Consider the following 141,208-nt stretch of genomic DNA (forward strand, 5'->3'; position numbering starts at 1 on the left):
GTACCATTGGGAAATTCAATGATTAGTTGAATAATGAATATTAAAGCCACACTAATGCTCTGAAATCTTGTGAAATTTGACCCATTCTCAGGGGACTTGGTGTGTTTCATGGAAACCAGTCAGTGAGAACCCCAGCACTTGGTTTCCTGGAGGAAAGGGAAGATGCAGGAAGCCAAGCAGTTGGATCAGTCCCTGAGATGCAGGCTGTGGCTGTGGATGCTTTCTCCCCAGGCATTCCCTGTGAACTCAGGGAAGTCAGACTGGCCTGGCAAGTGGCCTAAGTCTGCTGCTGCTGATGACACCTCTCCAGCAGAAGCGGTGTGTGGGCAGACAGGGAGTTTCATCATGGGGAGGAGGAGGAGGCATGCATCACCTTTTGTTTAAGCAGAAGCATCTTTTTGGAATGCTATCCATTTTATCTGTGAGGGCTTGGACAGGGAGCATCCAGGAGAGGCTGGATATTGTAATTAACACAAGTGGAGGCAGGCTGCTGCATCTGCCCGCCCGCCCAGAGAGGAAGAACCTGTTGAATTTGCTAGGAGCTATTGCTGTGAGGACAAGAGCCACAGTTCCTGGGAGTACAGCAGCCACAAGTGGATGGAGTAGCTGCTTCAGAGCTATGCTGTGGGGAAGAGGCAGAGGCCTGGATTTTGGACACTGGTTGCCCTTTTGGGTTAGAGCCTCCACTTTTGCCTCCTAAACGTGGGGAGGAGGAACCCGCAGCCCCCTTGCTCTCGACTGGGTGAGCCAAGCATGGCTGCACTCTCCCAGCACCTCAGGATCCTGCTCTGGAAGAACTGGCTGAGTGTCAAGAGGCAGCTGGTGAGTGTGGGAACAGAGGAGTGCAGGAGGGAGAACCTGGAAACACCAGGAGCTGAGGAGCAAGGGGGGCACTGCAGAGAGGGAGGTTGGGCTGGTAGAATGGGAAGGTGGTGGTAGAAGCAGAAGGAAGGAAGGGAATGGCACAGAAGTGAAGATGGGTCTTGTGTGAAGTCAGGAAGTGAAGATGGGTCTTGTGTAAAGCTCAGGAGTCCAGACTGAGTACCATGGATGCCTCTCTTGTTCTCTCATGACAATGTCTGTGCAAACAAAACCATGCACAGACTTGTGGGCAGACCTGAGTTAGGGCTGCAGTTCTGTACCTGCTGCCATGTGAGCAGACCCTGTGCCTGGTGCACAGCCTCTGAGGAACCCCTAGGATTTGGGGGTGATGGGGCTACCCTTACACAGAGCCATTTGTAAAGGATGGATAACAAAAAAGTAGCTCAGATGATACTTTTGTTATCCAAGAGAGATGCAGGTAGGACAGGTGTCCAGTGTGCTGCAAACCAAACAGCCCAATGATGTTTCTGTCTGAAAGATAAACCACTGCCAGCACTATCCAGAGAGGGATCTGAGCTGCAGCAGCATCAGGGAGCACACATTCCTTTGGGAGGTATTGCGTGGCCAGGCAGAGTAGTTGTGTCCCAGTCCAGGTTTGGTCCAGCTGTGTGTGGCATTTTCAGCAGAAGCCTGGGCAGTTCAGGGGGCTGCACCATAACCTGTGCTCCAGAAACCCAAACATGGTGGGGTTTAAACTTGCCCTGGTGGAATGGAGACCTTGGCAGGCACAGGAAGCGCTGGCCAAAGAGAAATGTCCATGGAGGGTGTGATTTGAGGGTGAAGTGAAAGGCCTTGTATGACTGTGTGCTTCTGCAAGGTCTGTTCCAGCCTACCCTGCCCTATCTCCTGGTTGTGGGGCCTGATTCAGAGAGGTGCTGGGTGCCTCTGACTCCTGTGGATGTGCTGTGTGCCTCAGAGCCTTCTTCACTGCTGCAAAAGAGACCTTTCCTGAGATGCAGAAGAATCCCCATAAATTACCTCTAATTTCTCAAGAGAAATTGTAACAGCCTCGTTAAAAGCAGAAGGCTTGGGTCCCTTTTAGCTCTTGTGTACCCTGAGTAAATGCCACCTAAGCCCTACCTGTGCTTCTGACCACTGTCTGACTTACTGTAATTCTGGTTTCCTGTGGAGTTGAAATATCAACTCTGTAGAACTGAAATGTCAATTAAAATAAAAATCTGGCCACTGCTGACTATTTTAAGGCAGGCATGCCTTGCAACCCTCCTTCATTTCCCTCTCTTGCTCCAAATTAGGGAGCTTGCTTGGGCTGAGGAGGGTGTGAGGAGGTAAACTCAGATCTTTTTGGGAGCAAAGTTGGGCCTGAGTGCCAAAGGGAACTGGAGATATTGGTGCCTCTTGTGTCTTGCCCTTCATTATTTAAACAGAGGCAGAAGGGGAGAGAAAGTGTGCACTCAACCCGAGATCCTAAGTAAGCTCTGAGAGATTAAATCAACTTTTAGCAGTGAAATAATCCAGCAACTAAGAGATTATGCAACCTACATCACAGTTCTTAATGTCCCAAGAGCCAGATTGAGGTTGGTTGTGGTTCCATTGGAGTCAACATGTTCCACCTGCAAACAGTTTGGCCAGGGTGGTTGTCTTGTTTTTGTTTATTAGAAATGCCTGGGACAGTGGGAATGCTGTGATGTTGCAACTGATGTGCCCAGCTACTATTAAATCCAATTAAGTCACAGGACAGAGATACTGAGAGAAGACATGTCTGGAAAGTAGGGAGTGTAAGCTCAAAATGGGGAGGGACAATGATTTTCCTGAGTAGGAGCAATCAGTATTCATTTATTGTCCCAAGAATGTGACAGATGTCCAGCCCTCCCTTTAGGCAGCTTCTGACTAATATCAGTTTCTGTGCTGTTACCCCATAATTTTACTTTAGCCTGTGTGGTGTTAAACAAGGAGGACACATTAATAATACCATTTGCATGAGAATTAATCACAGTTAAACTGCATGTTTGGGGACTGATTATAGGGAAAGCATCTGATATAAAAAAATGACTAAAATATGTCAGTGCCAGTGATGGATCTTGTTACAGGTTGGCAGGGTATACATAAAAAGCAGGAAGGGTATTGTCTGTCTAAGCTAAAATGTGGCTGAATGCTAAAATTATAGGAGCACCCTCTGAAGGGGTGTGTGGGGAGGTGCCTTGTGGTTTGATATCTGTCACTTACCTATTTTGGGGCATGAATTTGCTGCTGCTTTCAAGCCTGGGTCACCTCATCAGGGACGGTAGGGATGGAGTTGCTGTAGAACAACCATCTTTAAGCTGAATTGCTCTCCAGGATTTGTTTGTCTGTTTGGCTTTATGTTCCAGTGAGTGTTACAGGAAATGAAAACATGGTTATGGGCTTGGAATTACTTTGGAAAAACAGCTTTGGGTAGGATGTACTGATCTGAAAAAAAAATAGCAACGCAACGATGAAAAATGGGATTATTTTGAAGAAAGACATCTTTGCAGTTCCAAAAATGGGCATGAAGGTAGAACAGCAATTTTGTAGCACAGAGTAGTTTCAATTTAACTGCTGATGGATGCAAAACTCTTAATCTAGTAAACATGGGAGCCAGCTCTCTGCTAGTGCAAAAGCAAGGGATTATTTGAATAATTACAATTTCCTAGCTCACAAAACTCCAAGGTTTGTATTTTAAGATTTTGGGCATCCTCCCTAGATTGGTTTACTAGACTAGATGATTAATTCTAGTATACTAAATGATTAATTTACTATAGTAGATGATTAATTCTAGTGTTTTCTTAATTCTTGTCCATTGAAAGGTGCAACCCTCATGTTAGAGGCAGGAGTTCTATACATGTTGATGTACATTAGGGCAATATTACATTATTTCTCTTCCACCTTAAGTTAGATATGTGGAAGAAATTCTTCCCTGTGAGGGTGGGGAGGCCCTGGCACAGATTGCCCAGAGAAGCTGTGGCTGCCCCATCCCTGGCAGTGTCCAGTGCCAGGTTGGATGGGTTTGGGGCACCCTGGGATAGTGGAAGGTGTCCCTGCCCATGGCAGGGAGTGGGACTGTGTCAGCTTTAAGGTTCCTTTAGCCAAAGCCATTCTGGGAATCATCTCAGCTCATGTGTATGGACTGCTACAGTCTGGAGATGGAAAGGTGCCAGGGATGTGGGATGCTGGGGTTAGAAGTTCTTATAAGAGGTTTTTTTTTTTTTTTGATGATGGGTGTTCAGATGTGTGTTCTGTAGGCTGGTTGCACAACTCCATAAACCCCTTCCTCTACCATGCTTGAGCTCCACATCTTGTGAATGACCACTGTGCAAATCCCTTCTTCCAGCTCTACCATGAGGATCCACTGCTTATGAAAACAGCTAAATTTTTGGGGGAAAACTGCTGTAGGCTTGTCAAACACTGTAATTTTGGGGTGTAGGTCAGTTGAAGTCCTATTTATCCATCATTTCACTGAAAGTGAAACCAAGCTTTCACACTGCAGCTCCTTTATCTTCTGGTTGGTGCTTCCCAGCATGCCTTTACTGTGACATAGCAGTGTCTCAAAGCTGGGTAAACACAGTCCCCCATAATTATCAGCCAAACTGAAACCTTGTGCTGCTCTCAGCCTTGTTATTTGCTCTTAAAATCTTCGCTAGTTTTTCTTCCTGAATAGATAATGCTTGGATTTTAATTGTATGCATGCCAAGACAGGTGTGATTTACAATGCACCTCATAACTCACTTAGGGCACTGCTTGTACATTCCAGACAGGCTCTGGGTGACATCAATGCCACAAACATAACCGATTTCTTTTCATTGCTCTTTTATAGGTATGGTCGTTTGTTTTAATTTCCTGGCCCGTGGTTGTTTTCATAATCTTGGCCATTATCCGTCTCAAATTCCCTCCAGAGCCACAGCAAAACTGTAAGTAACTGGTTTGTTTTTATGTCTGTGGGGTTTAGTTCTCATTTCAGTGACTGATGTGTTCATTTGATGTGTTTTGTTACTTTTACAAATTTGGCTCCACGTAGTTTCCAGTGGAGATTTCCTGGGATGCATCATGCTGTAAATAAAATGTGTGTGCTCCTCTGAGGTTGTTTTTGCTCATGGTTTGTTTTTTTTTTTTTTTCCAAATTAGCTTTATAATTAGAAAACAACCTTAAAGAACTGTCTCATCAAGATTTATTTGGATACTGCAATATAATTTTCCAGGATAAACTGAGGGAGAAGAGGCAAACTGGGGGAGAGCTTACTCAGTTAAATGAGTGAGGGCAGAGGCTGCAAGTGTGATTATGCAGGTGAGGTGGCAAACACAAGAGGTTTTACCTTGTGCATGCCACAGGCAAAATGTGCACATTAAAGTATCTCACTGCTAAGGCTCAGCTGAAGAGTGATGACTTGCTTGGCTCCTGGGACGTGATGGTGCATGTGAGCCCCTTTTAATGAAAACAGCAGCTCCCTGGGTGGCTCAGGAGTTGGTGGGGGTCAAATGGGTGAGAGTTTGCACAAGCTGGTTTTGCTTGCAAGCCTTGCTCCTTGGGTCAGGAAGTGTCCATCTCAGAGCAGGGATGCACTTGGGTCTGCTCTAAAGCACTTCTGCTGATCAGTGAGTCCTCAGCACCATCACAAGCATGTCCCAGCCCTGAGCACATTTGTTCATGGAGTAAACCAGAGCAATGAGTTCATCCAGCTGGGAGCTTTATCTTTGAGTTGAATCAAATGATAAAGCCATAGAATGGTTTGGCTTGGAAGGGACCTTAGAGCACCTGGTTGATAGCAGAGACACCATCATGGGTGACCCATGTGGGGCTGCCATGGGCCTGCAGGAGCAAAGCCCTGACATGGGCAAGGCTGGGGGTTTGTATTTGGGGCAGGAGGACAGGAGACAGCAGAGGAGACAAGCCCTGGCAGCAGAGGAGACAAGCAGTTGGCTCCCAGTGTTTGTAGCTGTCCCATGTGTGAGATGTGGCTGGGAGGGATCTGCCTCTGAACACTGGAATGTTCACCCTGGTGTGATTCTCTGGTTAGAAACTCCATGTTCCTCTGTGAGGTGTGAGACAGGAGCATACTGTGACAAGTATCAGACATGCAATTAGGATAGTCCTCTTGCAGAGAGCTTACAGCCTAATCCCATTGAAGCATTGTGTACCTCCTTCCATAGGCAGGGATGTAGGCAAGTTCTTCCTGAAAGTATTCTTCAATGGGAAAGGACATTCTTGAAGTGTTGGGATCATTTTTGAACGCCAAGTGCATCTGCTGTCAGCAGAAGACCTCTTTAGGCATGTTATATATTCCAAATTCCCTGGAACAAGCTGGAGCAGGCAAGACAGGACACGTTGTACTTTGTGAAAACCCTGGATTTTGCCAAGTGTGGAAATGGCAGACCTCCCATGCTGCCCCACCAGTTGTACTTCCTGTCCCCAATAAATCAGATAAGTTGGATGTCAAAGGAGCCATCTGGATGGGGAAGTATTTATTCTTTTATTTGACACGGTTATTAGTTTGAATCTATATTTATTTGGAGCATTTTTGCTCTGGATGATCACATCTCTGCCTTAATGAATTAGCAGCAATAATCTTATGAACTGCAAGTAGCACCAGCAGTTGTGCTTTGCAGGAAAGGGGAAAGTTGGGCAGTGTCTTTGAATGAGTTCCCTTTCCTTGTGGAGATTAATTTTATTTTAGTACAAGTCTCAGTAAGTGTGTGAGTAGGCATCTGTCTCTCTTAGAAGTGGATGATAGGAACTCTCAATTGCAAGAGAGATTTTTTGCTGGAAAATAATGGTTTTGGTGTATTCTTGTGATCCAGATGTTCAGAGACCATCTAAGAATCCTGAGGGAATAGAGAAGGATGCTAACCAGAGCCAGTTTCTGCTGCTATTATAGTTAAATAAGAACAGTTGCTTGACAATTACACTTTTTTTTTTGACAACTGGAAAAAATGCATCAAACTTTTTGCTTGAAAAGCAAAAGATAAATCACTTGGGAACTTTCCTTTTTGATAGAAAAGCAGGCGTGGGTGGACACATGTAGGAAAACTATTATAGGAGGGGATTTTATTCATTTTATTCATAAAATTCACCTTATGCTGAGTTCCAGTGCCTGCCTTAAGACAGAATTGTTAAGTAGTGACAAGAAATTGTTTCCAGTTCTGCTGTCAAGAGATTATTGCAGGTAGACAAAAGTCAGGAAGCACAGAATCAATGGCACAGAGATGGAATAAGCTACTCAGATGCTGAGGTTTGGAGCCTTAGAGATAACCCCACAGAAAATCCCACTCTGTGCTTATCTTGTGTATTCAGGGCCACAGAAATATCATGAAATCTATTAATTTTATTTCAATTAAAACAGCTCAAATTGAAGACAGTAATTTCTTCTGAAGGGCAGCTAATACACATTGAATAGATGGAGGATTATGTAGAGAAATTACCTGGCAAATATCAGTGAAGGGTGAACAAATGGCAAGGGTTTCCTGCAGGAGCAAGTTGCTTGTGCTGAATTATATTGTGTAGCACTTAATGCAAAGGGAGCTTGTGCCAGGCTGAGCTTCAGAGGGAAATGACATGCCAAATAAATGTCATCACTCAGGAGCTGCTCACAGGAGAACTAAGAACTGAGGAAAACAAGGAGCTGAGGTCTGATAAATAATTTTCTTCACAACTAATGCATCTTGTACCTAGGAGGTAAAAAAACCCCTATCTCTCGTCTTTATTCAGGGATTCTGTTTGATGATGTGTTTCCAGGTCAGCAGAGATTGTTGTCAGGAGAAGTGAAAAAGAGATTTCACTGTCTGCATACCCAGTTTCTGTGATGATCCCAGAGTCTTACAAACAAAATCCCCATCCAATTTACTACTCACATTGCAGTTGTGACTTCTGACCCTTTTATTCCAGCCTTTGTCTTTGCTAGGAGACATTGGGATGTGTCTGTGTACAATAGGAAACTCTGGACCGGAAATCTGCAGGTGAAAGCCACCGGGTTTGATGGTATCACCCAGACTTTTGTGCCTGTATCACCTGTTTTCTAGAGCAGGGACACAAATCCCTTCCCATCCTCCAGGTTTTAGCAAGGTATGGGAATTGTGTACGAGATACAATCTGTCCCTCAGGGCCCAGCCCACTCAGTCTGCAGAGGAGCCCAATTACGCTCCTTGCTTTAACGAGCTGTCACACCCTGTCACACCCTCCCCGCCCGATTCCTTCCTTTCCTGCTGGCCTCCTCTCCCCTGCTGTCAGTAGTTGAAGCTCGTCAGTATTCCCGGTAGGAGCTCTCTTGGGTGTGGTTACAGAACTCTGCTCAGAACCTTGGGCTGTGGGGAGGATGTGGGACAAACCTCACCCTTGTTAGACCCTGGGTCAGCTCCTATGGCACTCCCAGGGCTGTCAAACCCGTGCCTCATTCACAGACAGTTCTTCTTCATGGAAGGTAGCTGTGCTCTTGGCTATGCTCTTAAATCCACCAAATTCTGCCAGGGAATTCCTTGGCAGAACTTTTCCCAGTGAAGCACTTTCTACCCTTCACCTCTGCCCAGAATTTCCCCCCAGATTTCCCCAGCGTTGTGGAGATGGCTGCGAGGGTGCATTGCATTCACTCAGAGATGTTTGTCAGAGACTCAGCAGCAGAGTCCTCCACGAGGCTGCTCTTTGCAGCCAACATTCTGGGGGAATATCATCAGAATTGGTCAGTACCAGCACAGGTGTTTGGCTCTAGCTTAGAGCCAGAGCTGTGTGGCACAGCACTGTGGAGGAACAGACTCTGCTCTCATTCTTGTCTTCAGTGCTCCTGGGAGAAGGAAGGCCCAGGATAGGCTCTGCCTCTGAGCTGCATCCCATTCAGTCTTGCTGTGATGGTTAGCTAGGATTTGAACAGGTCCAGAACTGGCTGGAAAAATCAGAACAGGCCCCTGAGCAGAGCTCTCTGATGCCCTAGAAGGTATCTCACTTGGAGGTGAGAAAACTCAGAAAATATGCTATATTTGATAGGAATTTGCCTCTTAGTTGGAGGCACCTGTATTCATCTCTTTTCCCAGTAATGTGGAAAAATTAATAGGTTCCCATGCTAATTACAGGGAGTTGGGATGATGGCTCAGCTGCACAGGCCACTCCATTCATTTGGATAAGTCATGGATATTTATGCAAGTCATAATCCACCCCCAGGGTTCAGCCTATTCTGCACACAGACAAGCACACAGCAGACTGCAGGCTCTCCTTCACCACTTGCCTGTGGTGGAGCAGCCCCACTCCTTGTGTTCCTTTACACTGCCTAATTTTCCTCCCCTTCTTTTCTGTCACTCTTTTCCCCCTTTTCTGCACATCAGATTTTTTTTATCTGATGGAGTCTGCACTGATTAGGAAAATACCTCACCAAGTGCCTGGTTTTGGCATGAATGTTTTGTTTCATTCTCTTGTGCTTGGGAGCAGCCTGCCATATAACCCTCTGTTTCATTAAACCAGAGCTGAAGGGGGTGTGAATTATATTAATTAACCCCACATTTGCTGGAATAGACACCTCCACTGATCTCCTTGCATGCAGAAGCAGTGCCCAGCCACACAGTTCTTTGTCTTCCCCTTGGCTTGGAGATCAGCTGCGTAAAGACAGCGCTGTGATGTTTGTGATGCCTCCCTTGTCATAAATCTCCACACTTCCTTTTCTTTCCACAGACTCTTCTGCCTTCTGGGGTGTGACTGAAGGATGTTCAGGGTTGGAGCTGAGAACTCCTGACTTCCCACTGTGATTTTTCCTTCCTCATTGAAGCAGGGCCTTGGGGTGATCATTTAATTCTAATTGACTTCCTGAAACATCTCAGTCCAGGTGCTGGGATCTAAAAGGGCAGAGGTATTTTTCCAAAGGTGCTGAGCAGCTTGGCTTAGACTGAAATTAGCAGCTGTTGATGCCTGTGTTTCTGGAAAAGAGCCCAGGTTAAAGAACCCAAACCTGGGCTCTGGAGGCACTCAGCATTGAAAGATGTTGGTTGGGTAAACATAGCTTTTGTGCAGGTCTTTTTGCAAGAGTCTAGATATGGATTTAAGCTTTTAGGTTCCAGTTTCTTGCTGGGAGATGTCCTGACTCTCTTCTTAGGTTCTGTTTGGGTAGGACTCATACAGACAAGATCAGCCTGGCTGTGTTACAAGACCAGGTTAGCCTTGTCTGCATTAAATATTGCTTTAAAAGAGCCCTCTAGGAAAAGGGCTTGTGTGCACCTACTGCTTTCTCCTGGTGTGTTTGTGCTTCAGGCAGTGCAGCATCCCTTCCTAGCACTGTGAGCCTCCTCAGCTCTGCCCCGTGGTGCAGACAGCAGCTCTGACATTTCCCCTCCTTGCCCTGAGTTTGCAATACCTCTTTGAAAGCTTCTAGGTTCCTCCTCCTCTCCTTTGCTCCTGCCTTTGGTGTGGAGGTTCTTTCTCCTCCCTTTACACCTGCTGCTCTTTGGCTCCTTTGTGATTTTTATGCTCTCTGCTCTTTATGATCAGTCCATGAACATGATGTGATCAGATTGCAGTGCTGATTTTTAATTTATTAAATAAGGAGGTGGAAGTGGAAGGTCTGTGGTTGGGCAAAACCAGCTTGCCCAGTCTTAATAAGCATGGAAGTGGATTCTGTCTGCTCTGGGCTGGTCTTATTGCAGAGCCTGAGGTGCTTGGGGGAAAAATTGGGCAACAAAATGAAATATTTCTTCTGTGGAGGCCACAGAGGGAGGGAGGAGCGTGGCTGTGAGGTGTCTGCTGCTTTGATTGCAGTGTCCTAGGCAGGCAGCTGAGGACATCATGAAAAAACAAGGGTCCTGTACAAGGTTGCTGTAAAGATAAAAAAATGCAAGGCTTTAAATCTCACCCAGATACACTGGGTGTCCAGGGGGCTTGGATGGATTTATCTGGGGTCCTGCTGTGCTTTCATTTCAAAAATCAGGAGATGCAAAAGGAGTGAAGTGGGGATCAGTCTGTTCTGCCATGTCTCAAGTGAAAAGATGAGAGGAAATGGCCTTAAATTGTGCCAGGGGAGGGTCAGATTAGATATTAGAAAAAAAACTGCACTGAAATGTCACAGCAATAGAAGTGCCAGGACAATTAAATATTCTGTTTTAATAGGTAAGGCATAAGCCAACTGGGTATTCATCTATAAAAAGTGTCCTGCTTAAAAATTAATCTCATCCCATAGATTTGATGATTTGGTTTAGTTTTTGGAGAGAGATTCAAAGTCCTAGCATTAGCATAAAGCTTTGTACAATAAAAAAATAAAAATAGGCAGCTTCAGTTGTTACTGATAAATAGATGTGAACAAAGCTGGAAATGGACAGTTGCATGTGGTTGAGGGGAACAGGATCTTTGTCGTGTCATGAAACAGGCACTTTTGTCTTTTTGGCTGTTGAAAAAAGCAGAAATTAAATTTTAAAGTGATGCTGTGTGACAATGAGAAAGACTAGAAGGGAAGGCAGGAGGTTGTGTGTGCACAAACACAGCCAAACATTTGGCATAGAAAGTTGGGAGGAGGTGACCAGAGCAGGGCATATTCTCACTGGGAGTTGTTGTGACTCTTGAGATAAATATGGATCCCAGCTGATAAACAGTTTGGGGTCTTTTTACTGCTCAGGGGGGGTTTTAAGAGAGTGTGTAGGAACACAGCACAGAGTGTTCCCTCCACTACAAAAATCCTGAAAGTTTTAAGCTTTCTTCAGCCAGGAGCTGAAGGGGTTTGATCCTTGTGATCATTTTAGTAGCTGCTGACAATTCTATTTTTGTGAATTTGTCTAATTCTTTTGAAATCAATGTCTTACCATGGCAGTAAGTTCTACAACATTTTGATATTTGTTACAAAAATGTGTTTTTAGTCCTGTTTGCTGGTTATGTCCTGATCTGTGTTTTGAGGGGTGACCATTTTTCACCCTTTTACTCACTGATTCCTAACTTTATTCATTTCTTTATCAAGCCACTTTTTGGCTACCTTTTCCCTAGCTGAAAAGTCCCAGTTATGATGTTGCCTTGTATGATTTGGCAATGATTGACTGCATTTCCAATTAAACACAATACTTTCTAATGAAACCATTGGCTCATTAGTGCCTCCAATTCACCAGAGCTGAGATTTGTATGGATTTTTTATGAACTATGGGAGGAATCTGGAAGGACTTAGAGCATAGGTAGTGTCAGTGTGTGTGAATTTTGCAAAGGCAAGAGAAACTTTTTATGCCCAAGTAGTGGTGATACAACCCTAAACTAGAGGTGGGTAGAAACCAGAAAAACTCAGCTGGGGGCTGCTGTGGTCATGGTGCTGTGCCTCTGATCTGCTGAATTCCTGGCTGGATCAGCAAATGGCTGGACTCAGCTATAATGCAAATACCACAAACCTCAGTGCAGTGGAAGCAGCAAAATCAATGTGGCAACGTGAAACATGGTCCATTTAGGTTGAAACATTTGGGTCAGTTTCAATTAATCTTCTAGACCATGGTGAAATAGTCATTTTCATCCCTCTTGTATGACATTTAGAACCACCCTGACATTTCTCATTGGTATTATACCAAGCACCTTTACCTGAAGAAAACAAAATGTTTTGCTCGTGTTGAAGGGAAGTGTGCTGGAATTTACAACATTCAGAAAAATGGGAGAAATTCATTTTCTTTTTTTGTTCTGAATGAGAGCAAATGGGGAAAATCCAGAATTACCAGTGGCATGCATGCATTAATTGGTATCTTATGTTTGTTGTTACTGCTCTGCATGCCTTGTTTCTTTCCAGCTCTTGGAGATGTGGCTGGCCTGGTTAGATGCTACTGAACAGGGAGAACCAGCCCATGCAGCTCTGAGCCCTTGGCCTCCTCTGCCCCTTGGGATGCCTCTTTCCTTCAGTTTCTGAGCCCTTCTCTCAGTGGGGATAGGAAATCAAAACTCTCTGTCTGAACACACAGTAAAAGCCTCAGCACTTGGGATTCTGCTGCTGGCAGACCCAAATTCAGCCTTTGCTAACAGGATACAGATCTGGGCTTGGATTTTGGTTGCAGAGGTGTCAATTTGGCCAGAAATATGAGAGGGTGATCTCTCAGCTCAGACATGTGGCAGCAGGGGGTGCAGTGATCTCTCCCCCTTGGCTCATGGGCACTGGTAGTGGGACCCTTCAAGGGAAATTGGAGTTTTAGCAAATTAGGAGGTTTAAAGCTAAAGGTAGTGGGGAGATTGAAAAAAAAATTTGTTATGTGTTGTGGATCTGCTCTGGTGCATGATGTAGGATCATAAAGCTGGGGCTTGAATATGGCATTGCCATAGGTTTGAGTGGGAGAAGGAGCTGCCTGTGGAAAACAAAGGAATTCCCAACAGTAGAAATACTGCAAAAGTCTCTAGTGGGGGTGTTACACTGCAGACTGGGAAACTATCACTGTGGAAAGACTGTCCTTTAAAATTTACAGAGCAGGCACAACTCTCCTTCTGTCACATTTGCTAGCTGGTGCTTACGTTGAGCACTGGTGTCACTGGTGTGCTGATAAACCTCAGCCAAGGCAGGGACAGGTCAGCATGGAGATCTCCTGGAGCAGCTTCCTCCCTGGCCATCCATGCAGGGGTTACAGGGCCAGCAGGGAATTCATCTGGCCCTGGGAATTTGGCTCTGCAGTAAGACCAGCCCAGAGCAGACAGAATCCACTTCCATGCTTATTAAGTCTGGGCAAGCTGGTTTTGCTCAACCACAGACCTTCCACTTCCACCTCCTTATTTAGTAAATTAAAAATCAGCACTGCAATCTGATCACATCGGGTTCATGGACTGATCAGGGAGAACAGAAAGAGCAGAGAGCATAAAAATCACAAAGGAGCCAAAGAGCAGCAGGTGTAGAGGGAGGAGAAAGAACCTCCACACCAAAGGCAGGAGCAAAGGAGAGGAGGAGGAACCTGGAAGCCTTCAAAGAGGTATTGCAAACTCAGGGCAAGGAGGGGAATTCATCTGGGTGGGCAGGACAGCCCCTGTGGCTCTGTGGGGTCACTCCTCACCACCAGCAAGGGGATGGAGGGCAGGAGCATGGAGCAGGGAGAGCAATAATCTCATGGCTCATCTTGGCATCAGTGAATTCCTTCTTTGCAGGATGCAGGGCTGGAAACCAGCTTGGGTCCAGCTCACACCACATGGGAATCTGGCCCAGACATTTTTGATTTTTCTGTTTCATGGTCTTTCTCAAAAATCTTCCTTATTTTTCTAACTGCTGTCAGAGCCCAGGCCTCTTCCAGAAGAGTCCTCCCTGACATTGCCAGTGCTCCTGTGCCAAGAGCATAGTGGGGTGACACTGGTTTGTGACTCAGGGATGGATCAGGTCCCATGGCTGCATCCAGCTGCCAGCAAATGCTCAGCATCTGCTGAGAGTTGGCAGAGCCTCACCGAGTGCCTCAACCTCAGGAGCCAACAATGTCCTCACAGGTATTGTGCCACCACCACCAGTGGCAGCACTTCCAAATTTCAGGTCACAAATTCCTGGCTCTTTATATCTGGGGCTGCTGTTTCAAAAGAGAAGAAAGAACCTTTTGTATGATACCATTGCTGTGTGCTGATGCTGAACACTTCACTGTGATAGAGCAGCTGATTGTTTAATTGCCCACTTAGTTCAAAGTGTGCCACCTTTCAATCCAATTCTTTGAGTCCAATTAGGGTTGTATCACCACTACTTGGGCATGAAAAAAATTCTCTTGCCTTCAAAATTCACACACTGACACTACCTAAGTCCTTCCAAATTCCTCCCATAGTTCATAATTCTAAAATTTGTTATTGCTATACTTGTACCTCAAGGAAGAGTTTCCTCTGATCTGGATGCATCAGGATCTCTTGCTTTATTACCTCTGCAAACATCTGGCATGTCTCTGGAGAAGACCAGTGCTCCCCAGACCCATCCTTGTGTTCTCCTTTCAGCCTTCCCCTGAGGAGTTACACAGCTTTGGCTGCTCCTGGTCTGCTAAGAGACATGAGCTGTGTGGGTGTTGGTAGGTGTGGAGGGCAGTGAAGAGTGCAGCTCCTACACATCCTTGTGGCTGTGCCCTCCATCCCAGTCCCCATGGCTTCCCACATCTTTGAAGCTTCATCTTGGTAGGGACAGTGATCCAGTGAGGTCTGTGGTGTGCATTTTTGGATTGGTGTGCAAGTCAATGTCCTGCATGGCAATGAGGGTGTGGGAGATGAGAAGGAAGATGAGAGGAAAGTGCCCATGTGTGCAGAACGCTGGGCAGGGTTGTAATTGGTGATCCCAAAGGGCAAACACTGCAGACACAGCAGGGATATTCACACAAGGATGCTTCCAGATTAAAGTGCCCTGCTCTAAGGTTTCCCTCATGGGCAGCAGATTAATTACCCTGCAACACCTTTAGAGTGGTGGATGCTTGGTCCTGTGGCCCCAACACCAGAAGTGCTGCCTGGAGGGATAAGGGAGCTCTTTTGCTGCCCTTGGTGCTCTGAGGTTCCTGGGAGATGGTTCAGCCTAACTCCTGAGGGAGGGGTGTAATTCCTCAGGTGGCTTGAGGGATGCAGGGAGTGTTGGGGGAAGATTCCCACAACAGGGAGCCTTCTCCTCTGGCAGCTATCCATGTCCTTTAATTTTCTCTTGTACTCCTAACTCTCCACTGAGGTGTACCCCACCATCAAAGTGGGTGCCTGTATCTCTGCAGGTCTCAGGGGCCTCTGTGCTGGTTGCTGTTTTGGACAAAGCAACGGGAACTCCTCTGCTAAACCATGAGCTCTTGTGTTCTGACCCAAAAATGCAGTGACCAATTGTGCTGAGGAAAGCTCAGGAAAATCCAGTCTCCATCAAGGAGACCAACAGCCCTGGAATCCACCTACCCCTGCTAAGCCCTCTGGGAGCATCTGGGGTTTGACCACTGCTATAATGAATAGATATTGTACCAATGCAGTGCTGTGTCCTTGTTGGAGGGGTGAGAGATAAAGCCGTGCCTGAGTGAGAGTCTCAGGTCATCTTTGAAGACTAAAGAGCAAGGTAATCAATTACCACAAGCCTGCCCGCAGGCCTTCAGCAAATCTGGCTCCCTTCCATAGCAGAAATAATAGCAATGTCCTTTGCCAGGTAATTTTCCAAATGATTATTTTAAATAATATGTTGCTGTGATCCAGCAAAAGAGTGTGGAGATTTATGAGAGCGTTTGTCTGCGAGAGGAAGAGCAGCCGTGAACTCTGCGGGCTGGCAGCGAGCAGCACGGGGCAAGAGGCACATCAAACACTCCCCGAGTGTCTCATTGCTCAGGTCCACTCTGTGTCTGGAGAAATGGAGACAGGGACACACATCTCATCCCTCAGCACTGGCTGCCAGCATCCCAGGTCACCAGGCAGATGGTGCTGGAGCTGCTCTGAGCTGGGAGGACACACTGGGGATGGTGGTGATGGATTGCTCCTCTGCCTTCCCGGGACAGCTCTGCTCAAAAGGCAAAGGATGCTTGTTTTGTTGGTCCTGGATCCATTGCCCCTTCCTGTGGTAAAAGCTGAGACAGAGGCCTGTTTTAACAGCAGCAGTGGGTGCAGTGTTTGGCAATACATTTTATTTCCTGGCTTGGAAATGAAGACTGTGGCGTTGTGTAGAAAACAATCCAACAAGTCTTGGAGAATATGTTCTCATGGGTGCTTCAGGTTACTCTGGCCACGTGCCTGCTTTCACTTTATTTTATTTTTTAAAGGCAGAATTAGGATACCTTAATCTAAGGGCGTTTTTTGTCATTTCTTGCCTGTTGTTGGATTTGGGAGAAAAGGGAGGACGTGCAGTTGTTTCAGGATCAACAGGTATCCTGTGAACAAATAGTTTGGCTCTTCTTCCTATTAACTGGGACCCTGAGCAACTGGGTCTAGTGGGACATGTCCCTGCCCATGGCAGGCATGTTGGAACTGGACAACCTTCAAGATTTCTTCCAAGCCAAACCATGCTGTGATTAAATAGCCTGTGATGACTTTGTCAGTGTTGAGGAGGTGCTTGTAGTGGGATTTGGCAGATGATACTGCCAGGGTGGAGTCAGTGAAAGGAGCCTCAGTGAAACTGGGACTCTGTCCTGTTGTTTAGGAAGGGAAAACAGCACATCCTGACAGAAACATATGGCCAAAAAGTGCATGTCCTCATCATCATAATGACATTTTCTCTCTCTTTTTCCCTCCAGGTTACCTTGCACCCCGAAACCTTCCCAGTGCAGGCTTCTTCCCGTTCCTGCAGACGGTGCTGTGTGATTCTGATGCCAGGTGTAAGGGCACACCATACACACCAGAAGATCTGCTGCCAAGACTTAATGACATCTCACCCCTCAGACTGTAAGGGAATCTGAATATTTCCTGGTGTTAGGAGGTGTAAAACAAAACCTGTCTTGAGGGGGAGGGAGCATCCATGCATGTCTGTGTGTATGTACAAATTCATCTACAACAGATATACCTCAACTACCTGTTCTAACAGATGTCTGGCACTTAGAAAAGAGAATATCAGCTGCAACTGGACACTTCAGAAAAAAAATCACATTAGACATATATCTTAGGAATGTGTCCACTGATTCAGGCTGGAATCTTCTGCTGAAGGGAATTTTACTCCCTGAGAAAAACTCTTCAGCTCAGCCGGATCAAAGCAAAGGAACATGTTTTTGCATGGCTGTGGGTCAGATCTGTGATAAGACTTGCCCCCAGAGCAGCCCAGAATGTTGATCTGCCACTGAGAGGGATCAGTTCAGGATGCTTTGGCTGGAAGTTTGGATGTTAGTTCTGGAGCAAGTGCTCTTTGAGCATGTCCTCCAGGTGCCAGCCAGAACGGATGTCCTCTCTGCAGGCCATCAAACATGTTAGGAAACACATGAAAATGCAGAAACAATTTTTGCCCGCAAAAGCACAGAGATTTGCAGCATGGAGCTGGCTGGGCATGTTTTGTTGGAATGTCCATTTGCTGAAATGGAAATGTTCAGTGGGATCATTTCAACTTCTTGATGTTCCAGTTGAAGTGAAGTAGGATTTGCCTTGAGGCTTGCCAGCCAGGGTGGTTTCTACATCCTGGCTGCCCAGTTCTGACAGACCCCTGGGGAACATGCCATGCTGAGGCCTGGCTGGTTCATGGAGAGCTAAAAATCTGGGCATCTCACAATGGGCCTGGTTACTCATCTTTGCTTTTAGGTGAGAGGCTGCTCCATAGTCAGAGTCTCAAAATCCCCCTTGGCCAGAGGTTGAGATTCTGAAGAACTAAAATGGGCCCCACCATCAGGCAGTCCTGGGGTTGGTGGCTCCTTAAGGATCCTCCTTAGTGCAGAGGGAGTAATTTCCTAGGCCAATTCAGTGGTCAGAATCTCTCCATGAGTGGGAAGGGTGACTAAGGATGTGGGCAACTGAAGTTGCACAAGGTGAATCCTAATTAATTTCAAGGTCATGCAGCAGAAGAGAGGAGGGAAGGCAAAGCCACATGGAGACTGGATGCCTGGATTCACAGCTCTGTTCCTCAGTGTCATTGTTTTTCCCTGGGCATGTTAAACAATGGCTCATTTGGAGTATTGAAATGAAGAAATGGGAGCTTCTAGTGCCAAAGCTGGAGGTCTTCCATGGTTTGAATAGCTACAAATCCTCCTTGCTTTTCTGCTTTTGGTTTCTGAAAAGCTGTTTAGGAAATAAGTGTTTTTTCCTGCCAAATGAAAACCAAAGGATTTGGCCAAATTTTATATCAAGAGCATGAGTTATTACCAAGCATCTTGACCACTCTTGATCCTTGAGATTGTGTGTGGGGAGTATCATTATAGATACGTGGCCATACCTCCCCTTGCATGGTCAGGTCAGCCTTGCTGTGTATTACAAAGAAAAATGCCAACTATGAGGTAGCCACAGCAAAACTAGCAGGATGCAGCAGAGTCTAAAACCTCAGGAAAAGATTCCTTGGGAAGGGGGAGGCTCCAGATGAATAGGTGCAGCTCTGCCTCAGGGGTGCTGGATCCCCATTGGGGAGTTTGTCACAAAGTGTTTGAGCTGTGGCCCTTCACTACCTGGATCTATTGTTTTGTAATATTCAGCTAATCCAGGCTGTTTTTCTCCTCTCCCATTGTGCAACTCACTGAAGCTCTTGTTAAGCTGTTTTATAACTTGCCCTAAAACTATGTATAACCAGAGGTCAGCAGAGAAAATGGGCAAGGTTCTCCCCTTTGATTCTGTTTCTTAGAGGCATTTACCAAGGTGTGCATGGTAAGGTTGCTTGAAATTTCCCTTAATAAAAGGAAACCAAGTCCAAAAACCAAGCTCAGCAATCTTTTCTCCTGTAGTGGAATGTTTGGGAAGGAGTGGAATGTTAAGGTCTTGTTGTCTGGAAGGATTTCTTGGTAAGGCCATACACTTTATAGCCATGGAGTTCTGGACTTTTGCTTGCCCAAGATACGTGCCAGGCCTCCAGAAGGAGCCAGGCTTTTGCATAATCCAGATTTCAACACACCTGCCATGAAATCCAGCCACAGACACATTCTGAGTTAAAGCAGTAAGTTAATTATAAGAAATTCTGGCAGTTGTTACAGTTGTCTCTTCTTTTTTTTTTCCTTTTTTCTTCTTTTCTTTTTCCCCCCAGGAAGCGCAGGAGCTCATCCAGTGTAGCCAAGGACAGGCAGCCATCACCATGGAGTGCAGAGGTTCCTGAAAGCAGGAATGCTTCACTGGGTAGGTCTCTCACTGCTCCAGGAAGTTCTGCTCTTTGAAGGCTGATCTTTTGAAGATCTCTGGACAGAGCTGCAGTTCTTAGAGCGCTGCTGAAATGATTTATGTGTTTCATAGAGGCACATGACAATGGCCCTGACATTAGTGTAAATTCTTGGGGACAAGTACAAGTAGCTGTAGAGAAGACTTTGAAATTTGGCCAAGAAACCAGGATTAAATGGTTGTGTTTCACGGGAGCAATGCAAGATCACAGACTGATTGGACGTTAATTAGAGACCTGGCTATTTATGGAATATTGCCCTTTTACTACCCACAAATTCTCCATAAACAGCTTATGATTTTTTTTTCAAATGGGTTTTTATCCACAGTTATCCAGCAAATAAGTTGTCTTCTGTGCCAGAGTGGATATTTATTGTTGGTGATGTTCTCCTCTGATGTGATTCTCTTTCCTGAAGGAACTTTCACTCTGAAAGTTTCCATAAAATCGTTACAATTATTATTTGTTGATGGTAATGGCTGGTGCAATCTGCAAGCCATCATGATGGATAGTCCTTTCTGCAGGGAGCTCAGGATGAAATGAATGATTACAAATTTGCATTTGCCTGTTCTGCTCCAGCCGTTCACTGTTCCAATTAGCATTCCTGCCAGCACCCTCTGTGGTGCACAGACAGAAAAAGGCAGAATGCAAAAGGGACCAAGTACAGAGGCGTGGGGAGGGGAAAAGCAAATCAATGAACAGTTATGGGAACTGTTGACTCATGCTGATGGTCAGGGAGGAACTCAGTTCTACATTTTATTTAAAAATAAAATTTAAAATGATAGGTCGTGGCCCCATATAACAAGTTACAGTGTCATCCAGAATTTCATTATATCAGAAAAAGCCCTAAAATACTTACAGGTTGCCATTGGCTGTACCTTTGGAGACAGTTTGATAATGCACCCAAAGCTGTAGGTAGCTGTCCTGCGTCCTGGTTTTATGTAGCAAAGAGGTTTGAAAAGCCGTAAGTAAAATACAGTGTTTCAAACTGTTATTGCAGCATTTGGGGATTTGGTATCACATGGAGAGAAAAACCTTCAGAATGTTTCATCACCATCCAACTTGACTTCCAGCACCCACACGCTCAACAAGATCTTCAATTTTGGGAAGGTAAGTCTGTATTTGCATAATAGCTGAGTATGAACATTTATGTATTCTCATATTTAAGGAATTAGAAGCTCAAAGTACCAAGACACAGCTTTTATTGCTTTAGGATTTCCCCTATTATGTGAATGAGCTTTATTTTAGAAACACAGTGATTGTGGGTGGATTTTTAAGCTTTGTGGTGAGTTTTTTGTCCTCTAGGCAGAAACCAGGGAAACCTTGAGACATAATATCATGAAATACAAAATATATATAAATACTCTGAGATACTTTGTTCAGAAACTTGTGTGAGTTGTTTGCAGTATATTTTTTCTCTTATGAAATTAAAGATACAATGTCACAGGCTTTGACTTTCAAATATTTATTTACTCGTGCTAGTCCTGCAGTGGTATCAGAGGCACTGTGTGTTTATTGTATAGGTATTTAATATTTATAGAATCTATTGCTTTGTAATAGAAATTTGTTACAATGCAGTGGACACTGCTTATATGGTTTGGTGTCCAGGCCTACAAACACTTAAGCACACATTCCTCTTTGTAATAGATGAGGAATTTGAAGGGTTTTAGTGAAACCATTCAGCTGTTAGAATTCTGTCTACGCTGTAACCACAATATTTTTCATTTACTGCTATCCTTAAAAAAAGTCTCATCACTGTGTTTAGCACCATCCCAAACATGATATTGCTTTACAGCCACCCTGAATGTTTGCTGTTCTTTCAGAGGCAGCCCCAACACTCCACTGCAGGGAACCTCAGGGCCCTGCTGTGCCAGCTCTCGTCGCGGTACCTGGCGCATCCCGGTGCCTCGGGCGGGAGCATGGCAGCCAACATCCACCACACCTTCTGCTTCACCAACTCCTCGCTTCTGGAGTCCTTTGCCCAGGAGTTCAGGACCCAGCTCTCCCAGGTGAGTGCCTGGGACCTTCCCTGGGGGCTGCAGCTGGGAGCTGTGGCAGTTCAGACAGGTCAGGCAGGGTATGGAGCTACAACACAGCCCCTCGTGGGCAGGAGTTGTTCATCTCTGTACCCAAGTGCAAGTTGGGCACAGTGAGGATGAGTGAATTCTTGTGCATAGGGTTAGCCCAGAGACCTTGGAAAGCCAAGGGTCATCCACTATCAGCTCATGGCTGCTAAGGGTTCTCACCACGTCTGGGCCTTGCTTCTCTTTGTTTGCCCCACTGTAGTGGCAGGTCAATAGAACAGCATGAGGATGTGGTGTAAATAAGAATGTTCAAACCTTGGGAAGGCAATGAATTTAATTGTGTATTACCTCAGCAGTATAACTTCATCCAGTTACCCCTGCATCGGATCCAACAATTCATGATTGAAGCAGTACTTGTCTTTGGGAAAGCAATATAATTAAAGCAAATGAATCCTTTAAAGATAAAGCCTTCTTTTTTTTTTTTTTTTTTTTTTTTCTTTGCCAAGGTTAGAATTGATATTAATTTTCTTCTATTCCTAGTCTTTGGACTCTTTAGGATATTGTGAATCGTAGGGCTTGTCTGAACAGAGAATTTATTGTACAACCTGGGGTGTGAAGGTAAAACACAGTCACACTCTCAGTTATTACCTGTCCTTTGAATGTATTGTTTTGCAGACTTGCATGCAAGTGCAGAGCCAGCTGAAAAACATAGAAGTACCCCCCAGCAGCAAGGCTTCTGGTTATTAAATAATTTCTTGTGGTTATTAAATAATTTCTTCTGGTTCTTAAATAATTTCTTTCATTTTTGTTTGTTAAGGTGCAGCACAACCCAGAGTACCAGGAGACTTTTGTCAATGAAATGGTCTCATTTCTGACACTCATCTCCCAAGTGCAGAATGACACCTCCCTGTGGCACCTGCTTTTGCTGGCCCCAGATGTGTTTCAGGACAACATGCAGCTGCGAGACATCATTGATTTCCTTCAGAATCCAAGCAGGTAAAACAGAGAAAATGGCAGGAGAAGCATTGAAAGCTGCTGGGTTTGTGTGCTGACCTCTAAGGGCATCACCTCTCCTCTTGAAAGAGAGGTGTTACCTTAAAAGCATGATTTGTTTGGGGGATGATGCAGCTCCATGCTAATGCATCTCTAAAGGTGTCTGTGCACTGTGAGCAGTGTGTTGTTTTTCAGTGACTCTTGTGTCATTCTTTTAATGGGAACTTGATATAAACTCTTTTCTCCCAGCCTGCTTAGAGGCACTGTCATGCCCTTGTGCAGATAGAAAAGCTGGTGAGTTACAGGCACTGCCTTTGGTGGAAGAAAAACCCTCCTGGCTGGATAAAGAAAGCAGCCAGCTGCTTCTTTGCAGAAAAGCACAGAGCCAAGTTCCGCTTGCTTTGGAACACCTCAAGCACTTGTAGGGGAGCCATAATGTTGTTTTTTAAAACTGATTTCCTAATCTACTGCTGGGTTAATCTTTCAAGGCTGGTCCCAAGAAAGCAGAGAAGAGAGGGAGCCTGGTTTTCTACCATATGGGCTTTAACACATCTGACTTGAAGAAAGTGCCAGTTATGTACTTGCTCAGTGGTTATATGTAAAACAGAGCTGGCTTAACTGCATTATTTAACTGTACTGAAATATTTGATGCAGTTTGCACCTAGGGCAAGACAAATTTCTAAAATGAGCTTAGCCTTGAAATCCCTTTCCTGGGCTGTAGTTTGGCTAAACCCTCCCTGATCTCCAGAAGACACAAGTTACTCAAGATTAAGGGACTCTGTTCCAAGTCATCTTCTGGATGTGTGACTGATCCTGCTATAAAATATTCTGGATAGTCCAGTTGTTACAGTACATGGAGGACACCAAGAAACTGAGTGTCTTCAGACTGACTGCTTTTTGTTTTTATCTTGCATACCTGAGCAATTGGGTTAAGATGCCAAAAGAAGTTGTAGAAGCTTTGGCACTTTGATTGCACCCAGGCTTAGAGGGACTCACTTTTGATCACTGGTGTGTTGCTGAGGCACTTAGAAACCTGTACATTTCATATCAAGGTAATTTTCCATGCTGCATTGTGAGACCCATGTGTAAGCTGTAATGTCCTTATCCTTAAAGGAGTCAGCAGCAGTGTGGCAAGAATTGTAATTTTATTCAGAAGCATTTTGTTCATACTGCTGTTTCAGTCACAGAATTATTACATTTGGTTGCATTTACTGGCTTGTAGAACCCAACCTGAGAACCAGCCCTGTTGGAGTGCCCAGGGAGAATTAATATTTACTGTGCTGCTCTTCTTTGCTCTCCAGCTGCAGAGCTGGGGGAAGTTATCATAGGCACAACAAAGAGGCACATAGAATTTCATCACCAGAACTGTGCAGTGCTTTTATGCCTGGCATCTGGCACTGTAAATGCATGAGTAAAGAGTTATTGCAAAGAGATTGCACAAATAGTACTTTTAATGATGCTTACAAAAGCACATCTTAGCGAGCCTGCCCACGTCTCTTACTCAGGCAGGACTGAACTCCTAAAAAAGTGCTGTACAGAGAGGTTTTTTTGGTGGTTGAAATATGAAGGTATAGAAGAAAAGAACTTTTGCTCATTGTTACATCTGTATGAACTGAGTGATAAACACCACCAGTGTGAAACAGTAACTTCCAAGTCATGAATCCTACAGAAAGTTTAGCAGCAAATTTTATTACCCACAAAAACCTGGTTTGCAGACTGATTTCACAAATGTTCCTGTTTGTTGCTGTAAGATAATTTTTCAGCTAAGCATATAAGCTGAGATTTTTCTCCACAGCCAAAGTCTGCAGAAACCCTGCAAGACTGAAATAAAAGGGCAGCAACAACACTTGTTTCCATGTTTGCTGCCTTCTGATCTGTGTGATGTGCATCCATTTTTGGCAAGTCTGTGCCTGCCTCTTCCTTAGCTCTGCCATTGCTCAGCTAAATATGTCATTTATAACTGGGTTTCTTCCCCTCTAAGACTCTTACAAGCACATCTGCAGAATGAAAATGATGAGCACCAAGCCCAGGAAGCCTGCATGGAGACATTATGTTAAATTAGGACAGAAGAGATCCCTGGTGCTCTGCTCTCAGTAGCAGCCTGTTCCCACAGATCAGTATGCATTTATTCATGCCACTGAGATCTTTGTGTATCACCTGCAGAACTTGAGGCAGGTGAGAGAGATGGTGCATTTCAGTGACCCCACAGCTACAGTAAAGGCTGCTCTTTATACAGGAGAAGAAGGGACTAATAATCACAGTAAAGTTTTCAGTAACCTGCACACCTGAGCAGGCAGTCCTTTAAATTAGGTCCTCTGTGGTACAATATGCCTGATTATCAGCTTGTTCCTTCCTATGACTGGAAAACATTCCTTGCTTCCCTGGCAGCCTGGCTATTATAGCATGAAAAAGGAAAGAAGGAGAATTGGAAATGGCAGCAGTTATTTGTGATCACTTCTTCCTTCCACAGATGTTTTCCCCCCTGGGATCCCTGCTCTCCCTGGAGCCTTGTCTCCTTGGTTCTTGGGGTTTTTTAGGAGGAAATTCCCCTGCAGCAGTGAATCACATGGCTGGTGTGTCACCTGGGTGTTTTCTGAGACCTGCTGGCTGGATTTTAGTGGCCTGTAGATTTTACATAACTCTGAAAAAGTGCACCTAATGGGTGCCACACGTGTGTTTGTGCTAATACACCACCATGGTTTTCCCACCAAAGCCCCTGGTGTTTGTATCTTGTGCATGATCAAACATATCATTAAAAATAGGGGTGATGTCTTGTCTGTCAGACATATTAAGAATGATAGATTGTATTCCAGCTGTTTCCTATTAGAGCATATAAACCTGTAGCCACAATTTATTTTTGTTTTTCCGCCCTCCTTCAGTGTTGTGCTGGGAGCTCAGAATGTCTCTGCATCTCTGGTGAGCGATGATAGATTCAAAACTGTTCAGAATGAGGTTACAGATTCTCCACTTTCCCTGAACTGCTTGGAGCAAGGTAAGACTCCTCCACTGAGTCATATCTCTGCTGAAAACCTGTGGTGCTGAGGAGAAGCAAACTACAGGCTAATAAGTGACCATACAGATTGCACACTGTTCAGGGCTCAGCATAATGGGTTCTTCCTTCAGCTTTTCACAAATGTGAATAAAATGCCTCATTTCAAATGGAAAAGTAAAAAAGGCTTGGGTTTGTCAGTAGACAATGAATTAACATGAGTTTGCAGGCTCAGTGGAAATGGGGAGCAGTAATGTTTCACTTTGATTTGCCTTTTTTGGGGGGTGATGTCAAAATCTGCCTCTGGTTGTAGACTCTGTCTAACTCAGCTTGGTGCAGCAAGGCAGGGGCTGCACAATGAGCTGTTTACATCCATATGAGCCATTCCTTCAAATCCCTGTACCTTCCAGCAGAGATATCCCCCTCTAACTGGGGATCTGGGAACAGGCAAGGGAAAGGAACTAAATGCTACAAGGGACAGATGGGGATTGCTGAGCCTTCTCTACTTGTTTTGTGGAGATTGTGGGAGTTAAGGTGGGTAACAAGAAAGATGAGGTGTGCAAGAAGGGAAGACATGCAAAGTGGCTGATGAGAGGATTGGACACATGGGGATATCAAGATGAGTGTAAATGGCTGTGGGAGACATGAATGATGCTGCAGACAGAGCTTATGTGTGAGCTGTAAAAAAGCAACCCTAAATGAAGGGAAAGAAACCATAATAAATACTTGGCCACCTTACTCTGCATTACTGACAGCAAAGTGCTCCTAAAGCAGGAGGAGACCTCTGTTAGCATCCAGATCACAGCAGCATTGAATTGTTCCTGCATGTTTTCAGCACAGAAAGTCACTTCTTAGGATGCCATCCTCACTTCCCTTGAAAGGCCAGGAAGAGTTACACCTCAAAAGAACACTCAGATTTGTAACCAGGATATTGTGGCTTGTGGTAGGAGCCTGACTTCATATGTGCATGTTATCCTGAATAGATTTGCCATTATAGCACCTCTCAGATTCCAGAATTACATGATCTTTACTAATATTCCCTTAACATTTTTGTTGTAGATAAAGAAAGAAATTGGGTGACCAGATTTATTTGTAATTCCTTTGTTCACTGGAAAGACAATCGCACTTCAGTAGCTGAATTGGAGGAAGTTCTAAGGTGAGACATTAGCTAAAGGGATATTACTAACAGTGTAATTCAAATCTATGATCTTTGCTCTAAATCACCTTACATTTCCACTTGCATTGATTTCATATTCACTAAAACACTTTTTTGTTCCCCTCCAGAAAAATAAAGTCACCAGAGATTGGTGGAAAGCATTCCAAGAGGTCCATTAATTCAGATGATTTAGAAGCCATACAAAAGCATCTACATCGTTTAAAAGGCTTTGAGGAAAAAATGAATAGAAGTGAATTAAAAAGCTTAAATCTATTCAGAAATTTGAAGAATGAAACATTACAGAAATTGTATGCATTTCTTGAACTGGGAATGAATCCACACCATGATTATAAATTAAAGGAACCATATAATAAGGAAATAATTGATGAAATCTATAACTTCACATCACTGCAATTACAGAGTGACTTTAATGGGACTTCCATTTTCAATACAATGACCCAGTGGAAAGAAATTCAGAGGGCTTTAAAATTAGCTACAATGCTTTGGAATCCAGCTCTCCTAAGTAATTCCAATTTTAGTACATTGAAAACTAAGGATGCTCTCAAAATGTTCTTCTCCACAAGCATGCCATCACTTCTGGAAGGTCTCAGAGACCGTTTGAGTGGATTGCAAGAAATCCCATCTGTGTTTTCTGATGATCTGCTCGAGCCTGAGTCCTACAGAAACTTCCCAGAGCAGCTCCTAGCTCTTGAGGAGATGTTTTTTCGAATGATGGGCACAAATGTAGGTTACCAGTACCTCCTGCTGCCTGTGTTTGAGCTGATGAGGGCTGTGGAGAAGTCCATGGGGGAGGCCTGGTGGGATGAGTTGAACGTCTACTGGCGCATTGGGGAGAAGCTGAGATCCATGAGGTGGAATAACACAGCCATCGTCGCCTATGGGCAGTTCTTGGAGGTGTTAAACAGCCATTTGCAAAAGCTGAATAATAAATCAAGTGGTGTCTTCAGTGAGGAGTTGGATCAGCTGTCAGAGTTCATAACAGCTGTGTTTAAAGAGTTTGGGGAAACCTCTGGAGTAGCCAATATCTCACAAGTCACTCAAGCCATCCAGAAGACGTTGAACATCTTAAAAGACTTACAGCTGAATTATAATGTCAGTGCATTAAAATCTATAGATCTTTTCTTTAATTTTAACAATAAAACCTTGGAGAGCTTGTCTGAACTTCTGAGAACAGGAATGAAAATCCTTCATTATTCAAGTGCCAGTGAAGGTTCCAGTGAAGACATAATTAACCCCATCTATAATTTAACACATCTTCTACTGCAGGAGTTCAGCCAGTCTCCCTCACAGCACAATTCCTCACTACAGGCAAAAGTTTGGGAGTTCTTGCGATCAGCCTTGGATCCTTTCCTTGAGCCCAGCAGCAATGGCCATAGGACACTCCAGAACTGCTCCTTTGAGGATCTGCTTGACATAGGCCTTGAGGTGCTGTTTGAAAATGCCACTCTAAGAGAGTCCTCAGCCAGGAGCCCCTGCAAGCCCCTCCTGGATTCCTTGGGCATGGAGGGTGGGACAGGCAGCAATAAGACCTTTCCCAGGCTGTTCCAGGTGGCCATAAGCAACCTGCAGCTGTCCCCAGAGTTTGCTGCTGCCTACAACAACAGCAGGGAGAGCTTTGCCAAGGAGCTGTCGTGCCTCAACCGAGCTCTGCGTTTGTCGCTGAGTTTCCTGTCCAAGTTAAACCTTGTCTCTGGGCTGGGAAACTCGTGGCTGCAGGAGAAGGTGAGAGCTCTGAGTGCAGCCACGGAGGGGCTGGTGCAGGGTGATGCCTCGTGCCCCATCCCAGCCCAGGATGTGGGTGATGTGTCCCCATCCCAGCTTGTGAACGTGCTCCTTCCTGCCCTGCTGAATGAAACAGTGCTGAGCTCCCTGAATTCCTCTGGCAGCTCAGCAGCCTGGGATGGGCTGCCTGTGTTTTCCCTCCTGTCAGCAGCTGCTTCCATGAAGAACAGCAGTCTCGATGAGCTGCTGCAGGTGGGCAGAGCTGCCTCCAGCCAGCCCGAGTGGGGACACTTCTCCCGGCTGTGGCACGCCACTGGCAGCCTGCTGACCTCCAAATGGAGCCTGACAGAAGTGGGTGAATATGTGGAGCTCCTGCAAATGATGAAGAAAGCTCTAATCCTTGTGGACTTTGGGGTAGCTCCTGGAAAAGCATTGGTGCATCAGATCTTTCAGAATTCTACTGAAGCAATGGAATCCTCAGATCTGAGTGATTTGTATAGTGCATTAAAACTCCTTTTCAGTTCAACTTCTGCCACAGACAACACACTGGACTTGGAAAGAATATTTCAAGAAATACTTCCTCTGTATGAAGGGGGTGGTGAAGGACTGTTCTACTCTAATCCCTATGGAAAAGAAAATCAAGATGTTCTGACTATGGCTGCAGTGATTTGGAATGAGATAATTTTAAACAGGACTCATTTTAATGCAGAGAATGCATGGGAGGTTGTCAAAATGCTTGCACTCGATGCAATCTCGCTCGAAGAAGTTGAAAATTATCTCAGCACAAATGAAAAAGTGTCATCATTATTTTCTGACTTCTTGTTGACCCCTGAAATTTCTGAAAATTTTGCAGAACACCTTCTGTCCCTTGAGAAACTTCTTGGCGCCATGGCAAAGGTGAATACCAGTGATCATTATCTGCTGATCTCTTCTTTGTCTAAGCTAATGGAGAAGCTCCTTCCTGGAGGGCAGGAAAATGAACTTGATGCTTTCTGGCACATTGCTGAAGGTCTCCAGTCCTTGAACTGGAGTAATACAGACAGTCTCACTGCCCAGTTACTTCTAGACATGCTGCAAAATCTGCTAAATACACTGGAAAATTACTCCAGTCTTCCTTTCAGTGAGGAACTGAGGCAGCTGCTAAACTTTGCTTCCTCCATCTTTGAGCTGTACGATGAAGAAGACTCCAGGGGAAACAACATCTCCATGTACTTGCAGGCCATGCAGAGAGGTATCTTAACTTTGAAAGGCTTGCAGAAGAGGTATAACATCAGGGAGCTTGAATCCCTCAGCCTGTTACTTGATTCTTACAGTAACTATACCCAGAGACTGATGGAAATGTGGGGAGCAGGAATGAAAGTTCTTCATGACACCAACTTAAACAAAACATTGGAGGAGAAAATGGACACCGTCTATAATTTCTCACGTTTGCTGCTGCAGGAGTTCAGCCAGTCTCCCTCACAGCACAATTCCTCACTACAGGCAAAAGTTTGGGAGTTCTTGCGATCAGCCTTGGATCCTTTCCTTGAGCCCAGCAGCAATGGCCATAGGACACTCCAGAACTGCTCCTTTGAGGATCTGCTTGACATAGGCCTTGAGGTGCTGTTTGAAAATGCCACTCTAAGAGAGTCCTCAGCCAGGAGCCCCTGCAAGCCCCTCCTGGATTCCTTGGGCATGGAGGGTGGGACAGGCAGCAATAAGACCTTTCCCAGGCTGTTCCAGGTGGCCATAAGCAACCTGCAGCTGTCCCCAGAGTTTGCTGCTGCCTACAACAACAGCAGGGAGAGCTTTGCCAAGGAGCTGTCGTGCCTCAACCGAGCTCTACGTTTGTCGCTGAGTTTCCTGTCCAAGTTAAACCTTGTCTCTGGGCTGGGAAACTCGTGGCTGCAGGAGAAGGTGAGAGCTCTGAGTGCAGCCACGGAGGGGCTGGTGCAGGGTGATGCCTCGTGCCCCATCCCAGCCCAGGATGTGGGTGATGTGTCCCCATCCCAGCTTGTGAACGTGCTCCTTCCTGCCCTGCTGAATGAAACAGTGCTGAGCTCCCTGAATTCCTCTGGCAGTGCCACAGGCTGGAATAACCTGACCACGCTCTTCAGTGTGGCACAGGATGAGCTCCACAACCTGCTGCAGAGGCTCCAGCAGAGCCTCACCATAGGCAGCTACTACACAAGTGTCTGGGGTGTGTTTGACAGCTTCCTCAGCACCAACAGGAACCCAGCTGCAGGAGCTCCCCTTGCAAGGCTGTTGGAAGCAGTGGCAAATGACTCTGCCAGTGACCTGTCAGCTCTAGAAATCACAGAAGCCACCCTCTACATTCTCAACGGGCTGAACATCCCTGGCCTGCTAAATGAATTCAATATAAGTTCCAGCTCAGCTTCTCTCTCCAACAAAACCAGTTTTGACACTGTGATTGATATTGTGGCTCATCACTTCACTGTCGTGGCAGAAACCCTTTACAACAAGACCCTGCCTTGGACTCTGAGTGACCACACTCTGTCCCCAACCAGCTTGATCACACAGTGAGTTTGGGCTTTGGGTATTGTAATTCCATGCATGGGTTGTGACCACCATTCTCATTGCAGCATGAGAAGTATGGAATTTTCTTCCAGTGGAACAACCTAAGCCTGCAATCACTGTAATTTAGGACACAATGTATAATGTGGGTTAAATTGAAGCAGATGAAACTTCTCCTTGAACTGAAAGTACAGCTGAAAGTCAGACTTACAAAAAATTTCGTGTGTTGGCACATGTATCTGCACAGGAACAGAGTCCTGAAGGAGTCTCACCACCAGTGGTAGGCTCTTGGGAAAACCTTCCTTTTGTGGGATGACTCTCTAATTTTTGATCCTCAGTCTCCCTTAGGTGTGCCTTTCCATCTGTGTAATGCATCCATCACATAGATGTGAACTTTTCAAGTGTGTTTTCTTATTTTGAGAGTGAATGACAGCTTTGGGAAATAACAGCAGAAAGAATTGATGGAATAAAACTGGGGGGGTACCCACTTAGGAGAGATGGCTTTCATCTGGAATTCTTATTTACTCTGCTGAGGAGCAGCATCCACAGATGACAGGTCGCTCACTAATACATACCTTGTTTTTGAAAGAGAAGCTGATTTAAATTCCTATCTTATTTTTCAGATTTCTGTTTTTAGAATTTCAAAACACCATCTTGCAGGTGACAGCGAACAACAGCTATAACCCTTACCTGATGTGTTTAATAAATTCTGCAGAAGCTGAGGATGGGGAATTGACAGGTGATCATGATTTCATTAATGCTCAGGGGCCTCAGCTGCAATGTGTTTTGTCTAATGGTGGGAAGGAATGGTGCTGCATGGTTTTATCTGCTGGCAATTAACTGGAGCTGTGAGACCTGGGGAAGCCAGACTGGGATTTTATTTATGTCACATTGGGATTGTGAGTTTCCATCCCAGTCTCTCCAGAAGGTACATCTCTTCTTCTCAGTGTGATGACAGGTTGCTGACACTCAGACAAAGCAATCTTACAAATAGAAACCTCTTTCCCTTCACAGCTTTATGTAGCTGTAATATGACAGCAGTTATTTCTGAGAGCTAACATGGTGTTTCACATAGATACTCATCTTGTGTGCTTATTGTAACACCCAAGAGGTTTCACCTGTGTACTTATTACCAGGATGGGCTGGATTTCACTAGGAACAGAGCACCTACTTGAACTCAATCCCTTATAACCCAGATTACAATTTAGGCCTTTCTCTGTGATTTCAGAGGTCCTCAGCCATGGGAGTTTGGTGGAAAATAGCAGTGCTTAGTTGGCCTCAGAATAAAAGTGCTGATATTCCCATCTGTGAAGTTTCTGGCATTTTTGTCTGGAGTAACTATTGTTTTTTTCCCCTGCACAGAAAACATCACACTGCTTTTGAAGCGAATTCATCTGAAAAAGAACTCTTTTATGCAAAATAATACCTCTGAGAAACATTCATCCATACCAGAGCTCCTGAAGCTAAAAGTGAGTCTGCTTAAAATGCTGACTTGAAGGACATCCTGCAGTGATACATGAATGTGCAATGGTGGTTTTGAAAAACAGAATATGGAAAAAAGTTTTCTTAAGAGAACAGCTGATAAAAACTAGGACTAAAACTCTGTGTTCTGCATGCTGCCTATATTTGAAGGTCAACTGTAAACTGGGTTGAGGAAGTTGTTTTTTTATCTGTCCCTACCAAGTGTACACCCATTTTTCAGAGAAGGTAGAGGTGTTCCTGTCCTCCCATGTGCTGGATAGGATGGCTCTGTTTTCCACCAGCTTTCCCAGGAGGATGAGCACTGCAGAGATGGCCAGTGGCAGCATATTCCTCAGTGCACCACTAGTTTTAAAAGTCAGTATATTGAGACTTCCTGAAGCACCTTGCAGAGCTGCAATCATTCTAGGATGCCTCAGCTTCACTTGAGGAGGAGGTAGGGCGGAGTTCTGAAAGGCACAGATAGGGATTAGATACCTCTGCCCTGCTGAAAATCCATGGAATTGTGCACTCCTAATTGGCAGTTAGCAGCATGACTAACTGGGTTACTGCATGAGGAGCTGTACCAACAGCAGTGTGGCTGGAGTCAAGTCCCCACATGCTCCTCTGGCCCCAGATGTCACACAACACCAGAATGGCTTCTGAGATGAAGCACCAGCATTGATGCATGGAGTTCCCTCGCCAGCTTTGGGTTTGGCAGTGCCTCATTTGAATAAAATGCTTCTTCACGACTGCACTAATAGCATGCATGCACTTCAGTCTATTACTCCATATGAGAAACAGCATTTAAAAGTCCTTTTAAAAAAATACAGCAGTGTGCAATGTTGTTGCTGTGTAATATATCTGTAACAATAATATGATGAGCTTCAGTGTGACAGGTACTTAAGGGCATAAAGCTGGAAATAATTCTTCCCATAAGAGCCTGATAATGTAAATAATGATGTCAGACAAGAGGGAAGCCCATAATAGCAAAGGACTATAATTTTACACGGGTTGGCAGATGAGGAAGCTCTGACTTGTGGCCAAGTCCCTTTCCTGTGCTGCGGTAGATGACCAGGTGGTATCTGAAAGGCTAAACCTGTTGTGCCAGCTAGATTTATTTGGTCTCTGAGAAGATTAATTAGTAAACAGGTAAGTCCAATGGAGTACTGCTGTCTTAAGTGTGTTGGCCAGGGGAAATGACATGTTAAGGTCTGCAAGGTTTCTTAGATCCAGCCAGGTCTGCCAGAAGCTCACACAATGATTGTCACAAGCTGTTCTATTGGAGACCTTTTGAATGAACTAAATATATATATATATATTTCAAAATCCTAGTCCTGAGGAGAGACAGAAAGGGACAGCTAGACTCTTTAAAGCTTGCCTTTTATAATTCTGTCATCTAACTGGTGTTTGTGCATTTTTCTTCCTTTTTTTCAAAATGTCCTTTGAAGATCTCTCGCCTCCGGGATCTGACAGCACTTCTGTGTGACTATGAGAGCTTTCAGTCCATCCAGCAGCTCTGCCACCTCCCTGAGGCTCCCTTTGGGGAGCTGTGTGAGCAGGGCCAGTCTCAGGAGCAGCTCCTTCGTGCTGCTGAGCTGAGCAGCCAGCTGGTGACCGGTGTGCTGAGTCACAGGAGGATCTCCCAGGAGCTCCAGAATGTCCTCATTGGGGATGCCACAGACATCCAGGCACAGATCAAGTGGTGAGGCTCTCTCTCTCTCTGAGCTAGACTGTTTTAGTATTCTGTTTATGAAATGACTTCTTGCCTTCTCTTTATATTCTCAGTTTTGTTTGTTGTTTTGTTTTTCCAATTCAGGCTTCAAGAAAACGTACCAGAAATTGCATTCTTTCAAGAGATTCCTCAGTATGTGGCTACTTTGAATTCCATGTTGAACGTCACTGAGAGTTTAACAGACTCCAGCAAGCAAGGTACTCTTCTGTATTTTTTACTGCACTGTATTTTCTTTACAGTGTTGGTAAACATCACCACTGTTACCACACTTGCTGCTGGAAATCCCAGAACTGCCCAGCTGCCAGGAAGAACTGGTATTAAAGAACTAACCATACACCATGACCTTGGGATCCTTTATCTGGGGTACTTCTAGAGCCTGCTCAAGACCACACTTTGCTTTCTTTACAAAGAAAGCACCAAGTCTTTCCATCTAAGCAAATTTTGCTGTCCTGAGATGTGATAACTTCAGCCCACAAACCAGACTGTAAAATGTAGGAAGTAATGACTGTATGTCCCAAGGTTTTTTTATTTTTTTCATATCAGCAGTGAGGTACCACACTCCCATACTCCACATAAAGTCTTCTCCATGTGCTTGAGATTTGCTGTGTGTCTGAAGAAAGCTGTAATACCAATTGTTCTTTGACTGTTCATTCCAGAGAAGTTAAGAGATGTGTTTAAAAATGTGGACCAGCTCAAAGAGGACCTCAGAAACACAACAGGAATGTCCACAGCCAGCATTGATGCTCTTCTGGAAGCATCTTTCCCAGAAAACAGCAGTCAGGTAAGTTTGCTGTTATCCTTTAGTGAGGTCTTGTTGCTTTCTACTGCTCAGACCATTGAAACTTATAATTTGTTAGTGAATGCAGCTGAGCAGGTCAGTGGGTGTGTGACAGCACAGATGACCCCACAGAGACAGACAGAGGATAGCAGAGCATGTTATGGGCTGGGATAGCCACCAGAAATGCAGCAGGAGCGTCACTGTTGTCAGCCCAGCCACTGGAGACTGGGAGCCACGTGGTCCCTTGGGCTGTCACCAGGAGCTGGGCAGCAGCCAGGCACTGCCTGGAGAGGGATGGCTCTGATCTGGAGCAGGGCACAACTCTCTGGGACACACTAATGGGGACTGAGCAGGGTCTTCAGTCAGTCCTGGTCACTGAGAAGTTGTCCCAGTCCAGGTGGAAAAGTACATTTATAACCACAACGTGTGAGAGCACTCAGGGTCCAAAAATACCCTCCCAGAATGAGAGATGAGCTTCCCTTCCTCAGCCTCCTGCTCCTGCAAGCAGAGCTCCAGATGCTTTTCCCCTTCCCAGCCATCTTGTCTGGACTGGGCCCCAAAGAGTGTGCTCTCTTCCAAACTTCACATGCATCAGTCAATGAGAAATTGAAGCCACAAAAGCTTTTACTACTGTGCAAGCTGGGTAGTAAAACACAGTCCTTAGGATTTGTCCCTGGGAGCAGGAGGAATGGGCAGGCATTTTCTGGTTCTTAGGTGGTTGAAATATGGCTCTGTAGAAAGAACAACAGGCAGGCAAGATTAACTCAGGCATGGTGGAGTGTGCAGTGCACCCCTAACAATTCTCCTTTTCCTTTGTGCTCACCCAGCTCCTCTCTCAGGTGCTGCAGCTGGAGTCCTGCAGTGCCCATGCCACTGACCCACAGCTGCAAGTGGTGCTGCAGGAGTGGTGCAGCCTCCCTGTGCCAGAGAGGACTCGCAGGACCTACCTCCTTGGGGTCACCCTGCTCAGACACTTGGACATTTACAATTTCTTATACAAGGTTAGTGCTGGATTTTTGGAGTGCTTTCTGCACGCCCTGGCTGAAAGGTTATAAAATATCATTGCAGTGGCCAGAAGCTACACTGGTTTACACAAGCTAAAGATCTGGCTTTGCTCATGCAGCAAGTTTTATTGCATATCCATGCTGTGACAGAGTGGATATAAATGAGAATCCCAGCTGGTGTAAAGCAGCAAACCTCATTTAAAGGCACTGGACCTACTCTAAATGCCTCCCTATCTGCTAGTATCCTTTATGTGCTGTCACAACCTCTTGAACGCTCCCAGCTGACCCAAAAATGAGCTAAATTTTTTGATTCCTTGAAAAGGGAAGCCCTGGAAAAAGTCTTGTAAAATATCTTTTCCCTTTCTGTTTGGAACTACAAAGTTATTAAATGGTTCAAATTTCTCCTACCCCAGCTATAGAAACAGCATCTAAGAAAACATTTGCAAAGAATTGAATAGTGAGCATGTATTTAAAAATACAGGAGTGATCCTGGGCAAAAAAAAGTTGTTAAGTGACAACGCCAATGAATTTGGGCTCAGGTCAAAAGTCACTCGTAGTGTTTGACACGTGTACTGTGTGAAATGAGAGATCTGATCATATCCCAGCCAGTACATGACACATGTTTCCCAACTGTAGGTGTTTGGAAACACACTGTTAGATTATGTAATGTTCAGGTGAATGGTTTGCAAAAGTGCTTGGGGATTTAGGAATACTAATCCCATTCATTTCCCATGGGACACCCACTCTGTAAAGCCTCCTTGCAGTTTTGAAAATCCCACAGTGCTCATGTTTGAGTTAACACAATACGGGCGTGTGCATGCCTGTGCACGCAGATTCCTGCTCATCATAATTGGTTTCCTTCCTGCCTCTTGCAGATGTTTTTCCCCAAGGAACTTCAGAGACCCATGGACAAGATGTTAGGCCTTCTGACAAAAATGAAATATTTCAGACACCAGGTTGAATCTGGCATTGATCCATTGCTACAAGCTATTCATTCCCTGAAAAAGCTCCGACAGTCCAGGAAAATGCCACTGACTAAGGTATGTGTAGTCTGCATGTGCTTTTGAGGCAAAATACCACTGAAATGGTTTCCACAGTAACTTCCTACCCTAGAAGCCACAGGTGCATTAAACCATAGATTCTGTTCAAAGCAACACTGTTCTGAGGAAAAGCTCTATCAAACTTATCTCTGGAAGTGCTCAAGGCCAGGCTGGATGGGGCTTCTGGCAGGTGTCCCTGCCCATGGCAGGAGGTTGGAATGAGATGAGCTTTGTGCTCTCTTCCAACCCAATCCATTCTGTGAGTCTCCATTGCCTTCCTGGGGGAATTTTGATTTGGAGCAGTGGGACCATCAAGTGCTCATGAGTGGGGAGGAACACTTGGAGCAAGAATGTCTTAAAGGAGAGAAGGTTTCCAGCAAAATACTGGAAGGATCAGCTGGTGAAAACAGCTGGAGGACTGCCCACTAAAGGCAAACCCACCAAAGTCAGCAGCAAAATCTGCCTTAGCTTTAGTGTGCATTAGATCACACCCAAAGCCTCAGACTGCCCAAAACATTCAGTACAGACCCATTACTGCTCTGACAGCTGCAGTAACTCCAGGGTGCTCTGCCTTCATCCAGTACAGTGCCCAATCCATCTCTGATCCGTAGTCCAGGAGAGCACAAGTGACAGGAATTGTTCCTGGTCATCATTCTGCCTGCACATTGCAGAGCCACGTGCAGCCATGGGCTGGATGGGCACAGTGATGTGCACATCCATGTGACAAATGTGTGTTGTAACCCAGGTGTGTGAATGTCACCAGGCACACATTATAGGGGATTTCTCTGCACACATTGTAGGCACTTCCCACATTGGCTGACATACCTGGAAATGAATGTGCCACATCTGTCATAACAAAAAAATGGATGATTTCCATGGGAAGTTCCTATTTTTGTAATTGCAAACCTCTCATAAGAGAGCAGTATAAAAATGTTCAGTCCTTTCCTTCTCATTCTGTTATTTCTCTCCAAGTGGGGTGCTTTGAGTGTGCAGGATTTATTTGTGTTTTGTCTTTTCTGCAGGCGTTATTTAAACCAAACAACTCTGGGATAACACATGGCACTTTTAAATCCATGTCAAAAGTCCTCTGCAACCAGGAGATCACACCCCTGTTTTTTGAGTCTTTGCTTCCAGACTTTGGAGACCCTGTAAGCAACAGTTCTCATGCAGAGGATGTCTATGTCCAAAAGCTGATGAGGAAATATGGGATTCCTCAGGATTCCAGTAAGTCTGGCTTTTCCCTAGGGCACAAACATTTCAAAGCTGAACTCTGCTATTTCCAGACAGATCTAGTGCTGAGCTATTCTCCATATGTCTCTGAGGGCTGTAAGTGCTCATTATTTATGGTAGCTGAAGATCTGCACTGCCCTAATTATTGGTGGTTTATTGCCATAAATGTTCAAAGGGAAAACTGCCTGTGCAGCAGAGCAGTGCTTGACACTGCACTGTCTCCCATTTGTTGATGATCTGGTCCTAGGGCTCGACAGGTCACTGCTTTTTCTTGATGTGTAGTTTTTCTGACTGTACTGACATTATTAGCTCCTCTGAGTTCACAAAACTCCATTTAACCTTCAAGCAGATAATGTTGGCTCCAACAGAGAGACTCTTGTTGTCTTGAGTTCAGCAACAGGAGATCTTGGGGGTGGATTGCTTTTGTCAAGATGCATTAGATCACTCAGTGAAGAGGGCCCTGAAGTCATTCACTGGCCACAGCAACAAACTGGGCAGATGGGAGAAAAAACACACTGGCAGCTTTCTTGTGTCTGGTCTGTTTGTTCTCTGTGCAATTTGTTTGCTTTTCTCCCCTTGCAGCCCCCTTTTGCTTATCCTTTTACCTGGACCTGGTCAAGACCCCCACCGGAGCTTTGATTTGGTCTTTCTTAAAACCAATGGTGCTTGGGAAGATCCTTTTCACCCCAGATACCCCAGAAACTCGAGCAATCATGGGAAAGGTATGGCTCTGCTCCAGGACATCAGGATACACCCACTGCACAGGGCTGTAATTTATCTAGCACAGGCTTGTTTCCCTGGGAAGCAGAAGGCTTCTTTCTCACTGTTTGGAGTATTCATCAAATTATCTTTTCCTACTTGCCTTGCTGGCCATATGAGTCATCTTTTGTCTTTGGTTGAATCTTCCTTCCAGAAGCTGCTGTTGGTCTAATATTTATAGGACAATTGTTTAAGGCCTTCAGCTTATCAAGTTTCACCCCCATATTTTCAGCCAGTAAGGAGAGATGTGTCTCCCAGGACAAATGCTGTAACCAGTGCTTGTTCAGAGGCAGAAGGAAAGCAGATATTCAAGACATGCTCTAAATATAATATTTTTAAGTACTTGCATAAATACAGTGTGTTAAGGGGTATTTTGCCAAACAATGAGAGGATGCTAGGAAAAATCCTAAGGAAAACAAATTTGGTCTCAGCTGTTTTATTGTTTTATTTAGTGGTTAAAATCTGTAAGGTAATGAATAAAGTAATCCTTTTATGCTGTGGGCTTCTTTTGTAGTCAAATGCAACCCTGGAGCAGATGGCTGAGTTAGCCCTGAAGTCCCAGGAGTGGCTGGACCAGTCTCCTGTCATCCTGAATTCACTGACTAAGTTAAACCAGACAGTTCCAATGATCAAGGTATGACTTCCTACCTCCCCTCTGCCTCTTGCCAGGAGGGACCTGAGAGGATGAATTTGTCCACTGAAGTAAACTGGGGTTCCAGGGACATCTTAGGTCAGCTGGGGAGACCCCTCTCAGGGTGTTCTGGACTTCACAGTCTCTGCCTGTTCCTTAACAGAGATGCTCCTGACTCTCCTTTCCCTGCAAATTCTCTTTCTCAAATGAACTGTTTGTAATATGCTCCCTGACCCTGGCTGTGCTGGGGCCTGCTGGAGGGCTAAGATGAGCAGGGAATACTCTTCAGTTTGTAAATTAACTTTCTGCTTGATGGACTGATCCAGCCAGCCAAGACCAGGCAAGAAATGAATTTTTCAGAAAATGAAACAGTATCTATAATAAGCATGTGGTTCTGGGTACACACATAAGAGCTAGAAGATGTTTTGTACCTCAGTGAATGTAAATAAAATTTCTTTTTCCCCCTCCTAAGAAGCCTAGCCTTGCTTGGATACAGAAAGCAGTAGACTGTAATGTTACACACACTTGTTTCCCATTCTCTGTAGTAAAAATTGTCTCCTTTTCTTACAAAAATGAGATCCCTGGAAGCCAAAAGCATTAGCAGTTAATTTTAGGGGTTGGAATTCATTCTAATTTCCATGGCACCAAGAGAAAATCCAGAGTGGAATATGCAAAAGTGAAGTGAAATGTTCTCTGCTGATTGCAGTCATTGGTGGAATATTGAAATATTCAGCCAAACAAAAACCTGTGCTGATCTCCAAGTAAAGTTTTGGTTGCCTATGCATTGTGCACTGGCTGTGTTCACAGGACTTAAAACAGACACAAGGGAAATTTACTTCTAGAATGACTAAAATCATCCATTATTTTTTTTTATGGGACTCTAGTGCCTGGTGGAGACTCGGTGGGCATCTTTTCTTGACTCAAAGAAGCACTGACTTGGATTTAGGGAGCTTTCTATGCCATTCCCATTGCTGGCATTTCCCCATCGTGATGCAGAGTGAAGGGAGTAGGGAGGGGGCAGTGCAAATACCCAGTGAAGGCAGCTGCTCTGTGGTAGTTTGGAATTACACAGTGAGTGAGCTCAAGAAGCTTCTGGTCAAACTGATGCTTTGTCTTTGTCTGCTTGTTGATAGAACGCCCTGCAGAATCCCTTTGTGCAGGTTTTTATCAAGCTGATGGTGGATTTGGACGCAGCTGAGCTCCTGAGTCAGATAAATGAGCTGGGTAAGTGTGTCCATGATGTGCTGCCCTCTTCCTTACTTGTACTTTAGGTCTGGGAGCTCCAGGTTCAGCCAGCTGCAGCCATCCCATAGTCTGCTCTTCTCTGGCCCGTGTTGGAAGCTCCAGGGCAAGGCAATCCCAGCTGTGATGCAGAAATTTTCTAGGGAAAAGGCTCTTGGAGAGCAAAGTGCTGGTGTGGAGAGGTGTTTCTCCTGGGTGTTCGGGGGTGCAGGGACGGGAGCTTTGCCGCTGCGTGTGGCCACTGGAGGACACTGTTTAGCCGTAATTATGGCTTCAAATGAGCTACCTGGGACTGGGCTGGAAAATGTCGTGGAGAGCTCCCTTGCATCGCAGCGAGGTTCAGATCAGAACTTCTCCAGAGCAGAAGAGCCAGGGATCAGATAAATGTACCCAGGCTGATGGAGCCAGAGGCATCAATGCAGGAGATGCTCTGCTGCAGTTTGGTGGGTCTGCAATGCCCTCCAAGGTGACATTTGGTGCTGTGCACTGTGAGAATCACCAGTAACAGTGGTGGTGGTACATCCCCTGTGAGTGCACAGCATGGGGATCACAGTCCCTTCCTGCCAGCCTTGCTGTCCCTACCTGCTTTGACAGTGAGTGGCCAGGCATGTCACCATAAATCTGAACTTGCCAGCAAACCCAGCAGCAGCCAAGAGTGATTATGCTCTGTTGGAGTCATTTACATGCAGTTGGTGATGACCCCTGTGTTATTCATGAGCAACAACTCCTGCCTTAACTCCCCATAAAGCCACGGAGCCTGCAGCAGCTGTTCCATATTAGTTACCTTGCATTATGCAGCCACCTTTGAAACCTGCCAGCAAACAGCAGCATCTTTATTAACTGCAGCATCAGGTTCAGTCCACACATCAGCACAGCACTCACAGCTCTGCCTTGATGTGCCTGGATAAAGCATGTCCTCCCCTGAGACACAGCAGCTCAAAAGGAGAGTTGATTACCTCCTAAACCAGAGGGTGTGGAAGGACTGGGGAGCACCACGTGCATGTCTAAAGCCCCAGCAGGTCAGTGGGGACTTCTGATTTGGGATGGCTGTCACATCCCATTGCTGGCATCCTCCCAAAGGCAAGCTCACGAGCATATTACAAATGATTAACATAAAAACTGGGTCAACAGCATGCCTCCATTGCATTGCTGAGTGCAGAAATGTATTTCACACTGCATATTTAGCAGGATGGGTTCTGGTTTGTTTTCTTTCCTCCTTTCTGGTGTCATCACAGCGTGAAGGAGTGGAAAGGTGGAGTGGGGTTTTTGCTGGGTGTAGTGATGCTGGAGGGATTGTTTGTGGGGTTTTTTCCTAGATGATATCCGGCTGGAGCTGCAGAACAACGCTGATGTTGTTGAGCAGCTGAACACTTTGGCTGTCCTGGCTGTGAACGTCTCCTCCTGCGTCTCCTTCAACCGCATCCGGCCAGTGCAGAACTTGGACGAGCTAGAAGCGGTGGCTAAGGAGCTCTTCCTGAAGAACGAGCTGTTTGCAAGTATGTGACAGTCCCAAATCCCCCTGACAGTTAAATTCTGCCTGACAGAGTGTAGGAATGCAGCATAAAATATTTGGCTTTTCACCAGCAACTGTTGTGGTCACAGCTCCCACCACGCTGCAGTTGATTTGGAGCAAGTGCGTGTGGGACCTGCACATTGAGACCTCCCTTTCACACCTCCTCTTCCCTTACACCTCCCCTGTATCTGGTCAGCTGGTGATTTCTCTTGGTTAATTCTCAATTTGAATAAAATCCCACTGCTCCAAGGTGATCTTTGTGCAGCCATTTCCTTTCAAGCTGCTCTGGGAAAAGGTGCTTTTAATTAAGAAATGTATCACAGAATCATTCAGGTTGGAAAAGACCTTTAAGATCCTCAAGTCCAAATATGAGACAATTCAATTTATTAGAAGATCATAGATCACTTGAGGTATTCCAGCCAAGCACCACAATGGTGTACTGGGTCTTCTAAGTCACACTTTTCACATTTGTGGGATTGGATTGTGGGATCAGACTGCAGAGAGGGGTGGAGGGAGCAGGAAATAGGAACTTATATTTGTATCATTAATGCATCTTAATATTTAAAGATTAGATCCACTCATAAATCCTGTGACCTGTTTGGTTTGATACTTCATAATTGAGGGGTAGATAGAAACTTCTGCTTCTCTTGGAACTTCAAACCCTGGTAATATTTGTCTTTTCCCATAGTAGCAGTTTTCTTCTCTGTTTATCCTCATTTCTATCACATGTTTTATATATGGAATAATCAGGAAAAATGTTCTGGCTAGAAAAATTTCTGTGAAGAAGCCTGGTAAAAATGAGGAGCTCCTACATATCTCTGTGTGCTGTCAACTCCAAAGGAAATCCTTTTCCCTTTCTTTTCCCAGGTATCATTTTCAAGCTGCCTTCAAGGCCTGGCCACTCAGTTGCTGGGGGCCTGTCCCTCCCTCCTGTGCTCAACTACACCATCAGGATGAGCAGCAGGATCACCCAAACCACCAACAGGATCCGCGAGCGCATCTGGACCGTGGGCCCACACAACTCCACCTCCCAGAGCCAGATTTACAGCAGGGCCTTCATCTACATCCAGGACAGCATTGAAAGGGCCATCATTGAACTGCAGACTGGCAAGAAACCAGAGGAAATAGCTGTTCAGGTCCAGGCCATGCCCTACCCCTGCTACAACAAGGATATGTAAGTTTGGGTGGCTTTTGCCTTCGTATTTTGTGTCAACTCATCTTGTGTGAGTTCACCATTCCTTAATACCATACTCACATGGCATAAAAATAATTTATTTCTGTTCAGTTGGGTTTTTTTCTCAAGAAAATTCCCAAAAGAGGGAATTTTTGACTCTAAGATGGTCTGTTTAGTTTGCCTAATCTTTAGTTTTTGGTGCTCTTTTTATACCTGGATTGTGGTGGTAACTGTAGGTTTTCCAGCAGGTAAAACTCCCTGTCCCTGTTTTATTACACATAGTAGGATTGAGAGTTGGCAGAACTTGGTTAAACATGAGTCTTGGCTTGTTCTGCAGGTGTTCACATGCAGACAATGCAGCAGAACTTAGAAAATAGATTTTTTGGGGGGGGGAAAAAAGGGTGCCTAGGTTTATGAGCTTTACAGTGGCCAAACTGAGTGGAAAACCCACAGGGAAGGGATTTCAGTGTCCATCAGGGATCACTGGAGGATGTTCAGCAGAAGTATTGATAGATGTGAGGATCTCTGTGCCCTGACTGAGGGTCTCCCTTGGAGCAAAGGGATAGGCTGGACCTAGGAGCTTTTCCTACTGAAAAACCTCCTTGCCAACTGCGTGAGCCAGAAGATTTTTTGGGAGCTATAAAATATCATTTAGGAGCCACAGCAGAGCTGTTTATCTCCTGTGTCAGCTGGCACTGAAGAGAGCTGGGCACCTATAACCCCTTCTCAGGACATGTGAGGTGCCCAGGAAGCAGGAAGGAAGCATCCAAACCCAACTCTGCAGCAAATCCTGGGTTATTGCTGAGAGAGAGTTTTGTGCAGGTGATTAACTTCCTGCTGGAAGCACTGACTCCAGTGTTCTCTGCTCCTTTTTGTTCTTGGCCTGCTGGGAAAACCACTTGCCTTTGGGCTTCCCTCTCCCCAGCCCAGGTTCAGAGGGATGTGTTTGCTCAATTATTAAAATACCTCAAGGCTTTGGATTTGCATCCAGCAGAAGTCATCACAAAATGCCTGCTTATTGATTGTTATTGCACAGTTATCATCCTGGAGAGAAAAGGGGGGAGAATATGAATTATATATATATATATATATATATATATATAATGCATATATATGTGTATATATATATATATATATATACACACACATATGCACACACCAGTACACAAGAGGTGTTGTGCTATGCTGAATTTTTAGGAGAGCCTTTCCTGGTTCTTTATAAATAAGGCTTCATTTGCATGGAAGCATTTCTTAAAATGCTGGTTTATAGGAAATTTTCAGCTTTACAGGTAAAAAAAAGTTTGAAAACAAATGTAATGTTCATTTCTCACTGTTATTGTACATTTTTCCAGGAGTAACACTGGTTGTGGGTTTCAAACCAGGTTTAGAAATTAAGGAGGAAAACATAAGCTCTGCAGGTACAATGAAGGGGATCCCCTGCTATAAAAACTTGCTTTCCATGGCAAAAGGAGAAATTTATTTTTGGCCATTGTATTTGGGGATTTTTTTCCTTCACACATTTGGCACTGGAAGAAGGTTTTAACTAAAATGAGGAGCCAAGAAATGTGCCATGGGTCTGCCAGTCCTGTGGGATGGTAGCACAGGCAACCTATAGGAAAGCACCCACATCCAGACTCCAACACCAGGAAATATGGCCTGATCCTGGAATTTGGCCATTATATCTGGGAACAGAGCTGGGAATTATGTGATGTTTCCAGATGGAATGCAGCCCATCAGAGAGCCAGGAGATGCCACTGCCCACGGTGCTTCCTGCTCCTGCCAGTGGTGCTGCTGAGCAAGGAAATCCCTCTGCAACATTAAAAAAAAAATATTCTGAGCAGTCAGAAGTTTGATGAATAGAAAATCTAATGCAATGGCAAAGGAGTCTTTTTTTGGGTAATTATTAATTTTACTCCACATTTTGAAATATAAGCATGTCTTTTCCTGTGCCAGAGTATTGTTCTGAAAAATATATTCTTGTATAAAGCCTTAATCCCCAGAACATTTTGTATTCAGCTAAAGCTTGCTTTTTGCCTTTTACAGGTTCTTAACCAGCGTGACCTACTCTCTTCCATTTGCTCTGATGGCTGCCTGGGTGCTGTTTATAGCTGATTTTGTTAAAACACTTGTTCAGGAGAAAGATCTGAGGCTTTATGAGGTATGGGGAAACTTTCTGGGGCATGCAGAATTACAAACAGATTTTCCTTATTCGCAGTTAGTGTGTCTGATGTTCAATATTAAATGGAGCAAAACAAGCATTAAGGAAAATATTCCAGATACCTATTGTTTGACCTGCAGTGTGTGAATTCTGACATTATAACCAAGCTCAAAGCCATGGAAGTGCAGGGTGTTTGCCCTTCAAGTGGAGGGAATATTGCTTTGCAGTGCTGAACACAGGAAACATGGGCACCTCACAAAATTACAGGGTTTCTGAAGATTTAAAGCTCTCTAAAAATTGACTTTGAGTCATACCTACTGGGGACAAAGACATGAAAAGTGACTTATTTCCTATCCTTGAAGTTATTATACTTAATATTTCAGAAGGTGCTACATATTACATCAGCTCCTCTGAAATGAAGTTCTTCATTCAGGTTGCCTGTTGGAAAAGAAATGACATTGAGACATTGGGAATTTAGGAAATTAACTCAGGTTTTCAGTGTGATCACTGTCAACAGAGATGAACAGCAAAGAACTTTTGTCAAACTGAGCTTCAGCAAGCAACAAAAGCCTTGAGCAGATTTGTTTTTTATCCAACACCATGGAAACAAATACTGATTCACCAAAAACACTTCCAAGAAAGGACACTCTGACCTGTGATGAGATGGAAAATGAATGAACCCCGGTGTGTGCTCCCTGGCAGCCCCCTACTCTCATTTAGGCAACCATTTTCACTGTCTCTAAGGACCAGGGCATCACTAATCTTTTTAGCTGTGTAATAATCCACAAGAAAACACCAGCACATGTAGTTTCTTCTGGGTTTATCAATACAAATTTGCAGTTTTATGCAAGGGGAATTAATTATCAGCTAATATAAATTAATATTTTTTCCTTCTGACCATAGTAATTTAGCTGTTATTTTTTTGTCTTGAGGTTCTGTGAGAAAGGTCTGGTTTCAAAGACATTTGAGAGCTTTTAGGCTTAAGCCACTGGATCAATTATTATTTTAAAAAACAACCAAAAGGCTTTAGAAAACTTATAAATCTAAGCCAGAAGCTGCTTTGGAGCTTGTGGGCTAAGACATTTGGTCCTGGCAGGTCATGTCTGGGCTGTTCTTTTCCAGCAGACTGCTTTGCAAACCTTGGGCATTCCTGAAATGGGAGTGCATGGTTTGTCCCTGGAGAGAACAAGCATGGTCTGGTTGCAGGCCCTGTCCAGAAGCTGGAAAAAGAAATAATTCTTCATTTCTCTGAAATGCCACTTGTGGTTGTTATTTTTACCTTCCTCTGTGCAGTACATGAAGATGATGGGTGTCAATGCCAGCAGCCATTTCATCGCCTGGTTCATCGAGTGTGCCATCTTCCTCCTGATTACCGTCACCTTCCTCATTGTTGTTCTGAAAGTGGGGGAGATCCTTCCCAAAACAGACACAGCACTCCTGTTCCTGTACCTGATGGACTACAGCCTGTCCATCATAGCCATGAGCTACTTCATCAGTGTTTTCTTCAACAACACCAACATCGCTGCCTTGGTGGGCAGCCTGGTCTACATCCTCACCTTCTTCCCCTTCATCGTGCTGCTCGTCATCGAGAACCACCTGAGCTTCTCTGTCAAGAGCCTCCTGGTGAGTTCTGCTTCTCCATGTTCCCAGACATTGTGTGGAGGCAGGGACCTCACAACATTCCAGCTCTTACTGTACCTTGTGCCTTTCTGAATTCCATCAGTGGGTGGTGACAGGCACGCTAGGAGAGTTGGCCATGGACCTTTTGAGGGACACCTGGAATTAGCTGTGTCCCCTGACTGAAGGGGGGGGAATTTTAGTGTGTTCCCACCTGCCAGCTGAATCACAGTAGTTTGAGCTATGTATTTTCATTGCAAAGGAAAATGGGCTGCTTTCACCCACTCTGAAAAACTAGGCTGTCTCAGTGAGGGGTTTGGGTAGCAGGGCTGGCTCTGCTCATTGCTGCCTCAGATCATCCTCTGGCTTCCTGTGTCTCAAATTCCTACACATGGGAGTAGATGTAAAGCCTTGTTTCTTACCAAGGGGCAGAGTATGTAGGTGTTAGGTTCCAGAAGCCAGACTCATCACCAAATTCAGGAAATGACATCTATTAATGCAAGTGGTAAAAGAATTAGCCACATGGCTCCATGAGGTTATTCTCAGGCACTGCTGTATTTCAAAAGCCTAAAATAAAGCCCTGTATGAGGGAGGAAGCTGTGTCCAGGGTGTGGAAGCAAAAGAAAGTCAAGCTCCAAGGAGACATTTCAGCCTGTCAGCAGGTAGCACTTCCCATCACAGGCCTGGTCCAGTGCTCCTTGTGACTGTTGGGGGAAAAAACAAACCCAACTCTCATTTTTCTGGCTATTGGAATAACCCAGTGAGGTACCTGATTGCTTGACTGACCTGACTTCTTGTTGAGACTAATTCAAATGTTTCTTGTTTTCAATTTTGTTTATTCCCCAGAGTCTGTTGTCTCCAACTGCCTTCAGTTATGCAAGTCAATACATTGCTCGCTACGAGGCACAGGGCATAGGTGAGTTTGTGGCTGACAAAGCCAGGCTTTGAGCTCTCCTGGGGGTGGTATTTCACTGGCTGGGAGGGGTTCTGATTGTACTTCTCAATTCCTCTCTGCAGGACTGCAGTGGGACAACATGTACAAGTCCCCAATGATTGGAGACAACACTTCCTTTGGCTGGATGTGCTGGCTCATTCTGATAGACTCCTTCATTTACTTCATCCTGGGGTGGTACATAAGGAATGTTTTCCCAGGTAAGGGTGCAAAGCATTCTCTCTTTTGGAGAACAGTGAGCACAGAGCTGGCTGAGGCAGTGAGACAGTGCACACACACTGTCCCAGACCAAAGGGAGCACAACTTTGTGGATGTCTGAGCCTGTTAATGGCACTGACAGAGAGCTCAGCAAGGGAGAATTAGGCTTTCTCAGCCTGTCACTTGGCTAGGTGGGTCTCCTGAAGAAGCTGAAGCCAAGGACACAGGGAGGGTGGGACTGCAGTCTGGTGGGTGAGAGTGGAGCATTTTAGACTGCATTTGTCAGCTGAGTGATTTTGAGCTGTGTTACTTACATCATTCGGTTTCAAAAAGTAATTCCTGCCTTGGGCAAGAGCCAGTACATTTGTCTTTTGCTTTTCTCCCCCACCTAATGAAGCAGTCCACTAGCATATGGAAATCTACCCAGTGGAAAATATAAAGTTCTCCTGTCCTCCAGCTATGGAGTTACTCAGAATAACAAATTAGTGAGTGCTTCCTATTGTGCCAATCAGAAAAAGTCTCTACAAAGTCCAGGTGGTGCATGAACATATCAAGAAATCTCTGTGAAGTTAATTTTTGCTATTTTGAGTGCACCCCAACAGTGGCACTCCCTGAGGAACAGATAGCTGAATGAGACTCCTGTTCCTGCAGGTAGATATGGCATGGCTGCTCCCTGGTACTTCCCACTGCTTCCATCTTACTGGATTGAGTACAACAGCTACCTGCCCTTCTGGAATGAGAAACAAAGATGCCTTCTCTTCTCCAAGCTGATGTTAAGGAAAGAAGTCACCCTCCCCAACAAGATATGTATGTGGATACTAGAAGGGGTAGCAATAATAACTTATATTTTGGGTAAACAAAGCCAAATTTGTAAAGGGGCACCATACTCAGAAAACAGCATTGATTGTTATTTTGAAGCACAGGAAATATTGAAAGCTGGTACTCACATGAATGGAGATCTGGCCGGCCCTTAAATTATATTTGTTCTTTCTGTTTGTTGTGAAGAGTCAAGTTGTGATTTTCACACTCATACTCATGTGTGTTGTAGTTGGGCAGTTATCTTCCATGCCTGTCTCTCTGTAGAAATACACTTTTGTCTGGGCAAGCAAATACAGGTTTCCACGTGGCAAAGGGCACATGTTCTTTGCTTATCTCTTTAAATATTTAGCCTGTAGAATATTGAGATCACATATAAAAGCTTGCTGGTTCCACCTAACTGAAAATAACTCCGTAGTTTTGCTTCATGTCCTCTAATTTTCTGTGCTTGTTTAGTATAAATAAAGTTAGGTGCTCTGAAACACCTAAATCTGAGACCTTTTCAGAAGTGATTAATGCCTGTTGTTAGGAGTTATTAGAAACTTCAGAAATAAAAAGGAAAAATCCCAGAGAGTTCAAAATGATACACATCTGGTGGCATGTTCTCAATGCTCCTGGCTGAAAGGCACCTGCCTCTGCTGTATTTTGGTTTGCTCTGAGATGAGAAAAGTAGCACAACACCTGCTGCACTGCAGTAGCTGTCCCTGACCCTTCTCTTTGTTGTCCAAGGTGCCCCCCACCCTCACGTGGAACCAGAGCCCACCGACCTCCCCTTGGGAGTCTCCCTCCACGGCATAACAAAGGTTTATGGATCCAAAGCTGCAGTGGACAACCTCAGCCTCAACTTCTATGAAGGGAATATCACTTCTCTGCTGGGACACAATGGAGCTGGGAAAACTACAACCATGTGTGTATCCTTTAGAGCAGCTCTTTTTTAGCCTCTGGGGGTGTGGTTGGGTGAGCAAGAGGGCAAGTGGGGCTGTGCGGCAGTGGGAGACTTGAGGAAGGTGCTTCACTAGGCCAAATCCCTCCTGTAGTTTCATCTTGGTCATGGATGACCTCAGGAGTGCCTTCATCTGTTAGAATTCTTTAGGTTCTAAAAGGTCCTTTTCTGCTTAGGAACATGCTTTTTAATCTGCTGAGATACCTGGGATACACAGCACAGCAGCTGTTCAGGTGTTTTGGTCCATGGCCTGGGGTTAGGTTGTTCTGGAACCCATGGGGAGCTCAGGCACACACATCAAAGCTGAAGTGATGCTAGCAAGAAAACTTAATAAAGATACACTTCAGCTGTACAGAGTCACGTGTTGGCTGGGCTGGAATGGCAGGGGATTAATGCATTGGCCTTTCAGCCTTGCTGTTTATAAATTATTATTTGACTTGTTAGATAACAGCACTAAAACAGACCTGTAGAACTTGATTTCTCCGCTGATATATATGTGCATATCTCTGAAAGGACCATGAAGCTGATAAATAGAAGCCTCAGAAGAGCCAAAATCAGTAAGACAGATGTGTGCTTCACCTCAGCTTATTATCAATTCACCTCATATTCTGTTTGCAAAATGTAGCATAGGTGATATGCAGAAAAGTATAAAACCTTCCTGAAACTTAGCAGAGGCTTCAAATCTTGAATAAGGTCACAAATTGCTGCTTTTAAATGATGGTTTAAAGTCCCAGGAGAGAAGAAAAACTCTGTGAAGGTGAAGGGTGGTCTGAGATGCATCTTCTCCCTTTAGTCCCTGCAGGACAGCACCAAAAATGAGCTGTAATGTGCAGATAGTTATTCTGAGCACAGGGAGTTTGACTCAGCTCCTGCTTGGTGGGTGATTATTTGCTTGAAGTAGATGAAAGTGCTGCCACTGTGAGGTGTCTCATTGAGAAGTCCTCTCCCATTTCTCATGAATAATGGCAGTGAAATCAGGTCTGCATGCTCTGCTGGGATTAGTCAGATGAAAAGGTGGTTTTCAGTCTCAGCTGTGGTTACAATATGAGGGCCTGTGGGCACTCCAGGCAAACCTCAGAGAATAAGGAGTAACTGCATTCTGGGAATTCCAGTAATTAAACTGGAAGTCAAGGGCATTCCTGAGTGTGTGGCATATGGGTCTGACCTAGGGAGAGGGAGGCTGCAGCAGGTAAAAGCAGAGGGGAGGAGTGGCCAGGGTGAGCTTGGAGCTTGGCCCTGCAATCCCACAGAGGGGAACAAGGGTGTTAATTTGCCTGTGCTCTGCCAGAGCATGGCACACAGTGGGCAGTGGTGTCTGGCTGGAGGGAGTGGGAGTGGGATACAAGAAAACCTTGGAAGTGGTGACAGCTCCAAAGCCACATGAAAAAAATTACCCATGGCTTCCTCCTTTTTCTAACTTCTCCTTTCTGTTTTTTTTTCCTTCAGATCTATTTTGACTGGGTTGTTCCCTACATCATCAGGCACAATCTTTGTGTATGGCAAAGACATCAGGACTGACCAGGAGGTGATCAGGAAGAACATGGGGGTGTGCATGCAGCACAACGTGCTCTTCAACTACCTCACCACCAAGGAGCACCTGCTGCTCTATGGCTACATCAAAGTCCCTCACTGCAGCAAACAAGAGCTCTACCAAGAAGTGAAGAGGTATAAAAGTAGCAGGGGGTGGGAGAAGGGAGAGAGGACTGTCAAAATAGTTGTGTGGTGGTGCCAGTGCCCCTGCAAAGCTCAAAATCATGGATTGGAGGTCGTGCTGCAGCTCCAGCTTAGGGTTCAAATGGTGCCTTGCTCTGACTAGAGGAATATATTGATACCTGTGCTGTAAGAAAACCATATCTCTTCTCCAGGGGATTTACAGGCTGCTGTGGCAATTATTTGGAGATGAATTTATAGGCCTAAGGGGCTACTCCTTGCTGCTTTACAGTTTGCCCTGGGAAGAGATTTAATCAACCAGTCAGAAAGATGATGTTGGCTTTATTGGTTCTGCAGAGAAATGAAGCAGCCAGAACATCCCAGGGAGTTTGGATCTTGGTGTCTCAGTTGATGGGGTTGAGCCTTTAACCTTGACTTGTCAGATGAAAACTTTGAAAACATCTTCAGAAATGTTTTAAATGAAAATCCCAATGACTGAGCTGCGGGGTGACTCTACAATGTGACCACTCAGCAGAGCAGTCCATACTTGAGCAGGTTTTCATTTCCAGTTACAGTTTTTTCAGGTATTTTCAGATGCCCTGCTTGAAGGACAACTTTTGGGGGTTGTTTTCCCTCTGTTTTGCAGGACTTTGAAGGAGACTGGGCTGTACAGCCATCGTCACAAGCTGGCTGGCACCTTGTCAGGGGGGATGAAGAGGAAGTTATCCATAGCCATTGCTCTCCTGGGGGGATCCAGGGTGGTGATTCTGGATGAACCAACCACGGGCGTGGATCCGTGCTCCCGGAGGAGTATTTGGGAAATCATCTCCAAGAATAAGAAAGGTACTGTGATGAGAGGAGATGTTGCCCTCCAAAGAGGGACAAAGGTGATGTGTGTCACTTTACAAAGATGGTACCGGTGGATTTGAATTGTGGGTTTTGGAGGCCAGAGAGAGAAAAAAATTTGGGAGACTGGAATTTTGCAGTTCTGGAGGGTACATCCTGGTTGGTTTCTGTAAATTCACAGTGTCATTTAAAAAATAACTTCCCCATAGAACACAGCTTATGATACTGTAAAATTTGTCTCTCTTGTTTCCTTTCATCAATTTCACTAATAATTACCCAAAAAATGCAGTTGATTTTCACCTGATACTCCGTGTTCCCTCATCCAGTGAGGCTTTCAGCTGTCTCACTGTTGAGATAAGGGCAGATCTGATCAGAATGTGATAAAATTGCTATTAACATTCATTGTGTTGGTTCAACAATGTGGACTTACTTGCCATGGGCTGATCCAGAGCAAGGGGAAGCTCTGGAACCCCTGCAACTATATTGATGATACCATTGTGTAGGGAAATACAGAAATTTTTGAGGAAGAAAAGAAAATAACCCAAATCCTTCTAAAATCCAGCTTTGCCATAAAACCAGGTGTCCATTCTGTGGTGACTGTGTTTTCCAGGCAGAACCATCATTCTCTCCACACATCACCTGGATGAAGCAGAAGTGCTGAGCGACCGGATCGCCTTCCTAGAGCATGGAGGGCTCAAATGTTGTGGCTCACCTTTCTACCTGAAGGAAACCTTTGGGGATGGCTACCACCTGACCCTCACCAAAAAGAAGGTTTGTGTCTGAGCTGGTCCTAGAGCTCCTGGCAGCTCTGTCTCCAAGGGAGTCATCAGGGCTGGTGGAGGGATGCATGGGCAGGAGCTGAGTGATCTCCATGGCCTTGGGAAAACAGCAATGTCAGTGCTCTGCTTTGGTGAAAAAGAACAGGGTCTCCTTGAAGGTTAAAGGCAAGGGTGCAGAATGTGAGGAGTAAAGCAGATGGAAAGGGCCCATCCATAGTGTCTGGCCTGGAGCAAAGTGTTCTGCTTGCAAGGAGTGGGGAATTCTGCTCTTGCTAGCATTTATTACAGTGCTGTTGGTAGCCCCAGCACACACAGGTACCATGAGAGACCAGCCCCTCTTCCAGACTGCTGGCACTGGAGACAGAGCAAATCAAAAAAGACCCTTGAGCAAGCCCCATTTTTCATGGGAAAAAGAGTGAGTTTGGGCTGGCAGCCACATTCAGCTCTGTTGTACTACAAACTCTAGCACTGCAAAGTAGTGGATTCAGCCCAACCTGGCGACGTTATGGATGGACCAAGATGGGAGACTGTCACACATCCCTTTTTCAAAGGCCAGAAACCCACTTTCATCTGCTTTTGATACTTATCCTGACATGTTGGATAGCTGGACTGAGATCACTGACCAGTTATGCTGTGGGACAGGATTTGGGCTACATCCTGCAGGAGGAAGGTTGACCTTGCAGCCTTCTCAGTGACCCCAGAGTGTTTTCCTCCTTTTTCAGAACATGATAGAGGAATGTGACACCGCAGCAGTGACCTCCTTGATCCAGTCCTATCTCCCAGAGGCTTATCTCAAGGAGGATATTGGTGGAGAGCTGGTGTATGTGCTTCCCCCCTTCAAGTCCACGGTGTCAGGGGCCTACCAGGCCCTTCTCAGAGCCCTGGACACCAGCTTGAATGATCTTCACCTGGGCTGCTACGGGATTTCCAACACAACTGTGGAAGAGGTATGAGCTCAGGAGCTGCTGGATTTGCTGGAATGTCATGGAGATTCATTTCACAGCACTGTGTGGCTCTGCTCTCTGGGCATGTTGGGAATTCCATGAGGGTTTCAGGCAGGAAGGAAGGGGTTACACTGAGGTACACATGAGTGTGTAGGTGCATCTATAAATCTATACATATACTAATGCACTGTCTCACCTGGCTGTGACAGCCTTTTGATGTTTTACTTAAAAAATGAGGCACTGGAGTTTGACTGAGGACAGAGTAACACAGGCACCTTTCTGCCCATGGGAAATCTCTGGTCAAATAAACACATTTAATTGCATCAGAAATAAAAAGTAAATGATGAGCAGTGATGACCCACGTCTTGCAGAAGGGAAGGAGGGAGATTGTTACCTTCCTGCTCAGAATTCTTTGCTTTCTTTTAAGATGTTTTCCTAAGGCAGCAAGAATCAGTTGTACATCATGTCCCATGTGCCATGATTGCACACTGCCAGCATGGAGGCAGTGGGATTGTCAGGAGCTAGAGGGTGAATAATCCAGGGAAACCGCTTTGAGTTTCCACTGCTGCAGCAGAACAGAGCCAGGAACTGACAAGGAGTTGTCAACAATTTTCTATGGAAAAAAAAAGTTAATTTCTCTCACTGAGTACAAAGGGAATAGAAAGAGGATTATTGTACATAACTGCTGCACCAACTACAGCTACAAAGCAGGAGAGTGGATTCTGGTAATTGTTTTGGTAAATGGAGTCATTTGGACAAATTTTCCTTCATATTTTCTTGCTCTATAGGTGTTCCTCAATCTGACAAAAGAGCTGGTGAAGGACCAGCAAGAAGATGCTGTGCTGCCCCATCAGCTGCCTGGAGTCAGTGGTCACACTGGTGGTGACGAAATGTCTGTGAGCACAGACACCTTCACAGAAAGAGATGGTACTCAATCACCGACAGGGTTTATTCCAGATTTACTGCAGATGCAAACATTGACAGATGGACTGATTTGAGCTCCCTGTCCTCTTTCTTTGTTGAAAACCACATTTCACTCAGCCAGGAATCACAAAACTTATAAATCACTGGAAATACAGCACTCATCAGTCCTTTAGATCCCCTGCTTTGGAATAGTCTGAATCACAGAGTAAATTACTAAAGGGGTTTTGTTTGCATCTGCCTTCCTTTAAATTGATCCAGGTTTTAATCTAATCAATACAGCGTGTGGGTGAAAGAGTAAATGTGTACCTCTGAAAGTAATTGCTGTAATAGATGCAGAGGATTATTTCCTCATAACTAGTAGAATTGGAAAGAAACTTAGTGGAAATCCTTTAGTCTGTTGGAAAAGCAGCACAGCTCTGAACTGGGTCCTCCTTGCTGCTTTTTGCTGTGACCCACACATTGCAGTTTGGTAAAGGAGCCCAAGGGAGCAGACAGTGGGGTAAATTCAGGAGAGACCCAAGCTACAGCACTATCCCTGGGTGTCTGAGACCTCCTAAAGGTGGCCCAACCCAAAAATGAGACAAACCTGGCTGCAAGGCTTTCTTGGGTTAGAAACACTGTTTTGTACTTATAAATACACTATTTATAGTCAGGAAGGCATCCAAGGGACAACACAGAGGTATTTTTGTCCTTCTTAAAGCTGACCTGCACTGTAAATGTTACTGTAAACAGTCACTCATGTAGAAAAGTGTTTTGTTTCACCCTTAAAAAAGGCTAAGAAGGATTTGCTTCATGGTGTATTATACAGGTTAATATTTCATAAAGAAGAATAGCTGGCACAGGATTTGGCTCTGCTTTTAGTATGCCACAAAACCTGTCCATAAAAGAGGCCCAGTGGCTTGTCCTTGTTTTCTTATTTCAGGTCTAATTCTATTACTTATTTTTCTGAGGACCTGCTTTTTAAACGATGAAAAATTTCAGCTTGCAAATCTAAAAGAAAAATATGTTTCCCCTGTAAGCTGCAGCTGGGTAGGTAGGATGTAGATAACCTATCTCATCTGGGAGCCTGTGTTCCTCTTGCAAGGTCTCACACTGAAGGTCACTACATGTACACATTTCAAATTTAACAAAATACTGGTGTTACATGAGCTTATGACTGGAGCCCTGTCCCACACCTGATCCTGTGTTTGCTCCACCTTGGTAGTTTGGATTTGCCATCTGTAAAACTGTGCAAGAAGCTAAATACCCTCCCAGAGTGCTCTACCCAATCACTTCCCTGCACTGCACAAATGCAGAGCCATGACCCAGTGCCATCCTTTGTGCCCAGACCAGCTGCTGATCAGGTCCAATCCACCCATCACTTCCCTGCATTTCACAAATGCTGAGCCATGACCCAGTGCCATCCTTTGTGCCCAGACCAGCTCCTGATCAGGTCCAATCCACCCATCACTTCCTTCCCTGCCTTGCACAAATGCAGAGCCATGACCCAGTGCCATCCTTTGTGCCCAGACCAGCTCCTGATCAGGTCCCATCTACCCACTCACTTCCCTGCCTTGCAGAAATGCAGAGCCATGACCCAGTGCCATCCTTTGTGCCCAGACCAGCTGCTGATCAGGTCCCATCTACCCAATCACTTCCCTGCATTTCACAAATGCAGAGCCATGACCCAGTGCCATCCTTTGTGCCCAGACCAGCTCCTGATCAGGTCCCATCTACCCACTCACTTCCCTGCCTTGCACAAATGCAGAGCCATGACCCAGTGCCATCCTTTGTGCCCAGACCAGCTGCTGATCAGGTCCCATCTACCCAATCACTTCCCTGCATTTCACAAATGCAGAGCCATGACCCAGTGCCATCCTTTGTGCCCAGACCAGCTCCTGATCAGGTCCAATCCACCCATCACTTCCCTGCATTTCACAAATGCAGAGCCATGACCCAGTGCCATCCTTTGTGCCCAGACCAGCTGCTGATCAGGTCCAAGAGCCTGCGGGGTTTGCCGCTGCTGCTGAAGAGAACCTCAGCGCTGTTCATCAAGAGGTTCCACCACACCCGGCGGGACGTGCGCGGCTTCATCGCCCAGGTCATCCTCCCCGTGCTCTTTGTGATGGCTGCCATGGGCCTGGGGACACTGAGGACCAAGGAGACCGAGTACCCTGAGCTGCCTCTGTCCCCCTCCCTGTATGGCACAGCTGACCAGGCAGACTTCTTTGGGTGAGTGCTGCTCCTTGGGGCCCAGTGAGGCCCTGTGAAGGCTGACCTGGAACAGAGGCAAGACAGAGTTAAAGAATAAAGTAGGGATTTATTAAAAGGCCTCAATGGTTACACCTTGGGCAGCACAAGAGCCCAGCCAGGGCTGCACCCAAGATGAATCCAAAATGGTCACAAAATGGATGACCAGTCACGGGATCTCTCACTTTTATAAGTTCTGGTCCATTTGCATATTGGAGTCAAATTACAGCTCCAGCCCATGAAGGCCCATCCTTCTGGTTTTTTTCTCTTTATTCCATATTGTCTGTGCTCTTGGGCCTGAGATTTGGATCATTTGTCCTTGGTCCCCAGCTAGAGAAGGAATTGTTTTGTCTCCCTACTCTGTGAAGAGAGTTTACTATCCCTTAATATAAAGCTCAGTACTACACACTAAAGCAGCACAGAATCTGAAAAATATAAAAGCTAAAACCAGAGGCATCAGTTCAGAATGAGCTCTTCAGGGTTAGTTCTGAGCACAGCCAGTGTCCTGCACATAGGACACGTGGTTATGTTGTGCAGACAACACAGAGAAACCCTGTTCCCAAGGGATCTCTGAGGACATGGCTTGGCTCAGACCAAAAAGCTTCAGAAAAACAACCTGTCAATTGGATTTTACTATGAAATGTCTGAGGAATGTTCTTGGTGTTTCCCATTGGAGTCTTTCAGCCCCATAGCAGCCACAGAGTTTTTCTTAATGTATCCATATATGCTCCTCCTCCAGTGTGAAATGAGGTACCCACATCAGTTGCCTCCAACATTGCAATTCTGGGATCAAATTCTATCCATCTTGTGAGCATTCCCCTCCTCTCTATTAGCACAGGATGTTCTTTCCTGGTCAGGCCCTGCTGGTCCAAGCCCCACAGACAATTGGAAGAGCATGTGCTTTTCCAGGGTTGTTGGGATGCCACCACTGAATGATTTCATTCTCCTTAAAAATCCTGTTACCAAAACAACTATAATTGGTATCATTTGGTTTTCATGCTGTGAACCTCCGTCCTTCTCCAGTAATTCTCAGCTCTAAGTCAGAATTACAAAATTTAGCTCTAAAGCCATCTGCTCTAGGTGTTCTTCCCAGGATTCCTCACACCTTTCCACTTCGGTCCTGCTAGATGGGGGAATAAGTCAGAATTGCATGTCTGAGACCTCTGTTCCTAATTTCCCTGCTTCTCCTTTTGGATCATTGCTAGAGAGCTGGGGCAGAACCAAGGACAATCTTCTTGAATGGTCTGAACCAAGTGGATGTCACAGATGAGAGACCTGATTGAGCCAGGGCTGCAAGCAGTGCCTGGAAATTGCAGTAGATTTTTTTTTTTTCCCCCATAAAGAGAAATTTGATTGTCCAAAAGTATCTTGCTTGGATCTAGAGGCAGCAAATCCCTGGAGTGGCTGAGGTGATGAGGGTTCCTTTTAAACCTGTGTGACTGTCCTCACGTACTGCATGTCCTTCAGCTCTACTTCCACAAATACTCAATTATTCAACATCTTAAATCCTGTTTCATTCAAACACACTTTTTACTCTGGTAGTGGAAATTCTTTGAACCTTCTCCTGTTTTCTGTTTTTCTTTGTTAATTCTTAGGAATTTTAATGAAACCACAGCTGCTTTAGTTTCTTCGATGCTGGCTTTCCCTGGGACGGATAACACGTGCATGAACGAAAGCAATTCGTAAGTACTTCTTGGGGCTTTTTTTCCACTTAAACTCCAAACCTGCAAGAGAATTGGCATGACACTATTAGCCATTAGACCTTAATAACCATCTTTGATCATGGGCAGAATTCTCATGCATTGGACTCCTGCACTATTAGGAGTGATAGGGAAGCAGCTTTGGTGGTGGCAGGATGCCAGGAGGAAAATGAGCAATTCTCCTCTCTGGGAAGTGGTCCTTGCCGCCCCAATAATTCCAATTATAACATGAGCCCACACAGCAAGTCCTCAGCACAGTGTTTGTTACCTCTATCTAGAAGCTGTGCCATGAGGGCTGGTTTGTTTCGGGCTTTGCAGATAAATTCTCAGGATGGTAAAGTCCTGGGCAGATTTGAATGCTTGTGTAGGCAAATATTTACCCTGAGTGTTTGCAGTGACTGCCCAGGCAATACAGCCCTTTACAGGAGTGCCCAGGGATTGCCACAACAATAGCCCTTATTTCTGGGCAGGTTTCAGATGCTTTTGGCCTCTGAGTGCCAATTCCTTGCACTGTCTACTGTAGGAATGAAGTGGTGCCTGGATTCCATCTGATAGCTGAGCGAATCCAGGCACAGGGAGCAGCAGGGAGGGCTCTCTGCCAAGGGGCACAGGAGGCAGCAGCAGGCTGGGGATTCCCTGAACCACCCAGAGCTGACAAGAAGCTCTGCTTTTCTGCTGGAGCTGCCCAACTGCCAGCCTTGGTGTCATTAAACATGACAGCAATTAGCTTCGTTTGCACACCTGAGCCCAGAGGGCCTCAGAGGAAAATGTGTTCCTTTTCAGGCAGTGTTTAACAGAGGACATGCTTGGCCAGTGGATTACCAGTGGAAACCAGAGAACTAAATATTCTGCCTGCAACTGTACAGATGGCATCCAGGTAACTTGGATAAACCCAAAAGTGAGGGGGCTTGGGGGATAACTGGGGGCCTTGTTTGCTGGGAGTGGTTTTCTGGGCTGGCGTGATGCTAAGGGAGAGGGAGCCTTCCGAGTCCTCCTGTCTCTCTTTGGCCTTGTTGAACTTGCACACTGGAAAACCACTGTCTGCACCAGTTTGGGGATAGGAACAGAGACAGCATCCTCAGAATATTCACATCCTAACATCCCTGCTTTGCTCCTCATGGTGGGAAAAGGTTTAATGGTGGTTTTGAGTGTTGTGCGATTGTCCCTTTTGACAGAGGGGAGCATGTGTTCAAGAGGAAGACTTCATCTTATACAAACACTGTCAGTATATAAAATCACAGCTATTTTTGCTGCTTGCTCTTCAGAATTTAACTTTATGCAAAGTCTAGATCTGCTCCTTGTTCTAAAAATTAATTATTAATAATAATAATTTGCATTACAGTGGTACCTACAGAGCCAGATATGGGCACTGCTGGGATTTGCCTGCACATGGGGAAAAAGCAGATCCTAGCCCAAGGATGTTACAATTTTACAGTTTAGTTTGGGGTTGAGCTCTCCTCCCTCCAGTGCTGCTCACCAGTCCTCAGCTTTTTGCCATAGCAAATAAACCCATGGCACCATGTGATGCCTTTTAACATAAAGGATGTACTTAGCTGAATGTTTCTAGTCATTCTTTAAAATGCAGCTATTTGTGCAGTTTTCTGGACATACACCTAATTTCACATCATTAAAAGTATTGGCATAATTTCTCCAGCAAGTTGGGATAATGTTCAAAGCTGATTCTCACCTCTAGCAGGCACAGGCAGGTGTTCCTCAGCATGGAGGAAGCTATTTTGTGTATTCAGATGAACAGATGCACAATGGGGGAGTCCAGGGCTTTTGTTATGGATGAGCTGAAGGAAGAAGCCAACATGCTGTCTGGGAGGGCACTTCAACCTCATGAAACACTGATGTGACTTTGGCCCTCAGCATGTTAAATTATATATTCAGGACTAATTCAAGGTTTCTCTGAAGCCCAGGAAAACATTTCCAGTGACTGACAGTAAAGCAGAAATGTAGAGTGTAGCTGCTGAGAAATGGAAGTTGAGAGTTTGAGGCCACCACAGAGTTTTCTGCTCTGTGAGTTGTTTTGCCCTCTGCAGTTGTCTGTGCAGTCACTCTGCTAAGTGGGATCAGCCTTAATCTTCCTCCATAGCATGAAGCACATTTCAAGGTCTCACTGATGCCAGGAGAACTGAAGGGTAGATTTAAGCAAAGTTGTTTTTAAGCACTTCCCTGAATGTGTTGGGGACAGTGTGCAGGGATGTGTGCTGTGTGTTCCTGCACCCTGGCTTGGGAAGGAGCAGCCCCTGCAGGAATGCTGCCATGGCAGGCTCTCAGTCTTGTCCTAATGTGGTGATTTTTAGTTAAAACACAAACACTAAAGTTTTTCTTTGTCTCCCCTCAGACTTGTCCACAGACAAACTACACTCCCCCTCACAGAAGGACCTTCTCCACAAGGACCCTTTACAACGTGACAGGGCACAATGTGGAGAGCTACATCCTGGCAACCACCAAAGATTTCCTGCAGAAAAGGTACAAACCCCTCCCTCTGTGCTGAAAGGCACTGGGAGCAAGGCAGGACATCCCACATCCCCTCTGCATGAAGTGGTGGCACGGCAGTGGGGCTTTAGAGTCTGCTGAAAGGAGCTGAAGTGTCCTGCAATCATGGATAAAATAAAAAAAAAAAAGAAAAAAAAAAGAAAATAAAAAAAGAAAATAAAAAAGATAAAAAATAAAATAAAAAAGATAAAGGCTCGTGCAAGTGCTGTGCTTGACACAGCAGATCATAGCCTGGGGATAACGTGTCAATCAGCTGGCATGTTGGGGCTGCATCTGCAGACAAGCCTTTGTATGAATCAAATCTTTAAAAAGAGGAAAATCTGACACAGTCTGTCATGAAGTAAACCCTGGGGAGAGATTTTCCTCCAGATTTGACTCTCTGAAGAGTCTCAGTGAGAGCTTCACTTGGAGGAGTGCATCCATTCCAGTGAGAGCAGAGTCTGAGCATTGCCTTGTGCTGTGGGGTGTGTCTGAGCTCTCTGCCAGGCAGCTGCACAGCAGGGCTTGGGGCAGAGGTCACCTGCCACTAAAGCTGGCAAGAAATGTGTCCATCTGCCACTGATAAACTGAGCTGCTCATCTCCTGGGTCAGAAGCAGCATCTCAGCCCAGAGTGGCAGGCACACAGCTCAGGAGTCCACTGGGCTCCAGGATCTGCCTCAAAGGGAGCCTTTCAGCAGCTTTGTGACAAGGTTGCCAAGCTTCTGGGGGGGTTTTCCCCCAAAGAAGGGCTCCCAGGGGAGAGGTGGCTTGGCTCCACACTGGGATAAGCTCTCTGAAGTCAGGGGGCAGTGTCATGTTGGCATGGCCCATCCAAGGCAATCAGAGCTTTGGGATGAGGGCAGCAATGCATTTCCCTCTGGTTTTCTTTCAGGTATGGTGGCTGGAGCTTTGGGCTGCCTTTGACACCAGATCTGCAGTTTGACATCAAGCCAGTGCCCCCCAACAGAACACTGACTAAGGTAACCAACCTCCACCTGCTCATCCTGGCATTGGAAGTGTGGGACTCAGGAGAAGGAATGTCAAGTTCATGGATATTCCAAAAAAAAAAAGGCAAAACCCTCTGAAATCTGCAGCTTGGCATGACAAAGACGACTTGCAGTTCATTTTCTTTCCTCTCCCCATTCTTCTAGATTGGTCTCACTTCTCTTGCTAGCAGAGGCAATTTTTCTACTGTCATAATTTTATTATACAGAGGTGAAAAGATCAATTAGTAACACTTTTATCTCATGAGGGGATGTATGTACCATAACAAGGGCTGGCTGGTGTATTCTGATATGCCCATTTCTCTGGTTCAGCTCAGTGAAAATGTTGTAAAGCACCAGGGCTAAAATGTGAGGTGGTTTGCACAAGTGAAACAGGACAAACCAACATGTTGTCAGTAATAACTCCCAAACTGTTTCAATTTCTCAATTGTGTGCAGGTGTGGTACAATCCTGAGGGTTATCACAGCCTCCCAGCCTATCTCAACAGCTTGAACAACTTCATTCTTCGAGCCAACTTGCCAAAAAATGAGACTTCCAGATATGGTAAGTGTCCCTTCACAGGAGCAGATAACTTCTCGCCTTTGGAGGGATATCCTGCTTCTGCTGAAATCAATGATAACACTTACCTTGACTTCAGTCAGGCCTTTTCTTTATTCACTGTTCTGCAATTCCTTCCAAAACAGAATTCAAGAGCATGAATAAATCACAAAGTTCATTTGTCTTAGAGGCTCAGGGGAGATGGACAAGGAGCCCCAGCTCCTACATAAAACACTTCATCTGAGACATGGCAGTGGTTGCTGATTGATTTATTGCCTCTCATGTGCCACTGCAAGGGCTCTCTCTGATAGGTGCCCATCAGTTATGCAGAGAAAAGCTCCTCTAGGTCATCTCCAGGGATGGGTTAGACTGGGAAATTTGAATATGCCACCCTTGTGCTGAGAGCAGCCCAGGGTGTGTGGGCATCTGAGGGAGACATTAAAGGAGAAACAGAATTTTCAGCTGTGTTGTTCCTATGACACCTGACATACACAGATCCATTTGGGGTCCTTGTAGCTTCTCCTCCACACCACACTGCAGCAACCCAAATTCCTGCTGGTAAACCAGGGCACCTTGCCTTTCTCTTTGCAATTTAGCCCCTTTCAATGTGCAGTGTGGGCACAAACCTGTCTGCAGGTGTGTCTGCCTCCAGAGAGGGCAGAGACAAGAGAGAGATTTATCTTGAAAAACCTTTCCCAGAGATGTGTGGGCTCTGCTCTGCCAAGAGCAGCAATTGTGTGCAGAAACACCCTCCTGACTGACTTTCTTGGAGCTGCAGTGCCCCTCCAGCCACGTCCTGGCCAGGCCTAGCCCTGCTCACTTCAGAGGGCTGCTGTCCCTGCTGACACAGGGACAGGTGGCAGCGTCTCTTGGCTCACAGGACATGTCTGAATTGAGCTGTAATGGATCCAGGCACCTGGCCTGAAGCTTTGAGTGTGACACCCTGAATTCCAGCAGCAGCAGATGCTGATCACAAGTGGCCCCCAGTGCTTCCCAGTGAGACTGAGACTCCCTCCCAGCCAGCTCAGCTCACAGGGAGTGACACCAGAGCCTTGTCCTGGCTGTCCCCTGTGGGGTTTGCAGTGTGCCCTCAGCTCACACATGACAGAGCTGCCAGAGAGGAGACCCCAGCCAGGCACTTCCAGCAGCAGCAACATCCCAGAGCAGCTGAATTATTGAGCAGTGAAGCTCCTTGTTCAGCCTCTCTATTCCCAACACATGCTGTGTTGGGAAAGAGCAAAGAGCAAAGGCAGGAAGCTCTTGTGAACAGCCAGAAAGTTTCACAGGGAAAGTTTTCTACCAGCAAAATAGCAATTTTCAGGGGGAAAGAATAGCAGCAGGTATTTTTTTTTTCCATCTGTCCTGCTGCTTAGGTGTTTTTGGAAAGAAATGCTTAGTAGTAAATGACCAGACAGACAATTCTGTGCTTCCCACTCATCATCCAAGCCAGAGAAGGGGAGAAATAAAATGAGTGGATGAGGCTGGTTCCCCTGAGTGGAGTAAATCCAGTCTGAGACACAGCTGAAGGCACGTTCTGTGGGGTATGCTCCTGGCAGCTCAATGGAGTTGTTGTTGTGACAAATAAATGATGATTTAAGAGCCATTGAAATGGCCAGATAAAAGTGTGTTGTCACTTCAGCAGTCAGAAAGAGGTGCCAGTCCTGCTTTAGAGGTTTGACTTAGACTGGGTATATTTAAAAAAAAAATACATAAAAAGCTTTTTACCCTGTCACTAAGCAAGTCATAATAGCTTTTGACTTCTGTATATTGTGCTTTCTCTTCTCTCAATCCCAGCTAACAAAAAAGGAGGAAGCATTGAAATGGAAATTTTGACTTCTAGCCTAAGCTGCAGTAAAGGAAAATGGCTTTATAGTGAAGTATTAACAGATTAGACAGACAATATCTTTCTTTCTCTCTCTCCCTTTTGGAGAAGGGAAACATTTCCTGGCTGTTTGTATGGCTTTATCAGCAGTCCAGGATTTTAATCCCATTTCTCTCACTGATGACAAGACTGAGGTTTGGTCAGGGTTGTTTTTTTTTTCCCTCCAAAATTAATTTCTAATTAAATCCTCCCTTTCAAATTCATTTGCTCAGTATGGCATTTGGTCAGCTAAACCCTCAGGCTCCTCCCTTCTGGTCCCCCCTGTCAGTGTGCCCATTCTTAGGGAAAATTACCCAGGATAATTCTTCATCACATCATTCCTAAGGTCTGCCACCTGGCTGTGAGGAGTTTAAACTCCACAGGTGGCGTGGTATAGAAAATCTCTGAATTTTAGAGCAGCTGGAAGTCCCCCAGCACTCCCTGAGGCATTTTCTTAGGTGTCAAAATATGAGTTGAGAGCCTCATTTTTAGGCACATAAACATGGGAGCCTTTCTCAGGCTCTGGAGTCCTAGGGACTGGGCTGCCATGCTGGTGGGGCCAAGGCAGAGACCTGCACTGGAGGTTGGGACTGGCCCACCAGAGCCCCTCCATGCTCTGCCTTTTGCTTTTGTGGGCACAAAATGCCTCCAGACATGGCAGAAGCACTGTGGTGAACAATGCTAGTGGCTTCTGGGCTAGGAGAAGGAGTGCTGAAACCTCATCTGAAGATACCTGCACATAAGCAGAAAATTTCTCAGTTGAAGTTTGGGCCTGATACAAACCCATTTTAAAACATCATAGAGACATATCAGTGTGATAATTAAATTTTTGCTAGTAACTTTGATCAAAACACTCTTTATTTTATTCTTTTTCCTAGCTTTTAAAGACAGAACAGTTCAGAATTAACTCACTGCCACACTGGGGGCAAAAGTAGCTTACCTGGGTTTCTGCTCTCACCTCCAGAGATCCCATATGGAGAAAGACATCTATCACAGGCAGGTAGCAGTTGTGGAGGAGGGCAGCAGGGAAGGACTTGTTGCTGGTGATAAAAGAACAAATGGAACAAGGTGGGATCAGCAGACAGCAGCTCTGGAGCAGAACACATCCATCAGTTTGGAAGGTGGCAGTGCTGAGGGCTCTGAGCTGGAATGCACAGCCCCACAGTGCCTGATTTGAGTGTGGGGAGGGAACAGGGCTGGCAGCCACACAGCTGGAGGAACAGGCCCAGGGTTTGAATTTCAGATCTGCTCTGCAGCCAAGTGAAATCCTAGGAAAAAGGAGGAGGCTCAAAATCCTGCCCAAGATCACACAGAGATGACAGAGCAGAAACACTTTTGATCTTCTTTTCTTCTCTTGTCTCTCAGTTTTCTGTATTGTTGTCAATAGCAGGAGCTGGTGAAGGAAGCTTTAATTTGGACACATTTTCAATTTCTTTTTTTCTTTTTTTCCTCCCATAGGTATTTTCCTATCAGCTCACCCATATCCTGGAGGACAGAGTCAAGAACAAGTAATGTAAGAAGATTCATTTGGCTGATGCCTGAAATTTTTTAGCTTTAAAAGGAGCAAACCAGCTTATTTCAAACCATAAACCAGCCTAAATTACTGGATATCCTTCTCTAAGTGATGAAACTGTTCTCACTAGTGTTCATTCCCCCTATTCATGAATAGTGTCCTACTTGCCACCAGAGCTGGGGATTCTTGTGGGGGTTTTTTTGCAGGATCTCATGGAGATCTGGAAGTTACAGCTACAGCCTCACACTTTCGTGTGTTTGGGCATATAAATAAATAAATGATGATGATGATAATAATAATAATGGCATTATTTTCCTTCTGGCCCTTCCACTCCAGCACTCCAGTTCAGTCCTATGAGTCCCTTTTGCTGGAAATCATTGCCATCAGCACAGGGAGCAAAGAAAGGAGGAAATTCCCCTCTGTGAGGGTGGTGAATGAGGCCATCCCTGGAAGTCTCCAAGGCCAAATTGGACAGGCTTGGAGCAGCCTGGGGTAGTGGAAGGTGTCCCTGCCCATGGCAGGGGGTGGAATGGGATAAGCTTTGAGGTCCCTTCCAGCCCCAAACCATTCCAGGATTATAAAAGGTCTGTCCCAGAATCAGGACCTTATTCCTTCTGAGCCTCAACAGTGAGGGAAATCTGCCACTTTCACTCACCAAATTCATCTTTCTCTCCTTTTTTTCCTAGGCTCAACAGCTTACTGGACATCATAGTGTCCATGTCTGTTTTGGTGGGCTACTCCATCACCACAGCAAGCTTTGTGCTCTACATGGTCAAGGAGCACCAAACCAAAGCCAAGCAGCTGCAGCACATTTCAGGCATTGGGATGACAACCTACTGGGTGACCAACTTGGTTTATGATCTGGTAAATAATTCACATTCCTAAATGCACCAGGGGGAGCATTACACACCATGGGGGGAAAAAAGTTCTTTATTTAAAGTTCTTCTTATTGCTACCAAGAGTGTTGTGTAGTAATTGTTCTCCAAGGCACTGGGGAGGATTAAATGTGAGCTGCAGCACTGGAGTCTGCCAAACAAAGGCATTCCTGCTCTCTGGAGTGTGTGTAAAACACCCAGCACATTTATATGGGAGCAGCAGGGAGCAGGCTGCAGCCTGATTTCCATCCCAGCACCCAGCTGCTGCTCTGACAGCTTGCAGGGCTGGATCTGCTGTCACTCAGGCTCCACAGATCTGGGGTGAGGCTTTGGGGCTCGAGGCTACAGCCACTGCAGCCACTCTGGGATCCTACAGCAGCAGGCATCCCTCAGCTGACACAGCCCTGCTGGGCAAAACCCCACCTCTGGCTGGAATGCTGTCTGTGTTATAAAGTTTTTAAGCCAGGAAAAGCTACAAATGCAGCCTTGCAGGACCTGAGCAGTTCTTTTTCACAGTGCTGCATGGATGTGCCTTGCTGAGCTCCCAGGACTATTCCCTGGCATAGGTGTGCCCTTGTTCCTCCTGAAGCTGTTTCCTCCTGGTGCAGAGGGTTCATGGCACTGTTGGAAAACATTGCTGGGCCAAGGGGAAAAACGTTTGGAGTGTGTGTAGGCTGAAGTGCTTTGTGTGTTCTGCATTCCCTGTGGTGCAGGTGTCAGACCCTCACACAGGGAATGGGCAGTGCAGCCAAGCTCAGCTGCTGAGCCTGGGCACTGCCAGCTGGGCTGCAGTGGTGACCAGCTCCACTTATCCAACACATTGCTGCTGCTGCAGGTCTGCAAGTGCCTGAAATCCCAGTGATTCCATTGCTGCCCAAAACAGGAAATCCTCAAGGGCATTTGGGTGATTGACCCTCTTTGGTGCAGGGAGAGCCAACAGCTGGAATCCCATGGGGAGTGTGAGCCAGAAGTGCCTGCCTGGAGGGGCTGATGAGTGCAGGCAGCAGCACAGGATCCCCTGCCCTGCAGGAGGAATGGAAGGGGTCTCAAAGCAGCAGCACAAGGATGCCCTGCCCTGCAGGAGGAATGGAAGGGATCCCAAAGCAGCAGCACAAGGATGCCCTGCCCTGCAGGAGGAATGGAAGGGGTCCCAGGGCAGCAGCACAGGATCCCCTGCCCTTGCCCTGCAGGAGGAATGGAAGGGGTCCCAAAGCAGCAGTACAAGGATCCCCTGCCCTTCAGGAGGAATGGAAGGGCTCCCAAAGCAGCAGCACAGGATGCCCTGCCCTGCAGGAGGAATGGAAGGGGTCCCAAAGCAGCAGCACAGGATGCCCTGCCCTGCAGGAGGAATGGAAGGGGTCCCAGGGCAGCAGCACAGGATCCCCTGCCCTGCAGGAGGAATGGAAGGGGTCCCAAAACAGCAGCACAAGGATGCCCTGCCCTGCAGGAGGAATGGAAGGGGTCCCAAAGCAGCAGCACAGGATCCCCTGCCCTTGCCCTGCAGGAGGAATGGAAGGGGTCCCAAAGCAGCAGCACAAGGATCCCCTGCCCTGCAGGAGGAATGGAAGGGGTCCCAAAGCAGCAGCACAGGATGCCCTGCCCTGCAGGAGGAATAGAAGGGGTCCCAGGGCAGCAGCACAAGGATGCCCTGCCCTGCAGGAGGAATGGAAGGGGCCCCAGAGAAGCAGCACAGGATGCCCTGCCCTGCAGGAGGAATGGAAGGGGTCCCAGAGAAGCAGCACAAGGATGCCCTGCCCTGCAGGAGGAATGGAAGGGGTCCCAGGGCAGCAGCACAAGGATCCCCTGCCCTGCAGGAGGAATGGAAGGGGTCCCAGAGAAGCAGCACAAGGATGCCCTGCCCTGCAGGAGGAATGGAAGGGGTCCCAGGGCAGCAGCACAAGGATGCCCTGCCCTGCAGGAGGAATGGAAGGGGTCCCAGGGCAGCGTGGCCCCAGCCTGGCTCGGCAGTGCACTGCAGGGAGGGTGGAGCCGCTCTGTGCCTGCCTGCCCGCTCCGGGCCCTCCCTCCAGCCCTGCATATTTGTAAATCAGCCTGTGGCAAAATCCCCGGAGCCCTTGCACAGTCGGTATTCAGCGGGCTGAAACTAATCCAGAGCTCTCGGCAACTTGATATTTCTCAGTGAATCCCTGCCAGTAAATTCTGCTAAATCCCAGAACTGGGGAGGAGAGGGAGCTCTCCAGGCAGACTTTGGTAGCTCTCTGGCTTGACTCAACCCTATAAAGACTAGATTTACAGGGCACAGTGAAGTGGTCTGACTGCAAGGCTAACAGAAAACCCAGAGGGGTATTTTTCATTCACAACCTTTTTTTTTAAGGTACTTTCTGCCCACTCTCCTCAGTGCTGAGGCTTTGCCTATTCAAAGAGGCTTTGTGGGGATTCATCTGCAGTTCATCTTGGGGGAATTGAGAGCCCACCTGTGTTTGGTTTCCCTAGAAAAACCAAACCAAGCTGCATTTGTGGGACCAGATTCAGTCCTGGCATTGTTTCTGCTGTATGGTTGTAGGAAGGTGTTTCAGAACTGTTGTCCTAGTAACACTTTTTAAATATCATTTTGCAGGTACTTTTTATGGTCCCTACTGGACTCTCAGTAGGAGTTATTTCAGCCTTCCAGATCCCAGCTTTTTGCAACAACAGTAACTTAGTGGCAGTATTTCTTCTGCTGTTGCTCTTTGGGTAAGTGTGGAGCTTAGTTATTTAAATATCACTGCACAGGGTAAGGAACTGGCTCTTGCAGGCTGCTGCAGTCTGAGATCCAGGGGGGAATATGTGGGCTTTTCTCTTCAACATGCCCTTCCCAAACAGTGACTGAGTTGCTCCTTCCAGGAGCAGGGAGGTGAAGCATTGTTGTCATGCCTGCTTTATTCAAAGCAATCCCTACGTGAGGATATAGAAATCTCCAAGGTCCCAGAAACAGCCCAAGCTATATGCAAATGCTTGCTGACCTCTTGCAAAGTTCAAGAGCATTCTAATAGCAGAGAGCAAAATAAACAGCAGTAGCACAATTCTGGAAAACTTAGACTTGAATCCTCCAGACCCAGTATCTCTGTTTTCAGGTGGGGTTCCATGTTCAAAGTACATCTCATAAACCTTTTCTCCAAATTCTAACAGACACAAAGGCATTTTTCCTTTCTTTAAGCTCTGTCATGTGGAAATGTAATTACATGCCAAAACAGAGCTGTTGTGTTCCAACTCTGGGAGTGTTCAAAGCCAGGTTGGACAGGGCTTGGAGCAACCTGATCTAGTGGCAGGTGTCCCTGCCCATGGCAGGGGGTGGAACTGGATGGGCTTTAAGCTCTCTTCCAACTCAAACCATCCAATGATTCTGTGTTGTCTGATGTCTTCAGTGGTTTGTTTTCAAAGTAGCCTTTGAGTTACCATGGTTTTCTCTGCTCTGTTGGTATTTATAGATATGCATCATTTTCCTGGATGTACCTGCTGGCTGGGCTTTTCAAGGAAACAGGGATGGCCTTCATTGTTTATGTCTGTGTCAACCTGTTCTTTGGCATCAACACCATTATCACTCACTCTGTTGTGTTCCTGCTCTCCCAGGAAAAGGCCACAGACCAGGTAGGTACTGACCCTGTGGTGACCCAGCAGGAGGTTTCTTGTGGGCTTGGTGGCTTTGATCAGGTCTGTAGCAGCTGGACACAGCCACAGGATTTCATGGGGCTCCCTACAGACAGGACACGAGTCACATATGGATCGTGCTGGTCTGTAAATCTGCACCCCCAGCAGAGAAGGAAATGATGGTGACAGAGGGGAGAACATGAAAAGAGAGGGAGAAAACTGAGGACAGTTTATAACCACCCTGGTGATGGAAGATGGGGAGGGCAGGAGGTGGTGTAGATGCTCGATAAGAAGTTGTTGATGGACACTTCAAACCATTGCTGAGTTCTTGAGCGTGAGCTGTGGGGAGTGACAGCTGAATGTCACTGCCCTGAGTCTGACATGTGCTGCAGTTAACCCAGCACCAGCTGTCTGTCATTCCAGTCTGTAATGCAGTCATCTTCTCCCTGCAAGGATGAAAAACAACCCAGAGACAGTGATGATTCCCTAAAGTAAAACCCTCTCTTAAACTGAGATCTGCCTGAGAATGGCTGGGATAAAATGCACACCTTACACTTAGATTTCTTTTTTTCTGGAGAGCCATTACAATAGCTAGGTTGGATTTTTCTCTCTGTCTGGGAAGAGTTTGTTCAGCAACCCCTTGGATTTTAGGAATATGCAATTATGATCACCTTTCATCCTTCTGTGCCCTAGTGGCAGGGAGTCAGTTCTCTTCCATGCTAATTTAGTGCCTCTCCAGTTTGCTTTGTGCACTAATCCTTTCTTCTGCTAGAAATGTACCAGAGTTCTTTACTGTGAGACTGCACTGGGCTGTTCTGCTGTGAATTAGCTGGAAAAGCCCTTCTATGTCTAGAAAAGCCAAATCTTTTGTTTTATGGAGATGTTTGTCCAAGGAAAACAGCCAGGGCAGCGCTCCAGGGGAGCAGGCTGTGCTGGACAGATTAGGGGGGCACAGTGGCAGGACTCAGCTCTGGCTCCTGAGTGGGTTCAGGGTGCTGGAGCAGCAGCAGGGACCATGCTGGGAACTGGCTGCTGTTTGCTATGGGTGATCACAACCTCAGAGCTGCCTGTTGCCTTTTATGACCTTGTGCCTGTGAAACGAGCTGTCTGCAGAGCTCTTTGCTCTCAATTTATCTCTGCTGAGACACAGGCAAATCCCAATGTAATTGTTACACTTCAGTCCCACAGTAAAACCTATGAATTTATTCCATGAATAAAAGCAGTGACTGACTGTGCTGCTCTTTGTTTTTTTTTTTCCAGGGCTTGCATGATCTTGCTGAAAATTTAAGGCACGTGTTCCTCCTGTTCCCACAATTTTGCTTTGGCTATGGCTTGATTGAACTGTCTCAGGATCAGGCACTGCTGGGCTTCTTAAGAGCCTATGGAGTGGACTACCCTGACAAAACCTTTGAGCTGGACAAGACCACATCCAAGCTGCTGGCCATGTTCATCCAGGGCACTGTGTTCTTTGCCATTCGACTCACAGTGCATGACAGGATGGTCCAGAGAGTCTGGAACAAGGTCCTGGAGTAAGTAACATCTGGAGCCTAAGTCCTAACTAACATCTGGAGCCTAAGTCCTAAGTTGTGACCATGTTCACAGGGGTCCGAGGATGAGGGAAGAGATGAGGATCTGACTCCATGTTTCAGAAGGCTGATTTATTATTTTATTATATATATTATATTAAAACTATACTAAAAGAATAGAAGAAAGGATTTCATCAGAAGGCTAGCTAAGAATAGAATAGGAAAGAATGATAACAAAGGTTTGTGTCTCAGACTCTCTGTCCGAGCCAGCTGGGCTGTGATTGGCCATTAATTAGAAACAACCAACATGGGCCAATCACAGACCCACCTGTTCCATTCCACAGCAGCAGATAATCATTGTTTACATTTTGTTCCTGAGGCCTCTCAGCTTCTCAGGAGAAAAAAATCCTAAAGAAAGGATTTTCCATAAGAGATGTCTGTGACACTAAGTAACATCTGGAGCCTCACTGGGAACAGCCCCAGGCACAGCTCCATGGTCTCATTCTGGGCTCATGCACCATCACTGGCAATTATGCAGCACATAATTTCCAGGACAATTTGTGAATGTGGAGTGAGTTTTCTCTCAGTTAATATTAGAATATTAACAAGCAGAGGTGTAGTTTACAGAGTGCCCTTGTAGTTGGTGCTGGCTGGCACTGCAGCCCTGGGTTTGGGGCTTGGTGGGTGGATGCTCAGCTGTTGATGAGGGCAGTCATTCTACTGACAGCCTCCTCTGTTTGGCTCTCCCCATCTCCTCTGCCCTGGGTGCACACAGAGAGGAGTGAGAACATCCCTATCACCTGCATTAGGAGCTGTCCACAAGGCAGGACCTGCTCCAGCCCAGAATATCTGCTGAAAAAGAGGGGAAAAAACCAGGCAGGAAGAGAACACTGGGTGGAGCAAATACCAGGAGAGAATAGAAACTGTATATCTGAGTATTGTGTGCATGCCCTGGGGTCTCACAGGGAGGCTCCCTGGGATCTATCCCGGCTGTTACCGGAGGCTGAGTCCCTCTCTGCCCTGCCCCAGGTTCCTGTTTGACAGAGTCCATGGCAAAGCCTCCCTTCTGCCCCCTGCGGCCGTGGAGGATGGGGATGTCCAGGCAGAGAGGAGCCGGGTGGAGTCTGGCAAAGCTGATTTCGACGTGGTGCAGCTCCAGAACCTCACCAAGATCTACCACCTCCCTCACAAACGCATCACAGCAGTGAAGAACATCAGCCTTGGCATCCCTGCTGGGGAGGTGAGTGAAGGGAAGAGGCTGCAGGCACCTTCCCCTGTCACTGCCATCTTCTGTGATTGTTCTGCTCTGGTCTTTTCCTTTGTTTGCCTCATTTATTGATTCTTGGGGTTACAGCAGTGACAAAAGTCTCCTGGTGCATTTGGGACATCAAGTGACAGTTTGAAGGCCCTAGAAGGAGGGAAGGTGGATGGGGATTGATGGAGATCTACATTCAGAGCAAAATGTCTGCATGCTCTGTTTGTACAGTGCAGTCTTGGGGGGGGGGTCACTGGGGATCACCAGGTGGTAAATGAAGACAGCAGAACGTGTCCAGCTGGAATTATTCACCTGAACTGCATGGGAGATGGTGAGTCAGGCTTATGTGCTTGTGTTTTCCCATCAGGGGAAGACAAATCACTCCAGCTGAACACACATTTTCATGAATCAGGACCTAAAATTAGCTCCAAAGAAAACAACATTCTTTGGTCATGTCAGTGCAGTTGCCTCCCTGAGAAATGAAAAGACAGGAGTACACAGAGCACCTCTGATATCCAGAGGAAACTGGAGACCAGATTGTACCTCAGGCTGTGCACCTTGTGGGGAAGCTTGGAATTAATCCTTGGCACCTGGTTTATTTTAATTGCCTGGGTCCCACGGAGATGAAAAGACAGTATCCTCACATGGACATTGTGCTAGTCTTTATGGCTGAGGATGTTTTGTAAGCCAGGACTGCCACTGAGGTCTCTGACTTCTAGCAAAATTCACCCTGATGCTGGTGGGATTCAGGGCACCATTCCCCACCTGTAAGCAGGAGCTCTGGTCCTGCACTGCAGACTGGGCACAGATCCTGTTCCTGTATGGACCAGGGTGGGGAAGAGCCATGGATTGCTGTGCATCCCCAGCACAGGAGGGCTTTCCCATCAGCTGGTCTGTACTAATGATGGCAAAATAACAGTAATTACCAGCACAAGGGAGATGGCTGATGCAACACACAACTGCCTATCTCCAACCTTAGCTATAAAATGTGGATTTTACCATGACATGCTGGAACTACACTACAGGGAGACAATTCTTCATCTTATTAAGGTAGTGCTTTGGTGATACAATGTGACAAAACCATTGTGTTGATCGAGGTTTTAACCAGTGCCAAACCTCACTCACCCCATTCCCAGGAGCAGCTCTGTCCCTGTCAAGGGGAGGCTTGGCACAGATGAGCTGATGGGGATTTGGGCCTGAGCTCCTGCAGAAATGCAGCTCACAGTAAAAGGATTGACTCTACTGGAGACACATCCTTGGTTCTTCACCACATTAAACAAATGATGCTAATATAAGCTGGAGTATATTGCACCATAAACAACCTCCATTATAACACTGGCATGCTCTGAGTTCCTCTGGCAGTTCATCTTGCTCAAGGGGCTGGAAAAAGAAGGGCCAAGGTGCACTGAGCACCCATCTCAGAGCAATGTTTCTGCATTCCAAATACAGCATGTTTACATTTTGACTTTTCTTTCCCAGTGCTTTGGCTTGCTTGGTGTGAATGGAGCTGGAAAGACAACAATCTTTAAGATGCTGACAGGGGATATTGGAGCATCCAGCGGAAGGCTACGGGTCCAGGATCACTCTGGGTATGGAGGATATGATTTCTGGGGAAGCAAATCAACCTGAGAGCAGTTTTTAAGGCTGGGTGGGAAAGGAAAAGAAATGTAAAAGCCTGAAATAAAACACTCAAACCAGAGCAAAAGTAAATAAACCAGGGAAATCATCCTTTGAATGTGGCATGGTTGCTTCCTAGAGGGTTGCAATTTGCTGCTCAGAGGTGTTTGTTCCACTTCAGCCCATTGCAGATGGGATCAGGCTCAGATCCTCAGCAGTGTGATCCCACTTCTAAGCCAGACCTGGAGCCCAGCAGGGCTCACCTCAAAGCTTTCCTGACCAGGTGTAGGCTTGGTGGCAGCTGTGCTGGCAGTAACTAGAGAGCTACATACTGGACATGCAGCCTCTGCAGAACTGGGGGGCTGAAAGCTGGAGCTCTGCAGTTTTCCACTGCATTTTCCTTCAAGGGTTGGGGAGGTGGGTAAGGGAGTAGGAGAAAGGGATTTTCTCCCTCCCGTTTGATTCCAGAGCACGCTGGCAATTCAGTGAGGTTCCAGTGATGTGCCAACCTCCTTCCACAGGTCCTTGAATGACATCAGTGAGGCCCACTGGCAATTCAGTGAGGTTCCAGTGATGTGCCAACCTCCTTCCACAGGTCCCTGAATGACATCAGTGAGGCCCACTGGTCACTCTTTGGCTACTGTCCTCAGGAGGATGCCTTGGATGACCTGCTGACCGTGGAGGAGCACATGTACTACTACGCTCGGCTGCACGGCATCCCAGAGGGGGACATCAAGGGAGTGAGTAACAAAGGCTTTGACTTGCAGCATTTCTGTCATTTGGAGCCTTTAAATCAGTCCTTCAGTAGATCCATGTGTGGTAATCCATGGGCTGGGCATGTTGTGGAAGCAGAACTCTTGTTCCCTAGGTTGTACTGCAGCTCCTGCACCGGCTGAACCTGATGGCCTACAAGGACAGAGTCACCTCTATGTGCAGCTATGGCACCAACAGGAAACTGTCAACTGCTCTGGCTCTCATTGGCAACCCATCCATTCTGCTGCTGGTGAGAAATGGGGTCTTGTTGAGAGGGAAGAGGAGCAGGTCCTTGGGCTGGCAGGAGAACTTGGACAGTCTCACAAAACCTCCTCAGGCACAGCTTAAGGGACACTCCCCACGTGCCCATACTTGGCCTGACAACAGAAACCATTACAGGAAAGTTCAGATTCCAGCAGTCATCTTTTCTTTGAGGGCATAAGAGAGTGGCAAGTCTTTCAGTTTCTCTGGCAGCATCTTCCAGAAGTCAAAATTAGACCATGTATTTGCCAATTAAACTCTGCTCTGTCTTGTCTTTTATTTCTATCAACTTACGTGCACAGCCTTGCAAGAAAAGCAGCAGCCAAGGCTCCAAAACTGTAGGAGAGCAAAGGGGGCACTTTCCTCAGGATTAGAACATGACTGCTTTTCTAGGTTTGGCTTCCTGTCTTGTCTTTCACTCTGAATTTCTAGTTCTTCCATGGGCTTACCCCATTGGTAAAACCTACCTTTTTGTGCAGTTATGCCACTTGCTGTGCACTCAATGTGTGCAGACCTCTGTGAGCAAGATTTCCAATATTAAGTTGGATACCTAGTGGAAATAATTATCCCTTATCCCAACTTCTATTGAGCCCAGCAGTGCTGCCTTTACTTCTGACCACCTGCCAGTGCTCCTGCTGCTTTGTGAGATAAAAAAAATCTCAATAAAAATAGGAGGGGGGAATTCTCTCTATACTAAACTGCTGCCTGAGCCCAGGCTTGTTTACTTTTTGAGTGCAAATTTCCATCCAGTCCTGTCTTTCCCAACAGGATGAGCCAAGCTCTGGAATGGACCCGAACGCCAAACGCCACCTTTGGAAAATCATCAGTGAGGAAGTGCAGAACAAATGCTCAGTGATACTCACATCCCACAGGTAGGGCTGGGCTGCTCTGCCTCCCTTTTTGGGGTCAGCAGAAGTGTGGAAAGACCCATCCCTCCCTGGTCCTTGCACAGTTTCAGGGCACCCAGCTGTGACAGGTTTGGGGGTTTGTTGTGGCTGAATGTGGTGTCCACAGAGACCCACTTTAGGGAAGATCAGTGATGTTCTCCAGGTATTAACCATATTTTTATACTTTCTCAATGACTAACTAGAGTTTCTTGGTTGGTTTGGCAGCATGGAGGAGTGTGAAGCCCTGTGTACCAGGCTGGCCATCATGGTGAATGGGAGTTTCCAGTGCATTGGCTCTTTGCAGCACATCAAGAGCAGGTCAGTAAAGTGAACCTACTTCACTTTCACTGAACAGCCTCTGGAGTTACTGACCTACAGCTCTGAGTGCTCTGAACATGAGACCTGTGTTATCAAAGCAATGACTTTTCCTGGTTCATGCCCCTTATACACTGCTGAAATTCTGTGTTAATTAATGCACTTTCTACTCCCTCACAGCCTGTCTTCCCAGAATGTGTCTCCCAAAGTATTTTGTTCACTGCTACAAATGAGAAATGTGTATTAGGGCTGAGCTTTGGTTTTATTAGCTATAACAATAGCTCAGCTTCTTACTAAGTTTCACTCCAGGTTAACAACCCTGACCCCATTCAAGCTGCACCGTGCCTGGATTAGATTTCCCTAAAGAGGCTGTGCAGCACTCTCAAAGGAGTTTCTTCATCTGTTTTTCTCTTTTCTACAGTGTTAATTGTGATTTTCTTTTTCCCCTAGATTTGGAAGAGGATTCACTGTGAAGATGCACTTAAACAGCAGCACAGTTTGCACTGAGAAACTCACAGAGTTCATGAAGTCACACTTCCCAAATACATGCCTGAAGGTAAGCCAGGCAAATGCTTTCAGGAGAGGCTTTCAAAATCCCTTCAAGTGACCAAGAAGATCCTTGCAAGGTGGACATCTTGTGTCATACTGTGCACATAGATCTGAGCTCTCAGAGCCACACTTGTCACTGCTTTCAGCTACATTTTCTGAGGGCTGGAGCACTCCAGTTCCTGGTGGCTGAAGTAACATCAGCCAAACTGCTGCAGTGACCCTGGAAGGCAGCTGTTAGGTGACCCTCTGCCTTGGGAATGCCCTTCCCACTGAAGCCTGGAATGGATGGAAACCCCCTTTAGGTTCAGTGGGTAGAGATGCTTCCAGTACTTCCAGTACTGAGTAATTGTAAAACCAGAGTAACTGAGTCATAAATCCCATCCATTGTCTGTAACCCAATCTCTGCATGGATCAAAACTGCACACCTGGAGCTGCAAAATGCCATGGGCACCCTGCAGCTTCCAGCCTTGCAGTTTAGTTGTGCTCCCCCAGTCACAAACCCCACGAGAACTCCCAGTGGGGAAACACTGGTCACTCCTAGACAATAACATTCAGGAGACACCACAGCCCCTGCCCCTTCATCCTGCCATGGTCCAGCTGTTGGATCTGTTGGCTCTGGGCTTTCCCCCACCACTCCTGTCCCCACAGGATCAGCATTTCAAGATGGTGGAGTACCATGTCCCGGTCTCTGCAGGAGGGGTAGCGAATATATTTGATCTCCTGGAAGGCAACAAAGCAGCCTTCAACATCAGGCACTTCTCTGTGAGTCAGACAACGTTGGAGGAGGTAAGGAATTAAAATGTGAGGCCATGCATTTAAAACTGCTAACAGGGGAGCAGAATGATGGTTACACATAATGGACTGCTGCACACAATAGACTACAGTTTGAAAGGGATTTCCATCTATATTCCTCCTGGGGGTACTTTGTCAGCACTGCTGCCTCCAGGTACCTCTGCTGGTGCTAGGGAAACACACACAGAAAGCTGCCTGGAGCATAAAGGATCTATTCTTCCCTCTGTCACTGCTGATATCAGGAGCCTCGTGGGTGTGGGTGAAGGGCAGGACTATGAATCACCCCCAAGACCAGAGCTAGGCTTTCCACCAGTACTGAAAATATGCTTAATTTCACTTTTCAAGTTGTAAGTTCACTTAGCATTACTCCAAACTTTGGGGTTCATTCCATTTTCCCTGGGAACAACATTCCCAATGGCAACAAAATCTCATAGGGAGCACATCAGCTGAAGGGATTGCCAGAAGGACTATCCAGCAGAAATCACCCTGTTGAGCATCAGCACCTGGAATATTAGGTTTGTCCCAGGCAGAGGAGCAGAGCTGCAGCCCTGCAGTGGCATGGACTGTGACACAGCAGTCTGGGAGGGGATTTCCTCAGTGCTGCTCCAGTAAGGGGTAGTGGCTGTGAGAGAAACAGACAGGCAAAGCACAGGAAGCCCCAGCTCAAATTTTGTGGGAGGACAGCTTGACTCTGTGAATATGCAAATGTGATTGCAGGGAGTGTTCTGGTGAGAGTCCTTTCTGTATTCATTAGCTGCTGTTGAAAGGAAGGCTGTTACCTGTGATTTCACACACCTCTCTGTACACTCTGCAGTTGTGTGTGCACAGATGTCAATTACACAGGGACAGATGGGTTTATGAAGTAATCATGGGACTGTATTACAGTGTGATTGAAAGGAGCACTGCATGGGCAGTGCCTTGCTGGCTCCTGAGGAGCCTGAGCTGCAGGACAATGAGGTTCCATGCAGGAACATTTATGCACATCCATTTATTTACATGAGTCCACAGAAGCCCAACAATTTGCAATTCTCAAATTCAGCGTGAATCCATCCCCGAGTGAGCTCTCCAGGCTCACAGTCAAATGAACAGCCATGCCTTTTTTATATTCATTCATGTCATAAATTATTTATGCTGTCACACACTGACTGTTTTCCTTTAAACTTGCAGGTTTTCATCAACTTTGCTAAAGATCAAGCAGATCCTGATGGAGTGGATGTGGGTCCTGATGTGACGCTGGACAGCTCTGACACAAGTAGCCAGGCTAGCACCATAAGCTCCATTTATTGAAGGGATCCACCCACACGGGATCACAGAAGCTGGGGAAAAGACCTGACAGCCCCTCCAACCCTGTTTTAAGTGATTTTAGGGTGATGGGGATAAGCAGTCCCACTTTCTTAAAGTACTTTGTTTTATTGATAGCGCTTAATTAATGTCACTAGGAACGTGGTAGGTGTTTGAGACTGGCACTTGGTTACAAATCAGATTGGGCTTTCCACAGGTTCTTTCCCCTCCACCCCCAATTCTTGTTTTATGATCACTGTAATGGCTGTGAGGATTTAAACACCACCTGCTGCTTGTGGCTGTGATGGAGCAGAGGAGCTGTGGGCTGTGCAGGGTGTCTGACCACAAAGCAGCCCCAGAGCCACAGAGAAAAGCCCACCTCCTCTCCCTGCTCAGCAGCAGACTTCCTGGGTGAAAGTGGCTCAGTTTTGACAGGCTCCCCTTGGGGAAATGGGGCTCATGGCCTTGCCCCTGCTCACAGAGGGGTTGTGAGGATGCAGGTGTTAAATACTGACAGTGGTGAAGGCCACTGGTGGGGGCCACCTTTGGGAATGACACAGAGCTTCTCTGGTTATGTCAGCACAAATATAACTATTTTATAAGTTAGTGCTTCCAGTGGTTTTGGTTTGTTCCTGTAGCTTATTCCAGCTCTGTGTAACTCCTCGAGTGAGTCCTTGGGTCCCAGGCAGTTCTGGCTCTTGGTACCCAGTGGAAGATGATTCCCCAGGAGCCCCTTTCTCCTTCTGGCTGGAGTTCAGGGCTGCTCTGGAACAGCCAAGGAGTGGAACAGGGCAGGTCTGTTGGCTGAATGCTCTGACAAGAAGAAACTCTTTGCTTCATAAGATTGTATTTCCCTGAGCACAGCAGAAGCAAGGAGCACCCTCCTTGCTCATAAAGCCTCCATCTCCAGCAGCTTTGCCTCTCTGTGTCCTCTCCAGTGACCTTCCTCCTCAGCCCCACATGCTGGCTGCCCCCTGACTCTGGAGCTGTGTTTTCCCACATAATAAGGCATCATTAGCTCCTGCTTCAAAGACTCTGCCTGCTGGCTTGGAGGGAGTGCTCTGCCCACTTCTGAGAGCAGCCCCCAGCAGCTGAGTTCAGCACACCACCACACACACCCTGCTCTCTTCCCCCAGAATGATTAATAGATAGGGTAGTTTAATATGATTCTTTATTAGATGTATCAGCATAAGGCCCCAGAGACTCGGGTTTGGGTCAGGGCATTGATGTACCTTCAAGCACAAAATGAACTTCAACTCTGAGCTCAATAAACTTGCTGTTGCTGGTAAAACAGATTGCAGATAAAGCCTTACCTTGTGAGACCTGGGGTGGCCCATACAACTTACCTGGGTTCACCCACACAGTTCCAGCCAGGTGGTTTCTTTTTCCTTTTTTTTGTTTTTCCCTTCCTCCAAACTAATTTGAGTCAAAGGAACCTTTGATGAAAGCTGCAATGACACATCTGTTACCCTGACCATGAGTTTGACTAGTTCAGCTCCTCTGTGATACCAGGGTTTGCTGTGAGAATTGTGCAAGGAGTAGGCACTTTGTAAAACCCCAAACACCCTTGGTATTCAGTGGGATGCTGAAGTTCGAGGTTTAGCTGCTGCCAGGAGGTCACGTCCTCTCCTTGGTCTTGGTGTAAACTTCTTACTGATAGTAGGAGGAGTTTTATTATGGATTGAAATTATTATAGAGCTTTGAATTATGCCTCAACCTGCTGACTGTAATTAAAACTGGGATTCAGTTTCTTTCCAGAATGCATTTGACACCTGCAGTTTATAAGTGACTGAAAAAGCTGCCCAGACATCCATTGTAGCTTCTATTATTATGTCTCCAGCCCTGCAAAAGCTCTTTTTTCTCATTTTCATTGCACATCTCACACAGATCACAGTATAAAATTAAGCTTTTCTCTAATGGAGGGCTTGTGCTCCCTGCAAAGGACTCAGAGCATGAATGCCAATGATTTAAATGCAGCCTTGTAATACCAATCAGAGTATTATTTTATTATGTCGATGGCTTTGCAACTGCCAGTGAAAGATGGATCTTCAGACTCTGTCCAGATGTATTTTACATGTAATTGAGGGAGACTGATACAAAACTATTCTTTTGTCCCTTTAGAGCCTACTAATCAAACAGGGAGAAAAAAAAAAAAAAGGAAGTGATTCATTGGAATACTTCAGCAAGTTGCAATTTAATTGTGTAAAATAGAGTTTTGAGGAGAAAAAAAGCCAAAAGCATCCTTTGAATTCCCACCCAATTCTGGCATTAATAGAAACATCTGCTCCGTGTGAAATGTGTCACGGCCATGATCTACAATCCCCGCTCTCACTCGCAGGTAAAAATAAACCATCTGCTCTTGCAATCAAGGCTCTGGGTATTGGTCCAAGCAAGGCAGAGTTTATATACTGGGGGAATTGAACTGAGGCCCGTGGAGAAGCAGCTACATCCGTTTGGGGGCTGGAAGCATCTGGCAGGGAGCTTGTATATAACGTCACCAGGGGCTGAATTACCATTCCTGCCGCTTTCCAAACATCCCCGTTCCCTGCAGAGCCTCAGATCCATCCTGTCCCTTTTGGAAGAAGGACGTGTTCCAAGCTCAATTGGAGGCAAAGCCCTTGGAAGCCAGCACTCTCCTGCCTCTGAACATCAGCTCCATGCCTCCCATCACCTCCTTGTCTCCCTGAGAAGGTCCCAGGGGTGGCCAGGAATGTGGAGCTCTGACTGAGAAACCATTGATGAGAATCTGAAAGGTTTTGAGCAGGGTCTACAGGACAGGGGTGTCATATTGGGTGCCCCCCACTGGCAGCCCTCTCTGAATCCCCTCAGAAATTTTGGCTTTACATGACTCTGCTTCCAAAATGAGCCACCAAGCTGCCTCCTTCCTCTGGCTTGAGCAGGGAGCTGGGATTGCTGCGTACCACGGCACATCACCTCTCCAGGAGCCAGAGATGAGTGTGTCTTCCAGGGGAAACAAGCTTTTCGTCTTCCTCCTTTAAAGCAGCGTCACCTCAGTCACCCCACTATCCCCCGAGGGGGCAGCAGTGCCAGGGCGAGCCCGCCCAGCGCGGTCACACAGCCCCGGGGCGTTAATTGGCACCGGCCTCATTTAAAATGCATTTAACAGCAGGGACAGGCAGTGCAGTCGCTGAGCAGGGCCAGGGAGTCAAGGAGGAATTGCAGAATTGGTTGTGTGCATTGGCAGGCTGATTGAAGTCAGGTTTGTAATTGGAGTTGTGGACTTGGAGACAGTGATTCCAATCTCCATCCTGGCTCTCCTGCGTTTATCACTTTGTGCTGCCGATGGGAGCACGGTGCTCCTCCCTTAGCTCTGCTCTAGGAGCAAATGGCACTGAGGGCTGGTTTGGCAGGGTCAGAAAGGGTCTGGCAGGGCTGGGGAAAACTCTTCAGAGGAGCCAGTGTTAAGTAAAATATTGTAAATATAAATTCAAGGTCTCTAATAGGATCTTTTGGTCCTTTCATGAGAGCTGTAGGAGTGGTTTTGTTGCTGGGTCAGTTCAGTAAACATGTTTACAGCTCAAACACATCCAGGTAAACAAAATTCAGTGACTGCTGGAGCTTAGGGGCTGGTGGTGCCCAAAGACCTGCAGCCTGTGAGGAGGCACTCCTGGGATCCAGAATCTGAGGGATCCATCCTCATAAAGGCTCACGATGGGGCTTAGCCTGTTGGAGGAACTTCAGCTTTCTACCATTGCTACAGCTTCACTGAAGTTGCTGTGAGGCTTTTTGGCTTTTTACAAGCCAAAAAAATATCTGTCTCTTCAGTTAATAGTGGAAGGGTTATTTTGTGAGCTGGTGGAGAAAGAAAAATGGGTTTTGGATGGCAACAGCACATAGCATGATTTTACTCTTTTTTTTTTTTGTGGACAACAGCTGTGATCTTGCATAGCTCTAACAAAGTATCAACAGCATATTAAAAGTGAGCACAACACAGAAAAGCAGCAGTGGGAGATGACAAAAAAATTGAATTCACCAGAATTATTATTCCATGGCAGTATTTAAAGAAAAAAAATCACTCTAATTAATTTAGTTGTTCAGGGAGAGGATGGAAAGAAGGAAGATGGCACTGAAATAATAAGAAGAACATTAGTAAGGGGCACAGCCAGCTCTTGCTGTTGGCTCTGCTCCTCATGCTGCTCACATACACAACACTGGGAAGGAGGAAGCACAATGGGGAGCAGAATGGTGAGTGCAGCCCATTTTGGGCTAGACCTGACTCCTCAAAATATCTGTAGAATGCACGAGATCACCCCAGGGAGTATCAGAGTTTTGGGGCTGGGGGCTGCCCCATGTCACAGTGCAATCCTGCAGCAGCTGGATGGTGGCACGTGCCAGAATGGAAGAGTCCCACTGGGATGAAGGACACAGATCCTTGTGCCTGCAACCCATGGAGCAACACTTGGAACCAGTTCTGTCTCCCAGGTGCTCATCCTGGGAGGTGCAGCCCCCACTCCACTGCTCATTGCTGCTGGAAGACCCTTCTGGAAACAAGGAATCCACCAGGGCGAGCACTGAGAACACTGAGGGCCCTGTGCTGGGGGCGAGACAAGGACATGGCAGCGCTCCCATGAGCTGGAAGGCTCAAAGCAGCAACCCCACCATCTCCCCAGCCTCAAGAGTCACGGAGGTGCTTTGTTTTAAGCAATGAGGCTTTCACTAGACCTGCAAGTTGGGTAGAAATGAAGCTTCTTTTGGGAAGAGTTCAGGTCTTCACTGACAAAGAAAAAAAACAAAGGACAGCCACGGCAATTTATGGTAACGCACATGAGATGAAATCCAGGTGAAGACAGGGTAATGTTTGAGGCTCTTATCTCCATGAGCAGGTCAAGGGGAGCTCTCAGCCCTCTACTCTCCATGTCCTGGTTGTTAGGGGAAGGGTTTTTGCCCAGCCCTCTGCTTGAGTGTGCACTGCCTCTTTCCCAGCCAGACACAAACAAAGTGAAGCACATCCAGCCTGTGACAGGGAGGAGGAAGCAGGGTGATCTGCCTCTCCATAACCAGACCCAGCTGGGTTATTCCTGCACAAGACAGCAATGAATCTAAGTTAAAATGATACCAACCAGATTGAAATGCAATTAAAGGAGTCCCCTTAGGGTTGTGCATCCAATTAGTGGCGTACCTTTAATTACACCAGTGCAGTTCCAAGCAGACACGTGCTGAGAGGGCCAGCAGCCCAGAGCTGAAGCCTGCCTGGTGACCCATATCCATGAGGTCCCAGGGGAAGTACATGAGGGTTTGCATTGCCAACAGTGGCCTGCTTCTCCCCTGGGAAAGGGCTCCCAGAGGAGAAACACAGGAACCTTTTCCAGCTTTGTAAAAGCAATTTTCTCCAACAGACAGTTGCTGGATAACAATTAAGATCCAGGTGCTTCTAAAAGGTAAGAGCTTTTCACACTTTTTTGTACATGACATTTCCCTCTTGCAGTGCCAGAATGTACCCTGCCTCCAGGAACTGTGAAAGTTAAAGCAACAGAGTTGACTTTATTAGGAAAACTCATTAAAAAATTAGCAATGCAAACATTAGGAATTGCTAGAAACACTAGAGCACTTCTAGGTGTCCCTCAGCCATCTCTGTGGAGTTACATGAGGTAAAAGAAGTTTAACCTTGAGCATAATGCCATCCCCAAAGCAGCCAGCTGTGAGTCTGGAGTATGGTCCTTGCTCTGGAGCCTTAGCTGAAGTCCCTGTCAAAGCCTGCAGTCAGGCTGCTCTGGACAGCAGCAGGCTGTGCAACCACACCTTGCTCCCCCAGATTCTTATTTAAAATCCTGTCAAAGAGAGAAAATAAAGCTGAAGGAGACTCTCCTTTGCCCATTGTACCATGAAGCTTGAGGGCTGGCATGTGTTGATAACCCAGGTACCCCGTTTTAATGCAAACTCACATCACCTTACACCCCATGGAGCCCTGGGATCAATTCTGAGAGGTGCACGGAAGCAAATGCTTCATCCATCTTCACATACTCCTCCCCAGGTGTTTCTTTAAGTACCTTCAATGTCAGTAAAACAAGCAAAAGTTGAGAGCATAGCCTTAATCAGATTAACAATTATAACCATTCTCATCCATCACTGCAAAGCAGGTGCGGTGCTGCTGAATCTGTTCTGCTCCAGGAACCTGGGCAATCAGAGCCACACCTGATCAGCCAGGCAAGGGCAGCTCCAGGCTTGCCATAAAGAGGAAGAGAGCTGTCAGGGCCTCTAGCTGCTCAGAGTGACCCTGAGAATGTTCAAAGTCTCTTTTCCCAGTCTGGCACTTGAAGAAGGAGTCAGGGCTCTTCATTTCTCGCTCTCAAGGTTGTTTATTGTGTCTTATCTATAAAATTCTTTCTCCTGTCCTGCCAGGTCCGTCCAGCAGGACAGTTACAGGCACTCTGCCTGCCCCTGGGGCAGTGTTGTGTCTTTATACTAAAAACTACATGTACAATGTTTACAATTACTTTCCAATACCTATCACCTATGTTAGACAGTGAGCTTCTACTCACTACCAATCTAAAAGTGCCAACATCACAGCAGAAGATGGAGGCCAAGAAGAAGAAGAAGGAGAAAGGCTGGACACACCCAGATCCCTCCATCTTGCCCCCTGAACCTCCATTCTAAAAAAACCCAAAATATTCTTTTCACCTCGTGATAAGTTCACTATCATTCTACTTAATTTTTCGTGGCTTGCAGATCTTCATCTAAGGTTGGTAACTTGCTCCACAGGTCATAATGAAAACCACAGGCATTTTGGGCTTTGTGCCAGGGTCTCTGAGACCCCTGGCAGGGGTCTTGGCTGCTCAGGACAGCCAGAGGGATGTCCTGGGTCCTGACAGAGAGCCATTGCTCAGCCTGACTCCTTTATTCATTTTTTATGAGCCTCCAGAGGCTCCCCAGAAGTTACCAAAGCCTCTCTGAGAAGCACAGCAGCGCAAAGGGAGCAATCCCTCCTGGGCTGGTGCTCACCCTGCAATAACACCCTGTAAGAACATTCCAGAGCATGGGCAGTGAGGCCTCTTCTGCCATTCAGCATTTGACCATCCTCATCACAGACTCAGCAAGGGCCTTTCTCCCCCACAATCAGCTCTTTGCCACACATGGGTGGATGGCAGCAAAGGCAAAGCTGGGGTGTTGGTTATAAACCACCCTGGCTGCCTCTTTGAGGGACCCTCCTGCTCCTCAGGGCTGGGTTAGAAACTGGGTTGGGTGAAATCAGGCAGGATTAGGGAACACCATGCCATTGCAGCCATGGGGACTTTCACTGGGAGGATTTGGGCTGAAGACCAGGCAGTGTACAAGCATGTGCAAGCTTTAAAGGTCCTACAGCTAGGGCTGGGCCCCCAGATGCCTGCAGGGGATGGAGATGCTCCAGGAGGAATGGGATGGTTTGCTCCATGCCTGCTGCCCTGCCTTTCCTGACAGTGGAGGCAGCACAGCAGGGGGATGCAGCTTCAGACTGAGTTAATATTTCAACCATTCTGGGAATCCCATGTGCCAGAACCACATAATTCTGTCAGCCTGCAGGAAAATGTCATTCCTGGGTGAGTGTCAGTGACCTGTGGGAGCAAGAAACCTTCACAGCTCCCTTGGAGAGTCTTGATGTTGTAAGGGGTCATTTTTCCACAGTGAATATCCTGCATGGGCTGATTTCAGGGCTTGAAATCAGCTCATATGTGATGCTAATAGAGTGCCCCTGTGAATAATAGAGCACCACTTCTCCCAGCAAGTGAAATGGTAAAGGAAAGTGTCCCCTCCTGGACTGCTAAATTCCTGTATTATCTCACCAGCCTCATCCTGATAAATCAAAGCTGCTGTGTCCCACTTCCCTCCCAGCCCCTTTGGCATTCCTGGCTTGGGCTGTGTAAGGGAGCACTCCAGCCTAGGAGGTTATAAAGTCCTTGAAATCACCTTAGGAGGTGGGAAGCTGTTTTCCCAGCCACCCAGGCTGTGACATGCAGAGGTGCTCAGCACCCACCTAGTGCAAACAGGAGGGTCTGTGCCAGAGCTTTCCCATCCCCATGGGCCTGCTTGCAGAGTGGGGCAGGAAAAAGGAGCCTGTGCAAAGGGTTTGGGTGGTTCAGGGCTGGGGAATCCCAGCGTGGGCCACTGTGGGCACAGGGTTGGGGATGTGCACTGGCTCTGGGAGGGCAGGGGAGCTCACAAACCATTCTGCTTCCCTCAGGTGGATCAAGAGGAGGGATTGCAGCAAAACTAGAGCACAGAAATAGGGGTTGTACTTGCAGCATGGTACATTTGAGTGGCAGACCCTGATAACCCAGAGGGGAGGGTGTGTTGGTGTCATCCACTGTCACAGTTTGGCTCCCTTCCCTGCAGAGGCTGGAGAAGCCTGACCTGCTCCCAGGGGTTCCCAGAGGGAAACAGCCCCCATGGCTCACAGGTCAGACCACTGTTTCTTCTGGAAGTTTATGGCAATCCTATTTGTGGATTAAAATGCAGCTGCCGAGGCTGCTGGCACAGGATTTACAACGCGGCCTCAAAATACAGGAGAGAAGGAAAGCTGAACTCTCCTTTGATGTTTGCAAGTGTAAACTGCAGACCTGGGCTGAACACACTGTAAATAAGGATCATTAATCATCAGCTAAGTGCCGTGCAGTCGCTGTTATTTACTATAACAACATAAATCACCAGGGGCCACTATCATGTTAATTTGGATTTAGTATGGATTAGTATGGAAAAAATAATATCCTCACCTATTTGCAGAATACATAACTTCACTTGTAAACACATACAGATGTGGCTTTTGTTCCTTGGTTGCCTCCAGGCAGGATGCAAGTCAGGAAAACGCTCTGGGAGCTCTCCACGTGAGGGATTGCCAACAGTTCAGGCCAAGCTGCAGCCCAACAAAATCTCTCTTGTGCTGACACAGTAAATCAGCACCGAGGGGCAAAGCAAGACCAGGGGATCTTGGACCTGTTCTGCCACCCCCAGCCCTCCCTCCAGCCCCAGTGCAGGGCACAGTGCTGGCACTTGCCAGCTGCTGCATTGCACCCCTGGATCTCTGCAGTAACTCCACAGGTTTCCTTATTTTTTTATCTGCAGCTCAGCTCTGGCTTTCACATTTAAAAAGCACCAGGCATGGGTTTTGTGGGATGCTGGAGCCTGCTGCTCCTCCCTTTGGAAGGAAGGCTTAGCAGGGAAGGAGCATGTCATTTTAAATTAAGGGAGCATTACCCCCCTACTTCATCTTCTCCAGAAATGCCAGCTGCACTCCTTGCTGATTTATTATTTTTTCCCCCTGATTTGATTTTATTCAAGCTAAAAGGTGGGGCTGAGACACTCATGCACCAGAGCAAGGCTGGCAGGGCACCAACATGACAATACTTGGTGTTTTGGGTGTGGAGCTCATGCCAGATTGGCTCCATCCCTCTCCACAGATCATTTCTAAATGTGGTGGTGACACAGCTTCACTGCCCAGGGATCCTCAATCTTGGTGCTTGGGCACAGCATCTGTCTTTGCCCTCAAGCACTCAGGCAAAGTGGGGATGTCCTCTCTACCCCCCAAAATAACTTGAATTTTTTAAAGTGAGGCAGGTTCGTTGTTAAGAAACCACAGCACGTTTCTTCCCAAAGTCAGTCCAGCACTCACAGTCCTGGTTTCTGCTTTAGCCTGGTGGAACTGGAGGTGCTGAGCCCTGACTGAAGGTGTGGAGATCCCTGACCAACCTCATGGAGGTCACCAGTGCTGCTTTAGTTGCAGGTTAGTCCTGATGAAGAAATAGGCCTTGATATCTGGGAAACAATTATGGTTTGCTTTTTAAAATGTAACTGGAAGGGAAATAAAACAAATTTTATTTTTTAGGGGGTGTCACAAAGATCTCCCTTAGGCTTGAAGCTGCAATGCTACTTTTAAAAACAGTCACAGGTGAAAAGAACAAAAGCAGTGTTGCACCTGCACTTTGACTCCACTGGGTCTAAAAATGCAAGTAATTGCCTTTAATGGTCTCTGTCATTTTTAACCTGTGTTCTGTGTGTGCCAGATGAACAGACATCAAACCAGGGTGAATCTCTCCAAGCGTTGAGCCAGAGCTGAGGTTTGCATAAATTAAAACTGGGTTAATTATAATAATTCTACTGCAATAGGGATAGTATAATAAGATTAATTAGAGGGGTGCTAATAAGAGGGTTCAAGCCACAGCAGTACAAAAACTGCACCCAGGTTCTTCAGTGGTTTCCTTGGACTCGTGTCCCACTCAGCTCAAGGGCAATCCAACATCTAAAAGCTGCAGCAGAGCCTTGCCTGTGCTTTCCTCAGCATCCAGGCTCGCCTCGCTCCGACCATATGTCTGTCTCTGTCTGCTAGCAGCTTGCACCAAATATTTTCCTTTTTCATGGTGGCTGAGCAAACAAACACCATCTGTGGGGCTCACTGAGGGAAATCCTGGCCCCCTGGTGCCAAAGGGAAGGCAGCCACACGTGTCCATGGGGCTGACATTTCTGACATCCACAGCCCCAGACAAGAACTTCCCTCTGCTCCTCAGCTCTGCGCATCCGCCCAGCTGAGTCAGGACCTGGCATCTCCCAGATTTAAATTCAGATTTTATTGAAGAAAGGCTGGGTCCCACCAAAGCAGACTGCCTAGCCTGAGCCAGGTTAGTGGGACTGCCTTGGGGTGGTGGTAGGTGGAAGAGCGCAAGAAGGCTGTTTTTTGGGTAACTCTGTCTTGGATGTACCCACTCTGCTGGGGGCTTTGGGCATTTTCCAGCCGTGCTGAAATTCCTCATATTCCAGCACTGATGGGGATTTTTGGTCTTGCTTGACCTGCTTAGAGCCAGAGTTCTTGGAGGGCAGCTGATGTGGAATGCAAATTATTCCCTGTTCAGACTTTTTGCCTTTAGAAATTAAAACTCTGGGGGGCACCACCTGGTAGGGAGGGTCTGTGCTATCTCTCCATGCACCCCAGCACTGGAGCAGGGGAGCATCAGCAATTATGCAGCAAAAGTGTGAACGTGGTCCCCGGCTGGGCACAGGGTTTTCTCATGCTTTGCTGCTCTCTGTTACTTGCCTTTCTGCAGGAAGTCCCTTTTCTGGTCAAATCAGAAGGGTAATTTAAATTTTGTGAAATCCCCCACAGCTTTTGACCCACGTGAGCATTGACAGAGATCTCCTGCCAGGCAATGGGCAGGTGGAAATTACCTGTCACCTCTGGTGCTTTTCTGCAGTGCTGGGCCCAGAGCTTGTGCTCTGACCAAATCTTTTGTACAAGTGCCCTTTGGATTTAGCAATTCACATGGTGAAAGCAGAACCAATGAACCACAGGCTTCTCTGCTGCTGCCTTTAATTAAAAATGCCATGTCTAACACCAGCAGATGTTCCTGCTATCGAGACTCGAGGAATAATTTAATGCCGTGCAATGCAATGCTGACTGTGCTGCTTAGTCTGAAAGTGTAATAGACTTTTTTATTATTATTTTTATTATTATTATTATTTCCTTTGAGGGATCAAATCTCTCAGTATTTGAAATCTTAAAACTTGGTGCCCTAATCAATTCCTGCACTGAACGATCTCAGCATGTCTGTCAAATGAGCACTGCAGCCCAGGATGCTTCTGCAACCACAGTGAGCTCACAGAGCTTTGGCCCCAGAGGGGTGGCCTGAGGAGCAAAGTAAGCCTGTTAAAGCCTGTGATTCAGATATTTGGGAAGAGAGGGAATTCAAAGATGAGGCTGCAGCTCCTCCAGTTTTTTCAGCAGTCTTCTGATGAAGAGGATCCATCCTGTTGCTTGCTGTGGGTGTGCAGCACGTCGAGCTGCACTCTTTCCTGGCAGGGTGCAGAGGTTTCAGGATGTGCTCTGTAATCAGGTGGATGAGAGCAGAGGGATCCCCTCTTCAGGGAGCTTTGGCTCTTTTAACCCCTAGGAAAACAACAGATTTACAAAACTCAGTGGAACTGCTTCCCTCAGCTCCTTCCCCTTACATGATGCATCACATAATAATTGTATATTTGTTGAGAAACAGCTGGGGAGCTCCACTAAATAAATAAAATATCAGGTAGCAGTGTATTTCCATAAAAAGGTCTTTACCAGATGGGCAATGCTTTGAAATGAAGCACGAGGTAGGCGAGGATTTTTTCCCTCCCTTGTCAGCCAGGGAGCTGAGCCATCCTTCAGCGTGGCTTTGGCTCTGGAGCTCAGCATTGTTTGGAAATCCCATTTCCATTCCAGCACGGTGAGGATGAGCACTGCCTCAGCAGGGTGCAGAGCTGCTGATTCATGCATGCACCAAACACTGCTGCCTCACTAGATCACACCACTGCTGAAACCCCTTCACTGGCTTTCTGTCATGCAACAAATTTATTTGAAAGTGTGTGGGCCTTTTACTGCCTGGAATGGCTTGACTTGTACTTCAAATACTGCATAAACCAAATTTAGAGATATATTTCTTGCTTCCCTCTGTTCCCCCCCATCACTTTTTTTTTGCTTCTGACTGTCCAATTGGTTGCAGTAATTCACTGCTGAAGAAGACATTTCTTAGATTTCCAAGAGTGCCAGCTCCTTAACCTTTATAAAATTAAGGAGAATGAATCATTCGTGACTTTTACATCTTTCTGGAACGCAAGTATTTGTTAGATGCAGGCTGCCCAGGGCAGTGCTTTGCCTCAGTTTAACTTAGTTGTAAATGTTTGTAAATTCCCACATAATGTCTCAGCACAATGGAAACTATTGCATCTGTGGATTTATTGAGAGAGGCACTAAACATATTTCAGCTGGAGGAAAGGAAGAGGAGGCACTTATCTGCTTTACTGTGCTATACAGTATATATCGGCATCTCATATTTTGTGAACATAAATGCCAGGTTGACTCAAGAGATCTGTGGATCAAGTGTTGTTTGTAACCTGCTCCAAATGCTTCAAACTGCCTTGAAGTTTCATCTCAGCTGTGAGGCCTTTTGCCATCTTTCAGGATCCCTGGTGCACAGGGAGCTGCTGGGAGCTGAGATTTTGGAGCACAGGATGAACCAAGTAACAGGGAGTAGGTTAAGGTTTAGGTTGCACTTGGCAATTCTTCATTCTTAAGGGAAAAATGACAGGTTTAGCTTATTTTCTTGAGCCTTATTCTTATTTTCTTACCTTATTTTCTTAAGGGACTTAAGTCCCCTGGCTTGCAGGGCTTGGGGACAAACTCCTCTTTGAGCAGCACACCCAGGGCACCTCTGCCTGCCCCTTTCCCTCCACCAAGACAGGAAAGGAGGATGCTGTGCCCCGCAGCAGCTCACTGCACCCAGATGACAGCAGGAAACGTTCTCCAAAGTGCTGAGAGATTTCACAATTCCACATCCTGAGTGGAGCTTACTTCCCTGCACCTCTGGCTCATCTTAGTAAAAAAGATAAATATTTAGCCTTCTCTAAAGAAAGAAAAAAAAAATAGGAAATTCACAATTTCAAGCCACAAAAGCAGAGGAGCGTGACTCTTGAAAACTGTAGAACCTCCCTCTTGGAGGACATTAATAACTTACTAAGAAATACTTTCAGCCCTGATTTAACACCCACTTAAGTAGAACTCCTTCTGTCTAGATAGGGTAGGGCTGGGACACCCCTCTGATGGCTGTTTTCTACGATTGTCACAAACCAAATTTTGCAGCCATGTCCTTTTATGATGAAGTTCCCTCAAAGAATAACTTGCTCACTTTAATCACGTTTTCTCCGAGATTTATGGCTTGATGCTTATTCACTGGCAGAGCTTCTCCACGTGAAATGTCAGTAAGCCCGTTATAAATTGCTCCTGGCATTCCTGCTCTATCTTTTACTTGGCCAGGAGTATTTCTACCTGAAAGTGATAAATTCCTGCTATAACTACTTTATGTGCTCCAGTAATTACACTGTAGAGGGATGGTGGGAGCTGCATCTCTGTGCAGGTACCACCTAAAAAATATCAAGCTGCAAAAGTGGAAGATTGGGCTGTGGCTGGGGTGATGCAAGACCCACAGACTGAGGGAAAAACCACCCTGGAAACCTGAAATAAGTGTGACTGGTGAGGTATCTGTGCCTGATATTTATATTTATGCTGTGTTAGACATGTGAAAAATGCCAATCACTTGTTTTTAAAATTTTAAAAGTTTAAGAGTAATAAAATGGTTATAAAAATAGTAATATAATTAGAGTAATAATAATTTGGACAATTTGAATTAGGACAATAGGAGACAATAGAAACAAAGATTTACAGTTAAGAGACAGTCCGGGCAGCATAAGCCCGAAAAATGACCCACTTTAACAGAGGATTAACCCTTTAAAACAATAACCTGTTGCATATTCATACACCTTGTACATGATGCATAAAATCCATTCAAACACAGGATTCTGTCTGGTCAGTGTCAACTTCTTCCTCTTAATTCTGACGGTGTCTTCATGCCTGAGCGAGGCAGGAAGATGTTTGTTCCTTCTGATAATGGGGCAATAAATTGTTTTTCTCTGAAAGATTTAGGTGTCCTATGGCTGCTATCTCAGTGCGAGTCCTTTCTTTAGAAAAGGTATCCTACGTAGCATAGTTTCTATTTCAACATTTTGTTATAACCTAAAACTATATTTAACACAATACTTAAGAAAATTAATACAGCATAACTTTCTAACACAACACATATAATATCCATTTTAATGTTTGCAAAAAGCCAATCATAAAATACACATTTTTCACAGACATATTTGTTATAGATACAGAGACACTGGGAAGACGTACATAGGAGCATCAGGTTTGGGTAGGAGCTCAATTTGGATGCTGTTGTGGTATCTAGACAGGCTGAGACCAACAGCATGAGGTTCAAGAAGGCCAAGTGTGTCCTGTACTTTGGCCAGGATAACCCCCTGCGGCTCCAGGCTGGGGTAGAGGGGCTGGAAAGCTGAGAAAGTGCCAGAGTCAGTGACTGAACATGAGCCCAGGTAGGCAAGAAGGCCAATGGCACCCGGGCTGTATCAGGAATAGTGCAGCCACAGGAGCAGGGAGGCGATTTTTCCCCAGTGCTGGGCACTGGTGAGGCCACACCTCGGGTGTTGTGTCCAGCTCTGGGCACTTCAGGACACCAGGGATGTCGAGGGGCTGGAGCAGGTCAGAAGCACAGCGGAGCTGGGGAAGGGACTGGAGCACCGGGAGCAGCTGAGGGAGCTGGGAAGGGGCTCAGACTGAGGCAAAGGAGGCTCAGGGGGGCCCTTGTGGCTCTGCACAGCTCCCGACAGGAGGGGACAGCCAGGGAGTCAGGCTGTGCCCCCAGGTGTGAAAAATGCGTATTTTATGATTGGCTTTTCGCAAATATTATTAAAATGGATATTATATGTGTTGTGTTAGAAAGTAATGCTGTATTAATTATCTTAGTAGTGTGTTAAATATAGTTTTAGGTTGTAACAAAATGTTAAAATAGAAACTATGCTATGTAGGATACTTTTTTTTGAAATAAGGGACTCGCACTGAGATAGCAGCCACAGGACACCTAAATCTTTCAGAGAAAAACAATTTATTGCTGCATTATCAGAAGGAACAAACTTCTTCCCGCCTCGCTCAGCCATGAAGACTCTGTTAGACTTAAGAGGCAGAAGTTGACACTGACCAGACAGAATCCTGTGTTTGAATGGATTTTATGCATCATGTATGAGCTGTATGAATATGCAACAGGTTATTGCTTTTAAGGGTTAATCCTCTGTTAACAGGTGTCCTTTTTCGCGCTTATGCTGCCCAGAAAAAGGTACCCGGACGTCTGTAACTCTTTGTTTTTATTGTCTCATATTGTCCTAATTTAAATTGTCCAAATTATTATTACTCTAATTGTATCACTATTTTTATAACCACTTTATTACTATTAAACTTTTAAAAACAAGTGATTGGCATTTTTCACACAGGGAACGGGGATGGGACATGAGGAAATGGCTTCGAGCTGCTTGAACTTGTATCGTCATTTGCCACTAAAGTTCGGAAGTTCAGACGCTCTGGGTTCTGCAATAGACTTAGAGACTCGTGCGGAGGCATTTCTGCCATTACCCTCAAGTTCAGAACTTTAAACTGTAACAAGTTCCCGCAGTTTGATGATCGTAGAGACAAAAAGAGTGTCACGACTGTCGAGCTATTCTTTCAGACCTAGTCGTTCCTGCAGACATTAACAGCCTATTTTCTCTAATTACTGCAGTCTCCCACCCATGGGGTCGCAGGGGAAAACATTAACACCCAATTTTCCTGCCACACCCTGACTGACCCCGTGCTCCTGGCTCTCCGCTCCGAGTTTCGCCCCTCCCGCCATTTCCCCGGCGCTCCCCTCACGGGCGGCCCCGCCCCGCTCCCGGCGCGCGGGAAACGCTGAGGGCGGGCAGCGCGCGCGCGGCCCCCGCGCCTGCGCAGAAGGGGCGGGCGGGGGATTCGGAGCGGCGGCGGGAAGCGCTGAGGGAAGGAAGGGCTCAGGTCGGAGCTGATGAGGGAACCGCTGTGAGGGAAGCGATGAGGGAGGCGCTGCGCGGACGCTCGGGCAACCAGCCGGCCCCAGGCAGCCCCCTCCGCCCTGCTGCCCCCTCCATGGCGCCGCCCGGGCACACCTGGTCCCACACCCGCGCCGCGCTGGGGCGGCTGGAGAAGTTACTGAGCTGCTCCCGCTGGTAATGGATGCCCTTCTTCCCCCTTTCCCCCCACCCTGTCTTCCTTCACGGCCCCTGCCGTGTGTGTTAAAAGTGCCGCGTTTCTGCTTGCTTTGCCCACAGCGCCGGTGTCCTGCGGGAGCCCGTGTCCCTGGGGCAGTGCGAGCACGTCTTCTGCCTGTAAGTACCGGGGCCCGCCGCCGTGCTGTGGAGAAAGGACGGGGAGCGGGCGCTGCTGGGGCCTGCTGCTCCTCCCGGGGAGCTGAGGGGGAGAGGAGAGCGGCAGCTGCTGTTCCCCTGCGGGTCCCATGCCGGAGTGCTGGTTTAGGATGCTGGCCAGGTGTGAAGGGAGTTTTCAGTGTGGTGGAGGGAATTGTCCGCTTGTAGTGAGGTAAAAATCCAAAACAACCTGCAGTTCGCATCACTCTCAACTCCTATCTCTTTCTCCTCACATTAAGAAAAAGAGCAGCTTGGGAAGGTGTTTCCTGTTTCCGAGGGGTTTTCCTCTGCCCCTGAGGGCTGGGTGGTGCTTGTTGTTGGTTTGGCCTTCTACCAAGACTTTGCTCCTTCAGTTGTGCCGCTGTTCTCACACGCATCCAAACGCGGTGGCATAGGCAGGCTTACCTCTGCCTAGAGTTGGTCAAATAATCTGAGTGCTTCAAAAAACTGAACTTAACTTAAGGTTAACTTTTAACTTAAACTGACTTTAATTAGAAGCGTTCTGCCAGCAAAGCGCTTCTGAGGTGGTGGTGGTTGCGTCGCCCGTCGTGGGACAACTCACTGCATTGTCAATACAGGCAGAGGCTGAAATGTTTGTGTCCCAGAGCCGCCTTTGGGTGAGGTGGGGGAACCCTCTGGCCATCTTTGGGTGAGGTTGGAGAACCTTTTGTGTGTCACTGCTCTTCATGGCATGCACATGCAAGCACCGGGAGTTAAAAGGTCTGCTGTGTATCTTAATGAGTCTCTCTGCACAGCGCAGGTGTAAGCAGTCTGATAAAACCCTACCTTTGTTAGGGTGAAGAAGAAAGATACTGTCTGACCTCTACTTGTAAACCTGCTGATACTCAGCTTTATGTCCTGTTATAGTCAGTATGTCAGTAAAAGCTGAAGAAACCCTCCCTCCCTCATGGATGTGTGTCCACTCTATCTTCAGCTGCACTTTTGTAATAGGAGTTTTCAGTGTTGAAGGCCTGAAAGGTAAAATACAAGTAAAACATTTACTGGCTTTTTAAGGAGTAACTGGTTATGGGACAGGTGCCCTCAGCATCTCTTCCCCCAGTATGCATGTACTAAAAGGCACACAGGTGATTTATTTCTCTCCAGACACGTGTTCTTTCCCAGCTGATAGTGGCCACTAATTGCTGTAGAAGGTTCTTGAAGAGGGAGGGACCTTTTACAAGGGCGTGTAGGGACAGGATTAAAGGAATGGCTTCACGCTGAAAGAGAGCAGGTTTAGTTTGGATAATGAGAAGAAATTCTTCCCTTTGAGGGCAGAGAGGCACAGGGTGCCCAGAGAAGCTGTGGCTGCCCCTGGATCCCTGGGAAGTGTCCAAGGCCAGGCTGGACAGGGCTTGGAGCAGCCTGGGATGGTGGAAAGTCCCTGCCCATGGCAGGAGGTGGAATGAGATGGACTTTAAGGTCCCTCCCAGCTGGAACCATTCTATGATTCTGCTGTTTGAAGGAATTATTTAAGTTATTTATTTCATTGAAATGATCTGCCTGCAGATCATTTTGTAAAATAACCCCCAGAAACTTGTAAAAAATTTTTATAAACATGAACATGTGGTTCAGTAAATGTAATTGTTCAGCTGTTGGGCATCTAAGGCCTTGTGGTTTTATTTTGGATAACCCATGTGTATTCTAGGTGATAGATTTAAATCACCCACTGTTCATTAAAGTTTTGTGGGGTTTTTCCTGAAGAATTTTCCAAACATCAGGAGAACAATGCAGTTTGTATTGATGAGGCTGGAAAAATCAGCTAACAGGAGTTTTAAGCATTCATTAGCAGCTATTTCTTGCTCCAGAAAAAGGAGTTTATTTACTATTATCTGAGTTATTGTTGTGCCTGATCTTTTTGCTTTTGTATGCCTGACCTTTTAGCAGCAATTCCATCTGTCCTTTGATGACTGAGTCTTGGGCAGTGGCTATTTTTTAAAATAAACCGAAGGAAATTCAGATTAATTTCTTTAGAAGCAAACTAGGTATTTTCAATAATATTTACAGCTACTATGAACTATTCTCAAAACTAAATTACATAAAACCACAACATGTGTATTTGCCACACCTTTATAATCCCTCCAGTATGTCCAGCTTGCTGCTATTTCAGTTACAACTCAGCTGTTTGCCTGCATATTGTCCATTGATGTTTGACTATTGAAAGACAAATTTCCATTTGTAACCCTGGAGTAAAAATGAGTTAAACTCTGTTGTAGCTGCAACTTTTAAAGAAGCTGACTTTAGTTTTGTGACATTTATGCAATATTAAGTTTACGTTCTGTTAAATGGAGGTTCTGTTACATTGAAGTTCTGCCGAGTTTAGGTTCTGTTAAGATTAATTTCTGTCAAGTTTGAGTGTTGAGAGCTGATTCTGGTTCACTGCTGAGGACAGACTTTTTTTGTTTATTAACACACCTGGGGAGGATTGGGATGAATGGTTGGAGCTGGCTCCTGGAATCTGGAGTGGGAGATCTGAAATGAACGTGCTGCAGTACTCAGGTCACACCTAAAACAGCCGGTTCTCCCTCACCATGGGTTTGTCACGGCCAGGGGAGTTTATCAAGAGCAGTTTCTGCAGTTTTGGTGGGGTAGCTGTGCTAGGTTACCTGCAGTCATTACCAGCTGACTACAAAACCCCAACCAAACGGGTGATTAAGAGATGTTGTGCTATGAAGGTCATTCTGCATTTCCTTTGCAGTGCCATTTACAGGGGTGGGAAGCCTGAGGCCAGCTTCCCTAGAGAAGGACACCTGTTTGGCCCTTCCCTTTGCTCCCAAGGCATTTGTCAGATATCACCTAGGATATGTTGGAGCCAAGAGCTGTGCTTCAGTCTGCCAAACACAGCAGAGCCTCAGCCACAAGGGCCTCTCCCTGTTTAAAGCACAAAACACACCTAACAGCAATTTTTCTATGAGCAATGGTCAGGTAACTTACACCATTCAAATTGATTCAGTTTTGGCTGTGTGGAACTGTAACCTCTATTTAATAGGATAGATGGGGGGTGAGATGTAAGTGGCCCTTGAATGTTGCAGTTCAGGTGACAAATCATGAGGTCTTCTCACTGGCCTAATCAAAGAATAAAAGATTTTAGGCTGATTTGGGGAGAGTAGTATTAGTGAGTAAATCTGTGTCCCCACCTATCCCACCATGATCATCTGATATAAATGCTGTGAAAGGGAGCAGTGATAAGATACTCTGAGCACCTGGAGATCCTCGTGGGACTTCATACAGAGAAATGTTGACACAGGTGAAAGTTCTTCACAGCAAGCAAGTCCCTCACCTCCCATCGATGCTGTTTACATTAAGTTCTGCCTTGAACTTAACGTATGGAAAGAGAAACATGTTTGGGTTTGGAGAATTTGCTTTACCAAGAAGAATTTGCTTCACCAAGCAAATTTTAACTAGGAGAAAGTGGAAATTTTAGTTTACTATGGGTTGGCTATTTGGCACTTGTTTAAAAATGGAAGGCTGCAGAAGAGCAGGTGTAAAAGAATTTGTAGTTTTAACAGGGAAGCCTAATTGTTACCTGGAGTCAAACAGCAGTGGAGCATTTGAAAATTTGGGTCAGCTTGTGAGGCACTGTGTTTTTCATGATTGTCCTGACAAGGCTTGGGAAGTGGGTTGCTTAATTTTCTGTTTAGCTTGTCACTTGCCATGATAAATCTGTGCTGTGTTTGTGACTAACTCGCGTGGGCTTTCCTACAGTGCCCAGATAAGAGCTTCTGGCTGGGCTGTGAAACGGTTGATGGTGGCTGCAGTGGGTAACTTCCTCTGGATGATGGGTGTTCCCTCTGCCTTGCAGGTCCTGTGTGGGTGACTGTGTTGGCACCGAGTGCCCCGTGTGCCGCATGCCAGCCTGGGTGCAGGACGCACAGATCAACCGGCAGCTGGACAACATGATCCAGCTCTGCAGCAAGCTGCGGCAGCTCCTGAGCACCGACACCCCCGGTGAGACTCGCCCCCTGGCGGCTGCAGAGTCCAGGCCACCCCCTTTCACTTCCCGGCAAATGAGCAGTGCAGCCTTGCTTCAAATTCCAAGAGGCTGTTCCAAACCATGTTTGGAAAATGTGATTTGAAGAGAGCTGTCTGTATGGATTGCTCGCTCTTTGAATCTGTTTTACCGAGCAATCCCCGTGAGCGGGTTAGTCCATAATTCATTGGAATCCGTTTGCCAGAATTAGACACAAGTGGGAGAGGTTGCTGAGTCACGTGGCACAAAGCAGGGGCACAGGTTGTCATATCCTAGGGGAGCCCCAGAGTGTAAAGTTCCCCTAGTAAAGAATTAATGCATGTCTTCTCCTGCCTCTGGCTTTCTGTGCACTGACTGAGTCGTGCCTGCTGTCCCAGTCATTTTCAGTTCAGGGTTTTGCACATGGGAAAAATGATCTATGTTCTTTGCCTAAAAAGGGGGAAGAAGCAAGTCTTAACTCATTTGTTTTCTGGTCCCTAACAATCAGCTAATCTGCTGCAGTGAAGCTTTGTCCTTGCTGACTGCTAGGAGATTGCAGAGAACGTACTCTGGGAATGAATCTCTATGAAATTTTAGGTTGTTTGTCAAAGTGGGAAAAAGTGTAGTGAAATCAACATGGGTGATTGTGTGTTTCTTCTGCAAGCTCGGAGAGGAGCATTTATGTAATACCAAGTTTTAGAAAACATTAATTTAGTTGTCAGATACAGAATAGGTAATTCTTCCTTCATTGTTGCTTCTTAATATGTTTGTCTAAGTTAAAGATTCCTTTTCTATGTGCAATCCCATCAGCACCTTCACTCATTTATGGAATATCTCTTTATTGACACCAAAATGGATTTTAAGTGATGAGGCTGGAAGCCTGTGTCCAAGTGTAAAGGAATACATTTTATATAGGTATAAAATCCTATGGTGATTAAATCTTCTGGAGCATAGAAAACAGATGATGGCTTAAATAGGATTTCAGGGAAACATTTTAAGTGATGAAGGCTTTTAAAAGCACACTTGGAAGAGAATCATTCTGAGAGGAACTGTTTGTGATGCTATAAATAAAGCATTTAAAATACAACATGGTAGCATTATTGATACTGTTTAGATGTTTTAGAGAGCTCTTAGAGATGGATTAACTCTTAAAAATTGGTCTGTTTAACTGTACTCAAAATTGAATAGTACATTTAATCCCATAGATCTTCTAAAATGAAGTGTGTGTGGTGTGGCTAGGCCACAGAACAAAATGAGGTTCTTTTTATCATCATCCCTTGTTCTGACTTAAAAGCAGACACAAAATAGAAGTTTACAAGAGTGTCTTAGATGAGATGACATGGGAGATGCCTTTCTGTCACTTGTGATCTTTGCAGTGTGCTAAGGATCAGCACAGTGGCCTTTTGGATGTGTGATACTGAGCTTAGGAGCAAATCCTCCCCAGCTGGTAATAGTTCACTGTCAGGAATGGCTTCAATTCCTAAGTAAATCAGCACCTCTAAGAACAACCAATTACATATTGGGGAAAAAATATATATATATATGGTTGAAAATCACAGGATATTGTAGCTTTAGAGATTTTTGAGAGCAAATTCTTCAGGATGTTTTGTCCCTCTGCTCCAGCAAGACCCTCACCTCCCATCGATGCTGTTTCCATTAAGTTCTGCCTTGAACTTAATGTATGGAAAGAGAAACATGTTTGGGTTTGGAGAATCATGGGTTCTCTTCTCTTGTTAAGGACTTGCTTTCATGGCCTTACAGCACTGTACTTCTGTCAACAATATTTCTTCTCTTTTGTGTTAGAAGGTCAGAAATTGTACTTCATGTTCCAGTAAAGGAAGTAGACCGAAAAATCCATCTTTCAGTGCAGGAAAGGAAGAGAAGCAGTTGAAAAGAAGAATGTTTCCATACATTTGTTTTATGTCCCTTTTGCATATTTGCTTGTTTTGAGACAGTTGTGGCTTCTCTTGAATCTTGTTGGAGATCCTTGTTGACACTGAAATTTCTAAGTGCATCCTACTAGTAATTTTTTTTGTCTCTGACAGAGCTGGTGCATGCAGTAAGTTGTGTGTTTTTCTTTTTAAAAATGCCATGGAACTACTGTGACTGAAAAGGATAGGGTTAAGCTCACACAGAATATTTCAAATACAAAAATCTCTGTACCCTGAGGTTCCACAGAAGACGTGAGAGGGATCTTACTTTGTATTCCATTGGGATAAAAATAGCTTCTGCCAAACAGCATGTGCATTGTAAGGAACAGCAGCAAATAACAGCAGCAAATTCAGGAAGGACTGCACAAAACAGCTAATACTTCCCTTTTAAATTAGAGGGAAACACAGCCAATGACACTCCTGGGCTGACTGAAGATGAATTGACAAACAAACCTGAAACTGGCTGGAAAATGCAAATTAGAAGTGGAAAATTCAAGCTATAGGTAGGAAATGCTGAGCCTCCAAATTAATTCACTTGTTGGAGGTTTTCTATGCTTAGTCCATGGAGAGGTGCCTGATTTCTGGCTGCCCTGTGCTGTGGCTTCCTAAGGGTAAAGGGAAGCTGCCTGGCAGGCCCCACAGGGAGGATGTCTGCACTCTAACCCTTTAGCTCTAGTGTTGCAGAGTCCAAGGCATCTTGGGAACAGCTGATATTGCTGGGATGAGGGGCTTCATGGGTGGGTAATTCCTGAGCACTTGTGGAACCATGGGCATAGTGCACATAAAGCACTTGATTTGTTGATTTACAGTAATGATTTTGAAAGAGAAATTCTAAAGAATTTTCTGTGTAATATTCTTTAAAAAGAAGGGATTGTTTTAAATTTTCTGAACCATCACCAAGCATTTATAGTTGATTTTAGCTTGTTCTTTGTAGCAATCAGCTTCACTCTTATACATCAAACAGAAAGCCTTCCCCCCTCTTTTCCTGCAGAGCTACACCTTGCAGGAGTTGGTGCAAGCTTCCCAAACTGGTGCTGATGCTGGTGGACAGTCAGTGAGATCAAGCAGCCTTTACAGTATCATGAGTCTGTTTCACATTTACTGGGTGTGGAACTCCTGTTGTAACAGATTACATTGCATTTCATGGCTGCTGTGACATTTTTCATGACATCTAAAGATTAAGTTTTGAATCGCTGGAATTTCTCCCTTTCCCCTTTGGTGTTGAATACTTAACTTGTAAAATAATCACTCTTCAGTGAAGGCACTAATGTTGCACAGATGGTAGCAAAGCTCTTCCCTTTGATTTTTAATAAGGGACTAGTTTGTCAAAGAGATTTCTCAACTTCTCTTCTGAAACCCGTAATAGAGAATAATTTGAAAGGCACACAATGTGCATCATTATATTCCTTTGATGCAGATTAATGATAGCTAAACCACATTTTCTAATTGCTCTTTTTTCCCCCCTGCACCAGCCTGCTATTGCACTGCAGCAGAACTTGGAGCTCTAGTTGCAAGGCACTGACCATCTCCTGGTATTTTTGTGTACTCTCAACCCTTTTAACACTTAAGAAATACAACTCTATTAAATATCAGCATTGAGAATCTTGTGCTTATTATGTGCAAATAACTCTAAATTAGAAATAATTCAGTTGCCACATTGTGTATCTGAATGTTACATTTAATAGGTAATGGAGACTAAATTTACTGCATTTATTATAGGCTGATTCTAATACTGGTATTGTGGATGATCTTTATGCTATTGCAGATGTTTAAAATCTAGAATTAGTAAGGAATGCTCTACTGATTTACCTTGTCTAAATGCCTCTCTGAAAATTTTTTTAGGACACTTATGTATTAAAAAGACAATTAAATCAAAATCATAATAGTAATTTTTTTCAGTACTGTTGAGATCCAAGCTCTGGCTTCAAACTCTGAGACAGCAGAGAATTCATTGGGATTGATTTTATTGTGAGCAATTTTCTCTGAAGATACTTTAACTGAATGAACTTAGCTACCAGATAATACCCTCTTTATATAAATTAACATTTACTTATTAAATCATAACAACTTCCTTTCAGCTTCTTGGCTCTGCATCTCCCCTCTTTATTTCTCTCTCTCACAGCTCTGGGTCCATCAGAAGATTCTATTTTCAGGGAAGTAGATTGGCCATTTGTCCAAGTTGCTTGGGCTCCCTACCTTGTACACTTTGGAAAAGGAGGAAGGGGTAGCAGAAAATGCAGTTTCCTGCCCTGGGTGTGCAAGGCTGGCCTCTGGATCTCTTTGTCAGGATATGGGCATCTTTTAATCATGTCCCCTGAGTGCCTCCCTGGTCCAGAACATGCAGCATACTCTGTTACACCTCAGGTCATTGCAGGTGAGGAAGAGCACTCCTTGGGAAGTATTTATTTAGCATATTATTACATTTCCAGCAGGTTTTTAATAACCTGGCTAGTAAATCCCTGCTGAGCAGCCAGCAATGAGCAGATCAGTTCAGGAAGCCTCATGGTGGATTTTCCACAGGCTTTCCTGCTACCAGAAGTGCTACAGCCAGTGTAAATGCTTCATTGTGTTCTGCTGCTTTAGATGATACTTCTGAAGGACAGTGCCTTTGATTGAATTTGTCACTTGGACTTTAAAGTCTTGCTGTGCTATACACATCAAAAAGAATTCTGGCCATCATAAAATTGTTGCACAAATTACTTCTGCAAGCTGATTTTATTATTTCTCTTTACTTGGGGATGACTGATACTTTGAGCAAGATAAATATTTGACAAGGAGATCTGCTAGTTTGTGTAAACACTGGCAAGATGAGAAAATAGTAACTTGTGGTTTATATTTTGCATCTGTTTGCAATCAAGCTCTTCCTTTTTTTTAGATGTTATTGTAGGAATGAGATGGGATTGTTCTCAAGGCTAGCTAGTTCTGAGATTTCAGTCTCAATTTCAGTGCTTTTTTTTCTTGTTTGCACCAAGCCCAGCCTCAGAGGAAAACCAAATAGCTGCAGTTCTGTACTTGATGATTATCTTTAGGTGCCTAAATGATTGATTAACCAGCCTCCAGCTGTATTCTTAATGACACTTTTGGTCTGATGCCTTACAAATTCCTCTAGCTGAATCTAACATGTAACAGATTTAATTCCAGGGGTAAGTAAGGTGATTGATATCAAGATTAAGGAAACATTTAACTTTGCAACATTGCTTTAAAAGACAACTGGGAATGTCTGTTTTAGTGTTGAATTACTAGCTGCACAGTTCTCTTTTAAGTGGAGTTTCAAAAGCACTTTTTTGTGACTAAGGGATTGGAACCAGTGTGTTTGTTGCTCTGAGTTTATCCCAGCTTGCTCTGAAAAACTGGCTGTAGTTACTAACACCAAAAATAGAAGGTGTGGAGATAATAAATTAGCCAGAGAAACTTAATGCACTGAAGTGAAAGTGATAGATTGTTACAGTGAGTGTCTGTCACTTCTAATAATTGAAACTTTATATTGCTTTTTTTAAAGAATAATTAAAACCCTCCCCTCCCTTCTAATACTGGTCTTAGTGCTGCTTTAAAACAAAATTCATATTGGTTTTGTGTTTGATTGTTATAAATCACCAAGACTTTGGTGAGTGGTAGTCCCTGAAGTTTGAGGCAACAGGAAGAATGAGTTGTGCATTTACTTTGGAGGACTTGTCCAAATAACCTAAAATAACTCCAGTTCAGAATGAAGGAATTGGTAAAAAAATCTGCTGTGGTTCTTTAGTGTCAAAAAACCTGTGAAATTAAATTAGTGTCTAACTTTGAGGTGACTTTATAGTCCTTAATTTATTCTTAGGCCATTGAAGACAGTATTTATGTGCTCAGTCCTTGTTCTCAGCTGTTATTTCATGTGCTGGGAGTACAGGATATTCCTGCATCATCCTGGCCATTGATTTGTAATGTGCTGTACAGTGTGATTTATAAAATTGCTCCACTGCATGTTTTTAAAGAAGTGTTTGAGATCATCAAAATGCTTAGCTTCCTTGAAGTTATTTACTACCCAGGGGTAAAGGATCAAATGACAGGACACAATTGCTTACAGATTTTCTATATATATTCCTCTGGTTCATCTGCTATATCTGTGGAATCAGTCAAAATTTTTCAGGAATGTTTGACATTTTTATAAGGATATTGTTTTTGCTTGCTTACAGCTATTTTTCCTTTCCATCTTCAGATGAACTGTAATACCTGTTTAGAAAATTGTTTCTTTGCTCTTTTGTGTATGCACATGCCTCTTTGTTAACCCTATTTCCAAGGAAAACTCAGTGAGAAAACCAACTTCTGTCCTTTTCTGGTCAGAACTCTGCTGTGCTGTGAACCCAGGCTACTGAAGGAACCTCTCTGCCAGGATGCTCACTTGCCTGATGGATAGCTGTCACTGCACTGGGATTGCTGAGCTCCAGAGTGCCATGTGGCTGGCCAGGGCTTTTAAAGTCACCACATGTGCCTTCTCAGAGGGGACATCTTGCCAGGGCTTTTAAAGTCATTCTATGTGCCTTCTCAGAGGGGTGACCTGGCCAGGGCTTTTAAAGTCACTGTAGGTGTCTTAGAAGGGTCACCTTGCCAGGGCTTTTAAAGTCACCACATGTGCCTTCTCAGAGGGGACATCTTGCCAGGGCTTTTAAAGTCACTCTATGTGCCTTCTCAGAAGGGTCACCTTGCCAGAGCTTTTAAAGTCACTTATGTGCCTTCGTGCCTTCTCAGAGGGGACATCTTGCCAGAGCTTTTAAAGTCACCATATGTGCCTTCTCAGAGGGGTGACCTTGCCAGAGCTTTTAAAGTCACCACATGTGCCTTCTCAGAGGGGACATCTTGCCAGGGTTTTTAAAGTCACTGTATGTGCCTTCTCAGAAGGGTCACCTTGCCAGGGCTTTTAAAGTCACCACCTGTGCCTTCTCAGAAGGGCCACCTTGCCAGGGCTTTTAAAGTCACTGTATGTGTCTTAGAAGGGTGACCTTGCCAGAGCTTTTAAAGTCACCACCTGTGCCTTCTCAGCAGAAATGAAGGTGCTCATAGATTGTATTTAGTAACACTTCATCGATTCTTGCAGTTGTTGTTATGATTTTTTTTTTTTGCTTTGTGAGGTTCTGAAGAGTACTCCATAATTATTTTTCCCCTTTCCTCATGCACTTAGATTCAGCAGAGGATACATCCACACCACCTGAGTCAGAGTTGGAAAAGAAGAGCAAGAAGGAGCAGATAAAAATGTGGTTCAGCCCAAGAAGCAGGAAGATTCGATGTGTTGTGAACAGGAATCAGGCTGACACTAAAAGCAATGACCTTGGTCAAGACACATCTTCAGTTTATGATTTCTTCCCTTCCCCTCCTCATGAAAAGCCCTCTAAGCCAACAAAAAGACCAACTCAGAGACAGATTAAGAAGATGAAGAAGAAACATCTAGCAGACATTAACAAAGTGTGGAGCTTAGAGAAACCTGAGCAGCAAAAAGCTGAGAAGGCTCCCAAGGACAAGTGTGTGACCATCTGCAGTCAGCCAGTAGTGCTGTGCACTCAGGAAGCAGAGAGTCCTGAGGACAGACCTCAGCAGGAGTCTGTCAAGGAAGCTGACTCCAGCAGTAATAATAATACAGAGGATATGGAAGTTCTGCCACAGGTAGAGAAGAAGGGTAACAGTGAGGCTGTGTGCTCTGCACGGGACAGCAAGGAAAACAATGGTGCTGCAGAGGCATTGCTGTCAATAGCCAGTGAAGTGACACCCTTGAAACGTGCAAGGGGGCACTCCACACTTCAGGGGACTCCTCAGGCTAAAAGAGCAAGGAGAGGTGAGAGGGGCATTCCTGGGAAGGCAGGCAGGCAGGCTGATGGCTTAGAGGAGTCTCTGCAGGGCTCCCCCATCTCCCCAGCCACTGAACTGACACCAGTCCAGATTTCTTCCTCTGCACCCAAACTCACTGCCACTGGAATGAAGACAAGAAGATCTGCAGCCCTTCAAGCCATTAACAGTCCTTCACTTTCAGAATCTCCCTCTACCCCATCCACTTCCAAGAGTTGCAGACAAGTAGCAGCACCACTCAGTCCTTCTGTGGTGAAATCCCCTGGTGTCAACTCAATTGCCAGGAGAAATTACAAGGGAGAGACTTTGCTCCATGTTGCTTCCATCAAGGTAGGACCATTCATCTTCTAGTTCAGCCTTAAGCAGAGGTTTAAAAAGACAAGGTTGATTTAAAAATATTCTGGGAACCAGTTACTTCAGAAGATCCTATTTCAGGGAGGGAAATCTCATTCTAGGTTTATTGGGAAGTTTCCAACCTGATTCTCTGATTTCATAAAGAAATGGCTGTTTGAATGATCAAAGATGGTTGTACTTGGAAACTCAAAGCATTACAGTGTCAGTTATACCTGTGATAGTTAGCTCAGCTTTAAGCAGAGGTCTAAAAAGACAAAGTTGTTTTAGAAATATTCTGGAAACCAATAATTTCAGACATTCTATTTCAAGGAGAGAAATCTCATTTTGTGATCTTTTCCTTCTGCGTTTATTGGGAAATTTCTGACCTGATTCTCTGATTTCATGAAGAAATGACTGTTGGAATGATCAAAGATGGTTGTACTTGGAAACTCAAAGCATTACAGTGTCAGTTATACCTGTGATAGTTCAGCTTTAACCAGAGGTTTAAAAAGACAAGATTGTTTTAAAAATATTCTGGAAACCAGTTAATTCAGAAGATCCTATTTCAAGGAGAGAAATCTCATTTTGTGATCTTTTTCTTCTGGGTTTATTGGGAAATTTCTGACCTGATTCTCTGATTTCATGAAGAAATGACTGTTTGAACGATCAGAGATGGTTGTACTTGGAAACTCAAACATTTCAGTGTCAGTTATACCTGTGAGTTTTAGGAAGTGATAAGCATTTAAATGCTTTGGCCTTGTGTGGCAGGCAGCTGTCTCTGATTTGTCCCAAGGAGTTTAGAAGTATTTCAGATCTCACTGAGTGACCTTGAGCAGTTCAGCCTGAGCTGGTAGCTCAGCCAGGACAAGCTCTGAGTTATGTACATGAAGATAACTCTGTGAAACATTGGTTAACATTATCTAAGTGTTGAGATCCACCACCTGATGCAAGTGTGATTGCCATGCTGAGCCCTATGCTCTGAAGGGAAGGGACAGAGTTGGAGTGTTCTCAGTTTTATGTAAGCTCAGTACTGTTCTTGGAATGACAGCTCTCACTCCTTCTGCTGCTCATATCTGAAGCAGTTCCTGGTGTGGTAGAACTTCATGGCTTTGCTCTCTGCAGGGGCTGTCCTTGCCCATTACTTTGTACAAGCTGGGTAAAACGTGTCCCACTCATCAGATGCTCTCATGGCAGCTCCCTCCCTTCTGAGAGGTCATTTCAAAGAGTTTGTGCTCTGGCAATTTAAATGTGCTTTGTGCTAAATCATATAATACAAGTGCTGTGTGGTTAATAAACTGCATACACTGGAAGAATTGATTCCTCTATAAGCAGCTGACATTTATACAGCACTTCTGTCTGGTGAGACAGGGGCTGTTCTTGATGAATAACTCTGTCCTCTTCCAAAGGTGTACTAATAAGCCACTCCTGCTGCATGAGACCTTTTTAAATGGAAGTGTCAGCTGAGCTGAGTTCAAACCTCATATTTGATGTCATTAATATGGAATTAGGGGGGAAAAAAAATGAAGTGCTGTCCTCACAGGACTCAAGAGCTTTGAAGGAGAGATCTCTTGTTACCTCTTGTCATAAGTCCTGCATATTCCTCTTTATTAAAACACTGTTTACAAATTACCCTTCCCAGATTTTCTGGGAATTTGTAATGAATGCAGTCATGACTGACTGGTTCTGAAAAAAATGGATCTGCCCTGACAAGTTTTCACACAGGTATGGTTTCCAGCAATATGCCTGATGCTTCTTTAAAAAACACAGGTATTTCATCTAAGGAAACAGCATCCCTGCAGCTTGTTGAGGCTTGGAGCCCTGGCATATTTGTGACATGCCAATAAGGTTTCGTTGCAAAGCATTCTGATGCTAAATGAAAAATTAAGCAGTTCATGCTGTAGACAAAAAGGATGATAAACATGTTTTGATTATTGAAGTTCAGTGGTGTTGCTGGCACTCCTTACTGGCACTGGTACAGCCACAAGAAAGCTGACTTCCAGCTGGAGTGTGGGCAGTGGGATGGGCTTCTTCAGTCCTGTGTGTGAGTTCCTGTCACTGTTGTCTTTTGATGTTTGTAATTATTGAGCTAAAGTGGGAAATGGCTTCTGTTCCTCATTAGTTCTGCTGTGGTTTTTATCCAGAGCTCCATACTCATTGAGGTGCTCATTAGCAAAGGCTTGTGTAGCTAGGTAGGGCTGCAGGGTGATCCCAACGTTTGCTTTGAAAAGGAACTAAAAGAACACAAGGCAAGTCATCCCTTGGTTATGATCTTTTACCTTGCAGGAGCCCTCTGTGAACTGATAAAAGTATTTTGTCAAACTGCTCTTGAAAATACCAGGCTTTATCCTCTCTGTGTATTTTCAGTGTGGGGTTTAGATTTCTTGGTTTGGGTTTGGTTGGTGCTTTGGGGTTTTTTTTTTTCCTTCTAACTAGTTCAGAATTTTTTTTTTCCTGAAAGAAGCATTTTTCTTCCAGTTTCATTTTACGGGCAATTTTTTTTTTCTTGTTGTTTTCACAGCCACTAATATTTTTCCATGTGTGTAAAAGGAAACTGACTTGTAGCTGCCACCCTACTACCCCAAAGTAAAATGAAGTTGAATTCTCTGGGACTTCATTAGTTATAAAAACAAATCTGTATAATTTTCATTAGCTGTTAGGGTCTAATACCCGGAATTTAATTAAAGCTAATTGAATTATCCCTTTTTTTCTTATTTAAAAGAGATCATAAACAAGGTTAGCAGGCATGAAGAGTGTTGTACTGTTTATAATGATTCTGAAGGATTGTCCCCATTTACTACTGGTAGTTATTTTTTTCACTGAAATCAAAATGGTTCTCAAAAAAGGTTCTAGTGTGGATGAACTTAATGTTGAGTTAAACTAATAAATGAAAATAAAAATGAAAATAAATGTGACTCTTCTTGTAGCATCCAGCAGTCACGTTTATCCTCATAGTCATTAAAGAGGCAAACCCAATTAGTTAAAATACAAAATGTGACCTGTTCAACTCTGAATATTCTAAACTAATGGGAAATTGCCCCATTACAACCCAATCACAACATTGCCCCAATCACAACAGCCCTTCCACATGGGACTATTTTTTACAGTAAGAGCAAATTGTTCCAGGACCAGCTCTTCCATGGCAATTAAATCACAGCACCACTAAAGGAGTCAGTGCAGAGTCCTAAATCTGCTGTGGAGAGAGGAACCCCCTTGTAGGGGGGTAGAATATAAGAAAATAAAGATAGTGTAGAAAGTAATCTTACCCCTAAGGGGTTGCAGCTGGGTTAATTATCAGAAATTAGGAGCAGGCCTGACTTTCCCAGGCCACAGCTGTAAGCAGTGAGCAGAAGAGGGCTGTAAAAGAGTGGGGTGGCTGGGTGAGAGGGGAACTGGAGTCAGTGGCTGCTTGGTGAAGAAGAGAGAGTCAGTGCTCTGAGGAGCAGCTCAGGAGAAACACCAAGGGGGTGTGGAACTTTAGTGATAAGGAGACAGCAGATGGAACCCCTGTGATGAGATAACAACAACCCCCCAGGGCCTGGGCACTGCATTTCAGATCTGGGGGGTGCCTGGGCTGCTTCTGCTTTGCTGAGGGAAGGGATGGGGCACATTGTGCCACTCAGGGACAGTGAACTGCCACACAAGAGGGTGACAGGGGACCTTGGCAGCTGCCACACTGTTACAAGGGCTGGGTGGGAAATAGCTGGGAGAAGAGAAGGCTTGTGGTGCTTCAAGTTGGGAGGAAATAAGGAGTTGTCCCTCCTCTGAGGAAACAAGAATTTTCCTCTACGCAGAGCATCTGCTGAGTTTGCAGAGAGAGGTGGTGAATTTGGACCAGTTTTGGTTATCTCCTGTTCCAGAAGCCCTTTAGGTTTCTCAGCTCATGACAGCTTTCCCTCCTTGCACTCTCAGGAGGGCTCCCAGAAAGCCTTCACCCATGGCTAGCCTGCTGTGCTGGACTCTTCATGGTGATTATAATTAACACAGTAAAATAACGAAGATAATTCCTTCTGAGCCTGGGAGAGTGCTCCTTTTATTGCTTTGTTACCAGTTAATGACACATCAGGAAGGAGAGCAGGGAAGATGGTGTGGTTGTGTGAGCTTGTGATGGCAAACATCAGGATGGCTTTTACATCTTATTTTCAGGTGTCTGACCTAGTCAGCTGTGCACTTCCTTGCTTTTGGGGCTGAATCTATGTGTGTCATGGTTGAGAGATGGGTCACAGATGAGCATCTCCCTTCCTTGAGGGAGGAGACCAAGGCAAATATAAAATAATGCAAAGGTTTCAAATGCAGGACTGGAGAATGTGGAAACTGGCCACAAGTCAAAGCAATCCATCTTCCCAAGTGCTGATTTGGAAAGCTGGAAACAAATTACCATTTCTTTTTCAATAATGCTTGGTTGTCACTTGTCTTCTTTCTTCTTTCTTCCTGCATGTTTTCTCTTTATTAAAGGTTAAGCACAGCTTCTTGTATGTTTGTTATTAGGGAATGGTCTGCTGTGTAGGGAATCCATTTGGAGGATTTTGAGGTGAGAAACTTGCAGGATCCTGCAAAGAGTTCACAATTCATAGAAGCTCTTTCATGCATATTTGTCCTCCTTGACCATTTATGAGTTGTAGATCATCTAGTTCCAGTTATGATAATCCATAGTTCCATTTATTATAACCATTTAACCATTCTATTATAACCATGATAATCTAGTTCCATTTATGATAATCCAGTTCCCTCCCAGCTCAAACAAGAAAATGGCATTGTGTTTAAAAGGGTGTCTTTTTGGTTCATTTGTTTGACCTAAAGATTGAAGCTGCTTGATTAAATTTGTAAGTAAAAGAAGAAATATTTGGTTGAAGGAGTGCAGCTTTTTAGCTTCACCTTCACGTACTGTCCTAATTCGTTGGATCTCTCATTAACTGGTAGGATATATATATGTTTTCATTTATTTAGTAATTTTACTTTTTGGTGACAAACACCTTGATTAATGGAAGTTGTAAAGGGCAAAATGGGGAAAACCCCCTGTAAAATAGGGCAAAAAGGACACTTGCAGTTCTTAACCATATGTATTAAATTCAGGACTTGAGGCAAAAGGAAAAAACGCCTCCAACAACCTTGTGTAAGCCAAGCAGAGATGGTTTTCTGCTCTTAGGGCAGCCGTGGCTGCAGGAAGTAAATTCCCCTTGGGAGGAGGAAGTGCTAAAGCCTCTCAAGGCTCCTGTGTCTGATGTGCTGCGGGCTCCAGCTCTGCCGACAGATGGCCCCAGTGCCTTTCGTGCTTCCCCGGCAGCTGCGAGCCGAGGAGGAGCCAGGCCGTGCCTCCACTGCCTTGGCACTACAGCTGAGCTTTGTTGTGAGCGTGAAACGTCCCGAGCTTTGTTTGTTCCGAATGGATAATTCTGCATGCTGCACTGGCTCCTGCCTTTTCAAGAGCTGGATGTAATCCTTCATTGAGAATTAGATTTCAAAATAAACACATGCCTGTGAATTCTTAATGCTAGGAGCATTTTTCTACCTGCCGTTTGCCTTGTTCTCCTTTTCTCAACAAGAAGTGTCTCCACTTAACATTTCCCCTCTGCTAAGAGGGTCTCTCCTTGTGTCCCCTGGTTCTGGCTTCTTGCTGCAGCCTGGTGATTTTCCTGCTGCATCAAATATACTCAAGGAACTAAATGTGCCAAATTAATTTCAGCATTAGTCAAAGCACATCTTTATGCAGCATGTTGGAATTAGTCATTCCATACTAATAGGTGTAATTTCTTCTGCTCTCTTGTGGAGGGAAGACCTGGAATGGACAGATTTGTGTCTGGGATTTGCTCCTCTGTGCTCCTTACTCTTGTTTAAGAGTTTAGCAAAGCATTTATTAGCTTAGTAATGTTAGTAATTCCATCAATTTGGATAGAATTGGCCATTGTAAAAAATAATAACCAAGCCACTTTTAACTCTTTGATTGCAGTTATTTGGCTTGACTTGGACTCAGGAAGATCCAGGCAAATGTCAGAGGCACCTGTGGCTGGATTTGATGATCTTCTAGGTCATTTCCAACCAAAATGATTCTGTGATTGTGGTCCTGCTTGCAGGAGAGACTTGCTAACATGTCTATTAATGATCTGCCACTTGAAATTTCCTCTTCTGCTTTTTTAAGCTAAGTGTTCAGCTGATGGTGGCTGCCTGAAGAGCCTCTGAGGACACAAAAGGCACATTCTCCTGGCTCTGTTTGGTTAACATCTCTCTTGTAATCCTGACTGGCAGCCCCCATCCAGTCACTGCACAGCTTATGACAGCTTTCCCTCCTTGCTGTCACTCTCAGTGCTCCGTGCTGGTTGGAGGGAGCAGGTTCCATTTACAGATGACATGATGACAATATTTATCTTCTGGAAGCAGCAAAACAGCAATTTTCTAATTTTGACACGGGCCTGGATTTAAGTCAGGGTATGTTGTCAGTCCTGGTGTCCACAGCAGCAGCATTTCCTTTGATGTTTTACAAATCAATGCTCACATAACTGATGTGAAAAGCTGTGATAGTATCTGATGCCCACACAAATTATTAGCTGTGCTTCCTGCTTTCAAGCAGTACTCCTGAAATGTCAAACCCTTTGCAGTACATGTTTGCAAACTGAACTTTAAATGATAAGCTCAGCTCTCGCTCATTATAGATAATTGTGTGTTCTCTGTGTCGGGAGGGATCTTAATGCTGAGCTGCCTCTGAATAACTGCTCAGGTTTGATCTATGTCTGTTACCTTGCAACCATAAAGAATATGCTGCTGCTACAATCCTTTAATTGCTTTGAAAGGTAACATTTTGCTGGGACATCCAGATTGTGAATATAATGCATGAAATTTATCTCTGATGTGTTAATTTGCTTGATGGTTGTAAAGCCAGCGAGTCTCAGCATTTATATTTCGGTGAGTTTTGAGTTTACAGTTGTTGCTTGCTGGATTTATTTCTGCAGAGCAGTCTGTCTTAATGTTTTTTCTAACTTGAAGAGTAAAGATTAAAGCTGTTTTGTTTTTTCAAAGAGTTTCTTGGTAACAGAATTGGATTAAGTTTGTTTTTATTGTATTTAAAGCTTAATATAATATTCTCTCACCTTTTCCAAGGCTTGCTGTGAGTAGCACCTTGAAATTCCTTGACTTTCCACTACTTAAAGGCACTGAACTTGGTGTATATCATGGATTAAATTTCTGTCTCTCAGATCTTTTTTTATATTGTATATTGGGCCCTGGCAAGAGCTCCATACCAGTTTGTATATTAATAGTCTCTTCATCTGGAATCTCAGTACCCCAGTCTAGGCAAAGTGTCTGCAGTTCTCTTGAAATGCTTTATTTTGCCTAAAATAATAAGAAGTTAGGCCTGCACTGCAGAGATCTCCTTGCCTCAGCTTCCACAGGCACCTTCTCCTCACCTGTTTATAGCTGCATCTGGATATGCTCCAATCTTATTACCAGCTTTGCTTTTCAGGGTGTCAAAACCTCTGATTCACTAATTCTGCCCTTTTGCTTGCTTTGCCTCATCTCTATTCAGCCTCTTTTCCTGAGGCTCTGCATCAGTTTCCACCCTTTCCACACCTCCTTGCTTACAGTGAAAGCTGAGTTTAGCATTTTTCCAAAAAGCAAATTAAAACTATTTTGGTAGATCACTGTCAGGGAAAGTGTCAATGAGATTCAACATAAAGTAGTAATTGCAGTGTTAAATAAAACTCTTTTCCTTTTGTGGAAAACCAATTTCTAGAAGCTTGTCAGGCTTATTAATTTATTTCACCTGTGTTTTCAGACAGTTACTTTGATTAACTTGGAAAAAAATCCAGTCTGAAGGACGAGGAATTTCTCAATAAACGTTCCTGACTTTAATCCTTGCAGTTTGACTGTAGTGGACAGATTGCAATTTGTGCAAACTTTTCCATTTATTTTGAATTAACTCTGTTACATGCATAGTTTTTATCTAGAACTATGTATTGGTGTAAAATGTGTGGGTGGTTCTAAATGAACAGCAATGATTAACTGTGATCTCCAGGTCAGTTGAGCTTTTGTTATCCTGACAATATCTACATGGAAGGCTTATATTATAACATTTTTATTGCAGCTGAATTTATAATTGTGTTGTATCTGTGTATTTTCTTCATTACTTTTTCAGAACTCTGTTTTCTTTCCTGTGTAGGGTGACTTAGCAGCTGTGGAGGAGCTGCTGAAAAATGGGGCAGATCCCAATGTCAAAGATAATGCTGGCTGGACACCACTGGTGAGTGTTGAAGGCTTCTTTCTGTTATCTGTCTTCTGATCCCATTTCACTTCATCCCTCCTTTCCTCTCTGATATTTTAGTTCCCTTCACACACACTTAGGTGACAGAGAATTATGCAAAGTGAAGAAGTGATGATAAACAAGGTTAAAAGAATTCATCAGCAGCCACTGACCTGCCCAAGTGTCATTCTCCTTTGCTTGGGGTGTAGGGCAGGCCACAAAATTGATCAGCTGGTGACTCTGCAAATGCAGACAATACAGCTGGGATAACTCAAAAATTATCAATTCAAAACAATGCTTGCATTTAATGGGTTCCTAATGTCCTCAGTGGTTTGGAAATATATCAAGTAGTGGAGTGAAAAAATTGCTCGATTGAATTACAGAAAATAAACAAAAGGTTCTTGTCAACCATGACTTCTTCCTCTCCTGCAGAATACTCCTGGTAGCCTGGAATCTGGAGGGGTTTGTTCCCTGTGGTCTGACTTGCACACAGTTGGCCTTTGTTCAGTTCTTCTGGGGGCTTTTTGGCAGTGTTGGGCTGTCACAGACACATTTGATGAAAAATCTTTTTGCTAAGATCTTTTCTCTTATGAAGCTGAGAGGCCTCAGAAAAAGCATGTAAACAATCATCTGCTGCTGTAGAATGCAACAGGTGCATCTTGGATTGCTCTCAGGTAGTTGTTTTTAATTAATGGCCAATCACAGTCCAGCTGGCTCGGATTGTCTGGTCAGTCACAAGATTTTATTATCTCTCCTCTTCCCCCGTTCCTCTTCCCCCGTTCCTCTTCCCCCGTTCCTCTTCTTTTGATGAAATCCTTTTCTTCTATTCTTTTAGTATAGTTTTAGTATATAATTTTCTTTTAATATAATATATATCATAAAATAATAAATCAGCCTTCTGAAACATGGAATCAAGATTCTCATCTCTTCCCTCATCCTAAGACCCCTGCAAACACCACCACATTTGGTGACCCCTAGTGAAGACCATTCCCCCATTGGGTTTCCAGGTAAATTCCCATCAGGAATCTGACACAGCACCCTTGTATCATCTTCCCTGTCCATCTGTGGAGTGCTGCCATGAGAGGAGTCCCCCTGTGGGTTCTGCTTCACCTGAGTCCCTGTCACAATCTGTCCTTACAAATGGGGTTCGTGGGTTTGATCTCAGGGTGCCAAAACAACTGACACGGCACAGGGGATTTGCAGTAATAATCAAAACAAATGCACCTTTATTGAGTGACCACAGCAAAATGTGATAGAGGGATTAAGGGAGAGAAAAAGAGAGAGAGAAAGAGGGGGATATAGCTACCAAACATAGAGATGGAGTTCTTTGGTCCAGTCCAGTCGAGGATCCGCCTGTTACATCATGGAGATCTCAAAATCTCTAACTCAGAGGTTTTTGCTATATAACTCTATTAGAAATGGTGAGGGGGGGAAACAGATACAATAAAGAATAGTTATAACAGGTAGTCAGTGTTCTCAGCAGAGCCATTGTCTTCTTGGTCCAGTGGTCACACCTGCAGGCAAACATCTGGCTTTGGTCAGCTTGCCTCCCCCACACACCTCCCTCGGGTTAGGGGTTTCAGTCCCAGTCCTTGGAAGGAGGAGAGGGGCCTTTTCACCTGGGGGTTCCATGTCTTGGTCTTTGATGGAGAGGTGTCTTACATCTCAGTCACTTTATGTCACAGTGTTGTAAAACAGGTGAGGGTCTTCTGTGGGAGACCCCCTGAAACTCAGGAGAAGCCCAGCCAGGCTGAGAGGTAGGACAGCTTCCAAGGCTGTTGTTACAAAAAGCACACGGTGCCCCCTTCTTCTTCTCATTGGTCTCAGTGCAGCATCCAGCAAACACACCTGTGAACAACAGCTTAGCACTGTGCTCAGGTCTCGAGCCCCGTGGCGTGTGTAACTTTCTCCTACAGAGGAGACAGGAGGGGGCTTCTCTTCAGTGGTCCTCAAATGAGTATGGTGAGGCAGATGAGGGAAACTTGGGCCAGACTCTCACAGTCCCCCCTGTGGCTTTCCCCTGCAGCACGAGGCGTGTAACCACGGGCACAGGGAGGTGGTGGAGCTGCTGCTGCAGCACCGGGCGCTGGTGAACACCACGGGCTACCAGAACGACTCGCCGCTGCACGACGCCGCCAGGAACGGCCACCTGGCCGTGGTGGAGCTGCTGCTGCTGCACGGCGCCTCCCGGCACGCCGTGTGAGTACAGCCAGAGCGCTCCTGCCTTTAACCACGGCTGCAGCGCCCGCAGGGGATGGGAGTGAATGGGAAGCGCTGCTAGCGATAAATGTGGTTTGTGTGAAGGGAGGGGGTGGGTGTTAAGTGTGTGCTCTGCTCTGCGTACCAGGTGGGTGTTTCCTTTCCTTTTGGTTTTGTCCTAAGCTTTTCTGAGGATGCCTGAGTCATAGATAGCTGGAGTACTGGAGAGGAAAGTAACAACATATGCTCACCCTAATCTTACACTTTTCTGTTGGCATCTTGTTATAGCTGCTGTCAGCTCTGAGATGCTGAGCTAGATGAGTTTTGAACTGCTACAGCTGGTTTTTGTCTCTTTACTTTTACTACACTACTTGCTAGCAGAAGGCATTTTGCTCCAGTCTCTTCTGTTTTCACAAATGACACAGACACAGGCTGAGATTTGGGAATTTTCATTTTTGCCTTTCTGGATCAAAGCACTAATCCTTGGTACACCTTTTAATTAAAAAAGAAAAAGCTAAGTAATATTTTCAGTTGACTCTTCTACACAGTTAAGTCTCCTGAAGATTTTGGCATTTGTGTATAGGAGGTGCTAAAGAATCTTTCAGTCTATGAGTAACACTGTTAGCATTCCAGTCACTAATATAATTTTAGGGGCTGTACTGTTGTGCCAGGGCCTGTGTGTATAAATTTGAGTCCAGTACAAGTTATCAATAGGGGGGTGTGTGTGTATAGAAACACAACAGGATGAAGTTTCTGTGGCAGCCACGTGAAGAAGCATAAACAAGTTCAGCTTAATCACTTCAGCTCTCAGCATTCACAGTCTTGAAGCTTACAGAATTAAGGTGCTTTGTGGAAGAGCATAGGGGTTCCCATAAAGTCCTAATCTTGAATATATTAGAGTTTAGAAAACAAGACAAAGCCAAAACAAAGACTTTTGACTCAAGACTTCAGCATGAAAGAGTAAAACAAGGATCAGTTGTTCATCTTCACTTTGTTCTTGAGCAGCAAGGACTGGTGCACCTGGAGAAGCTTTGGAGATTTTCAAGCCCCTTGAATATGAGGAGCTGGTTGTGTGCCACACCACGTGTTTGGCTGGTGTTTGAAAGCACAGCCAGCAGCTTTGCTGTGAGGTTGTGGCAGGGTTTCAGCTCTGCTGGCTTTGCACAGCCCAGCTTCCAAATGCCAGCCATGGACTCTGCAGGGCTCCTGTTAGCCTTGGTCTCTGCTGCATGTGCTCACACAAACAGAGGTCAAGCTGAACCTCTTTCAGCTCACCCTACATAAGCAAACATGACTCTGTTGAAACAGCAGCTTTTTAATCAGGGAAGGGGAGATTTATGTAAACCTTAAGCCCTGCTTTAACTTTTCACTGAATGTAGATAACGTTCAGTTAAAATCTCTTGAGAACAAATGTAGCTGCCATTAATCTTTGTGTGATTTGTCTGGCATGAATTCAGTTCTGTCCATCCTTCCTGGAATAACTGAGGCTTCCAGATCTTCTGTAGGCTCTCTGGCTGAAATGCCACTGTGTGTGTTGCATGGAAAGGGCTTGGGGTTTCCCCTCCCCTAGTTTTACACCCAGCATTAGAGCCACAGAGAAACAGATGTACAAGCCAAGTGTTCAGGCTTGCTCTGCTGACCTCCTCCAAACACTGTCAAGAAACAACAGAAACAAGAGCAGTGTGTCTGAGGCTCCTGAGAATGCCTCCTCCTCCCTTCCCTCCTGTGCCCCATAGCTTCCAGCAGTGAATGGTGCTGTGATCTTCCCCTGGACCATGCCTTTGCAAATCTCACAGGGTGTTTTGCAGCCTCTGCCAGTTGTGGTCCTAATTAAGCAGTGGTTGGATTTGGCTAGGTAAGTGGAACCTTCTTGCATCTAGAAGGTTCAGTTAATTCTTTTTTCCTAGTAGATGCAGGTATCCTTATAATGGAGTCACATCTGACAGGAAGCTTGTTTTTCTTCAGTGACTTTTTTTCCTAGATCTCTCAAAGCAGCTGGCCACAGTTCTGAAAACAGGAGATGAGAACAGGCCGATCACTTAAAATGGTGCAATTACAGTTCATTTCATTATGGCTAGTTATAATTGGTCTCTTTGTACTTAATGCTCACCTTCACATTATTATTTTAGGTTCTTTACAGTAGAAATTGAAGCAGTGATGAGTAGAGCTTGCATCTCCAAGGCTGATTTTCTTGAGGAGTGCCTTAACTTGAGAGGTGTGCAGTGTGTGAGCTAAGGCTACACCAAACCAATTTTGTCAAACAGATAAATTGGTCTAATTTTAGTTCACTTTGTTTTTCTCTTTGGTGTATAAAACCCTTTCTAGTCCTTTTGTAGGCTCTTCAGGCTCACAATGAATTAACTTTCAGCCAAGGAGAGGACTCTGCTTAATGTGGTGGGATAAAGTGATCCTTTATCTCACAGGAGCGGGGAGGAAAGTTTGATTAGTTCACTGTGGTTATGTAAGTGTTTTACTTTAGCTAAACTAAGTAAAATGTGAACATGACAAATGCATTCAAATGTTACTTGGGACACCATGAAATATATAGCATGAAACCTCACAGGAGTGACTGATGTCTTGCTGCTGTCTTAACAGTAGAATTAACTCAGTTTGGTGTCTTAATGTCCCTTGTGTGTTGAAGAGTTAATCTACTGGAACAAAAACAGAGCTTGCATCCAACAGCCTGCTTAGAGCAGTAGTTTGGAAATTTAGCATGATACTCAGTTGTGCCAGGTGAAATTGATTTTAAAGGTGTGCAGTGATGACTGACAGCAGGTCCAAAGGCAGGTAAGACTCACTGGAGGGATGTAGGATTTATCTGAGAAACCTCAGTGGCTGAGGTACAGCCCTGTCCAGAGAGCTGAGACTTTGCCATTTCAGATTTACATGTCAGATATTCACAAACCCATCCAGTGGGCACGTTCCAAGTGCCTTTCAGGTGGGTTTTTCTCCTTTCATGTTAACTTGTAGTGCATTAAGAAATAGCTCTGTATAACAGGAAGCAGCCACGTATCTTTTGGACCAAGCAAGAGCAGATGAGGGCTTCCTTTTTTGCCAGAAATTAATCCTGGGATTTCCTTATTCCTTGGCAAAATTTCTTTTTTGAAATCTCTGAGATTTAATAGTTGTGGCACTTCACTTGTCCACAACTTCATTGAAGTTTTCACTGCCTGGGAGAGACACAAACTACAAATGAAAAATATTATATGGACCAGTGGACCTATTAATTGTCCTACTGGTCCTGTTAATTTTTTTACGTTAATCTCCTACACATAACTAATTTTTATTTTTAGGGCTTTTTTCAACATGCTTGAATTCTTCTTTCTTTACTTCACAGCAAGCCAAGTGATTTGAAAAATTAGATCTGTGCATTTGCAATTTCACAGTACTTCCTAAATGCTTTCACTCAAATGGGCTGTCTTTGCAGTTCTTCATGCACAGTAAGTTTAGCATTAGCAGAAGCTGTCATCCTGCTCTGCTTTTTTAGGTGTAGTGGTTGTGAGCCTGACTCTGAACAAACCTGTGGGAATGCTAAGGGGAAGACCATGGTCCTCAATTATGAATGGCACAGGGACAAAAATGATTATAACCTGCAGTCATTCCAGAAGGCATTAGACCCATGGCACTGATACCATTTTGTCTCCTTATTCTGAGTCAAGAGAGTGCAGGTCTTTGCTGCCCAAGTGCAAGACAGTGTGTTGAAGCTCCTGCTGACAGTAGGTTAATTAAAATCCTGGCTCTGTTTGGATATCTCAGATGGTCTTTCTGGCTACACAGATGAAATTTTCTTCCCTCTGTCAGGTTCAGGAAAGGTTTCTATTTAGCACATTCTCAAAATCCAGGTGCTGCCTGGAGAGCCAGTCAGATTTCCACATGGGAGTTACTGGGTAGTGCACTGAGACCTGGCTGTAGGATTTCCATTCACTGCTGAGCTCTTCTGTGCTGCTGGGGCAAAACTTGGCTTGTGGAGCTGCTTAAAAGTCCTGATTACAAAGAATTACCAAGTATTATGTCATTTCATGGAAAGTCATACTCAGATTTGGGTGAGTTGCTCCTCACTGGGCTCCTCTTTGTTCTCAGCACATCCTACTCTTGGATTGGATTTGTTCCAGCTGTAACAGCCCCCTACTGATTATTCAGTACCTTGATGACTGGCTAACAGGAGGCTGCTTGCACCCAGGGGTACATCTGACACTGGGATGTTTAAAACAACTTCCAGACAGGCCACCTGTCTTCTGGTAGAAAGAGGGATGCCTTGGGGACCTTGTATTCCAGCTTAGGCACCTCACTAATTTCTCTCCAGCAGAAGCAATTGTGTCTTCCTGCTGAATGTGGAGCTCATCACGTGCACTGGACCCATTCCCAACAATCCCAGATTTGTAGGAGGAGCACACAGAGTTATTGGTATTTCTGAAAACACTGTTTGTGTGTTAGGGTGGCTGTAATTTGCATGTCTAGTTTGGTTTTGAATATTGGATAACAATTCATCTTAGAACAAGGTGGATGATTTCCTTTGTTCAGGTGGGTTGGATGAAGATGGATGTGAGCACCATTTCCCTAAAGCTTCTGCTCCCCATTCCCCTGCCTTACTAAAAAAGTACAAATGTACTTTTCATCCTTTCTCTTTGAAAAGTAAAATACAACACTATCCTACTTGAAAATCTGTTTTTAGGATGTGTTCCTTGTATTGGTTTTTATTATGTAAACTCTCTTTTCTCCTGTTTCAGCTACATTTTCACACTTCTTCAAGCTCAACAATCTGTTTAGTTGCAAATATTCTAAACTCTTAAACCATTTCTTGTGCTGGTGTTCCTTTTTCAGACCTCAGCTCCAAAGTTTGTCACAATTTAACTATGCCACCTTAACATGCAATAAATAGCCCTTCATTCTTCAATGCTGAATAATGATGGGACAGCATGTCACAATACTCTAGTAAGAAGCAACTAAAACAAGCTTAAAACTGTAGGAGAAAATTGTGAATGAATACAGAAGGAGGAGCAGGAGCTTGTATTTGTACAGTTCAATTGGCAAAAAATGTTCTGTATTTAAGTGGGGTGGGCTGTGTCTTTTTCTATGGTAAACATTGATGAGAGTTTTTTTCCTGTGGTAAACATTGATGAGTTTTTTCCAACAGTCAAGAGCCTTACTGTGCCTTTGGAGGGAAAAGCAGTCCCAAATCTGTGCTACTGACATGCAGGGATTTCCTGCCTCTACCTAGCTCACTGTGCAAGGTCAGCCAGCTAGTCTAAAGGTGATTTTTGGGGTGTTTGATATATATGTATGTATTTCCCCCCCTCTCTGGATGCATTGTTCAAAGGAGCTTTATCTTGCAGCAGTTTGAGTTGAATATTGGCCTTATTTAAGGAAAGGGCAAGAGCTACCCTGATGATGCATGACAAAGCAGGAACAGCATGACAATATTTAATGGGCTGCAACTCCCAGGCCTGGGCAGAGATTTAACCAATTATCTTTCAGTCTGCAGAGTTTGTATTATGCCTGCCTTGTGCTCATTAGTAGCACACAAGAGCTTGGGGTTGGTAATAGTGTAAAATACCATCCTGGACTCTTCTGTGGGGGATTTTTGTGGATTGTTGTTTTCCCCAGGGGCTGTGTTAGTGAGCAGGGCTACAGAAGGGTGCTAAGGTCAGACTTATCTTTCAGCTTAGCACTGGCCAAAGCCTCCTAGTTAAGTCAGAGTGGAGACTTAATAATTCGAGCTGCTCTTTGGGCTGGATTGGGTTATGGCCTTAGGTGGAATTCCCTGTAAAGCTCCCTGGATTCCTACTGCACAGAAATGTGTGGCCAAGAGAGAGCTCTTCAAAGCTGCAGTGGTCCTGTGACCTCTTTAAATGTTTCATTGTTTGATGACTAAGCTTGCCAGGTTTCAGACACTGAGTCAGGGCTTTGTTCTCATTACAAGCTTCCCCTCCATAACGAGCTCGTATTGTGCCTTTGGAGAGCCAGAGCTGTGTGAGGTGGGCAGAAGAGGATCAGCTGCAGCAGCCATTACTCTCACAAAGGGCAAAGCAAGCAGAATATTTCCCCAGAGTGCTGGCACAGGCTCCTGTTTGCTAATGGCAATGATACCTGTTCTGCAATTTCAGGCTTTCCTCCCCTCACTACTGTCCTGCAGCAGCAAAGTTGTATGAAGAAGAAATTGAAGCCATGGCTGAGTTTGATGTGTTTATAGCAATCACCTCTGTCTGAGGAGTGCTGAAAGAGGAAATCAGTCTGGAAGCACAACTAATAACTATGAGGTGCCACCTGCAATCAATAGCTTTGAACAAAATTGGCAAACCGACTAAAATCTGACTGAATGGGCTCTAATGTGTTCTGTGGAACAGCACACTGAGGGAAAATGAGAGGCACACTCAGATTTTGGAAGTGCAAGGGAGCTGTGGCTCCCAAGTAGGAAGCAGATAGCTTTTCCCATAAAAGCACTACCACATCAAGCTCCCATGTTTAATACACTATGGAGAGTCTTCTGACATGTCTTTTATGGCAAATGGATGAGCCAAAAATACATTTCTTGGTTCTATGACTGCAATGAAAGATTAAAGCTGAAATTTCTGGGTCTTGCAAATGATATCAAAGTGCATCTTGAGACAGTTTAACAGGGACTGTGGTTTATTTAACTGAACATTCTGCTCTGAGCATCCCTTACTCCTCAGCCCAATGCAACAGCTTGTAATTCAGTATCCATCTGTCTGGGATGCAATTCTTACTTGAAGCTTTGTGCTTTTAGCTGGAATTACATATTAATAAGAAAGTGGGAGGGAAAGCTACCCAGCTAATATGCCTGGTTAGTTAAGAATCAAGTCACATTTTATTTACTTAAACCCATCTGTGCTTGTTTTGCCAGTAATATATTTGGTCTGCGGCCTGTGGACTACGCAGAAAGCAAAAAGATGAAATCTCTGCTAATGTTACCAGTGAAGAATGAATCATTTTCACTTACCCAGCCCTCTGAGGTAAATGGCTGTGTGGGTTTGTTTTTGTGTTTTGCTTTTTAACAGAACAACAAGCCATGAGTTCTTCCTTTAAATATTGAAGGCTCAGATGTAAGTACAGTACATCACCTCCTTTACAAGGAGATTTAAAATAGGCTGGGAAGCTGTCTTGGACAGTGTTTCTAGGATGTATGTGGAACACTGACAAGCTCTGAAGTTCTGTGTTACAGCTTTATGAGGGAAGACAAAAGATGTTTCTTGTCATGTGGTTCTATTACAGGAAAACGAGCCTGTGGTATTCCTCAAGTATCAGTGCTTGAACTTTGCAGTTGATGTTGTTTTTCTGCATATCTAAATTTGTTCTGCTTTCCAAACTGTCTGCAAACAGCAGCAGTCTTTGTTCCAGGTGCTTTTTGTGTGCCTTTAAAAGGCTGTTGCACTGTCATCCTTTGTCCAGCAATGGAAATATCAACTCAGCAGTAGAAAATAGCTTTTGGGAGATTGTGCTGGGGTTTTTGTTTTTCTCCTCCTTTGGACAAAGACTTCCCAGGACTTGTAACCAGAATCAGGTACTCAGACCTAACAAATGGCTGCATTATGAAATGCTTTGTGCTTCCCAATGGAGGAGAATGAAGCTGACCTGGCTGATATAAGCAGCCCATATCTACTCCAGCCTTTACAGTCTGCAAAGATCCCTCCTCACTGAGGACACAAGGTGTACCCAGTGGCCAAAAGTAAACTGTTGCAGCTAAACCAGGAATAATGTGGCTGCTCCTTCCACCTGCAGCAGATGGAAGATGCAGCTCTTCTGTGCCAAACAAACCATTTTGGTATTTGCATTTGCTTTGGGGTGAGTGTGTGCCATGGGATAGCTGCTGGCTCACATGGATGACTTGATGCAGAGCCTGAGGCTGTGGTAACTGGATCTCAAAGGTCTGTCTGTGCCATGGAATCTGGAGTATTTAGGAAAATCCAGGAGCTGAAGTATCCTACTGTATCAGCATAAAGCTCCTCTTCCTTTGCATTAACACTACCCACATCTAAAATCCCACTTAAGCATTGGTTGCTTACAGGGTAAACTATTAGGGGCTTCTACTAAAAGGAAATGCAGATATTAATTATATAGGTTACTCAATAATACTCTGTTAATACTTTGCTAAAAGTAGGAGGTTTTACTACTTAATTGGGATTTTTATTCTCTTTCAACACTGCAGTCTGCCAGGCTGTTTACACAGTGTTCAACCAGCTCTATGTGTGCACCCCAGTGTCTTTAAAAAGCACCAAAGAGGGCAAGGGAGGAAAAACTGATCCATGTTTTGGTACCTTGCATAAGCTAAATGAAATATCTCTAATGTGAAGCTTTTTGCTGTGGAGCTGATTTGTTACATGGACATTTATTCAAGACCCTGTCCACTAAGCTTGCCATGAATTGTTTCAAAATGCTTATTCTTGAAAAAGAAAACTGTCCAGTAAGTTGCTTTCTTTATGTTCCCAAATATTGAGCTTATTGCAGAATTTTGTGTTCACATAGGTGCTGAGCTCCAGCCAGCCAAGAAATGGACCCCTTGGTATACTGGGGAGCAATCTTAGTGTGGAACAGCAGAAATTGCTGAACAAATTAGCAGCAGTCCTGAAGGCCCAGAGGTGCACTGAATTTAACAGCAGAGGTATGGAGTCTTGTTGAAGTGTCTCTGTCCAAATAGAAGTAACTGCAGTCCTGCACTTTATGCTTTAAGGTACTACCTGCAAGAGGCTTTTTATCACTGCTGGGAAGGGCAGTTTCTGAAATCCCTGAGCTGTAGCTGCAGTGCAGTGATGGTTTGTTTTGCATGTAAACACATAGAAAGCTTGTCTGGCTATCAGGGCAGGAAGTTTCTGGGGGAGCCACAGTTTGGCAGTTTATTTGCTGTGTAAAATCCCAAAGTCTCCTCAGAGGCCTCTTCTCTTTACACCCCTTTTACCAACTTTAAGGTCTCTGCTTGTGAGACATCCTGTAAAGTTTTTACTCTCCAGAAGTGAGCCTTGAGAAAAGAGCAAGGCATTGACTGAAGGTTCTCACATGCTGCCTTCCTTCAGATCTTGTTCTTCATTAAGATTGGTGAACCCACATTATGGGGTTTGGTGGAGTTCTTTTCCCCTCATTGAGGACAGCAATATTATCTTAATCCTTCCTGTGCTTGTGAGCAAAATGCTAAGGTAATTTCCCCCTTCCATCTTTCACTTCTGGATTACTATTCCAGAATGTTGAGTGGAGTTCTGTTAGCTTTGTATTAAAGCAGTGAGATCCCTTAGTAAGATTCCTGTCAGAGTTAAATATAACTCTAAAAGGATTGAAAAAAAAATGCTGTCCTATAAACTGGAGCCTCATCTGAAGATTTAAGTGTTAGTGTAAAACTGTAAAACCATGAGTTCCCTTTTTCACAGCAAGTGTATGTTGAAACCCACAAAATTTCTAAAAGCTCTCCTATAACTCAGATTATAGTCTCAAAAATCACCTCCTTGTGCTGGAAAGAGTGGCTGATAAATTATTATAGTCTGCTTATTCTTTAAATAATGATTGATTGCTTTTCAGCCAGGCGTGGTTCTGATTTTTCTGTGCTTTTAGTTTTACTGATGTAATCTTTCTCCTAGTAACTCACCTTGTTATCCCTGATGTTCCAATGCCAACCACTGTCAAATGCATGATGGCTGTTCTGACTGGATGTTGGGTCCTCAAGTTTGAATGTAAGTATTAAATATGTGGCACTCCTTGGGGTTTTTAAGCAGAAATTGTAGATGGGATTTCAGAGAAACTTTCTTTTTCAACAACTGTCCTACTATCAATGCCATCTTGACACAAAGTGCAAGGGATTGTTTTCAGTTCTGAGGAGTGACTAGCAATTTAATTGAGTATATTTGATTGAATATAACTACTACTTCCTTGGTAAGAGTGCATTTCATTGCTAGGTGTGTTGGATAGATCATAGCCTAGGTATCAGTAGGGAGTGAAATTTTTCATTGCTACATTAAGACTGATTTGGAACATTATGCAAGATACCCTGGGAGAGAAGGAAGGGTTTTATTGAATTCCAGGATTTGTTATGAGCAGTTTGCATTGAAATTGAGAGGAGACTTTGGTTTGTTTGGGATATGTGCTCAAGGCCTGTGGGAAGTGAGCTGATGTTTACATACAAGCTCAGATCTGTTGGAGGTTGGAACTTTTATCCCAAGTTAGCATGCAAGTCATGTTTCAAGCAGTCTGTCATTTGTGTTTATACAGTGCATGCTTTTTTAAATAGCTGTTCTGTGGACTTAAACCCTAAATTTTGAGTTTATTTATTTATTCTGATGTATGTATTAGTATCTGCCTTCACAGTAGTTGCAAAACCCATCTTCTTCCCCTTGACCTTTATGACTAAGTCCCTTTAGCTAATAAGTACATTACAAATGAGTTAATTACCCATGGAAAACTTACAGATTTCATTCCAGTTTTCTACTGTGTGACTAAATGCCAGAACATAAGGATTCTTTAATGGCCTGGACACTAATGTTTATGAAAACACTGTGCAAAGCCTCAGAAGCTGCAAACTAAAGCACAGCACCAGGTTGGACGCTGGACTCAGGGTGTTCATTTGGCTTCCAGACAGTTTGTTCCATGCTTTTTTTTTTTTTTCCCCAAGACTGAAGACCTTGTTTCTGTGTGAATCCCTTGGCAGGTTCTTGGCTTCACTCAGCCCAGAAGGTTTGCATACATTCTATCCTCTGTGCATCCTTTACTTCATTTCATCTTCCTGCTAGTCAGATGCTTAGAAAACTTCTGAATGGTAGGGAGATTTCATTAGTGAGACCTGAATTTAAATCTTTATGGAAGAACTTTCATATTTAGAAGTGATTGGAGAAAAAAAAAAAAAATAGTCCAGGGGTTATTCAGGGAATATTTTTACGGGTTTTTTTCACAGTTGAGTTTTATTTTATGTTGTTGGTACTGATTAATACAATCCTGCCTGCTAATGCTCCCAGCTTAGTAAGCAACATCCTACTTAAAAGCAAGTGATTCTCCTCCCTAGTGGGAAATGTTAGCAATAACTCATGGGGTCTGATGCAGCTAAGTGCCTATAATTAACAGCACCACTCCATCTGTTCCCACCAGTCTGTTATCAGTCTTCTTCAGAGTCATTACAAGTTAAAGATTGTTATAACAAATAATGGGACTCCTGCTGGTGGAACATTTGTCTAGGAAAAAGAGCTCCTTGCTTTTCCTTTTCATTTCCATTTATCGTGGCTTTTTGACTTCTATTTGGATAAGTTTCCTTAAATGTGATGCAAATAAACTTCCAAAAGTATGTGCATTTCCTGGTTATATAATAAATATAAGTTGTTATTTATGGTTCACTGTTCTAAACTATTCACTTAAAGTGAATTCATGTTGAAAAAATTCACTAAAATATTTGAAAAAACAAAGCTCAGTGAAGCACTTAATGAAATGCTGACTATGCATAAGGGAATGTTTGAATTTTTTTTTACTACAAGGTAAGCTGCATTTGACTGCTATCCCTAAAATTATATTTATAGCCTACACATTATACCTCTTCTTAAAAAACATCAGAAGCTTGCAAAAACAGTATTTTATTTGAGAATCTCTTATGTTAACTCTTCTGTTACAGCAGGCTGTGAATCTTTCTCTCATAAACAGCAGTTTCCTTCTCTTGGTGACTCTGTGATACTCCTGTTTCCATGTGTCCATGCACACAGGTCCAGCATCCATTCATATTGGCAGAGAGGTCATGTGGAATTTTCCAGCAGAGTTTGAGCTGTTGGAGAGCCAAGACTGAAGTGTGTATCCCTAGTTTTGGGGTTACCTTTTGTCTTCAGGGAGGAGATTAGGATGAAAGGATGTCACCACTGAGCATGATTAGATCTTCACAGAAGAACAATTTCATGTTACCAGTTGCTTTCCCACCTTTTCTGTATGTAGCACACTGTCAGCAGTGCATGCACTTGCAAGGCAGCACAGAATTGAATTGAGGCAGTGTTGCCACAGTGCTCCTTGCCCATAACTTTCACTGGTTTCATTATTTCATTGCCTTTATTATTTCTGGGATGGTAATAGGGCACAAAGTGGCCAGTCATTATCCTTCTGCAAGTGGGCTGAGACAAAGATTCAAGTAGCACTGGATTTCCTCTCAGCTTTATGTGGAACACAGAACAGTGTAATTAAAACCAGCAGAAGTCTTTAATAGCTTTTCAGCTTGTTTTTTTTTCTTTAAGTTATTGTCATCTGTTAAAGCAGGGAATGAAAAATGATCTCAGTAATGATATGCATTGAAACAAGCTCGTGTCAGTCCTGGCAGTGAAGTGTCTGGCAGAATTCTAAGCATCTGATTGCTCATTCCTTCCCCTGCTTTGCTTACCTGAAAGCAGCAGCAATGATTTAGTTCTGATCATTAGAAGGAGGCAGAAAAAACTGCTTTTCCTGTAAGGACTCACAACAACAGGGAGTTGACTGGAAGAGCTAGAGGACTGCATGACTGACATTTCAAGGTGAAAACATCTTTCTGAATTTTCTCTGCCCATCCTTGTTTAGGCTGGTAGAGCAGAGGAGTGCAAAGCTGCTTGAGCTGACTGCTCCTCAGGCTGGACTGTCTCTCTTTCATGCAAAAACATTTTTAGGTAACTGACTGATTCTCAGCAAAGCCCTCCCTCCTTGAAACACCCAAAACTTTTGATCACTGGAGCTTCATGCTCTTTTTGTACTTGGAAACTTCCTTCAGCAACCTCCTACAAAAGGACTCCTAGCTCTGAGAGGCTTTAGAACTCTCCCAAGTGCAGGTTCTGGTTGTATGGGGTGTGCGGCTGAGGGCAGTGCTTCAAACCAGCAGGGGCTGAACTTGTGCACTCCCTCAGTGCCTGCACCTGCTGGGAAGGAGCTCACAGTTTTACCCTGTGAAGCTGCTGGGGTTTGCAGAGGAGAAAATGGGAGTGAGAATATCTTCAGTGTGATGTCTGCAGAGATTGGAGGTGGGTTGGTTTGAAATAAGGTCTAGAAGAAAAGGAAACTTTGGTGTTTCCAAAGCTCCCTCTGTTCTGTGTCATCCAGGTACTGTTCTGTGTCATCCAGGTACTGTTCTGTGTCATCCAGGTACTCAGTTTGCCATATTTGTGGAGTCCTTTGTTCTAGCTGCCTTCTGGTTTGAAGAAAACATGGCATTAAGGAAGATGGTGATAGGAAATACAACCTCATTCATTAAAAAGCCTGTGATGGGACCCAGAGGAGGAACACTCCTGGGGGAATTTAAATTTAACCTGACCTGAGGAAGGGCTACCTCCATTCACTTTGATCACTCTAGAAAGCAGCTGTGACCAGCAGTGTTTCTTTCCAAAGAAGACAGGACACCTGGGGCTCCAAGTGAAGGAATAATTTTTAAATCACATGCTCCCAGCTGCTGGGAATGTTTCAGGACTTGCTAAGCACCTGTTCCATTGTGTTCAATAAATACCACCTGGATTCACTTGTAAGCTCCCATTCTTAAGCAGATGCACTTCAGTCTCTGCAGATCTTGTGTCGTTTGCATGTGATGAGAAAACAGACTGCTCTTGTTTCACTGGTGAGATCTCTACCTCACTCCATGGAAATCTGCCTGTCTGAAGTCACTTTATGAGCATATAAGAGACTGTGTAAAAGTTCTTTGCTGTAGCAGAGGCTGTTTATGAAAACAAATTGAAGCCAGCCATGCCAGATTCCCCTAAAGCTTTCTCTCAGTCCAGATTTCTTCCTTTTCTTCTTCCTTTCTTCCTTTTCAATGCATATCATTTCTGAGATCACCAGGCTTTACTCAATCTGCATGTAAGTTGTAAAACCTATTGCAGACTGAGCTAAGGAAGTATCAGGTGCACTCTCTATTAGATCTTGGATGTGTAGTATTTCATCTTCTTTGTTGCTATCATGTATTCCTAAATTACCTTTAGCCATTCTAAGAGATTTTTGGGACTAACCCCTGCTCTTTGCCTTATTAATGCAAATCCAACAAAACTCCACTAAGGCTAATTGAGTTACTGAGAGATACCCTTGGGTATCTGTGGGTGATTACAACTTGTTCTTGGCAACCAGGTTTTTTTTTGTACTTCATTCTCTTCAAATTGTTTTTGCTGATGCAGTTAGTTTCATTAAAACCAATAAGACTTACATGAATAAGGATTAGAGGGCTCTGATCTTAAATTTTGCAAATAATGACTTCTTTTATTTCCAGTGCTAGCAGCTGCACTTGTATCAAAGGTCAATTAGAGTGGGCACCCTGTTAACCTGCTTGCTCCTTAGATCTCAAAGGTGAGAAGGCAGGGGCAGCTGCTCAGTGAGGTAATCAGGATCAGTGTAAGTAGTGATGTTTTACTGATCTTGTTAGTCAGGGGAGAAAATGAGCAGTGCTCTGTGTGCCAAATGTGGTGGCACCAAGCTCAATGTGGATGCATTAAGCTAAAACTTCTTCCTGCCATGTTTTCTAGGGACTTCAGTGCAGGCTTGGGTTTTGCTAAAATTTGGTGCAAATGACCTTGTTTATACTAAAACTTGCAGCTGTGAAATCAGCTCTTTAAGAGGCTCTGGAGCTTGGGATGTTCTGTATTTCCAGGGCAGAGCTCTGCAGCACCCCTGTGCCCATGGGAGCTGTCCCCACAGTGGTGTTGGGTCAGGCCAGCTTTATCCATCAGGGCTTGCACACTGACCTTGGCACTGCAAGGCAGCTCTGCTCCATGAGGATTGAAATCCCACTTGCTTTCATACAAGTCTTGTCCTTCCATTGGTGATGGATCCAGCTGCTGAGGTTAAACCTTGCTGCAATCATCACCCTCTTCTCTCCAAGAACAGGGATAAACCTGAACAAACTCAAACTTAGATGGTCCACAGCTCCTACTGGCAGTAGTGTTAAGGAATAAATCAAGAGTGGCTGAGACCCTGTGCAAGTTGAATGGCCTTATGTTAGAACAGAACAGATTAGATTTTTAGTCAGGCTTGCTGGTCAAGAGTGCACAGACTGTCAATGTGTGGAGGAAAACAACAAAACCCTGATCTCTGCTTCCTCCTAAAATGACAGGTGTCTTCTCCAAGTCTAAGGTTCTCTTCCATTTTCAGAAACCTTCTTCAGGGCTGTCCTTTCCTTCTGAGATTCAGTCCTATTTTGAACGTTTTTTGCATAAGTATTCAAGGTGTCCATCTCAGTTTCAGAAGGGAGATGGCATCCTGGTCACTTTTGAAATTAGGATAATAGCAATTCTTTTTTTCAGTCCATTCATGTAACCAGTGCCTTGGCATCAGGTTCTCACTGGTGGCTTTTCAGTGTAGTGCTAAAGAAATGAGAGTCTGATCTCAGGAGTTTTGGGGACTCAATTAACCATGGTTTCTGTTTGAAATCAAAGGGACATTTTGACTTAAGTGATGTAAGGTCAAAAGAGCTTCTGGAGAAGTAGCAGACTGATCTATCTGTGAGTAAAGTATGGAGTTTTATCTCCTTTTATATGTCCTGATCAGGATGATACTGAATTGGATGAAGAGACCATTAAAAGGGAACTGTCTTGTTATCCAGCCATTTATACATGTTAGCAGTATTAAAATTAATGCCTACTGAAAGAAAAGACCTATACTGAATGGACTCAACTTAGCACTCAATTTTCACAGAAAATAAAATCTCTATCAGTAAAAAAACCAAACAAAACAAACAAACAAAAAACATCTGACTGGAAAGGTCTGCAATGTGCTGAACCTTCTGTATGCATCCCTACTCTCAAGTGTGAAATTGAGATATTATTGTTTTTAGCACAAGATCATCTTGTGGTTGGTCCAGCTGTCTCCTGGAAGAATGGTAAAACTTGTACATTGCTGCTGCTTCCAAGTGACACCATAACACAGCCAGAGCTGCTTATTCTGTCTTTGAGAACCTCACTTGGGCTATTGCATCCAACAGGGTTCACTGCTCCTGAAAATGATAATGGAGATTTAGAGATCTAGAAGCAAGTTTTGTGGGAGAGGGGGTAAAAAAGAACAGGAGAATAAATAACCTTTTGTTTAGACAAATTAATATGGAATTAGTTATAAAAACAGCCCTCTGTATTTATTTATATGAGCCCTCTGTCATTTTATCTCAAATATGAGAACCAGGGCATGTTTCCCTTTTGTTTCTTTTTTTTTTTTGTTCTGATATTTGACTTCCTTAGTTCTTTAATACAAACTCTGTAGCATGCAGGAGTCATTGAGGAGAAAGGAGCCACTTGGCAACAAATCAGTCTGAACAAACTCTGAGGTTAAAGGCCATACTGGTCTCCATCACTTGAGATTATTTTGCTTTCCTCCTTCTAGTCAGGAATTCTTCCTCCATGGATAAATAATCCTTGACTGTTCCCCTCAGTGTTGTAAGCACCTTTCTCAAAACCTGTGATATCCATATGTCAGAGCAAGTTACCTTTCTAGATCTTGTATGAAAAATATGTTCACTAATTGAAAATGTACTGTTTTTCCATTACCAAAAAAAAAACCCCTGAGATTTTTTTTGCTCCATGAAGGTGTGTGTGTGTAGGTCTAGCTGTTGCCTCTTGAAATATTTATATCAAAGGAAAATACCTGGGCACTGAGAATTTATGCTCTTGGCTCTTTATGCTATGTGGAAAACACATCCTTTGTGTCACAACCATGTTAAGACACAGATCTCTGGCCTGTTTCTAGCTGGGAAAGGAAAGTTGCAATGAATGAGAATGCTGCTCATGCAGACCCTTGGCTGTTTGCATGTCTCCAGTTTGTCCAGGTAACAGGTGTGTGCCTGGTGCCTCTTGTGGGCACAGGGAGAACAGGATGCAGGTGGATGAGTCTCTCTTGTGGCCCTCTTGGAGGATTGTAATTAGGTGTGACAAGGAACTCTGAGGCTTTCAGCTCCTCACAGGAGCTGGCGGTGTGAAATGGATGATGTGTGTAGGCAAGACAGACCTCACTGATTTTGCTTTCTGTGACCTCAGCTCTCCACTGACATTAGTCACTTCCCTGACTTCATTTGTTTTTTTTTTCCAGGCAAGCAGCAGTTCAAAAAGACATTGTAGTCTTTTGTATTCATTCAATCTTTTATTACTTTTGTATCCCATTTGCTTCATTTACTGATGCTGGCATTGGATGCTCAATTTGTGATGCACTTATTGTATAAAAACCTCATTTCTGTAGTGAAAGTCCTTGAAATTGAGCTTTTGATGGTGGATTGAAATAAAACGTGCTCTTAATGAAGGGACAGTTCCATTCTTAAGATTAGATGAGAGTTCTTCCTTTATGGCAAGTGGCACCCATTAGTATCTGTATTTCCTTGGAGGGAAAGAACAGCAGTGTAAGTTAGAGGCACATTGACACAGGAAGTCTTGTTGAATTGTGGTGATTTAAAATAAATAAATAAAATGTGAAATAGCTTTTAGATTTATTTCTGAGTTATGAATACTGAAATTAAGTTATCAGTATTCATTGCTGTTATCAATAATGAATATGTAAGTTGCCTTTCTGGAAAATCCATGACTAGGTTTGCCCTTCTAGTTCACGTTAATTTTCCTTGAAGGAAGGAACAAGTGCAAATAATCAATCTGATACTTGTACAGGGAGGCAGATATTTGCTGCAGTGTTCAGCCAGTTGTAATTTTCTGTAGGGGTTTATCTTTTTTTGATGTAAGCACATTGAAGAACTTCTCCCTAAAATGTGAATTCCCGTTTCATTTTGTGAATTTGTATGAACTGACTGCAAATTACTGTGAGTTTCTTTCAAGATCTCTCCAGATTAGATATTCCTGTCCATTGGCTACTTATTGCCATGGCATCCAAGTGCCTTTGTCAGTGATATTTCTCTTCATAGCCTTGGGCTTTCTTCCTTTTTAGGGTCAACCCTCCACAGTTCTCTTTTGATTTGGTTCAGTTTATAGTTTTTATATACTGTGGCTTTCCTGTTTTCCCGGTGCAAAGAAGTTGCCTGAATTAGAAACACGGTGGAAGGAGTGAGGTGCTATAAAAGTTACAGCCTCAGCCACATTGTAAATCCTCGTGGAACCCTTTGCAAAATCAGCTTTGCAAACTTTTTCCTGGGTAATTCTTATTAGTGGCTGCAATGTACATGCAGGCAAAATGTTCCATCCTTGAATGGGTGACCACAGCAATTCCTCTCCCTGGAGTGAGGTCAGGCAGTACATTTTATGGACGTTAGCAATGCATTACCATCAGTGCTTTCTCCATTGGAAAAAATAACTGCTCTTAAAACAAGGTAAAAACATGTTGACTCTAAAAGACAATCTCATTATGCAGCAGTGCTAACAGAAACAAATGCCACTGTTAAACCCCAGATAAATCTCCAGTTTGTGCTGATCCTGGAGACCTTGAAATCCCATCTGATTTGTTATTTGAGGCCGTGGCTGCTCAGAAGCAGCTTTGTGCTTGCCTTGTAATTGCTCTTTATCAGGCAATTGTGTCCATTCCGTAACTGCCGTGCTGGCTCCAGGCACTGCCTTCGAGCTCCCAGTGATCAGCAGTTTGACATTTGACATTAAGTGCTTGACCTTTAGAGGGTAAGAGGAAGAGCTAATAATTCCTGGTGTTTATAGCACTGATTTTAGTGTGATATTACTTCTCACCATCTCACTTGCATCTTTCAGGCGCTGTTGTAAATTTTTTCAGGTTTTAAAAGCAAATTGCTAAGCACACCAAATGTAATGTCTTGCATTGTAATAATTTTATCTTAGATACGTTTTAGTCCCTAAAATGACATGCCAGCCTCTCTTAAAGCCTGGGTTGTCTAATTTCTGCCTCCCTTATGTGGTTTTTGTAGGGGTACAAGCCTGTCTGCAGAGCTCAGCTCGAGAACAAGAGGAGAAGTACGAAGTGCAAGGTGGCCCCCGGCGCGGGCGGCTCAACCGGGAGCAGCTGGTGGGTTTAATGCTCCACACAGCCTGGATTAATGACCTGGGGCTGGGCAGCTCTGCCCTTTGCCACACACAGAGGTGCAGGAGATGTAAAATTTTAATGTGCTCTTGGACAGAAGATTTGATTATGTGCAAGGTGATCCAAAGAGCTGTGAACACCCATAAAGCTGTCATTTTTCTCCATTAGCAGAGATGTTGCTGTAACCTTGTCAGGGGAACACTGTGTTGCACTCTCTGTAGTATCACACCTGATGGGACAGGAAGTGATGTGCTCTGGTCTTCTCTGCTCAGCTTTAGAGCATAGTTCTGAAAAAAAATTGGTTTTATTACTATTTGTTTCCATTTAAGGCCTCTTTTACATTTAACTGGGTTCACTCCTGGTTATTTGCTGGATTACACTGGAGGATTTACAAACTGCATTGTAACAGTAGCTGTAAATACTCCTAACTCACAGTTCAAACCCTGTTGTGCTGGAAAGTATTTAAACAGAAGCAAGAATTTACCACATAAACAAGCTTTTCTTGGTTGCATACTTACCCTGAGAACCTTGCATGTTAAGTTACTGTTCTGCTTATAAATTGTAGGGGTTTAGTATGCTCTGCTTTTCCCTTTCCACTTTTTTCCTCTCTGTTCAGTTGTCAAGTCCTATATTCATGCTGGTTTCTTTTTTCCTCCACGCAGCTGCCTAAGTTATTTGATGGATGCTACTTCTATTTTTTGGGACCTTTCAAACAGCACGAGAAGAGTGACCTGCTGGAGCTGGTGAAGGCAGCAGGTGGCCAGGTGCTGGTTAGGCAGCCCAAACCAGACAGTGACGTGACACAGGCCATCAACACGGTGTCCTACCACGCAGAGCCCACCTCTGACCAGAGGCTCTGCACTCACTATGTCATCTATGACGTGGCTTCCAAGTTCCAGCCGGAGAAAATCCGGCAGGGCAAGGTGTGGATGGCCCCCTCCAGCTGGCTCATAGACTGTGTGATGTCATTTCAGCTCCTGCCTGTCAAGTGAATATCAAACAGCAGCAGCAAGGCTTTCAAATGGGCTGAGTCTTGGGCAGCTGGGATGCTCTGACAAGCTGCTGTGAAGCTGGGATTTCTGGTTTGGATTCAGGAGAGCTTTGAGCATTTAAGTGAGTTACTAAGGTGACTGATATGCTGGAATAAATGAACATACAATGGAGGAAAGGATTGAAAAATGTGCCTTGGCTTATTTAATATGCTTTATTTTTACATTGAACTTAATAAATGCTTAATAAATAATCACTGACATTTTGTAACTGGCATTTTGCAAAATGAAACCTTTTGCTTTCTTGATTTGTACCAGCCCTTTGTAGGCAATTGAGCTTGACTCCATTTATGTTGTGCTTAACATCCATTGATAAGGATCTGCTGTAATTATCAAGATTTCCCAGGCCAGAAATTGTATTTTTTTAAAAAAAAAGACTCAATGCATTTGAACCTGTGCAGACATGTCAGGTGACATTTATTAATAAAACTTCTTAAAACTGAATTTTGCTGGAAATTCTTGGCATGGGATAAGTCTTGTGGAAATCAGAGTTAAATAAATGACCTGAATTCATCTGGAAGCAGACACTTTTGAGAACACTGTATTTAAATATCTTGGTCTAAAATTTACTTCTTTGTAAAAAGATTCATGCTTGTAAACATGTAACTAGATTTCAGTTCTATTTTCTGAAAGCTTTTAAACATTGGGATCCTTATTTAATTATTATAGTAAATATTTTTGTAAATTTAGATGGTTGCTCTCATGGCTACTTTAAAGAAAAAAAACAGTGATCACAAAAGAATTGCTTCACTTTGCACCTTTGTACCTAAACAGCTGGCTACACTGGATCAATCTTTGATTATTTCATATTTGTTCCAGTATTCCTCATAATGGCTCTTAAGTTATTGTCAGAATCTTGTGCCCTCACTCTGTGCTCCCATGTAATGTTTTGTATCTTAGCTTGTGAATTTGTAATTGAGAAATGGTGTCTTGCAATAATACACAATAAGAATGATGGTTGTGGGCTAGTACACGAGTTTTGTGTGTTTGTTTTTGTATTGTTTGTAATAATCAAACTTTTTTGTGTGCAGTAAGTTTGGAGCATGTGTTGCATGAGCTTGGCTGCAGAATAAGTGCATATCCCATACATATCTCAACAGGAAAATGAAAACACTTTTCTGTGAGCTCAGTACAGCTGTGAAGATGGTGTGTGATGCCAACAGCTGCTTTTGCAGAGGAGGAGAGCTGTTCTCTGTTTCCATTGCTGCTGGAGGCCCTGTGCCCTGTAGAACCAACCATTAGAACTGTTCACTGCAGGTAGAACAGGTACAGTTTTCAATAGCATCTGCTAGATTTGAGTAGCTGGAGTATCTTATCACTGATTGCTGTTCACTAAAAGCAGGGCTCATGAATAAGTGGAACAGCCCATGGGATTAATGGGGTTTTGTGCAGATGAACACTGACAGAGAATGAGGTACCCAGTCAATACTGTGTGGGCTTGGGCATTTGTCTTAACAGTTATAGCACATTTTAATTTGGCATTTCATAGCACATCAATATACCTAATGCAGTGTTCTTTGCAAAAGTAGCAGTGAGTCTCTGCAAAATTCTTTAGAATGGAGCTTTTCTGCCCTATATCAGGAAGAAATTTGACTCATCAGTAATCCTGCTCTATGTTCTAAAGTGGAGGCAGCACTTTTACAGATTTCAAGAGCTGTTGTTCCTTGGCAGATGCAAAGAAACTCAGTTGGAAAATTGCCATGGATGTTTTGGGTTTTTTTAAGCCATGCTCTGAACCTCAGCCTTG

The 141,208-nt window shown here is 44.8% G+C and overlaps 2 protein-coding genes across 2 annotated transcripts; both read left to right on the forward strand.

The window, feature by feature from the left end:
• The first annotated feature begins 753 nt into the window (after nucleotides 1-753).
• Nucleotides 754-80,925, forward strand: ABCA12 (ATP binding cassette subfamily A member 12). The gene is made up of 54 exons (XM_071434268.1): nucleotides 754-822; nucleotides 4,673-4,766; nucleotides 16,951-17,098; nucleotides 19,362-19,450; nucleotides 20,485-20,594; nucleotides 21,308-21,493; nucleotides 22,326-22,504; nucleotides 25,381-25,493; nucleotides 26,550-26,646; nucleotides 26,775-30,908; nucleotides 31,527-31,642; nucleotides 32,266-32,372; nucleotides 33,813-34,066; nucleotides 34,181-34,293; nucleotides 34,753-34,877; nucleotides 35,702-35,875; nucleotides 36,754-36,918; nucleotides 37,941-38,142; nucleotides 38,731-38,870; nucleotides 39,422-39,541; nucleotides 40,672-40,762; nucleotides 42,097-42,276; nucleotides 43,161-43,467; nucleotides 45,511-45,625; nucleotides 46,919-47,248; nucleotides 48,089-48,158; nucleotides 48,260-48,394; nucleotides 49,044-49,199; nucleotides 49,938-50,115; nucleotides 51,598-51,816; nucleotides 52,448-52,644; nucleotides 53,258-53,418; nucleotides 54,149-54,373; nucleotides 55,159-55,297; nucleotides 57,253-57,505; nucleotides 59,119-59,205; nucleotides 60,007-60,100; nucleotides 61,571-61,698; nucleotides 62,598-62,685; nucleotides 63,147-63,252; nucleotides 66,566-66,620; nucleotides 67,307-67,484; nucleotides 70,074-70,189; nucleotides 70,924-71,083; nucleotides 72,344-72,612; nucleotides 73,639-73,849; nucleotides 75,344-75,453; nucleotides 76,077-76,221; nucleotides 76,350-76,484; nucleotides 77,264-77,367; nucleotides 77,608-77,700; nucleotides 78,148-78,253; nucleotides 78,895-79,032; nucleotides 80,206-80,925. Exons 1-54 carry the CDS (start codon nucleotides 754-756, stop codon nucleotides 80,323-80,325), a joined length of 11,934 nt encoding a protein of 3,977 aa, XP_071290369.1. The 3' UTR covers nucleotides 80,326-80,925.
• A 15,770-nt stretch (nucleotides 80,926-96,695) lies between these two features.
• On the forward strand, nucleotides 96,696-140,049 carry BARD1 (BRCA1 associated RING domain 1). The gene is made up of 11 exons (XM_071434225.1): nucleotides 96,696-96,897; nucleotides 97,000-97,056; nucleotides 100,895-101,040; nucleotides 108,125-109,113; nucleotides 117,263-117,343; nucleotides 119,370-119,542; nucleotides 126,405-126,513; nucleotides 128,024-128,159; nucleotides 129,124-129,216; nucleotides 138,300-138,397; nucleotides 139,075-140,049. Exons 1-11 carry the CDS (start codon nucleotides 96,743-96,745, stop codon nucleotides 139,402-139,404), a joined length of 2,367 nt encoding a protein of 788 aa, XP_071290326.1. The 5' UTR covers nucleotides 96,696-96,742; the 3' UTR covers nucleotides 139,405-140,049.
• The last annotated feature ends 1,159 nt before the right edge of the window (nucleotides 140,050-141,208 follow it).

Source organism: Agelaius tricolor, unplaced genomic scaffold (genome assembly GCF_023055355.1).
Source record: "Agelaius tricolor isolate 1412-34295 unplaced genomic scaffold, bAgeTri1.0.p SCAF_10, whole genome shotgun sequence".
Lineage (NCBI taxonomy): Eukaryota > Metazoa > Chordata > Aves > Passeriformes > Icteridae > Agelaius > Agelaius tricolor.

Coding starts and splice junctions, on each gene's coding strand:
- ABCA12 (XM_071434268.1), top strand. CDS start 754: ATGGCTGCACTCTCCCAGCACCTCAGGATCCTGCTCTGGAAGAACTGG. Junction 25,494..26,549: donor CCTGAACTGCTTGGAGCAAG/GTAAGACTCCTC, acceptor TTTTTGTTGTAG/ATAAAGAAAGAAATTGGGTG. Junction 77,368..77,607: donor GTGATACTCACATCCCACAG/GTAGGGCTGGGC, acceptor TTGGTTTGGCAG/CATGGAGGAGTGTGAAGCCC.
- BARD1 (XM_071434225.1), top strand. CDS start 96,743: ATGAGGGAGGCGCTGCGCGGACGCTCGGGCAACCAGCCGGCCCCAGGC. Junction 96,898..96,999: donor TTACTGAGCTGCTCCCGCTG/GTAATGGATGCC, acceptor CTTTGCCCACAG/CGCCGGTGTCCTGCGGGAGC. Junction 129,217..138,299: donor TTGGGTCCTCAAGTTTGAAT/GTAAGTATTAAA, acceptor TGGTTTTTGTAG/GGGTACAAGCCTGTCTGCAG.